The 114,565-nt window shown below is 36.9% G+C and overlaps 10 protein-coding genes across 18 annotated transcripts; 7 read left to right on the top strand and 3 right to left on the bottom strand.

Moving 5' to 3' along the window:
• Positions 1 to 5,081: 5,081 nt before the first annotated feature.
• Positions 5,082 to 27,212, top strand: LOC126368403 (ATP-binding cassette sub-family G member 1-like). Of its 3 annotated transcripts, none has more exons than XM_050012375.1 (11): positions 5,082 to 5,356; positions 17,888 to 18,035; positions 18,677 to 18,836; positions 19,007 to 19,152; positions 20,072 to 20,310; positions 20,961 to 21,077; positions 21,507 to 21,649; positions 23,080 to 23,236; positions 24,405 to 24,505; positions 25,324 to 25,479; positions 25,937 to 27,212. In XM_050012375.1, the coding sequence occupies exons 1-11, from the start codon at positions 5,260 to 5,262 to the stop codon at positions 26,279 to 26,281; spliced, it is 1,809 nt and encodes a 602-aa protein (XP_049868332.1). In that variant the 5' UTR covers positions 5,082 to 5,259; the 3' UTR covers positions 26,282 to 27,212. The 3 variants fall into 3 exon arrangements, with proteins under 3 accessions (XP_049868332.1, XP_049868331.1, XP_049868333.1); XM_050012374.1 differs by having other exon boundaries at positions 20,961 to 21,083; XM_050012376.1 differs by lacking the exon at positions 5,082 to 5,356 and adding an exon at positions 10,159 to 10,336 and having other exon boundaries at positions 20,961 to 21,083.
• Positions 27,213 to 27,452: 240 nt separating this feature from the next.
• On the bottom strand, positions 27,453 to 32,683 carry LOC126368397 (transmembrane protein 62-like). Its single transcript, XM_050012366.1, has 5 exons — positions 32,327 to 32,683; positions 31,671 to 31,920; positions 29,985 to 30,880; positions 29,337 to 29,908; positions 27,453 to 29,250 (listed from the first exon to the last, which is right to left on the bottom strand). Exons 1-5 carry the CDS (start codon positions 32,528 to 32,530, stop codon positions 29,217 to 29,219), a joined length of 1,956 nt encoding a protein of 651 aa, XP_049868323.1. The 5' UTR covers positions 32,531 to 32,683; the 3' UTR covers positions 27,453 to 29,216.
• Positions 32,684 to 35,712: 3,029 nt separating this feature from the next.
• LOC126368366 (protein expanded) lies at positions 35,713 to 47,142 on the top strand. The gene is made up of 4 exons (XM_050012294.1): positions 35,713 to 35,959; positions 41,726 to 41,977; positions 42,918 to 42,997; positions 43,092 to 47,142. The coding sequence occupies exons 2-4, from the start codon at positions 41,755 to 41,757 to the stop codon at positions 46,599 to 46,601; spliced, it is 3,813 nt and encodes a 1,270-aa protein (XP_049868251.1). The 5' UTR covers positions 35,713 to 35,959; positions 41,726 to 41,754; the 3' UTR covers positions 46,602 to 47,142.
• LOC126368398 (uncharacterized) lies at positions 47,017 to 51,026 on the bottom strand. Of its 2 annotated transcripts, XM_050012367.1 has the most exons (4): positions 50,646 to 51,026; positions 50,275 to 50,301; positions 49,535 to 49,671; positions 47,017 to 49,148 (listed from the first exon to the last, which is right to left on the bottom strand). In XM_050012367.1, exons 1-4 carry the CDS (start codon positions 50,860 to 50,862, stop codon positions 47,634 to 47,636), a joined length of 1,896 nt encoding a protein of 631 aa, XP_049868324.1. In that variant the 5' UTR covers positions 50,863 to 51,026; the 3' UTR covers positions 47,017 to 47,633. The 2 variants fall into 2 exon arrangements, with proteins under 2 accessions (XP_049868324.1, XP_049868325.1); XM_050012368.1 differs by lacking the exon at positions 50,275 to 50,301 and having other exon boundaries at positions 50,646 to 51,025.
• Positions 51,027 to 51,918: 892 nt separating this feature from the next.
• Positions 51,919 to 57,249, top strand: LOC126368396 (carnitine O-palmitoyltransferase 2, mitochondrial). Its single transcript, XM_050012365.1, has 8 exons — positions 51,919 to 52,650; positions 52,908 to 53,086; positions 53,422 to 53,692; positions 54,076 to 54,266; positions 54,945 to 55,114; positions 55,236 to 55,349; positions 55,644 to 55,945; positions 56,316 to 57,249. The coding sequence occupies exons 1-8, from the start codon at positions 52,040 to 52,042 to the stop codon at positions 56,440 to 56,442; spliced, it is 1,965 nt and encodes a 654-aa protein (XP_049868322.1). The 5' UTR covers positions 51,919 to 52,039; the 3' UTR covers positions 56,443 to 57,249.
• A 775-nt stretch (positions 57,250 to 58,024) lies between these two features.
• LOC126368369 (protein retinal degeneration B) lies at positions 58,025 to 66,532 on the top strand. The gene is made up of 2 exons (XM_050012303.1): positions 58,025 to 58,411; positions 59,602 to 66,532. The coding sequence occupies exon 2, from the start codon at positions 59,653 to 59,655 to the stop codon at positions 63,166 to 63,168; it is 3,516 nt and encodes a 1,171-aa protein (XP_049868260.1). The 5' UTR covers positions 58,025 to 58,411; positions 59,602 to 59,652; the 3' UTR covers positions 63,169 to 66,532.
• A 2,885-nt stretch (positions 66,533 to 69,417) lies between these two features.
• On the bottom strand, positions 69,418 to 82,707 carry LOC126368419 (integral membrane protein GPR180-like). 2 transcript variants are annotated; one of them, XM_050012413.1, is made up of 7 exons: positions 81,939 to 82,707; positions 80,732 to 81,007; positions 79,681 to 79,840; positions 75,729 to 75,866; positions 74,419 to 74,674; positions 73,212 to 73,316; positions 69,418 to 72,762 (listed from the first exon to the last, which is right to left on the bottom strand). In XM_050012413.1, the coding sequence occupies exons 1-7, from the start codon at positions 82,403 to 82,405 to the stop codon at positions 72,617 to 72,619; spliced, it is 1,548 nt and encodes a 515-aa protein (XP_049868370.1). In that variant the 5' UTR covers positions 82,406 to 82,707; the 3' UTR covers positions 69,418 to 72,616. The 2 variants fall into 2 exon arrangements, with proteins under 2 accessions (XP_049868370.1, XP_049868369.1); XM_050012412.1 differs by having other exon boundaries at positions 69,418 to 72,765; positions 81,939 to 82,703.
• A 462-nt stretch (positions 82,708 to 83,169) lies between these two features.
• Positions 83,170 to 91,242, top strand: LOC126368434 (phosphatidylinositol 3-kinase regulatory subunit gamma). Of its 2 annotated transcripts, none has more exons than XM_050012434.1 (4): positions 83,170 to 83,710; positions 85,661 to 86,359; positions 86,450 to 86,746; positions 86,843 to 91,242. In XM_050012434.1, exons 1-4 carry the CDS (start codon positions 83,631 to 83,633, stop codon positions 87,063 to 87,065), a joined length of 1,299 nt encoding a protein of 432 aa, XP_049868391.1. In that variant the 5' UTR covers positions 83,170 to 83,630; the 3' UTR covers positions 87,066 to 91,242. The 2 variants fall into 2 exon arrangements, with proteins under 2 accessions (XP_049868391.1, XP_049868390.1); XM_050012433.1 differs by having other exon boundaries at positions 86,822 to 91,242.
• A 1,793-nt stretch (positions 91,243 to 93,035) lies between these two features.
• On the top strand, positions 93,036 to 95,218 carry LOC126368500 (serine/arginine-rich splicing factor 7-like). Its single transcript, XM_050012523.1, has 4 exons — positions 93,036 to 93,264; positions 93,370 to 93,551; positions 93,633 to 93,823; positions 94,826 to 95,218. Exons 2-4 carry the CDS (start codon positions 93,375 to 93,377, stop codon positions 94,977 to 94,979), a joined length of 522 nt encoding a protein of 173 aa, XP_049868480.1. The 5' UTR covers positions 93,036 to 93,264; positions 93,370 to 93,374; the 3' UTR covers positions 94,980 to 95,218.
• A 718-nt stretch (positions 95,219 to 95,936) lies between these two features.
• On the top strand, positions 95,937 to 112,507 carry LOC126368390 (striatin-3). 4 transcript variants are annotated; one of them, XM_050012358.1, is made up of 9 exons: positions 95,937 to 96,376; positions 97,360 to 97,608; positions 101,376 to 101,544; positions 103,954 to 104,124; positions 104,966 to 105,067; positions 108,771 to 108,952; positions 109,237 to 109,527; positions 110,300 to 110,557; positions 111,170 to 112,507. In XM_050012358.1, exons 1-9 carry the CDS (start codon positions 96,158 to 96,160, stop codon positions 111,542 to 111,544), a joined length of 2,016 nt encoding a protein of 671 aa, XP_049868315.1. In that variant the 5' UTR covers positions 95,937 to 96,157; the 3' UTR covers positions 111,545 to 112,507. The 4 variants fall into 4 exon arrangements, with proteins under 4 accessions (XP_049868315.1, XP_049868313.1, XP_049868314.1 ...); XM_050012356.1 differs by having other exon boundaries at positions 108,759 to 108,952; XM_050012357.1 differs by having other exon boundaries at positions 103,954 to 104,133.
• The last annotated feature ends 2,058 nt before the right edge of the window (positions 112,508 to 114,565 follow it).

Genomic DNA, 114,565 nt, shown 5'->3' with positions numbered 1-114,565 from the left:
AATAATAGTTTTCGTGAAGATTTTATTAGGTTCTATTCTTCTTCTTATCGTGTGGGTTGTGAGGTGGATTACTAGCCTCAACAACCCTGGTGTCAGGGTTATTATTGAGCCGCCAAAGGCCCTTGACATGACTCATGGAACGACTACATACATCAGTAGCTTACTGAATACATTCAATACAGAAAAAACCGTGAAGAATTTAATGTAGGTACGTACCTACCTAATCATACTCTACTGAAAACTCAGGATTAGCCTACACTTATCTTTCACCCACAAACTATTTAATTACCTATCAGGTTAGGTACTTATACATCGTTCTAACATTATTACACTTGCCAATCCAACTGGCCTGATGTGTCAAGGTCTCAGGCTCAGGTATCGGGTGTAAGTATCAATTTGGCTGCTCAATAGTAACCCTGACACCAGTTGTGTTGATGAGGTTGGTAATCCACCTTAACCCACACGATAGAGGAAGAATTTAGATTTGTTTGTCCATACATTTAGAGTATTGTCTTTAGATGGTGTCTGCAGGAATCAGCAGCATTGATGAGGTAAATAAGGGCATGCAGTTAATAACTAAAGTAAACAAGCAATAAAAAAACTCATCATCATTTAACCTCTGTTGTTATTAAAATAATGACTGAGACTTTAAATGACCTTCAATAACTGGTATAGCCAACAAATAAACTCATTTTTGTACTTCAGTCCTTTACTCAGTTTTACCTATTGGCAGAGTACTTAGTTTCAATAATAATTTATAGGCGCATACTTGGTACTTAAGTTTATAATAACTAATACTTACAAGTAAGTATTTCTTAGAATTAACGTAAACCGTTTGCAATAAAAACTAATTACCTTGGCCAAATGCTTAAAAACGTTAATCGTTTCCTGGGGTCTTAGCCAAGACCCCAGGATGTAGGTAGTACGTACCTACAGTTTGAGGTGGATAAGAAATACCTGTAGAAAAACTAATTACTTAGTCACTCAAATTTTACCATTAGTACAGGTTAACAAAAAAACGCTATGAGCCACACTCGCTAGTAGACCTGCAGTAGATCAGCAGCACCTGGCGCTCACAACCTGCAGAGGCGTGACGCAGGGCGGAAGGCTTGGCGGGACACGCATCTAAGTTTTATCCAACAGGAATTGTCTGGACCTAGTTCTAGCCGGAAATATCGGTTAGACCTAGTTTTATCCAACAGGGATTGTCTGGACCTAGTTGTAGCCGGCATGATGAAGGCTAGTCCTAGGTTTACCCGAAAACAATCGGCTACAATTAGGTTTAACCAAGAGTAAGTGGCTACACCTAGTTCTAACCGGCTAAAACTAGGTGTAGCCGCACTTCGGGTATTAGCGGTAACATATATATACAGTAAAATTTAAAAATTTCGGGAAGACGGTTGTGTTAAAAACTTCTTCAGAATTTATTAACATTTCACGACATTACAGCGCAGAAGCGCCAGTGCGCCGTGAAACTTTCATAATAATAATAATCTAAGTACAAAAACACCTACACCTCCACCAACCCGCACTGGAGCAGCGTGGTGGAGTATGCTCCAAACCCCCTCCGGTTGACTGAGGGGAGGCCTGTACCCAGCAGTGGGACGTGTATTGGCTGTTTATGTTATGTTATGTTAAGTACAAATCAGTAAACAATATCAAAACAATTTCACACATCATTACAATACAATACAAATACACTTTATTGCACCAAAATAAAAAGAAAATAATTACAAAATGACTCTTTACTAAGTCCTTGGCAAATGGCGGCCTTGTCGCTTAAAGCGATTTCTTCCAGACAACCATAAAGTGAGGAAAAACGAAAAAAATATTGAAAGATTGCGGGGTCATTCATCAATCGAACCACGAATTTTATCACGAATGTTATGAATCGCGTCACTTAATTACGCAACTTAATTGCGCAAGTTTATTCGTCTACTATGGCCAAGCTTGCATCATCCCACTGCTGGGTATAGGCCTCCTCCATTTTACACCACTCTTTCCAATCCCGCGCTAACCTCATCCACAACTTTCCCGCCGTTGCAACGATGTCATCCGACCACAGGGCCGCTGGTCTACCCACTGACCTTTTCCCATTCGTGGCCACCATTCTGTGACGACCTTATACAAGTTATATTTTGATATAAGTATTTATATATGCACTTTATGAGTTCAGTGCAATTTTCCAAGGCCTACGAGTTACTTATACGAGTAGCTCCACTTGAATATAAATGTACTTCTTATAATAACGTTTACAAATGCTAAAATATTTATATATAAATTACAGTGTCATAGAATAATACTAGTTATAGAACGCCAGCGGGTGAGCTAGGTCATACGTATAATCATAGATTACAAATAACGAATACCCATAGAGCAACACGGGCCTCCGCAAATACCCCATTTGCCTGCCCTTTTGTATTGTAGTTAGGTATATATTGTATAAATTGTATATTTCTTTTGTGTGCAATAAAGAATATACATAATTTGACATGATTCTTGAATAAATAAGTACGTTACAGTGTAATACATTGGTGTAATAGGTACATTGAGTGAAACATTGTTTAACCTAACAAGTTGCATAAGAATTGCATTCCGGTCGATTCAGACCTTCGCTAATTTCGTCGTTACATACATTATACTCACGCCTGTGTCGCTATTGAGGTAAGCAGGGCTCTGCGTAGCTTGTAATTTGTAGCTACAAGTCGTCGGAAGACAATATGTCACTTTAGTATTACTTATGTTCGTACATATGTTAGTATTTATGTTCTTTGGATCCCAAAGAACATAAGCTCACGAATATATCCCAATTAGTATAGTCTACTAGAGGTCCAACAGAAGATGAACCGAGTACCCACACCTCTGCGAGGTTTCTGTTAGACCATCGTGATAGGTACTGTTGACGACAGGTCGACATGGCAATCGGGGCATGAGGTGAACCGCGGAGGCGGGGTCGCCCCGCACACCCGCACAGTCCCCGCGGCGGCGTCTTAGTCTTAGTGTCGCACGAGTCCGTATCGACCGCGTTTATCGATTATAATCTCACTCACATAATTTATTACTATTGTGTTTTAAAAATGGCTACGGTTGCATCTTCGTCGCGTTTTGACTTCGATTTGTGTTTGACAAAGCTTAAAGAGATAACAACGAATGCAATTTTGTCAGTCACGGCAGAAAACTGGAGCAATTTCGAAAAACATGTCCAGAACCTTGCAAATGAATATTGGGAAAAAGACATGGGAATGGAAAATGAAATGGAAGATTTTATTATAAAAGTCGGAGATACCAGTGACGAAGATTCTTTAAGTTTTTGTAGCGATACGTTAGATGATTCAGATGAATAAATATTAACTTAAAAGAAAACGTGGTATTATTTTATTCACATTTTGTTACATACATAATAAAAATATATCGATATTGAAAACGTCACGTCGCTAGAGAATTGCCATGTCGACCTGTCGTCTACATTACGTGGTGAGGTGTATCGCCGTCCATAATGGTCGAGCCAACTGTGTTAGTGAAAACTGCACGCAAGATAAATTATCCCAAGGAATAATGAAAAACGTAAAGAGGCTGACTGACGGACTAAATATACCTCTAAATGATGTCCTCGTAAACACTTATATCTGACTCCTAAGATAATGCTCATGATGAAGCAACATTGTCAAGTTTTTCGTTTGTCTCTGGAAGTATTAAGAAGTAAGAATTGGAGATGTGCGAAATATGGACTACGAGAAAGATGTACTAATGAAGAATGACATCAGCTATTTTAATATTGTATTTACGGACAACGCTACCGCAACGAAGCCGATAACGCTAGGGAGATGACGATTTTCGAGTATTATTATAATTTGTCATAACAAATTACTTTCCAGGCTACGTTCATTCGTTTAACCTTCTAATTTCATAGATAACATAACAAAAAGTCAAAGTATTTATTGCACATACATAAACTGCCTATATACGTCCCACTGCTGGGCACAAGCCTCCCCTCAATCAACCGGAGGGGGTATGGAGCATACTCCACCACGCTCCACTGCGGGTTGGTGGAGGTGTTTTTACGGCTAATAGCCGGGACCAACGGCTTAACGTGCCTTCCGAAGCACGGAATCATCTTACTTTTTCGGACAATCACGTGATTCAAGCCTGAAAAACCCTTACCAAACAAAGGACAATCTCACAAAGTGATTTCGACAATGTCCCCATCGGGAATCGAACCCGGACCTCCAGATCTTGAGCCTAACGCTCTAACCACTAGACCACGGAGGCTGTTTTTTTTTTTGCACACTACATGGTAAACAGTTGTTATAAATATTATAGGACCACATATGGACCCGGGAGGGTATAGCAAAAACAAGATAAAAAACAAGAAACTAAATTAAAAATAAATAAATAAAATAATACGAATTAATATTATAAATAATATTATATTATAAATTATTAATATTATAAATAATATTCATTATTATTTTTGTTTTTATATTACTCCCAGGCAGAATTACATCTTTCATCCATTATTATTCTGATCAAAATAAAGAGAAGCAATATCGGTGGCGGTAATTCTATAAATAATGTGATCCAAATATCAATCAACAATTATTTTTATGTATGCTTCTGCCATTACATTGTATTTAGGAATAATTATGTACCCGAGTAATGAGGAAATAGCTATTTATCACGTTAAAACTGTACAACGCTATCTATATTGTTTATGGTGAACGTAGCCTAGAAAATCCCTCTCTGACAAACAATGTCTATTAGAGATTTTTGACTGAAGTTTGTAACATACAGCATTTTTCACTGAGTTCTTATTAATACTAATATTGTATTCAATGCTGACTAGTCGACCGTTATTCCTACTAGTCGCCGACTACAGTCACCGACTATGATATTGTAGTCGGCTTTACCGAATAGTCAGAGGGTCGGCGACTAGTCGGACAGGGTACATCCTTATTAGGTATAAAGTACATGGTAATCTTTTAAAATCCATTTATCGATTGTAAAAAGAATATTGATTAGCAAACTGACATGATAAAACGGGGATTACATATTATGAGTTTGACAAGACGAAGTGAAAGCTTGCGTGTTGTGGCCAGTCTTACGGCGCGGCGCAGACGCAGCGCACCGGTACGGTCTACAGTGCACACCGTCGGCGCGTACGCAGTCTCATGTCAATTTTCCAATTCCGCGCATAAAATAATAAGGACGTAGTGAACTGGGCCTTCCGGTGTTCTGTAGAAAACAAAAGTGATATCAAAAATGGACGTGGAAGCAGTGAAAGATGACCTAAGTGTTGAAGATGGCAAGTTGGTTGTGTTTACCGAGATTGAATACACGGTCACCGACAAACTTACTAGTAAGTTCAACCTAAAGCCTTATTTGAATGCAACTCCTTTAGCCGTCACCTACAATTTGAATGGCGTTGCCTTTTTAGTAATACCTAAAATACATACTTGATTTTGAAAACAGAGTGTTAATCCTCAACGCTTATCTAACATGTGAGTAGGTAGGTACGTATCTACTTATATTATTTACATTAATGTTATCCCTTATGAGCTGGTAAATACCGAATGTTATTTTCTATCTACATACTACACAGGGGGTAATCAAAAAACAAAATAGGTAAATCTTATCATGTAACCGGTTATAAACATCCACAAAACCGAAGATGCAGACGGACAGCTTGCAGGTAACCTACTGCCCACTGAAAGAAAGAAAGAAACGTTTATAATAAAGGGACACCACAGAACAGATAAAAAATCAAAACACCGAATAACACATAACTTACAATCAAAACACGTAATAAAACCCACTTACACAAGAGAGTACAAATAAATAGACAGTAAACATTTAGGCGAATTGCCTCCTCTCATCACCCACAGCATTCTCCTCCACAGGTTGGTGTATATGCATACAAATGTTTAACACAAAAATGTCGATTTTGATGCTAATAAAAAATATCAATAATAACAAAACACATTAAAATAAATCGGAAACACATTTATAAAATATTAATATTAAACAAAGCAACGTCAACAAAGCAGTAATAAGTCGACAATGTCCTCATCGGGAATTGAGTTATGACCTTAATCGTGAGCCAGTTGGTGCGTGAAGAAATACATACATACATATCCCAACTGGGGTAGGATACATCCATTGCAAGTTGAACTAACCCACACCTCACCGAGCTTTTTGTTCGACAAACGAGATAGGTGGTGAGCCGTATCGCCATCTATTATAGGTAATAATCGTATCCATTCAAGTTGTATTTGTGGGAGACACGGCTTCCGTGCCTCACTTAGCAGGGTCCACAGAATACCAGCGTCGTGGCTCGCGCCGCGGCTTATGCTGAGTGAGGCCCTTTTATAAAGGACACCACCACCATCGTTGACCAGTCCATACACTCAATTATTTGTATTTCTCGTGTATGTTGTTTTTATTATGTGTTTTGTTTGATTGTAAGTTGTGTGTTACTCCGTGTTTTAAATTATATATTTGTTTTATATTTGTAACTGTGGTGTCCCTTTATAATAAACGTTTCTTTCTTTCTTTCTTTCTAATTATCACGTTAAATCTAAACAGCGCCTGGAAAGCCCCTCATTACAGATAAATGCAGTACCTATCAGTCGTTTTCAGTCATCTTAAAACATGAGTAAGTAGGTAAGTTTACATTAAACTTTTTACACTGTCAAGACCATCTATATGAAAGCAACTTTACAAATTAATTACGACTCACAAGACTTTATAATTTAAATTATTAAAATAAGTGAGCATTTCATTTGCAAAATCATAGAATAAGGAATATTATTAGTACGTACAGAACGGCATCTCTCCACTCCCCACCAGCTTCTGATCTAGGTTTACTTCACCCTCTCTAGAACACAGTTTAAACGTGATTCGCGCGGACTGTTTTTTTTTTTATCAGTTTACTTATATGTTCGAATTTTGAAATTGGACGCCGACGTTTTTTCGTTTGATTCGAATATTTGATATCATAGTAATTGCCCGCTCTCGTAGATATTTATTTTTCATGGTGAGTGTTCATCAAAACAGTACTTATTGTAGAAATAATGTGAATGCCATTAATCAGTTCGGTGATTTTTTTAAGTCAAGTGTAACCTATTTATATATTTGGTGAACCTTCATTATTTAAAATTTGTGTGCTAAATAAATAAATATTAATTGATTATTATAAAAGCTTGTTTTTGAAGTAGTACAAAACCTAAGTTATGACGGTTAAATTACGTATTGTAATTGGCATCCCTCAGTCGTCACACACACACACACACAGTTGCGCTTGTTGATAACGTCAATGTGTAGTGTCTGTGTAAAACGAGCTTGTTTGTATGAAGTGTCCGGGGTGTGGCGAAATACCGATAAAATTAACACATAATGATTCTTTAGACCGATGTGTGATGGACGTCAATATATCCACTCATTTATTATCGTATTTGCGATATCCTTTGACCTTCTACGAGCACGGATGTGCATGTATGCCTACAATACTGATGTCGGCACATTTTGTATGATGATTATATTATAATTAATATCCCATGCATATTGGGGGGTTTAATGGCCTCTGTGGTTCAGTTAAGTTTATGTTTATGGCCTAATCAAAGTTAAGTGAATACCTTAATCATTTATTCGAAGTAATACCTAAACTACTTAACGGCAAACTTCTCAAAGGTAATAATGTAACAGAACCCTATTTGTCTGGCCAAGTAGTGAATTGAATACCTACTTAATATTACAATACAATAGAAAAAGCTTTATTGCACATGTTATCATACTGTTCATTATAACTACCTCTACATTAGACGTTCCAGACTCCCAAAACTGCGCGAATGTATACTTTAGCCTCGATTCACTACTTCAGTCTCTTCCACTATTTGGTCGAAAAAATTGGGAGTGCCGAGAAAAATAAAAAGACAATAATATGCTTGAGAACAAACCTCAGAATACGATAAGATAAAGATACGGAGAGGTCTATACAAGAGAGAGAGGCATCCCGATGCTGTCTAGAGGGTTGGCCGGGAAATGTTGTGATTGCTTTTCCGAGCTAATAGGCTAGACGTGTCTATGGCTAAAGAGTAGGTATTCGGGTAACCACGATTTAATTTTTGTCTAAGAATCACAAATAGTGTTGTGATATCATGAGCAGGTACAATAAAAGCGATGTATTTATATAAAGTTACTTATCTATTTGTGTTCTACAAACGCAGACTAACTTCAAATGAAGAATTATATGTCTATTAATTGAATAACAATTAAGATACACAATTTAATATTGATTTTGCAAAGACAAAAGAGTAAATCAATTGTAAACTTATTATAATTAAAACACATAATACCGGATTCTTACCGCGTTTAAATCAGGGAAATATGAGACTCCCGATATTTCGACACTGTTACAAGTGCCATTGTCACGGGATGACTGGTAAAAACTCGTTATCTCCCAGAATGTTTATATATACTTACTCATTTAATTTTTATTTTCTAAAAAACAAGATGATAATAACCGCGTAAACTTAAAACAATGTTACGTTGTTGAACGTATTAGAAAGGTGTAAAAATAAAACTTGTTATGAGATGTAGTAATATAAGTCTCGGTATACAATAAGTAGTCGGCGTTCAATAGTTTGAGTTACGGTACTACTACTACTGGTACGTAGGTACTAGGTCAATATAAGATTACTTTACTGAGGCCAATGTAATACATATAGAATACTGCGAGAATTATTTTCATGGTTTTGCTATGAAGCTAGTTATTATACTTACCTAATATTAAATAAAAGAAAAAGGAAAGACAGGAAGGGAATCACCAAGAAGAACTTACATGGAACAAATTAAAGAGGTAGGCGAAAATTAAAGCGACGATCGTGTCGACGACGTCGACGTCATCATCGTCCACCGATGACATCGTTAACCAACGACATACCAACGGTATGTAAACAGCCTTATAAGAAAGGGAAAGATTTGGCCTTTGATAGACAAGAATTTGTTGAGAATGCTACACCGACAGGAGCGTGGCTTTTAAAAGAATGATGATGGATACTCAGTTAACTTAATGTAATTTATGAAAGCCTTTAATTGGTTCTGAAGATGCTATTTGAAAATAGAACTTGTTTTTTAGAAAATAAAAATTAAATGAGTAAGTATATATAAACATTCTGGGAGATAACAAATAGTGTCTTATTTATTTATTTTTATAAAAAAATAATTGGTTCGTAGCTGTTACATCATAGTCGAAGGTAAGAATTTCTGATATATTATCTTATCATAATGTTTTCCTTTACTAAAAGTAATTTTACGCATAATTAATTATAAATATTCTGTGTTAATTTAGAAACTTGTCCTGGCAGCATTTAAATTATGCAATTATCATAATAGGTACTTACCTCTATGATCATTCAAAACCATAATATTATCAGATAACATTACGCAGTAACACATGTTATCTATTGGGTATTGTTCTAATAGCCTTTGACTCTGACATGTTAATTTCTATACTTATAACATATTCTCCCTAGCATTATCTCGTTTTTCACAGGTTCCGCTTACCTAACCTGAAGTTTTGACAGGTCCGGTTTTTTACAGAAGTGACTGCCTGTCTGATTCTCCAGCAAGCCCAATACAGGTTAGGTCACATACTTACCTCCGAAAATGCATTTCTCAGGAATGTGGGTTTCCTTACGATGTTTTCCTTCACCGCTGTGCGCGTGATAATCATTTATGATCCCAACATGAATTCGAAAACAAATTCGACAATCATTGGTTTAGGGCTGTGCTGGATTTGAACCTGCGACCTCAAAGTGATAGACAAGCGTTCTATCAACTAGCCTCGTGGCAGCTCGACTTTACTTTTAACATAAATATTGATTTCTATAATGGTAGGTTACCAACCCATCATCTGTCAGTTCGTCACGTTAGGTAGGAACCAAAACTATTGGCAGCAAGTTGATGGTTTTGATGACCTGGTTTCTGCAACTCTACATACAGCAAAAAACAAATCTAATTTATTTGGATAAAGAACGAATACTCAAAATACTATATTTCGAGTATTACCTCTTCCGTTCCTACTCAAAATGTTAGTTAATAGATAACTAAAATGCCTATTTACAAACGCGTATACACTGATAGTGGATGTAGAGCTGCGACTGGTTGGTCAGTCGTTTAAGCGTGCGCGCATAATATCAACGTGCGCACACTACTCGCCGGCAACGCAAGTCGTGACACTAAACGTAAACAATGGACATAGAAATTGGTGGAATGGAGAAGAACCCTGAGGGTGCTACTGTGTTCTTGACCCTGGGATATACAGCCAGCAAAGCATCTGGTATGATTATCTTTAATTCAAAATTCTAAAATATCTTTATTCAATAGGTAACATAGTTACACTTTGAATCGTCAATTTTACATAACGATTTGTGATATGTTTGATTTTTATTTTTTTACTTTTAAAGTGGGGATTGAAAGGTGTGGTAGGTACAAATTTATTTTTTGATCGTTAAATGCATACGTAACTTGAACTTTTTTATAATGCAAACCGAAATTGTAAGTAGTATGTGCTTAGAATATTTATTCTAACACAATTTGTTATGTGTTGACTTGAGGGTCTATGCTTAGTGCGTTGTTTACATTAAGTGTACTTACTACAAAATATTTTCTAATTTGTTTGATATTTATTCACACGAAACTTCCTTGTGTAAATATTATATTAATGAAATTAAAATACAATTCGAGTTAACCTAGTAAAAATCAAAATAACTATGCAACTTTTAGAAGAACAACTTTATAGGTATTATGTCGCACTAACGGATTTCCATTTTTGTATTATACCTATAGACATAAAGAAACATTTATAATTATATGTTTATCGCAGTAGATACAAAGAGGTCATTTCGTATCTTTTAATACCCTACTGACAACCGCATTCAAAATTTTGTCCATATTTATTGTTTCTGTTTATCACACAGTTTACGTCACAAATGTAACAATAGGATGTGTATATATTCTTCATACAATGAAATTATCTGAAGTAATGTGTTCAATTTCAATTACGATGAGATAATGAAATAGAAGGCTTAGGGCCGTCGGAAAGCGGAAAAACAATTGTTATGTACATAATTTAAAATGAGTCTAACTTTTGAACATCGTGTAATGTACTCAGTGTTTAGGGTAATTTTAGTCACTGATGAAATATAAATAAAGTATAGACAAAGCGTAGACTAAAAGTTAGACAAGATTTAAAATTCGTGTCACGAAATAAGTCCAGCGGCCGCGGCGCAATTGACGCAGATTCTGCATAGAATTATTATGACTTGTTAATCACTTTCATTAGTATCCGCCAACTTTTTCATGGCGCGGATTATTATTTTAGGTACATACCTAAACCTAGTTTATCTTTATTCTTCGTTTTGTAATAACTCTGGTAAAGTCTAGAAGCTGCAAATGTATTGTTTTTTAAATTATTTTGTTTCGCATTGTGACTGCACTTGCCAATAAATAATACCTACTGCGCTGTACGCTTGGCAGTTTATACGAACGTGGATGAAGGTATAATGGTGCTAATTCCTGTAAATACCATCTAATTTAATTTTAGGTTATATCTGTCATTTTCTTATCCGCCGAAAAGGAAAGGGACGGGTAATCGACAAGCATAAAATTTATGGAACACACGTCAATTTTAAGCACAAATCTAAAACAACCGTCTAAAAATTCGCCCGGGTTATTCATTTATTTACTCATTCTTCCTAAAATTAAGAGCTGTCAATCATCCGTCCCTTTCCTTTTCGGCGGATAAGAAAATGACAGGTATAACTTAAAGTAAAATTAAGAGATGTCTGCAGGAATCGGGGCCATTATATACATATAATGTATGTATCTACTTATTGAAACTGATTCCTGTAGACCATCTAATTTTATGTCATTTTCTTATCCGCCGAAAAGAAAAGGGACGGATAATCGACAGGCATAAAATTTATGGAACACACGTCAATTTTAAGCAGGATTTTAAAAACAATTTTAAAAACGCTCCCAAATTTATATATTGACCAATAACCCGACGGAATTAAGTTGACAGCACACGTCGATCGGATTGCATACTAGCGAAATGCCTATTTTATTTGCCCAGGTAATTAATTCATTTTAAAATTTACAGTTATCAATCATCCGTCCCTTTCCTTTTCGCCGGATAAGAAAATAACAGGTATGACTTAAAATTAGAAGGTGTCTGCAGGAATCGGGGCCAACGTGTGTTTAACTTCTTAAACGTGTATATACATAGTTGAAAAAGGTAAGAACATTTTAATGTTATGTTAATACTCGTATTACGATTTTATGGGCTTTGGCGGAGTGTAAATAAATAAGTATAACCATTTCGTGTTTCGTAAGGCGCATTAAAAGCCGTTGGTCCTAGTTACTACTTAGTGATGTAAGTACACAGTCGTTACAGAAGCCATGTCAGGGGCCTTTGAAGGTTCAATAATAACCCTGTCACCAGGGTTGATGAGGTTGATCATCCACCTTGCAACAGACACGAAAAGAAGAACAGGACAGTCCCCTAGACACTCATCAACCTACCTACCTTACTGTATACCTAAAATTTCATACAATCGATTATGAATATATTATAATTACGTATGTAGGTGATTTTAAATTGTTATCACATCATTACTTTATTTATACTCTGTAAGTAGGTAGGTATACGCTGACCCTAAGTGGAGATTGGACCGTCTCGTCAATCAGTTAAAATATTTACTTAAAGCTTAGACCTCACTTTTATATTCTGAAGGAAACGAAAATAGTATAGACAAAACCAGGTACTAACTAGGTAATTATTCGAAACAGACAGCTATATAAGAAATTGTTAAGTAATAAACAGAAGTATTGTTAACTATCTCAACAGTTTCTCGAAAAATAATTTAAAGATAAGAAATAAAATTATAATCATTTGACATTGTAAAGAAATCAATCAGCAAGTCTTGAAAAAAAATTATCATTTTAAACACTAGGTTGCAATTAATATAATTTGTGCCACTTACTCTATTCAATCGACCACCGCTAAAACCGATGGCCGCTGGGGCGGAAAGGTTCTCGAATGGCGACCACGTGTGGACGACGTTCAGTGGGTAGGCCCGACAAGGTGGACTGACGATCTGGTGAAGGTCGCGGGAAGCCGCTGGATGCGAGCAGCGCAGGACCGATCGTCGTGGAGATCCTTGGGGGAGGCCTATGCCCAGCAGTGGGTGTCGTAAGGCTGATAATGATGATGACTCTATTCAAACGTAACCTTATGAAATAAATAGGTAAGTAGATATAAAGTTCGCTGACTTTTCACTTTTAACATCATATATACAATTTAGGACGAATATCCGGGGTGACGATATTTTAACATTGACGACTTATGGCTTTGTCGATCAATAAGGATAGATACATGATAGGTACTTGTTTGTCATGGCATCATGTATGTATGTAATTAGCATATTTCAATTCGTCCTTCAGACTATAGGTTATAGAATCCAAAATAAAAGAATGAATGTCATTAAACCTAATCATTATGATAAGTTAATCAGACACAAAGGATATAAACAGACATGAGCAGCGCAAAGCGTCGTCAAACGTCCTTCTAGGTTTAGTACATTGACATCAACATATCTGATAATTATAGTAAAAAATAATAATAAATAATAATAATAGTAATTGTAGTAGGTTAGTCGTCAGTTTTTAAAGACGATTTCAGCTCGCCCCATCGAGGCAACTTCCGACCCTAGAGCTGGCAGTTATTTTGCCCAGTTTGGCGGTGCAGAGGGGCAACGTGGCCAGTATTCTGGGGACTTTGCCTCGATGTGGTGAGCTGGAGGACATTTTTCATTTATATTTTTTTATTCTTATTTTAAAATTTGTTTTTATTAATATGTGTGTTGTTACAATTGTAATTGAATGGAATTTACTTGTTTATGTATTTTTAATTTTTACAAGATTAAAGTAGGTACTCAGAATTATAGTAAATCACACAAGTGAACATTGCAGGCCGGGAAGCGGAAACCACGTCGGCTGATTTCTATGTGAACACGTACATAACATAAGCTCGGGACGTTTTCCTAATTGCGGTAGATTTAGCACACGCACCTTACCGAGCTTTCTGTTAGACCAACGTGATAGGCAGTGAACTGTATCATACCAACCAAAGTGATAATGGTCGAGCCGACTGTTTGGGAAAACTGTCGACCGAAAGACCTTAGGTACGTTAATATTATAACATGATCTGTGTCGTAGGTAAGATATATTAATAGCCCAATAGTGCAAGTCCTGCACCGTAGAACGAACCTTGGATAAGCAAGTCGATCACAGAGGATTACAGTGACATACAAACTTGGATATTATAAAAAAAAATCGGCTCAGAACTTTCCCGGTATCACCTCTTCCTTGTGTGAATTACTTACTTATTGCACCTATTGGCGATCTACCAATAATAAAACGGTTCTCGTGCAAGCAGCAATATATTTTTACAAGAAGACAAAAGTCCATGAAAATAAATAAATAAATAAAAGTCATTATCAAAAACAAAGAAAATAAAGGAATAAAAACTGTATAAAAGAGGTAAAATTCTACAAAGATTTGCTATCTTGCACAGCACCTATTGTCATTGTATACGTTTACAATGTCCAGCTCAGAACCGCATTAAGTAGGTACCTCTATTATTTTTATAAAAGTGATTTGAGGGCTATCAGTAAACACTCATTTAATACGAATAATGTAACATTTCAGTCGCATTTTATTTTTTATCCCTGTTGTTTGTCGTCATTGACTATACTTCACAGTTTATTTATACGTTGAGTGTAAAGATTACGAATTTAAGTGATAGCACTTTGTACTTACCTATTTGTATCTGAACTACATACATTATCTACACAATGACAAAGCATATTGTGTTATAATGTAAATATGAGTACTTATATGAAAGGACAAAACCAATTCAATGAGATATCAGTGAAACATTATAAAATTAAAATTGCTTCAATGCTGGTGTACCAGACCGAATGAACAGAACACGCCCAGGTGCTTAGCGTCCAGGGCATGTTGAAAAACTGACAGAGAGGGTCTTACTAAGTAATACGTTGGACGATGGACTGGTCATAATTATGTCACCCATCGAATCAATATACCTACATTTGTAGAACTATATGACTTGCTTCCTATGACTTGACTTGCGAATATTTATATTCTTAATTATAAATGTAGGTACTTATAAGTAGATAGATATCGGAATACAATGTGATATGTGCACGTAGTTGTCTTATTTATAAAAATAAATAAATAAATATTTATATTACAAGTTCACTTTTAAACATATCTTGTATGTAACGTCTAAGAAACTTTGTTCTGAACTAGACCTGTTCTATACTTTCATTAATGAAGTGGGCAGAGTTAGTTAAGTATATATCTGGAGAGATCTAAACGAAACGAAGTCCCTATCCAAATACTTATAAGTAGAGAAATGCAGCAATCAGTAATCATCATTTTACAATATAAACTAAGTAAGTATAGAAAAAAGTATATGCGGATACTTAATAAGTATTTCTCAACTTCCGATATAACTGCATAATGAATTAATGATAGCGGTTCCATTGTTTACAATAATTACGTAAGTTAACAAAGCAATTATGACAAGATGCTGTTATAACTAGTTATATAGATGTTACGGGACATTATTCTTACTAGGCTCAATATGATTTCGAAAAATTAGCATCGAAGAATATTTTAAAGAAAACCATTAACATTTTTTTAAGGTGGGGGCTTTTGTAGGCGTCATTCAATGCACTTTATCACTGCGACATATAATATAAATTGTGAACACCATCTTACCCATTAACAACTTATGATGATGTTAATTTTTATTACCAAAATTATATAAGTAAGTAACTAAAAAGTAAAATGTATTTATTGGGATAGTCCACTTAACAACTACTACGTCTGACAGGAAGTTCGGTGGCGTATAGATACTTAAGAACTTCATTCATCTTGCAATGGATGTACTTACATCTTGTCCTGTGGATGAATCCAAATGGGATGTAAGCTGTAAGCTGCATCATTAGCGACTCAAAAGAAAAGAAAAAATATGGGCTTGATAAATTCCATAGAGATAAAACAATAGACCAATACATTCTCTCATTGCTTACGATGCGATTGTTATATGCAGCTGGTAACTTTGCTATCACACTTCATATCGTATAATCTACCTAGGCTAAACAATTGAAACCATTAATATACCAATTACCAACCGAAGCGCTAATGTAGTTGGCAGAGCCATCAAGCAATAGTAACGAAGTCCTAGGATGGATTATGATGGACTATAATAGCTGTCATTATAAGAAAGAGAGTAGCATCCTTTATGTACAGGGTGCGCCGCAGTGGAAACAGCCTTCTGAAAATTGTAGCAGCCCGTGCCCAGAGTTAATTTTTAAGCACTGGACAAAGGCTTATATATCATGGTCATATATTGCCGAAACCCTCTTATTTATAAATTACTAGCTTTTTCCCGCGACTTCGTCCGCGTGGCGTGTTATAAAAGAGAGTTCTTTGTGTGTGTGGGAGCACCTAAGCATCTAACTTATGCAGTTTAGATATTTTCATACAACATTTTTTCTTTTTATATATTTAGATTAAGCTAACACTAGCTATTAAGTTTTCTGCCATGCTAACCCTATGGATGTGTTAATGTCTGATATAAACATATTTGAATTTGAATATAATGGTATAGATGAAATATCAGGTCATCACTGATCGTCATATTATGACGCCAAGGCCATAATAATGGTCATGATAGTTAGTTAGGAAGGTACCGGTTTCCATTCACTGATGTAAGTACGTAGTCGTTACATGAGCTGTCAGGGGCCTGTGGCGGCTCAGTAGTGACCCTGATACCAGGGTTGCTGCGGTTGGTTATCCACCTCACAGTCATTATTATTTATTTATTTGTTTAGGTAGGTACACATACAGCAATACATATGAAACTTTTACAGACTGCATTATAAATAGAAAGACTTGACAGACAACACGATAACAAAGACACGAAACACGAAAGACAGTCTACACGATAGGAGACGAATAATAGTCATCTTAAAAAGGTAGCAGTTGGATTTTATAATATGTCCGGGTATATAAGCAGCCGAAAGCATTCCGTGTGTTTAAATTGAATAGAAGGTACTTACATAAGTATACAGGGTGTTAGTGACATCGTAACGAAAAGTTTGAGGGATGATTCAGACCATGATTCTGAGTTGATATCAAGTGGAATTTTCCATCGCAAAAGTACGGAACTGAACAACACAGAATCATGATCTGAATCATCCCTCAAAGTTTTAGTTACGATGTCACTAACACCCATACCTACTTGTGCTACCTGTACGTAATTCCACGGGGTGTAAGTGACATCGTAACGAATGCTGAGTTTAAATATTAACACATGCGCAGATAAAATATTTTACACTTAAGTATTTTAACTTGGATCAAATAACTACTATAAAAACTTAGAACAACCAAACCAATTGTTTGGTAAGCAAGAGATTAAAAAAATAATCTGAGTAGGTACTTAGTAACTAAGTAATTTAAGAGTTATCGGAGTCCTAACACATTTACACGCAATTTAAATAGGTACTTAGATATAGTATGGTAAATTATAACGTATGGAAGCACTTTTATTTTTCAGGTAGGTTGGCTTTGGTAATTTGAGGGCACGAACTTATTTATACGTATTTACAACATGAATCAGACGCTTCTCTAGAAAAACTCCTTGGCGGATGTGAGTCTATTCGTTTATAAGATGTCAATGACTTGTAAGAATGAAATAAGTTTTTATTAACCTTCCTCTGTCTGTGTTTGCCAGGGTTATGTTGGGGCAAGAAGGATCTTAGCGGCGGGCAGGTGATCCTCACGGGAGCGTCGGGAGCGCTCAGACCTGGCCGCCTCACCTTCATCCTCGGACCCTCGGGCGCCGGCAAGACCACACTCCTCAAGATATTGGCTGGGAGAAAGTAAGATCCACTTTCTATCGTCATTATCCTCCAGCATTTATCCTCTTGCCACTCTAGGTTGGAAATAAATGTTTTTTCTTTCTTTCTAATAATATCGTGTAAGTACTTATTCTTCCATCGTTCATCGCCGTCAGTTGACATCTCAGTATACATATCCTTACTTCACGCAATCAATTCACTTTCTTGGAGTGAGTCTTGCCCCTATATCTATATTCAAAGACATCACTATCCTTAATAACAGGTATTACTTACCTATGCCTTTCATCCCTTTTCATCACATGCTCATACCACACGCTAACTTATTGCTCCTCAATTTCTCTGTATCTATAATCAGCCGGTATATACAGTTGCATTTTAGTTTTAGATGAATCAAATTCAAAAATATCTTTATTCAGTAGGTAATATGGTTACACTTTGAATCGTAATTTATTACATAACGAACGTTTCATCTACCTAAAACCACTGCAGCTTCTCTCAACATGTATCTATAGCCGAGAAAAAGAAGCTGCAAGAAAAACCTCGGCACAGGGCCCTAGACGTTCTTTTTAAAAATAAACAAAATATTGTTATACAATTTTGACAAATCTCCCAGATTCCAAACGAGGACCTTGGACTAACAATTGTCGTACAAATGCTTACAGAAAGACTGGCGTAACAGGATGCCTGCTGGGGTGCGGTCGTAACGCGGTGCTGGTGGCACAACACGCGACGTTGATCGACGCGCTGACTGCGCAAGAGACTCTGCAGTTTGCCGCTGCACTCAAGCTGCCCAACGTGACCAGGCGAGAGCGGATTCATGCCGTAAGTACATGATACTTTTATTAAATACTTACAAATGAAAAATACATTAACAAATTAATTCCATTCAACCTGAGGACCGAGGTTTTAATTGCCAATGTGCCTAGGGTCGAAACAGGCACATGTGCAACTCGTCTGTTGTTACAGCTTCAATGACAATTTATTGTCTTCAGATCGATTCAGTATCCCAACAGCTGGGCATACATGAAGTGCTGCACACGAGGGCGGGCAGACTGTCAGGCGGGGAGCGGAAGAGGCTGACCATCGCCTGCGAGTTGCTTACTGACCCTACCATCATGCTGCTTGATGAACCCACCAGGTAAGACTGACAGAGCTGTCATGCTCTCCTTATTTTTATGTTGTTCCCATATTTTATACCAATGACCTACAGAGGTGGCATTGGAAGAGTTTCGAGCCGGATTTTTTTCGAATTTTTATGCACGCGTTTACACAGAATGGAGCGGTTTCATATAAAATATCATATATCATAGAGACGCAACTCTCGCGGTACCGTCTCTGTATGTATTGGGCTTTTGTTTATTTATTTATTACTTGGAAAATCATTAACAAACCAAAACTGAATAAAGCATAACGGAATCTTTAACAAAATCAAAACGCCCGGTCCTCTCCGGATAGATACACCTTAATTATTCATCTTACCTGTGGCTCTGCCCACCCCGTTAGAGATCCCGGGATGAGTTTTTGTATCTATGTATTTCAAAGACAGTACATCTACTGGCGGAATCCCAATTCTAAGTGACGAATAAAAGGCGAATCTTCTTCTATCGTGTGGAGTGTGAGATGGATTACCAACCCCACCAACCCTGATGTCAGGGTTATTACGGAGCCGCTACAGGCCCCTGACATGACTCATGTAACGACTACGTACTTACATCAGTAAGTAATTATCGGGACCAACGGCTTAACGTGCTTTCCGAAGCACGGATCATCTTACTTCTGGACAATCAGGTGATCAGCCTGTAATGAGGGGACTAGGGATCACAAAGTGATTTTTATGATTTGTCCCCACCGGGATTCAAACCCGGGACATTCGGATCGTGAGCTCAACGCTCAACCACTGGACCACGGAGGCCGAATGGTCAGTGGTTACTGAAAATGTTAACGCTTTCACGGGCAGAGACCATTGGGTCATTGATGGTTCATAATAGTATGACATCTTGGAATCGGAACGTCATTAAACGTTCTGTCCTTGAAAGTGTTAATTATATCCTCCCCAGTGGTCTAGACTCCGTGTCATCTATGTCGGTGGCGCGTGCGCTCCGCACCGTAGCAGCTAGCGGGAGGACTATTGCCTGCGTCATCCACCAGCCATCCTCCAAGCTGTTCGCGTCAGCTGATGACGTCATCCTGCTAGCCAATGGCAGGACGCTCTACGCCGGCGCCGTCGCTAGCATTCCCGACTCTCTGGCTAAAGCTGGTTTCGCTTGCCCACAGTATTACAACATGGCTGACTATTGTAAGTATCGTATCTATACAACATGCTGCCGGTCGACATACGTTAGGAGTGCAATAGAAATAAATTCTGTAAAATCTTTATTCAAACATCTTATGCAAAAGATCTGTTAGTTATAAGTTAACCGTATTTTAAAACATAATTAATGATAGTTAATGATTTTAAGCGAACTCCACTCCCACAGACAAACCGAGGAATTGGTTTTGTGGGATTTTTAGTCCATCTATGTTTAAAAAAAAACTTACTTTAAGTAGTATTTAAAACACTACAAGATTTTTATTGAAGTAGATAAACTTTGGTGAATAAAAATTCCTGTCCTAGTTCGCTCGGGATAAGAAAGGACGGAAGGAAAGAGGAAAAATAGGAAACAGGACTTTATCCAGTAATAAAATACTTTACGCTAGAAAAAGTGACAATCATTTTACCGATATTATGATTACTCACCGCCATTCAATCTGTAAGAGCGCGTAGGTAGCTTACCTATCCCTATTTTAACATTCTCGAAGTACTTAAATCTCATACGTGCAATTGTGATGGTAAACTCTGCGCAATTTATCAATCGATTCTTTTAGATTCATGCATTCAGAACTGGGAAAGCAACTTGAATTAAAGTTTTGTTTATTGGCATCATGACTGGTCTGCATTTGTTACAGTGTTAGAAATCGCGACTTGCGAACACGCGGGGAACCTATCGATGTTAGAAAGTGAAGCCGCGAGCTACGCTTACGAAATGAAGAGAATCGCCAAGACTGACGTCCAGGATAAAACTGGTAAAGGTAACTGTTTTCACTTGATAATATTGTTAATTGACTCTCAGTGGGTACCTGAGAGTGAGTATCGGAAACGAGGTAGACCCGAAAAAAATGGCGCGAAGATCTTGATGTACGGACAGATTGGTGACAGTTTGTTGAAAACCTTGAAGGGTGGAAGGATGAAGGAAAGGCCTTTGCCCAGCAGCGGGACAATATATATATATATAGGCTAAGAAAACAAGAAAGTTTAAAGAACTTTTACTTAATTTTATTCTGAACTGAAGTGGATCAGTAGGTATTCTAACGGGAGCAAAGATTGGATCGACTGACCGATTATTGTCGAAAGCTAATCAATAGTATAAGGTGATCCACCGCCCTTGTAGACATATGGAAGATTTCTCACGGACTGTTTTCGCCAGAGTTTAATAAAAAAACCTTTTTTTCTAGAATGGTCCAACGAAGCAGAAGCTCTTCTCAGTTCCCGCCGTTCTACTTATCAAATTGGGTACACAGCCAACGTTTGCCAGCAACTCCGCGCTTTGCTTTGGAGAGCATGCTTAGGAGCCCTCAGAGATGTGCATTTAACTCAGGTAGGTACTTAAGTACCTGCTAAATCATCAGAAAGCCATAGCCTAGTTTTAAGTACTTAAATAGTCGTGGCTGCCTTGTAAGCGGCGATTAAAGGTAGCCTAGGAAATCTAGACAAAACAGTCGGCACCCGAGAACAATACCTATTTTATCTTATCTAATCTTATATGGTACCTAATACTTAATAATGAAAACGCTCTTAGTTTTCATACGGATACCTAACAGGTACATTACTATAACCCTATTTATTTTGTCCCATTTGATACCTAAAGACAAAAAATAAACTACCCACATATTCCTAATCAACCTCAGCTGGTAGTTATTTATTGCACCAATTAATCAGTCGCCAGTAGAAGATAAACTTATTGACATTGTTGCTACTTGCGTGTGTTAATCACGATTAATCATTATCGTTCGGTAAGTATTATAACTAAGTTACATTCAATATCACATATTGTATCCCTTTGATTACTGACACGGATACTGAAATATCTATATATAGTACCAGGGGCCTGATTCATAAAACTTACAATTGTAAATTACAACGACAATTTGGTGTTCATTACGTAGCTAATATGAAACTGCACAATATTCGTGATCACACACTGCGCAATGTACATCAAATTGTCATTGTAATTTTTATTAAACAGGCCCCTGATCTATCATTTTGCAGGGTCTATTACGTACACCTACATAATAAGTCACATCCGAAATCACTGAAGGAATGGTTGCAAATTGCACTTAATATATATTTTTTTATGATTTACATTATTTAAATACTTTAAATAGGTTTTATTATTCTTTTGTCCCTTTCTCCACTAACATGAACTAACAATAAATTTATTTTTGTTGATCATATAAAAGTTAATGTTAAGTACTTTTACGTTTAATGTTATTTCAGTGCCTGTGTGAAATGTGTAGGTATATTGCCGCAAAGGGAAAATTAATTAATTATATAATATAGTGAGTGACACCTCTTTGGACCGTCCCCTCAGGGCGACCAGAGGCACCCTGCCCTGTCGTTTTCGCCAGTAGGTAGTTATTTCCGCCGCGCATATCCTTTATTTTATAATTATGTCATGTCAGTGTGTGTAAACTCTTAGATAACATTTGCTCTACTTTATGGTTTGTTTCACCAGAACCTTAACATCTTTTGTCTATGCGCTGTGCGCGGCCATATATTTTGTCTGTGCTCTATCTCTCTCTCTGTGGTATTGTTTTTTATATATCGGATGCGTGTGCGCGAATTTTATTAATTAATAAATAGTGTCTCACAGATTGGACTTTAACTACTGAACCCAAATAGACTAAAATAATTAAATTTGCAAATATAACTGCAACATTTATTTGTAACTGTACCTTTTATACACAGGGCCACAGTGACGTCCTACGTAATCGTACTTATTTATAAACATTTGGCCATGTACCACAGATACGTCTAGCAGCGCACTTGTTGGTGGCGCTGTTGCTGGGCGCGCTGTACAACGGTGCGGGCACGCAAGCCGACCGCATCATGTCCAACACCGGCTGCATCTTCTTCTTCTTGCTCTTCCTTTTCTTCTCAAACGCAATGCCTACTATTCATACTTGTAAGTAGTTTTTTTTTCTTTTAAAGCTCAATATAAAGGTCATACTTTGGAATTTCAGCAATCTACTTACCTAGGTATTTCCCTAAGGAGTCTTCTTCTATCGTGTGGGTTGTCAGGTGGATTACCAACCTCATCAACCCTGGTGTCAGGGTTGCTACTGTGCCGCCAAAGGCCCCTGATATAACTCATCTAACGACTAAGTACGTATTTACACCATAACTAGTAACCGGGACCAAGGGCTTAACGTGCCTTCCGAGGCACGGATCGTCTTACTTGTCCTAACCAAACTAGGGATCACAAAGTGATTTTTGTGATTTGTCCCCACCGGGATTCGAAACCGGGTGCTCCGGATCGTGAGTGCAACGCTCAACCACTGGACCACAGAGGTCGTAAGAAGTCAGGGAGGCAGATTCATTTACTTCAAACAAATATACGTCCTAAGTAAGTATTAAGTCCTTTTGATAGTGGAATCATCCTGCCTGACATGACATCCGGAAAGATTGATATTACCAAAAATGAGAACTGAGCTTATGAGTAGAAACAGCCATGTCATGTCCGTTAGAATTTTTAATAATCTGCCAGAGTCTTTAAAATCACTCCAATTTAACAATTTAACAACGCGCACTGTCCACGTGGCTAACGGAAAAGTGTTTCTACTCAGTGCAAGAATATCTAAGTACTTATGAAAAATAATTGAGAGATTTCTACCCGCATCGTGTTTGCACTTTGTTTTATTATGTTTTATTATTTGAACTTTGACTTAACGTTTTTGAATGAAAAATAATTTTGTTATACTTCTATTTTTATTTTATTAGTTTTCTATAACTTTTATTGACTTTTATTAATTTGAATTTGGTGAATGTGAATTAATTTAATGACATTTATTTAAATCTGTACAACAGCTAATTTCATAATAGGACCTTTGTATTTACACTTTTATATTTTAAATTTTATAAATTTTGCATGATTTATGTAATCTAAATGCACGGTAAACTATATTTTTTTGTAACATCTGTCACACTGCATTTATGGCAAATAAAGAATCTTATCTTATCTTATCTGATAGGTATCTAGGTAGTACCTAGGTAGGTACTAGACGACAAAACCTAGCGTGTATTGCCGCTCTACAACTTAAGCTAAATGCTAAAATGTTCCTCTATTGTTTCAGTCCCAGTAGAAGCCACGGTAGTTCTTCAAGAACACCTCAACAGATGGTACTGGTTGACAACCTATTGCATATCCAAAATACTGGTTGATCTACCTATACAGGTGAGTGCGCCTTCGAGCCGGATCAGTTACTGTACGAAACCCTGCTTGTAGAAAATAGTATAAAAGTCGGGAGTCTCATATTCGTGATTTAAACGCGGTAAGAACCCGTTATTATGTGTTTTAATTAGTATAAAAGTACCTACACTTACAAGTAGCTACAGTTTTCAATAACTAGAATATAAATGTAAAAAAATGCCTACTCAAGGTCTGAACGAATAGATTTAGGTATGTCATTAACGACTAGTAGGTCTTGACCTAGACCTATAGGTCTTGCTGTTGTCTGATTTTATTGTTATAACTAATAGAAACTATAGCTAAGCTAAGCTAAATTTCATCATCATCAGCCCATTAACGTCCCCACTGCTGGGGCACGGGCCTTCCCTATGAATGGATAGGGAGATCGGGCCTTAAACCATCACGCGGACCCAGTGCGGATGGTTATTAACGACTGCTAATGCAGCCGGGACCAACGGCTTAACGTGCCTTCCGAAGCACGGAGGAGCTCGAGATGAAAACTTTTTTTTGTGGTCACCCGTTCTATGACCGGCCTTTGCGAAAGTTGCTTAACTTCAACAATCGCAGACCGAGCGCGTTTACCGCTGCGCCACCGAGCTCCAAGCTATATTTGAATACTTTTGATTGCGCTATTTCTATTACAGGCCGATAAGTGCATATTATAATATTGTCCTTTACGCTAACAATGTAAAGTGTCACGCTAATATCACCTATAATAATACTAAACTAAAGAAATAAAACTCCGCGCTAGTTTTGGCTTTATGGGTTGCTGCGTCAGACTTCTTATTTTTTGTAATTTTCAGTTACTCTGCGCGACAGTATTTATATTCCCGGCGTGGTATCTGACGTCACAGCCACTCGACTTGCATCGGATGGGGTTGGCCTGGGTCATCTGTATTCTGATCACCATCCTCGCCCAGACGTTTGGATTGGTCGTGGGCGCCGCATGTGGTGTCAAGGTTAGTGTTACCAGTGTAAAAATAAATAGATTACCCGTTTCGTTCCGATCGCTTTTCCGACTATTACTTTGTTTTTATCTATTAGTAAATGACTCGTGCTAAGCAGAAACTAACGAGTCTTCATTATGAAAACACAGGATTTTTAGATGTTATCAGCTTTAGGTGCACAAGATGAACGTGACAACTTGTTAGTCATCAAACGGTTTATTATATTCATCGAAAAACTTCGTGTCAAGAATGGCTGCAAGTTGTCTTCTGATTACTTGTGGCTCTGGGAGTCTTGGGGTCAAACCACATCTGTCAGCACGCTGAGCGAGCTTGTCGATTTTATTCGATTAAAAGGATAAAAGTGCGCTGAGGTGCTGACAAACGTGGGAATGAGCTGATGAATATAAACACGTTGGTGTCATGCCTACACTAAGAAAAATCGCATTTATCTGCTTTATTTTACTTTCAGCTCGGGTTATTCGTAATTCCAGCAGCAAACATACCAATGTTGATGTTCTCCGAGTTCTTCATCCCGTACCATGAAATGCCAATCTACCTCCGTCCGTTCGCCACCATTTCCTACTTCCGATATGGCTTCGATGCACTTCTACAAACTGTATACGGCTTTGGCCGCGACAAGTTAACTTGCAATGCAGCATATTGCATGTTCAAAATTCCAGGTAGATACCTCGATTACTTAGGACTCCCGCAAAATTATCTCCAAGATATCTGGGCACTGTTAATTTGGATAGGGTTGTTACAGATTGCTCTAATCTTCATTTTAGCCATCAGAGTTTACAAAGCTTGTAGATAGTAGCTTCCTAACATAGATCTATACCAATCCTAAAGTTATAAGAATCTCCAGTATTGATCTGGGCTGAGTATATTAAACAGGTTAAAGCTGAGAATATTTTTTTAGAACGGAATATATAAAGGATTGTATTTATGAGCCAAGTGACAATTAAAATAAAGAAGTATTTTTATATCACATTTTTATGAATGACATTTTAACGAATCATGACAAATTGTTTTAATTAGTTATTAAGTAGGTACGTATATTAATTAATCGATAAATATTTTTATAACTATGTGTAGAGTTGTAAAATGGTGTAGAGTTGATATGAGATTGAGGAAAATTGAAAACGAACATTCCATAATCTGTGATATCGATAATTTTATTTTTTCAATTTAGATAATTCAACATATCTTAGGTACATATCGTAAGATACTTTTATGACTTTTATTACAATTAACACTGAAGAAAGATTTTAATAATGAATTTACAATTAAATACGGACAAATATCTAATGGAACATTAAATTATACTTGTGATAACGCTTATTGCAAAAATATGTACTAGATACCTAAATTACTTAAATGTTATGTGTGGGCTGTGGTACCTACTATATAACATAATGATATGATAATAATAATATATGTAAATGACTGTGCTGTTTATATTATGAACTTTATAGTTAAGTATACATGGCTTGATGTGTTTAAATAGCAATTGAGGAAATAATACAATGCGAACATTATTAATTGACTTACATACAGGCAAAATGATCAACTTAAAGCGATAGCCAGGTTCAGTCCGTTGTTTAATATTAAGAACATCACAACTACATCACAGAATATCTAGCTAGCTAGACAGCCAAAATGACTACTTACAATTGAAACTATAAACTAAAAAGCATCTAGGTATACAAAATAATACATGACATCGACAAAGTCTGCATTGGAGCTTGCTGTGACGAAAAATTGTGCCTCACTGTGTAAAAATATCTTATAAATATTTTTATTAACTGAAAATTTTTCGGTCAAAGCACGTACTTTGTCCGATAATTTTTCAGTTCTGGTCCTAGCACTATAAACTTGCATATCAGTATCATATCGAATTCGAGTAAAACATGGAATCCCATGTTGTAAATGTTGTTGTAAATGGAACTAATACGATTGTATTAGTTCCATTTACGACCGCAGGGGCGCTGTTCTAATCCAAGTCATTCATAACTAGAACTATTAAGCGATAGATATAATACGTAAACATTTCTAACTGAATCCACTGCACTCGTAGTCTACCGTTAGGTACAGACTTACTCATGAGTACCTTCTTTGAATAGGTACTTTCTTTTGCAGCCTCATTCCATGATTGCTTGCTCCGTGCAGGATTGCTTGCTCTATACTAATAAATAATAGTAAATTTAAAACATATCACAACAGTTATAAACATTGACCACAAAGCATAATCTATAAAATCGTGACATGCTTTGAAATAGGAGTTCCTTTTTGAGTTACGGAACCCTCAAAAATAATTTTCATATTGTTTACTGTCAGGCTGACAGTGTCAGCCATTGTGATTGGCGGATAGCTGTAACGGGGAGGCTAAGGCAAAGCTTTAGAATGGCGTTCTAATCAATGAAACCTACATCCAACCACTTTATTTGAACAGGGAACAAAACCAAGCGTTACTTTGCGCTACTTGTACGCAGCAATCCCCTGTAAAGTATGTTACAGATTCGAGCAATACCTACATGTAACGTTACAAACTGTAATTTTTTTTTACAAATTAGTAAAATCGAATCTGTAATTACACAGACTAAGGCTCGTTATATGTATTACTTATGGTGTAATTAAATAATCGAAATCGAATTTGTAATCTTATATTTCCCGGGGAACGCTCGCTGGTAAAGCAACAGCCATAAATACCAGCGACTAGACGCCAAGCCAACTGACTAGACGCGAAAATCCGAGAAATCAACCCTATTAAAAAAATGTTGCCATATGTAAAAAAATATTTTATATACGAAAGGTAATGATTGAAATTAACGAACTTTCGCCCTAAATGTAAAAACTTTGTTATAAACTGAATATATAAAACAAGCATACCTATCTATAGTTAGTACTAAGAGTCAACGCTGGTCGAGATAGGTAGGCATATTCCTATTGTTGTATTTAGTCTCAATATACATTCTTCTACCATAAGTACAAAATGTAAATATCTGAATTAAATAAACACAGCCTTCAATTTCAAAAGATTTGTAACAAAAATAAGCTTTTTGTAGATATGAATGATAATTGCTTCTTTTTATATGGAATAAATATATTATCTTATAATATGAATTGTGTTTTATTGTCAGCTTACTAAAAAGCCTTATACTTATAAGCACCAATTCCGTACTCATAAATAAAGCTTATTTTAAGCTCATTAAAATAATTAGTAATTTTATATATAATAATACATTTTTATTGAAATCAATATTCTATATCTTGGTCTTGCATGTAGATACATCGTAAAATCAAATGTATTCTTTACAACAGTATAGCCTAACGTGCTACTCGAATTAAACGAAATTAATAATTAAATTGTCTTAATTTGGAAAGTCACTAAAAATCTTTGGTGGAAATAAATACATCACAGGCGACATACACAAATTACGACACCTATGAATGACTAATTTAAAAATAGTACGTATCATGACGGTCAAAACCAGCTAATAAGCTCATGACAGCACTAGACGCAGACAACGATTTGGACAATACAAAGGTATAGTATACACGCTCACAGAAGAATAAATCGTAGAATACTCCAGTCACAAAATAATTTCACATAATTTTCCATCAACGAATGCATAAGTATGTGACTTACGTTATTAAAATTTACACCCCTATAAATATTGATCGTATTCATATAATTATGTAGTGACTTCTTCTAAATGCATATCACATATCCAGTCTCTATAGTAATACTATGACGGTATCGCACTCAAGTTTGACAATTTCCTGAAAATAAAATGACGTTTATAGTTCACACATAAAATCATTTAAGTTGAATTATAATTAAAAAAGAATATGAAAATTCAAATTACCTGCAATAGTCAGGTGGCAGGGTCATTACTTTGTACCATAATATAATGCTTAATCCAATACTCCACGTTCTTAATGGGCCAAACATAAATGACATTGTGCCATACTCCAACCAGAAAAAGTAGGCCAATAACATCTGAATTGACAGCAAAAATACAAATGGTAGGTTCTTTATAACTTTCCTTATGCCTCTCAAATGATGGCCAAATAATCTTATTTCCAAAGAATGAGCCAACACAAATACAAGTGGTATTTGTACAAACACTAACTGTACACTTCCATACATGTAAGTGAAAGGCTCTGGTAAAAATGCACCCTTTATAATTATGCCCCAGGCAAAAATAGCCCCAGTGTAGCCATCTATCAGCTGCCCAACTGCCCACGGCCCAAATGGAATATAAATAGCATATAACACAATTGGATAGAACACTCGATCGACTTTGCTCAATAACCACACGCTTCTGAGAACATGTCGCGCAAATCTTCGACTGTACTTTGGAGGTTTCTTCATAACTCTCATTACGAATAATGGCAACACTGCTATGAGCAACAGTGTAGCAAACATCATCTGGAACTAAAATAATCATAATGAGATAAAGTATCATTCTAACTATTCAATAAAGACAATGTAAAAAAGAAGGGAAACTTACTGCTGCTCCTGCGTGTAACATAAGTAATATTCTGGCTGCTATATCAAAACCAACAACAGTTCCATCTAGAGAAAATTGGTGCTCAACATAAGCTTCCTTTCCTAACTCATCAATAACTACCACATTTAAATAGTGGATACCACTACTGAACAGGTTTGGTAACCAATTACAAACATACAATGGACCTTGGGTATGCCTACATTTCATCCAGCTTATTTTGTCAAAAGAAATCTTCACACTTTCAATATCTACATCACTGAAAGCCAATATTCTTATATATGTTGAATGAGTAATCAAATCCAAGGGTTCTCGACCAGGCATGGCATATCTAGCATGTTTTGGATTAGTTACTAATACAACTGGCCATGTATTGTGTTTCTGGTCCACAAATGAAAATATTCCATGGTCAATGGCAGCCACTCTGAACATTCTATTATCCTTCCAATCTCCCAATTCAAGTTCCAGATAACCTTTTTTCTGCTTGGTATACATCTTGGGAACCAGGCCACCCATGGAATGTAGATGACCACACACATACACTTGTGAGGCCTGAGTGCTGCCAATAAGTTCGCGCAAGTTTAATCTTTGGGAGTCATGTTCTAGGGTCAAAATGCATGATGTTGGATAGTGTGCAAACCAAACTATATGGTCAGCTTTAGCTTCTGCTTCAGCTTTTAGTTTCTGTATATATTGTTGTTCATGTTTATCAAGTATGCCAATAAAATTAAAAGGTCTTTTTAGTCCAGGATCTGGACACGCGTCAATTCCTAAAAATGCTACATTAACACCATTCTTGTCTTCATAATGCACATAAGATCTCATGTGATTAGATCCTTGTACAGAATAATTCCTGAAATAATTTTCTTGGGAAAATATGTTCTTGATGTTAAAATTATCTGTGGAACAAAGAGACTGTGTTAGTCTAGAAACGTAGGAATCATGTGACATCTGTATCTAGGAGTAGATATCATAAGTTTATAATAGGTACCCAAGTTCTAAGTTATTTAAACTGTTTTTGTGTAAGGGATGTTTGATCCGATCTGATACTCAATTAGATGAATACAATGGCATGTAACTCAACTGATTCTATTGATACACAAGTGGGTCAATACAAAAAACAAATCGCAAGCATCATATGAAGTATCTGTGTGTCGGTATGTACTTAATTGATATATTGGATACCTGGGCTCAGAAATCAGGATATACCAATTTGATCCACTAATCTGATCAGCCAATGGATCGAACAAGTAAGTAGTTGTTTTAAAATTTATTTGTAATACTATAACTCTCTCTATATAAGAGCTGCGCTCTTGTCGGTAATACTATATAATAATACCATTGTGCTAAATTAAAAAAATCATGTTTTGTTTCATAATATTATTACAAATACATAAAATTTGATAAAAAAAATACAACTTTTATTTCTTGATGAAATATAAATTGACACTTGTTCCAGTTAGAATAGTTAGATTGTATCAAAGCATTCGGATCATACATCTCTACTGTGTGTGTATTTGAGCAGAAATATTCAATATACCTATTTTGGTATTTAAAATAAAATGTAAATACAATCAAACTCTATGTCTAAAGGATGATTTAATTTATAATGAAGTTTTATTATTATCTGATATATTTCAGCTGAGCTATGGGCTTGAAGCATGTGTAACAATGACCGTTGATCCTTACCATGATTTCCTCTTATATCTAACCAAACTGTGTCTTCAGTCACACCAGATTCTTTTATAATGTTGTGGTAATAAACCCACTCAGTTCGCACCTGAGTGCTGCCAAGATTGTCTTTGGTCTTAGCATCTGTGAGGTCCCCAGTGGCCAACACCAGTAAAGGTTTGATCCTCCTCACGGTGTTGTCACAGAATTGTTGGAACTGTGATATTCTACCTGGGTCTCTAAATATACTGATGTGTATATCAGAAATCTAAAAACAATAATCAATAAATTACATCAGGTTATCAATATCTATTTCTGTAACCCATAACACTACCTTACCTTACCTTAAATAGGTGATTACCTATTCATCATAAAAAAAAACAGAAAAAGTATTGATTTCATTTTTTTATGTATACCTATTATGTTATAATACAATTCATTTATGGCATAAATAGTTCTTCTCTTTTGTTCTGTAAATTTGTAAGACATGCCTTCTTAAGCTAATATTGGTCAATTAACAAATATGAATAAGAAATTATCCATAATAATAATAATTAACTCCCCTAATTAAACAATGACACGATCTTATCATTGCACTATAAATACATGTCTTTGTGTTGTAACTGAACAATGATTTGATAAAATTTACCATCAATAAAAAAGCGATTACTCACCTGCAGAAACCATATAAGGTTTTGCGTCGTATCCGTAATTTTTTCATACTTTTTAGTTAAATATTTTGTGTAATTTTCCCCTTCATTTCTGTTTTCGACATAAAAGTTATGATCCGTTGCTATAATATTCATTAAATTAGCCATAAAAATCGACAACAATAACAGGATGCATAGCAAAGAAACGGTCGCTTTTGAAAGAATCATCGTAAAAATGTATATCTCATTTAATTCATAGTTTACTGATAAATTTTGTACCACTAGAACAATAAAATACAGAAAATATGAAAAACTTAATTTGTCAACAGCCACACAACCACAAACTGCGTTTTTGTCATCTGTCAACTGTCACTGAGTATACTTTTTTTTTTAAAGATTATGGCCTGGAATCAAGTCTTTTGGAGTATATTTTGCTGTCACTGTCAGTGTTGCCAACTTTTATTTCCCACGCTCACCAAAAGCAGCACTTTAACCCCAAATACTGCGGAGTAACGATAAGTAGAGTACGCACCACGTAACAAGTTCCAAACGGAACAAGTAAACTAGAGTTTTAGCCCAATTTTTAATATATATTTGTTGCCAGTACTCGAAAACTAAATAACCTCAATTCTATCTATCCTTTCTCTAAGGTGTATCCGAATTCTATCACATCCTATTCTAAGCGCCGCGCTTTTTAAATATTTTCAAGAATGAAACATGGCAGATTATCGTTGAAGTGTTTAGAAGCATTTATCGACGAATTCCGTTAAACTTCCGAGTTTACGAAACATTAGTCGTTGTGAAAGGAAATAACTACCTAGGACATGTTTATTTGTCTACATGATATCTGAATTACTGATCTCGAGTCAAATAGTTAAATCGGTTAAACAGGGGTCCATTATATGTATTAAGTACCTACCTATTGCCTACCTTTTACCTATAAACTCTTTTTATTTTATTTTTATTTTTTTATTGCAACTGTGTTGTCTTCCCTGCTCCAACGGTTTCTAAACGTCGAATATTGTACTATGTTCTAACAACAGTCGGCTCGGGGTAGGTAGGTATGCATGAAGTTATCATACTTCACGTACAGTCATGCATGAGTAATATCATGTCAATTTAACATTTAATGAGACTTACGGTTTAATTTATTAAAAAAGTTAATGTGACATGGTATCAGTGTGTATACGTATTAGTACTCGTGACCGTACCTAATGTGTTCTGGCGGAGAATGTCATTAGGTACTTATTATGCCACTAAAGGTCTTCGTCACTGATCACTCTTGCCTTAGAACGTTCGAATTTTGGCGCTGACGTAGAGTCTAGTCTCCCGATAGTATTTCTAAAACCTATGTTTTAGCAACACGCCCCTCCACCTCAAAAAGATTTTAGACACATAAGTTTCTTTTGGCCCCTTATTTCCGTATGTTAGAGACATGGTGAAACGTTTAGTGTTACGAATACAGTAACAAAATCAGGAGTTGACGAAATTTTGAAAGTGCTATCATAGAATAAGGAATAATACTACGTGTGCTACGTGTGTACTTTACTTTCGTATCTCTCTCTCTCTATTTAAGAGCTGCGCTCTTGTCGGTAGAGTAATCGCCATTCCTCTCTTCTTCCCGCCAAAACCTTCACCTCCCGATACGACACGACCTGCACCTTCTCTTTTATTTGTTTCATAAATGTTATCCTAGGTCTATCCCTTCCTCTCTTCCCTTCAATTTTTCCTTCTATAATGTTTGTTATAAATGAATCGTGTCGTATCAGGTGGCCAATCACATTTCCTCTCCGGTTCTCTATAGTCTTCAATATGGTTCTCTTTTCTTCATCTCTTTCCAGCACTTTTTCATTTGACACCATTTCAGTCCAGCTTATATCCTCCATCCTTCCCCAACACCACATCTCAAACGCTTCCAACCTCTCTCTGTCTCTCTGTGTCATAGTCCACGTTGCACTTCCATAGAGTGCAATGCTTTCGTATAGGTAACGATAATGTGTTTAAGATGAAAACCCGCGAATAAGTACCTACCTATCTTTACTTAGGTACCTAGTATAGGTATTCTTAAAAACCTAAATGCTTTACAGTCAACATGTCTTGATCATGGTGATTTATTCGATACCTATATGCCGCATGCCACGTAGGTACATACGTTTACAAATTCAAAGCACAGTAGGTAGGTACCTACGTAATATTTTTGGCCAACTACGTCAAAGAAAAAAGAAGTGTTATGTGTTTGACTGCTAAGTATCCACCATTTGTATGTTTTTTCCCAAGGCTATCGTGTTAAATGAAAGGGCACAAGTTAATTTCAAATACTTATGTAGGAACATTATCATATCTAAATAGAGCACGATTTTTCCGGAAGAGGTAGTTTTTAGTGATTTTTTCTAGAAATTCCATTTAATCGCTTGCCTTGGCAACTTGGTGATCAAGAATCTCCTCTGCGTCTTGTGGTTTTGTGGAATTTCTGTTTAATCGTAAGTAACTAATTATAAGTTTATGTACCCCATCATCTCCCTAGCATTATCCCGTTTTTTCACGGGGTTCGCTTACCTAACGTGAAGGCTTGACAGGTCCGGTTTTTTTCAGAAGCGACTGTCTGATAAGTTTACGTAGGTACCTACCTATCTAAAAAGAGCGTGCGTGAAGGTCGTAAAACCTGAGGGTCTGCTCACCCCTTAGGGCTTACGGGGCCTTATATATGATTTTATGCATATATTTATCTACTTATTTAGTAAAGCACCAAAATCATCATGCCAACTTTTCTCAAATCTGCCGCAAGTTATAATAATACAAACGATATTCCTGTATGTTAACTTTTTGATTAATTTCCCTATTATAAATAAGTAGTAAGTAGATATTTGAAAGACTCCTGTTTCCCATGTCATAATTATACAAATATGGTACCGGTTTTTATAACAGCCCAGCAGAGTTATACCCACACCCAGAAGCTGAAGGCATGCGGTTAAAATTATATAACTACACCCTGCTTTTTGGCCCTGCCTCTCTGTGACTAAAAATATTCAACGTTTCAGCAGTCTTAACTGGTAGGAAAGTACCTACGTAAGTAAAATACAATCATGAAATCAATATGTTTCCAGTCAGTAGGTATATCTATTACCTATAGTCAAGATGCATGAAACTAATACTTTTTTCATGCAAATCGCTTCATAATCGGGTGAATGATGATTGTTTTGAACTACATAGATATCAAGTTAACTGTACGGCAAACAAAAGATTAGAGGTGCTCATAGCCGGGTCACCGGGGCCTCGGAGCGTTTGGAAATTGTATTTATTTTAATGGGCAGAGGTTGACCGCGCGCATTCCGTCCGCGCGACGCCGTCGAGTCGCGTACCTACGGAGGCTCCAGCCTACAGCGGGCCTCGGCTGGTACCCGCGCGCCACTATCTTGCCGCATTCCACAGAGCCGAAGTCGCGGCGCGCCCCGCGCGTGCCTTCGCCGGCCGACCCACGCGCCCGCTTCGCCTCAGTCGTTCCAGTGCGCGCATGGAGCTTGTGCGCCTCGGCGTCGTCCGCCGTACCGTTTTACTCACGAGATCGCGGACCACAGTGAAGTGAAGTGCCAATGGATGCGGTTTACTTCGGATATTAGTGTGTTTTGCGTACAGCAACATTGGATTTGTCTATTCATGGTGAGTGTAGTGGATGTCGACGACGCCGTGGACGGCCACAGTGGATGCGCGCGCTTTCACGATGCGGCCACTTTCATTTCATACGCATAGCTCGAATTCCGCGCGCCTGCGCCGACCGCGCTGCGGCCGCTGACCCTGCGCCTGCGCGCCCTTCCTCTAGAGCACCACCTCACTCCACAGCCGAGCTCTCCAACCAGCCAGCGATGCTGGCGTGTATCGCTCGTAGAATGCATGATATTCTGGTATTGAATCACATTTCTATATGCTTACATGGCATATACGAGAGACTACAAGCAGTATTCTCAATCAAATAACTTTCAACTTAAAGCAAGGTATCTTTGAAAGATGCGTAGGTATATTGCTGCATACTCAAAATATATAATTAGACTTATGTATCACGTTGAGTATGTAAACAAGCGGATATATTTTGGTTTATCTACTCTTGTAGAGGATACAAATGCAGTGCTAATATTTTGATAACTAAGAAGGAAACTTTAGGAATTCACCGTTTTTAAGAATACTGAGACAGGCCCAAATTCCAATTAAATAAATATATTAAGCATGTGAAAAAACATACGTCTTAGGTACATACATTGTACGCATTATAAAATAGGTATACAACTTTATGCGCGTTCTATATTAAGTAGACTATGCACTTATTTCCTGACACGTGGTTTACGTCTTTTTATACCATTTAGTGCAGTTATAAGGATTTTACTATCTACGTCGGATATGTATTAACAACACATCAGCCTTTCGAACCAAAGTTACCAATTTTAAAATATCGCAGCATCGGAAATCTTTATTTAGAAACCATGAATCTATAATCAAAGGAAACAAGTAGGTACCTAAGCTGGTATGACCATTAGGTAATAAAAAGCTAAATTGTCATCAAATGTAATCAATAAATATGCTGACATTGACTGAATTGTATTGAACGACGACGAACCACTGTCTGCTAAATGTACCTTACATACAGGGTGTTAGTGACATCGTAACGAATACTCAGGGGGATGATTCAGACCATGATTCTGAGTTAATATCAGGTGGAATTTTTCGTCGCAAAATTCATGATTTTTTTTCAGTTTTTTAAAATTATTTTCAATTCTATACTTTTGCGATAGAAAATTCCACTTGATATTAACTCAAAATAATCAGCTGAATCATCCCCCTCAGTATTCGTTACGATGTCACTTACACCCCGCACAAGTACATACAGTAGCCATACAAGTAGGTATAGGTGTTAGTGACACCGTAACGAATACTGAGGGGGATGGTTCAGACCATGATTCTGAGTCGATATCAAGTGGAATTTCCTGTCGGAGAAGTCATGAAAATTTTAGAGCTTATTTAAATTATTTTCCGTTCCATACTTTTGCAACGGAAAATTCCACTTGATATCAACTCAGAATCATGGCCTGAATCATCCCTCAAAGTTTTCGTTACGATGTCACTAACACCCTGTATAAAATACCTAACTGAAGTAATGTCAAAATGTCGAATAGTCGCACATGTTTATTATTTCAGTGTGTTCGACAATAAACTATTTCATTATATTGTCGTTTGATATACAAAATCAGGCATCAATATAACGTGATCCTCCAATCAATGTTATGCACCTACCTATGAGATAATGTGTCACGTCTCATTCTAAGCCTCTCCTATTTAATCAGAGGGACTATCTGTCTGTATCTGACAGAATGGTCTTATACAATCCAGTAGGTATAAAGAAAAAGGTATCTGTTGCAATCTCAATAAAGAGAATTATTTTAAATCTTTTTACTACAGAGGGTTTTATCAGAGCCTGATAATGCCACCCCCGATGTGAAACTTAGTACAAATGAATATTTATACATAAAAAAATCTGGAACTTAAGCTATCTTCCTCTTAAAGCAGAGTTAACTATTTTTTACAGAGCTTTTGCTTTTTCAGAAGTAGGATAAGCCAAAACGCTGTTAGGCTATCCCACCTCCTCAATTCCTGTACAATGTTTGTTGATATAATTGTATCTCTCGGACTCGTTCCGCACACACTCCTTCATCACGTGCTCAACATCTTCTATGATGCTACATTCTGAGTCTGAGCACCGTGGTACCCATTAAACGTCCAAACGTATTCCAAGGAATGTGTCCCGAGCGAAGCCTGAGAGATGTTACAATGCCCACTACTCATATTGGTCTACCCAAACCACGGATATTTGGAGATGTTGGGTCGTATTGTTTTAAACCAGTAAGTATGAAAGGTCAACTTAGGACTTAAAATTTAAAGTTTTTGAATTTGGCTTCTATAGGTACGTTTTGGATGAACCCTTCATCAGCTTCATTGACTCTAAATTTCAATCACCGATTGAATGTGTCAGGGATTTCAAATAAGCGTTTACGTGGCGAATCTCACATGAACATGATCGATAAAAGCACGTGGAGTGCTGTCATATCACTGATATTTCATTCAACTGTTTCCAAAACAATATCATTAATTTTAGTTTGGGAAAACCGTATCCATAAAATTTACATTATACTAATTGGCATGAATGCGTTAATTGCTAACATGTCAGGTAGATATAGGTAATTGCTGCATCCTGTTTATGACGTGCCAACACAGCGTTACAATGTATTAACTGTGAAGCGAACCATTTCGTGTCTCACTAGACAGTCATTTCCGTCGTAATTTCCGATTACCATGTAATCATTTCATGTATGAGACAGGAATCCACATTCCAGTGATTCAAAAGTTCATTATATTTCCTCCTTTGTACCTTTTAAGGTTGACACGTTGCGGGGTAAACTGTAGACTGATTTTACAAATTAGGCTATGTACGTGTGCGCATCAGTGATTGATAAAGTAAATGATTCATTAGCTCGTAATAAGCAGCTACAACCGCGACCGCATTCCTTTGATAGCACACCGAGCGAGTAGGTAAATAAAGTGTATACCTACAGCGTATGTCATACCTACTTCGCGTTTGTAAATAACAAAATTACGGAGGCTAAATTCGTGAACATGCTTATTCAAGGCACTTACTATCGAAACGCTCATGTTATATCAAGTTTATTTTTAATATAAGCGTAAGTATATTTAATACAAATAATTCAGATATTTCGAAATTTACGCAGTCGTTAAAAGGCCTAATATTACCTACATTCATTTCTCAACTATAGGAATTGTTTTGATATAGCTAATCCTTTCACCTCATAGAGAAGGCATTTCACGGTCAATGAAGGACTGTCCAGGCTACGTTCCCCAAAAATAATATAGATGGTACTGTTTAACATTATACCTATTTTCTCATTACTCAAAATAATTATTCAAAAATACAATGTAATATTTGGATCGCATTATGCATAGAATTACGTTTATAGCTATATTTCTGCTCTTTATTTTGATCAGGATAATAATGAGTGGAAGATGTAATTCTGCCTGAGTGTAATAAAAAGGGTCATCACTTATACAAGATAGATAAAAGATGCATATGTCTGTTATACATGAAATTAGAAGGTTAAACCAAGGAAAATCTTTGCAGCGCCATCTATTGTTTTTGAGAATCGTGGCCTGGAAAATCCCTCATCACAACTTGAAATCGTGCGACTGAGGAAAATAACTGAAATAACTTTAATCATTATTAAGAACCATCTAGGTATGACGTCAATATCTACCACGGACTTAATAAGTAGGTAGACCGCATTTGTACAGGTATGCTGCAGAATGATGAAACTAAAAATAAATTTGGGTAGATACTTTACCTACCTAAGTACCTATAACTGCCTATAAATATAATTGTCCAAAAAGAAATAAGAGTAGATACAACAAATGAACCATAAACAACCTAGGTAGAATAAAATAAGGGAGAGGTCCCTTAAACCGCTTATCGTAGAAAACGTGAAAATGTGGATTTGGAAATCAATCGCCACTACCTATTTCTGTATGTATACACTGACATATGAAAAGGGTAGCATGAATAAATTGTGGCAGAAGACAGTCCCAAATAAAACAGAATAAAAATATGGCCATGGAAGAGTTAAAATTACCGAACACTACACATGACGTCAGGAATGTAAATACCGTCAAAGTAAACAAAAATAATCGGTACCTATTTAACTAAGATATTGTAAGCTTAGTAAAAGGAACTAAACTCAATGAAACAGAATTTAAACCACTGCAATGTGTCGTAGTGAGAATAATGTTTTAATCTCAAGTATAGGTAGGCATTGTAAATGACTGCCGGCTGGTCTGAGACCAGAAAAAAAATTACTTCGAATTTTGGTTTGGACCATGCCTCATGGCTTAAGAATGTAACTCTAATTAGTCAACGTTCTCGCGATCCACCACGTAATTAAAAATCAGTCTCGGGCGCATGACAAATTCTAGCAGACCTATAACGTTGATAGATGGTTCTACTTAAAATGCCGCCCATTATCGTCCTGTCAATTCGTGAGTGTCAAAAGTGGTCGGCGGGATCTCAAAAAGTGGAGGCAAAGACGTCCATAGGTATGCGAGGACGCAAGATGCGGCTGGCGTAGGGGGAGGGGCGCTCGGCATCTGAAGGTCGTCCGCATTCCTCGCGTCGCCGTCCGCTGCTACCGCGCTTACGTAGCGCCCCCCGCGCCCCGCGCCGCCGCGCGACCGGTCCACCCCGCCCTCTGCGCCTGACCGCGCCGTCACAAACTATCGCGCATTTACTAAAACAAAAAACATGTTCTTATGGCTATCGAGCGCCGAGGAGCCGCAGAGGTACCGGCCGGGATGAAATTTATTCGCGTCTAGTTTTTTTGAACCTGATCTTGTGGTTCTACATTCCGATAAACGTAGCTGATAGGAATTAAACCTATTTATGGTTATGCTAGTATCGTATGGGTCTAACTTGAACCATCCGCTCGATGAAATTATCAAAATAAATTAATTTCTACTATTTCATAAACACCATTTTAATTGAAACATCTGCCACGTTATACAAACTCCTGAAAAACAAAACTAAATAGGCATACCTACCCATAAGAAAAATATAAAGCAATATAAATGGTAGCTCAACAATGTAGGACTCAAAGCCAGCAGGTAGCAAAAAGGAGACTGTCGAAAAAAAGGTTGTGGAATGCACAGATGGTGCAGATCCGGACATTCTTGAGCCGTGCATTCGATGCTATAGGAAGGCATACTTATAGCGGATGTGGTTTCAAGTACGAATAGTATTTTTTAACCAAAACGATTTGAGTATCACCATATAAAGCTATGACAAGTTTTAAATTATAGACAGTCAAAATGCGATGCAAGTATACAGTCATATTTAAAAAAACGTTTTATAGTGTCTTGCAGATTATTCAAAGACATTTTCAGGCTGGAACAACACAGGCAGGTAATATGTATATGATTTTAGGTTGCCGATAGAGCTCATTAGCAAATATGGTTATGTACATACTCATTACATACATTACATACTCATTTTGTTGAAAGTATTTAGGTTGTAAGAATACAAAAGTACTGTTACCCACCACATATTGAATCAAGTAGAGACACCCTTGTTTCCTAAACCACGTGTGTTTAATAGAAAAAGAGTTAGGATAACGGGGGAAAGAGATGTGTTAAAAAACTTAAAAACTGATTACAACGATGAAATGGATTGCTTCAATCATGTTGCAGTTATCAGTAAAACTGACGTAAAGAAAACTACTGGAGTTTCATTGTATTTTAGTCATATTTTCCAAATAAAGGAGAAATAGAATATTGATATTGTAACAAACGAACCTAAATAGAAACGTTTTGATGTTGTTGCAGGGCGAGTAACAGTGATCTCGAGATGCGACATGCGTGCTCTGTGTTCGGTTCGCGGGCCGCTGGGCGGAGAGTCGCGCGCGCTCGGCGCGGGCGCTCGCCTCTTATCCCTGCGGATGCCGGGCCTGGCTCAGCCGCTCCACTTCGTCGTCGAAGCCAAGGCGAAGGTCAAAGAACTGAAGGCCTTGGCCAACGCTCATACTCAACTACAGGGCATGACCGATACGGACCTCTTCGGATTAGCTGTTATGCAAAGTAAGTGCTCTTATTGCAGATTCATTTTGTTTTGAGGACTTACAGAAAGAAAAATGAGTATGAATTGAATGATTGCCTCTGGCATTTTAACCCGTAGAGAAAACTTAGTGACTCAAAATATAAGTTTACTCTCGATGGCATCCGTCACTGTTTGAGCACGTGATACTAATTTCTGTACATGAATTAGTAAATAAATTCCAATTCACTTGAATAGAGCCTTCAGAGTTGAAGTTTTAATCCGTCACGTTGCTGAAAATAATTTAATAATTGAGTAGATATTGTTATGTTGAATACCTAAGCAGGTATTTTGTTTTATACACGTACATGGCTTTAACGACATGTTAAGTTTGCGGCCACGCGGTTACTCTCGCTGTCAAGATGAGTGCATTCCAATCTATAATCCTTTAACACTAACGTTTAAGTATCCCATCCAAGTACATAGCCATGAGATAGACTGTCTGCCAGTGTGTTTTGGAATAAAATTGGCGTACAGATAGAGGCGGATATAAGATATTTTCCAGAGCCGACGGACTTAAGAGTGCTTACTTACTGCGATAACCGAAATAAACGCTGACGAAGTCGCGAAAAGCTAATATAAAATAAAATAGGTATTTACTTGTGCCCACCTTCCAGATCGTAAGCATTCTGCCAACCTACGCAAACAAAAGGTGTTGAGTAATCAATGTTCTATATTTGTAACTATCTAAATCACAATGTACGTACATTCAGCGTGTCGTATGAACAATAAACCGTATGTTTGGTGAGTTTACTATTAGGTATGCAGGTATTATCTCTTCAAACACGGCAATAGGCTCGTTCAACGATTGTGAATGTTTAAAAATATAACTAGGATTAGAATACTCGTAACACCGCGCACTTAACGATTTTAATATTAACGTATTTGAAAGTGTCGTAACTCACGTATCGTTTTTATTTTCAGATGGCGAATACTTATTTGTTGATTTGGACAGCAAGCTATCTAAATATGCGCCAAAGAGCTGGAGATCGTCTCATACCCATGTAAGATTCTGTTTATATAATATGTACGTAAAGTTTTACTTTATAAAGATCCGTAACAAAAAATCTAAATATTATTATGTTTTCTTGTTTACAGGGTCTCGATGCAAATGGAAAGCCTCTCCTCGAATTGCACTTGGTCGTGCAGTTTCACGTTGAGAGCCCCCTACTTTTGCACGACGACGTCGGACGCCATTTGTACTTCCTGCAGTTGCGACACAATGTGCGTACCAGGGACATTTTACCCGCAGAAGTGCTATTACTCCTGACTGGACTAGCTCTACAGGCAGATTATGGAGACGCAGAGACTTACGAAGACCGAGACTACTTCAAAGTAGATGATTATGCGTCCGCGTCGCTCACCGGTGACTGGGTCGCTGCGGCCATGCGGGCCTGCCATCGCGAGCACCGCGGCCTCTCCAAAGTAGATGCGGAAACGAGATTCATTCGCGAAGTATGCCTCCTGCCCGACACGATCAACTCACACAGATACCGATTGAAACAAACTAAAACAGAACCAGACCCTGGCACGATTTGGCTTCTTGTCACCGCCAAAGGTATCAAAATTTTACCAGATAACGGTCCAATTTCTACTTTTATATGGAGTTCAATTGGAAAATTAAGTTTTGATAGAAAGAAATTTGAAATAAGGACTGAAGAAGGAAAGATAACTTTGTACTCGTCGAGTGAAGAAAAATGTAAATATTTGTTTGCACTTTGTAAGGAAACGCATCAATTCTCGATGAAAATTGCACCAAAATTTAATGAAATTTTGAGAAAAGAAGAAGAAGAACGTAAAATTTGTTACGGTTACTCGAAGTCGTGCAACTTACAATATAATCCAAACAAAAGCGAACAAAGAATATCAGTTATTTCCTCTACAAGTTCAAACACAACGTCAGGCATTGTAAGCGACAAAGTTCAATCAGAAGATGAATTGGAAATTATGATAGACTCCCCACCGGCTCCTTCTACAGAAAGTCTGGCATTTGCTCATTTATTAGATTGCTCAAATTCGTATTTCATTCGACACGTCCCGCAAGAAAATCAGCGACTTAGTAAAACTTCTTCCTTACAGTTGCAAAAATCTAAAACACGAACTAGAAAGAGCAAGGAAGACATCGATAATATTCCTAAAAGTGACCCGTCTATTGATTTTGGTCAAAATTCAAGAAGTCAATTAGAAGAAACTACTTCTTTACCTGATCAAAGTATTACTGAAACATCAACAGAGAGTCCAGGATCAAACAAATTAAAATGTACGGGATCACAATGTTCGTCGTCCTGTAGTACAGTAATTATGGCACGAACTGGGTTGAGTACGTTAAGTCGGGCATCAGATGCCAGCAGCTTAGAATTAGGCTACAGTCATACAGCTCAAAACTCTATGCTAAGTGATAATAGTAATATGGGGATAGATGTTGGCTACTCTCAAGACACAGCGTCAGCATTATATGATGGTTTAGGCCAACCAGTAACAGTCGCTGCATCTAGTGAGACAAGTGGAGTTTATACTATGGGCAGTTCTGAATTAACTACGCGATCAAAGATTGATACATTATCTGACGGCAGTAGAACAGACTACGGCAGTTCACATTACGACAGTTATAAACCATCCAAAGAAAATGATCTTGCTGATTTTGACAGCGTCTCATCCATATTAAAAAATAAGTCGGAGAGAACTAGTCATACTGGTAGCGCGATGCGAATACAGAAACCATTGCCAGACACTGACTGTGTAGATGGATCTACCAAGTTTCTTAATAAAGAGCTCGACGACAAAGAAAATTTATTTCGAGAACGTGCTAACTCTAATGTCAGTGCTGTCTCATTTCATGGTGATGGAAGTGACCCAACTGATAACAAGCATAATTTACTTAGCGCTAGTGAATTAAGTGACTTGATAGTAGGAAGAGGAGTATATCCAAAAAGTCAATCGGTTAGTGATACTTTGGATTCTGTCTCAGATTATGTCAGGCTGCCATTACCCTTTTCGGGTGATAGTTATATTCAGGGCCACGAGGACACCGCTCCTTCCGATGACAACTACCCAGACAATTCATTCTTCGATCGACCACCGACGCCTCCGACTCGAACAGACAGCCGAAAAGTGTTAAATTTATCCCTACCCAATATACTAAACATAGACGAAAATGTGCCAATTATGCCGAAATTTCCAGATAAACCTCCGCCACCATATGAGTACAATCATAATACAGTGTCGTCCTATGTCTCCACACCGACAAAAGCTCCACCGGCATACCCCGGATCTCAAACGACATCTACAAATATAGCATCAAAACAATTGGGTGAAAAAGAAGAGGTTGCTGCAAGGGTAGTAACGTCTAAACCAATGATCACTATCCTCAAGGCTGAAGCAGGAGAGGTCAGCGCTTCAAGTGAAAGAACCTTCGCGAGTCCCATGGTTTTGGAACATCGGTTTCAGAAGTCAAAACGTCATCAAGCATCTAGTCGGCGAGCAGAAAGATCGAAATTAGCACAGGGTATAAGCAATAATCTTTCCCCGTCGCGAGATCTACCGCCACATTCAGTGGACACCAACGTGCTGGTAGCCATGATGAAGTTACCCCCGCCTCCACCACCGCCGCGCCGCACGCGCCTGCCACCTCCGCCACCAGTCACTCGTCTACCTCCGCCACCGCCACCTCACAATCCCATGTTTCACCAGCAACTCTACAGCGATGTAGACTACGTGTACTACCCACTACAGGATCCCGCAATATCACAACAGAACTACCTCGATCACAAGCTCACCGAAACGCGAATGACCAATATGCATAAAAGCAGTCTCCAATATCGAAGCACGCCATTCCTATCTACATCTATGTCGGTATCATCAGTTTACGGTTCGATACAGAATCTGTCGGATTCCTATGTTCAATTACCAGGAGCGCGTACTAGCTGGTATTCCCTAACAAGTAGGACGTCTCTGAGCAATCATTCCATAAACCTCGAACGACCGCAAATTCCCACGCGTATTCCAGAAATCTCAAATTTCTCAAGAACGAAATCGCACGAGAACATATTAAATTTAAAAGATCCACCCCCTGTTAAAATGAGGCGTATGCCACCCCCTCCGCCGCCCCCTTACGAGCATAAGAAGAAGCTGCCGAACCATCTTAGGGAGCTGAGGATCCCGAACCCTAGCTCTACCGTGAACGCCAGTGTTGTGCATAAAGTGAAAGATTCAAATTGTGATTTAGATATAAAAACTCTTAGAGAAAAAAGCAAGAATCTGGACTTGCCCCTTATAGCAGCTCTTTGTAATGATCGATCGCTGCTTAAACAAACTAAAGCATTCGGTGCTCCAAAGTTGAGTAAACAAACAGGTAGTGACTGTGAAAGTGATAGAAAGTGTGCAAAGTCTGTTCAAAACACCACCGATAATTTAGACTTTAAGATTAAACAAGATTATAATATTAAGAGAGAGGTGACAGGGTCCCAAAAAAAGATTTTAATTCGAAACCCTACAGATAAACTTCCAGCATTGCCAGATTCCGAAACCCACACACCTAGAGCAATGTCTAACACTTATGTAATGCATCCAAGTGTAGTTAAAACTAAGAAAATACAACCTAGCTCCTGACAAAAATTCAGATATGTTTACGACCATAATTTATTGTGAATCCTTCCAGTGCTATGAGCTTTCATCCGCCGACTTTAAAAGCCATAAATAAAGACTGAGATTGTCCTGAATGTTTTAGATGATTAGACTGGCTTTGTAATTGTTACTACAACATTCCATAGTCATACGTATACTGCTATCATAAATTAAAATTTCCATTCAGTCTTCGGGAAAATGTTTTATGTAACTAAGCGCAATGAATAACGAAATTATGCTATTACTTTGTATCACAATAAATTTTATTTAGCAAAAACTTTAAACGAAACTGATATTTTAATACTCGATGTTTTAACATAATATTACCTGGTGTATATAAATATTGTACAGAGATATCACGAAGTCATTGCAAAGTTATCGTAATTGAATAGAAATGTAATAATTTCAGCAAATATTTATTTTTGTTTACAATCATAATTTGTACATAATAATGTTAGACATACTAAGTACATAATATTTGTTCAAATGTGTACAAATGTATATTAAACTTTACTTAATTGTATAACATGTTTTTTACTACTATAAATATCATCTTTGGCTTAAACAAGGAACATAGATACTTAATTAAAGAAGAAAGTAAAAGAAGACTAGATAAGAATGAGAAAGCACTAGGAACAAATGAATAAAAATATAACAATAACTAGTAAGAACTACAGAATACTAAAAAAAATATACGATAATATAATTTGTAATCATAATAAAATGAAATATCCAACTTTGTAAGTACATTAATAAAAAAACAATAATAATAATAGATTAAATACGATACTTACTACGTTTTCAGATCAATAATAATATCTGACAGAGATTCTAATTCATATTTATTGAAGTAAATATATCTACAGCTATTACTTGCTTGATACGATTATAGACCCAAAGTCTTAAAGTTGTTTAAGTACAAAGAGCGTAACAAATTCAAAATCACATTTGATTTGTTGAGCATAAAGTCATTTACTTCAAATAAAAATAGTAAGTAGGTATATGTTGAGATTCTAATTACTTCTCCAACTTCAATATTATAGCAGAATTAGGAGGAAATGTTACCTTATCGAAGTACACCACTTGTCCGATTAAAGAGGTGTTCGTGCCAGCGACCACGGTCCCGCCGTAGAACATCGTCGACAAGTCAGTCGTGATGGCCTTGCTTCCAAGATTCCCCACAAACACGCAAGTGTTCCTCCGGGGATACCAGCGCTCTATCACAACTAAGTTCTCCTCAGTTTTACGTATTTCCATATTCTTCAACAGGTTGCCTTCCTTGTAAATAGCTCGTAAGTAAATCGTCGGTGTATTCAGTCTCAGTTCAGTGAAACCTCTTATAACAGCCAAGAATTGATATCTCGGTTCCAAAACTGATTTCGAATTCCAAGGAAGAATCAGGACATTGTTTTCGTTCTTATCTCCTGTAGCAAAAGTCATTGGTACCAAATTATGTATGTGCTCGTGTTCATGAAAATCTGCTTCTACTTCTTGTGGAGGTAGTCCACCTAATCCTATTTCATCGCCGTAAAATATGCTGATTGTACCAGGAAGTATAAATTCAAGAGCTGTCAGTGCCAAGGTATTGTTTACGTGTTTTGTTGATATTCTCTCGCTGTCGATATTCCCTATGTTCCAGTGTACCCATGGGTAATAAGGCTTAGACCAGAGGTCGCTGGTAATAACTTTATCAATACGATCCTTTAAACCACTTATACCCTCGTGCAAGTCCAAATGGACGTCAATAAGGTCAATTCTGGAAAGCAAAACGTTACGGGCGTCGCCTTTGGCTTTCTCATAAGTTTTCTCACTGGCGATAAATATCTTTCCATTCCCGATAACTTGCTTCCAGAGCTGTAGTGTTCGCCCGAAATTTGGGTCATCAACGTAATCTTCTAACTTCTTTAAATAAAAGCCGTCTACATTCTGAGCTCTTGCCCAAAAGGCTATAGCTGCAGATGTCTGATCAAAGTAACTTACTAATGTGTCGTTAGCAAGTAATATCGCATGAGTAGAATTTGAGCCGACAACAGGAGATGCCATAGACATTACTGGTATATCGAGAATCACCGACATGTTTCGATCATGAACAGCCGCCACAAGATTCTGAAAATCTTTGAGAACTCCAATACTCCTATCAATTTTCAATAAAGAGGTTACATTGTAATATTGTTCAGGGTAACTATGGGCTTCAAATATCGAATTCAGTCGCACAGCGGATGCACCGAGGCCGTGAATATAGTCAAGTTTTCTAATGAGACCTTTCAAGTCTCCTGTCCCGTCGTTATCAGAATCTTTGAAGCTAGCAGGGAATATCTCATAAAACACCTTTCCTTGGTACCATGGTAGATCAGGGTTGCACACTTTTGGTATAGTCACAACCATGCCGATGATAGCGGCAAGACAAGCTACTAAGCCAGATAATACCACCCAAAGTAAAACCTTTCTGATGATAGCCCAATTCCAGTTGACAAAGTTTGGCAGCTTTTTATTACTGAGATTTAGATTTCCATTTAGTTTACAATCTTGCACCTGTAAATATACAGAATTTTGTCGTGAATACTAAAAGCCAGTGTTGTTAACCAGGCTTAAGTGCCTGTTAATAAACATTTATTAGTACCACAAACAATTGGGTAAAAACTTGTGTGTCGTCGCATTCGTCACGTGTTTTATGAAAATGTCAATTGATGTTAATTGTTTAAAAACTACGCTATTTGCAGCGCGGGACTGATGTACACATAAAATAATGGACATTAAAATAATTTAGACTATTTCAGCTACAGTAGAATCTACCAGTATTATTGTGTTTTACCAGGGTTGGTGATTTGGTATATGCTTACACATAAGATATTTCAAGAAAACATATTGGGCAACTTATAGAAAGATATAGCACTATATATAAATGATATAGCCCTTACCTCCCCTATAATAAGGTCTCCATTCTTGCTAAGAGTCTGATAGTCCAGCATGCTGATGTTGTTGATCAGCTGAGCACTGACTGGGTCCTGTACCACAGAGTTGGAGTCACCTGATGAACTGGTGTCTCCTGACCTATCTGCAATAATTATTTCATCCTTATGATATTAAAGATAGCAATACCTAATCAGCAGTGGGACAATAATAATAAATTAAAGTAGAAATATTCATTATCCAAAAATAGAATGAAAGGAATGTCCTATAGATCATGCAAGGTAATGTGGATTAAGACTGGTCGGACTACAAAGAAATCTTTAATATTACTTTACCTATTAGTAATTTAAAATACAACATAGTGTGGCTACTACTAAGGAAAGATGTTTTATTGAAGTTAAGAGCTTCAACACACAAATTCACATTCACACAAATGATACAAAATAAAACAGCAACTGAACAATGGTTCAGTGGCTGTTTTATTACCTTCTTGTAATGACAAAAGTCTATCATGGAATGTTTCTGTTTTTGACTCATTTCTAGCTTTATTTTTTTTTATGAATAATTGAAGACAAATAAAATACTTGTTCATAGTAGTTGGCGAAATAGAAAAAAAAATCTGTATGTAATCAATAAAATTAAAAGTTAAATTAAATACTAATTATAAAATAACACAAAGTGAAGTTATACAGACTAATTGACTATACAACACATAGCAATAGGAAACTGTGCAAATTAAAACACATACAGTTTCTGAAGCCTCCACTAAAATTGTCTGAAAAAAATATTTTACATAAATGGGTTAGGAAATGAAAATTTACATAGTTACTTAATATAAAAATAATACCTATAATCCTGATCAAACATTACAGCCTTATTACAGCATTATTTATATTTCTTATTTACTGCAATTTACTCAATTACATTTAGTGTGTAAATAAAATTACAAGTACATAGGTACCTACAGACATTAACTCATGCATACAATCCCTAATGGGGTAGTCAGACAGAATCAGAAGTTGTCAAAACATCAGAAAACACTCAAAACTCACAATCACATATTGTATTTCGTCTTAAAATAATGAAAACTTATACCTATGAATATTATTTAGTATTTACCTGCGTTTTGCAAGTCGCCGATTATGGGTTCATCGTTCAAAGTCAAAAACGGCGCTTCTACGGCGTCTTCAGACAGAGGATGCTTAAAATCCAGTGGCGTAGGACTCGGAGTGGTCGGCAGCAAGAGGCACGTTGACGATTTCACACCGCGGAGGTAATCCAAGGTCTCCAGCTCAGAAGGACCATTATCAGTACTATTTTCAGGCAGATCATTCATTTTCACAAAGGTATTTTAATGGAAGAGATACCAAATATTAGTTCGCGTTATATTCATATCAAATATCATATAGATGCAAATGTGAATAGCCAATGAAACCAAATCTGTCTGAACTTGCTGGACTGAAAATTTAACTTCAACTTTATGGTTGTATGGCAACCGGTCGTCATAGACTGAAAATTTATTTGAAAGAAAAATATTATTTTCATGACATTGACATATTTTTTTTTTTTTTTTTTGTTTTGGTTTTCCCCGAAGGGTAAGGCAAAGGGAACTATGCCCATACAGCCATGTCTGACGTATTTTTTTTCTTGATGATTAATGAAATGATGAAAGGTGATGATGATGAAACCTAAGCCCCCACCCTCGGAGTAGACTCCTACTCCGATCCCCAAACGAATTAACTCAAAAGTCCGCATAAACTTTTGAGTTATGAAGCAGCTTCCCGGCACGAAGCGAAAATAGGCAGATACACTTTGTTCATTGAATACTCCAATATAATAACACTCGCGAATGTCTTCCGACTAACTTAATGCGATCATTAACCACAAAACACCACTTCGTATTAATTATTTAGATTACTCAATGAAGAAAGCAACTGTCCCGTTCCCGTTTCCCGCCGAAAAGCCACATTGACATATAATTTCTGAACGATTTTCTATTTTGCTTATCAATACTAAAACGCAAAAGCTTCAGATCATTCCGCCACGTCTGATGCATTTTTTATTGATTTTTTAACATTCATTTTGTTGCTTGCATGAATGTTCTTTTCCAAAAACTTACTTATAAGAAAACTTACTGTTAGCAACAAAAAGAAAATGAAGACAACCCATACTCATAATAATACATGGAAACCTGCCGCCCGCCGATGGCGCCGATTCGTTCAAAATATTTTAACTTTTTTGCTGATATTTTGGTGTTCTTGTAAACCGCATTTTATCGTGACGTTTAATTTGCTTTTTCTGTCTCTCTATGAACAAAACAAATCATCTCATCCTTTTCTTCAGCAATGACAGCTGACATAAAATCTACTGGAACACAGTTTAAAGTTCGCGAGTCGTCATAGTCATCGGCTTTGTACCAATTATATTATAATTATTATTTTTGTTTCTTTTTAGTTATATAGGTATTTTTGGTTTTAATTAGTTAATAAGTGAATCTAAATAATAGCTGAGACATGATTTCAGTAAACAAATTAGTGTCCAACAGTGCCTTGTTGAAGAATTTCTCTCAGAAAAGAAACTTTGCCAGCAAGTCGAAAAACATTAAAGATGTTAATTACCAATACCTGCAGAGGAGCAAAGTACCCACAATGCATTTCCAGAAGTCTTTACCACGGCTGCCTATACCGGAACTGCTCAAATCCGGGGAGCGATATTTAAATGCACTGCGACCTCTTTTAACTGCTAGCCAATATGAGGAAGCTCAGCGTAGAACTAACGACTTCATAGCTAAAGAGGGTAAAGTCCTACAAGAAAAATTAGTTGCTAAGGATAAGGCTAACAAGCATACTAGCTACATATCTGATTACTGGTTTGATTTATATTTGCGTGATCGTGTACCTTTGCCTATCAACTATAACCCATTGGTAGTTTTTCAAAATGACGTGAGGCCAGAGTATAACGACCAGCTGATCCGAGCCACGAATTTGTTGATCAGTGCGTCAAGGTTTATGCTGTCATTAAGAGAACAGATCTTGGAACCTGAAGTATACCATTTGAACCCAAAAAAAAGTAATACTCCACTGTTTAGAACGGTTACTGGTCTACTCCCTGAAGCTATATCCTGGTATGTACATGTTTTTGTTCTGTAGGTAAAGTTCATATCTTTATAATAAATGGTCTCTTGATAATACTGTTATCAGTTAAGCAATATAAACATTATAAAACAGATAAATAAGACTTAATTCAGATTTGACTGTTATATCCAACCTTATTACTAAGATTAATAAATACTGATAATTCAAATTAGTTTAATTTACCAATTATTACTTTTTTCATCATTGAAATATACATTTACCATATTGTTACTATTATTAATTTCAGGTATGGAGCATACTTATTCAAAGCATTCCCCCTAGACATGAGCCAGTTTGTTGGTCTATTCGGAGCCACCCGCATCCCTCTACTTACTAAAGACAAGATCTACAGAGATTCAAACAGCAAACACATCCTTGTGCAAAAAAATGGCAACTTTTATATTTTTGATGTCCTAGATGCTGATGGTAAGTTCATAATTTTAAAGTAAATTAAATTTAAATTTAAATAATATTAAAGTTGCTGATAAGAGGATACATAAAAATATAATTTTGTATAAAATATCATTAAATTTTGAAAATACTCCCCTCAGAAAATAATGTACCTACACTACTAAATTAAAATGTGACCTTTATAATAAATATTCTGTCTGTACATTGAATGCAAATCTGATCAAGTAAGCCTTTTAGTTAAATTGTTCAAAATGGAAATATAAATTAAATCTTTGATTTTATGAATTATACATATAAGGGTGCCCTCTGATGTAATAAAATAAATATATTGGCAAAATGCTTTCTTTCAGGCAACCTTCTGTCTCCAACAGAAATACTAGGGAACTTGAATAAGATTATGAATGACTCTGCACCAAAAGCTGAGTATCCATTAGGAATATTGACTTCACAGAATAGAGATGAATGGGCACAACAGCGAGCCCATTTGGAGGAGACGGGCAATAGGCAGGCTCTGCAGAAGATAGACTCGGCTATATTCAACCTGGTACTTGATGAGGAAGCTATTCATGAAGACAAACACAAGATTCTCAAACACTATCTTCATGGCGATGGCTTGAACAGGTAGAAAAGTTTACGAAGACAAAACAATTTTGGTAAACTTTGGTTACTTTAACTGATTTTTCTTGTTGCTTCACCTTCTTTTATATTGTAAATTAAATAACTTGATGAATAGATTCAACAGAAGTCTCAATAAATAAGTGCAATAGTGCACATGTGTATGCATTTTTATTATGCATGTTTCATGTTTGTGAAACTATGTGTGTTGTTTTCAAACTTATATATAACCAGAGAGAGGGCTACTTCCCTTTTCCCCAAAAGAATGCCATGCACAGTTAGAAAAATATTAATCAAATATGTTGCATACTTATGTTAATATGAACCTTTAAAGAAAATCCAGCTTTTCTGTGGTCTAAACTGATTAACAACACATAATATAATTCCAGATGGTTTGACAAATCATTCAGTTTGATTGTAACACGCGACGGCGTCTCCGGGATAAACTTCGAGCACTCCTGGGGCGACGGCGTGGCTGTGCTCCGATTCTTCCAGGACATATATGCTGAAACCACTAAAAAACCCTTCATTCATCCTGATAGCAAACCGGCTGATAGTAATATCAGTGTCGACAGATTGGGTAATTTTTACTACATACTTACTGTCTATTTACTGTACCCGCAATGGAGCAGTGTGGTGGGGTATGTATGCTCCATACCCCCTCCGGTTGATTGAGGGGAGGCCTGAGCCCAGCAGTGGTACATATATAGGCTGTTTATGTATGTATGTACACAATTCCAGTCTGCCAATTAACACCCGCTAAGACAAATTGTCCTGTTTTGCCTTCATCAAATGATTGATATTTCATTGAAAATTTTATAGAAAAGTACAATTCATAAATATGAATCTTTGAAATTTTGGAGTTTGTAGGTATCAAAATCATAGTCAGAAGAATGATTTTGATGCTTAAACCTGCTTTTCTTCTGGTACAATACAGACAGACAGACTACTTCTCGATAATATTAATATTTTTTGAAAATCGAATGTTATGGAACACTGAATGTACATTAGTTTTATCTAGTTAGATTAGCGAAGTAGTAGTAGACTGTAGAATAGCAATGAAATTACGATTTTCATTCATATTGTTTTCTTTTGTATTGGTCAGTAGAGAAGAGTGAATTCTCAAAATTTGCTGTACCTCCCAAAGGAACATGGAGATAATATAGTAAATAAAAAGTAAGCGCTTGTAATAATTAATTTGCTTTATTTTTGACTCACAAGTTTTTAGTATTAACATATGGAAATTCACTATTTTCAGAGTTTAAACTGGATGATAAATCGAAACAATTTGTTGATAAAGCGAAGAAAGAGTATAAGGATTGGTATGAATCTCTGAGCATTGACTATATTCTGTATGAAGGACTTACTAAAGAGGCGTGCAAGAAGTTTAAAGTTAGCCCAGACTGCATCATGCAGCTTGGTTTCCAGGTATGCAGACTACATGTGACATTTTCTTGAACATTCTTTGTTGAGTTGGTGTTGGTTGGTTTAATATGTATATCCAAATTGATAATCAAGGCATCTTTAATACAATTATTTATAATTTCAGGCTGCATACCATTTGCTCCATGGAAATTATGTTGGGACCTACGAATCCTGCAGCACCTCGGCATTTAAACATGGCCGTACGGAAACTATGAGACCTTGTACCGATAGAACAAAGGTTAGCAAACTTTATAATGGTGTAAATTTCCTATTTTTTGTAACACAAAGTAGTAGTACTAAGTGTTGTCTGTACAAAAACTTTTAAAATACCGTATAATAAAATAAAAAGTAATATACTTTTTAATATTTTTATTTGACTTTTAAAGAAATTGTTATTTACAAAATAAAAGAGATATAGAATAAGTAAAATATTGCTGTACATTTTTTAAACTGGATAAAATGTTCACAATACGGACCTCCAGTGGATCATTCAAAGTAAAAATCGAAAAGATAATTTCTATATTATTTTCAGGCTTTCTGTGACGGACTTCACAACCACAAAGCATCAAAAGATGAACTTCGAGCCATCATGCAGGAGTGTTCTACATACCACTCCGAACTTGTGAAGGAAGCCGCGATGGGTCAAGGGTTCGACCGCCACTTATTCGCCCTGATGAAAATGGCCGAAGACAATAACCTGCCTAGGCCTGAAATTTTCGACTCACATGAATATAAGTTTTTAAATAAATCTATTTTGAGTACGAGTACGCTGTCTTCGCCAAGCGTGCTGGCTGGTGGCTTCGGACCCGTCGTTAAAGAAGGGTTTGGAATTGGGTAAGGTCACGATTTGTGCACAAACAATTTTATTCTTCTACACGTAAATCTTTTGCAGAGTATTTTTCTTAAGTTATAAAATTTAAAATACCATAATATCAAATGTCTTACAATTATATCATTGTCTATAAGCATCATAACGTGTCTTATGCTTATCACTAAAAAGTAGCACAACACATGTCTGCAGGCAGGCACAGGAACTGTCGCTACATAGAATTTAGGTTTATGTATAGATGCGACGCAAAATCATAATATATTGGTTTCTGAATTTATATCACAAAACTTACAAAACACCTTTATATTTTTTGCAGCATTTTGTAGTAAATACTTACACGTGATTGTTTTATAAAACAACCCTTTTTTATTTCAGATATTCGGCATTTGCTGATAAGTTGGGTGCTGCGGTGTCTGCCTACAAGTCGCACAATGACAGTTCGCAATTTATAGAAGCTCTTCACAAATCATTCATCGACATCACTAAAGTATTGTCTGGGTGATCATTAATTACATAAACTAGGTAAATTCTTAAAAAAAATGTCACGTGTTTTGTGCGATACTTAAAAAGCTTAATAGTATGTATATTCAAGTAAGTTACGTATATTACACACAACTTATACTGGAGTGGGTAACCGAAAATTGTGAGAACATTGTAAAAGAATTTATCTTTAGTAATTAGTTCTGGTTTTTAATTCGGTTGTAATTTCATTAGTAGATAATAAGTGCATCTTACAAATGTACCATATTTTAGTCTTACAGTAGCTTCAACGTCCAACATCTATGTCGAACTTTCTAGAGCATGCTCCTATTTAACAACAAAGGCGATATGGTTTTATTGATACAAAACGAGCATAATACAGTCGAGCTCCATTTCCCAACAAAAGGGAACTATCTCGCGGAGAATATAATAGATCGTTGCTATACCTACACTTTATGCGCTGTGAATATATCCACATGTCGTTTGTAGGTTTAAAGTTTAAACACTTAACAGATCATAAGAAATGCTTAATGACTAATTTTGGAAAATCTAGTGCCTTAAAACATTATTTATGATATGATAAACTAGAAACTAAAGTTTCTGCATTTATACACTTACGGCCTTACAAATAAAAGAGATAGGAGGTAGGTATATATTTTTCATAAAAATATTTATTGTTTACTTTTTTAAGAGAAACCAATATTATGTTTGAAAGTTTTCTAGTTTTATAAACATTTAAGTGCAGTAATTGTATACAAATTTAAACCTATTTGAAGCAAAGCTATATATACTTATCTAAAATGTTTAATAAAATATTACTGTTATCAGACGTGGACTATAATTTGTGTATCCCTTTTACTAGGTAAGTACTCAAAACCTACATTTATTTAATACAGACATGTCGATAACTAACATGCAACTTCTCCATTTCTTTTTATGAAGCCTATCCGTAGATATAGTTATGTTAGTATCGTAGTGTAAGTACCTAATTTCTGTGTCTGTCTGAATAATACTTTTTCAATGGTTTGGGCCAGTGCCAATGTGTGCTGTGCAAGCGATCTCTTTTTGATTTTCCCGCCAAGAATAGCAAGTACATCAAGTGAATCGTTCGCTTCGATTTCTCCACATTAAAAATCTTACAAAACATTAAGAAATGTTTTAATTAAAATAGCAATTCTATATAGGTATCCAATTTAAGACAACCTTTAAATACCACGGTGGCGCTATACATCAATGAGGACAGTTATCGATTTTCCCGAGTCCATTTTGTAAAAGGAGCCATATTCATAGTCCAGTTTCGTTTAGGTTTTCACCGAAGCATTGTCTTGAGAAGGTGGTACGTAGGTAGTTTGTAATTTTGTTTGTCGAATCACATCCGAATGTGCTTTTTTAAAAAGTAGCTTACGTGGAGGCGACCATGGGTGGAACTCTTTATTCAACAACATTATTAAAATACGGGCTATGTATTTAAGTAACTAAATAAACACTATTATTATTGAAAAAAATATATCCTTCGCTAAATTAAGTATATTTGATAGAAATGGAGAAGATCGACTAGATTAGATCGTTACTAAAGAAAAGAAACGACTATGAATATGATTTCCGTCGTACCTACGCAGAATCAACAGCGTTCCAATCTACGATCGCGCGCATACACACAAACCCAGTTGTATGTTGTATATTTATTTACTTTATTCGTAGACGGTAGAGCATCCGACTGCTGTATTAGTGCGCGAAATAAAGAAAAAATATGAAATATTATGTAACAAAATAGTAAAACGTGTAACGTGTTTTTAGTTAATTTATTTGTTTTAAGTGCAGTGACTGTGATAAATTCTAGTGCTTAACGTGAAAAGGAATGGCGCTTAAGCCATTTTGATATTGGAATGTCGTAAATGTCAAAGTTCATCGGTGGTTTTGTTTTGTGAAGGATAATATAAAGAGAAAATGTAATTATTGAGATAAATTAATGTGAAGATACGCTTTATAAGGTAAAAAAGTCTACCGTTATTTGTTTAATAGTTTTGTGTCTTTCAGAAATTAAACAAGTAGTCAATATCGCGTGGCAATAATATTTCAGATACATACAGAAATCAAGACTGTCTAATATATTAAAATTGGTACCTACCTAGGTACTTACTCATAAACTTATACGAATATATAAAGTAATTTTGTATAAATTTATTGCCTATACTTTTCGGTATGAGTGCGATAGATCGTCATGTAGGTACAACATAGGTCTTTTTGATCATGATGATTAGTTCCTACCTTTGCCCATCCTAGTAACAACAACATTAACAATGTCAAAGTGCGAAATTCTAGGTTATAATGTAATAAATAGTATAAAAAATTACTTAAAATAAAAGTGATAATCTCAAAAACTAAAAATATGCTCACAAAATTAAAATCCGACATTTAACCGTGTAAGATTCAACGTAGATCTGTATATTTTGTTTTCGGAAAATCTGGACGCAGGATTGTAAACCCCAGCCAATATTCACATGTTCACTATGTATAAACCACTTATGGGGCATAATAAATTTGAAACTCATATGTGCGTGTCCCATATATGAAAATGAGAAAATCGGACAGGAGGCTTTTCAGATTGTTTTTTTCTTGCCATGGTATATGGTATGTAAATTCCAATGTGTTAATAAAAAAAAACTTTGCATAGATATAAGGCGTCAATATCTAATTTAAAGTTACATTGTGAACATGTTACTATCTCCTGAGATCCAGGAAATTTTGGTAGGTACCAGGAACCTACATATTTATACCTAGAAATGAAAATTTTCCTGGACCTACTTGTAGGAGACTTCTACATTTTGCAATACAAAATCATAATTAATAGATAATGGTTAAGTACTTATACTTATTTTCTCTTGATATATGAAACAAATGCTCATTTAAATATAAGTTGGAACATTAAAAAGATAAATTAGAAATTTCAATTTTGAAGATCTTACACTTAATTGCTACTTTATTATAAACTAGAGACGACCGGAGCACCAGAGCTCTGCACATTTGGACTATAAAATACATAAAAATCTTTCTACAACTGTTTAATAATTTTTCAAATTGGATAAGCAGTTTCAAAGATTACCCCAACAAACTTGTAAACTATTTAACTAAAATGATCACCTTGCAAATATAATTTTCATAATATTTTTCTTTGTTACAGGATATATATATATATAACTCTGCTGTATCCAAGAAATGATATAAAATCAAAATGCTGATCAAGGAGTACAGGATACCTCTTCCACTGACAGTGGAGGAGTACCGCATCGCTCAGCTCTATATGATAGCAAAGAAAAGTAGAGAAGAAAGTTCAGGAGAAGGCAGTGGTGTTGAAATCTTAGTCAATGAACCCTACGAAGATGGCCCTGGCGGCAAAGGTCAGTACACTCAAAAAATTTACCATGTGGGGAGCCATCTGCCCGGATGGTTCAAAAGCCTTCTTCCAAAATCTGCCTTAACCGTCTCTGAAGAGGCTTGGAATGCCTACCCATATACCAAAACAAGGTACACCTGCCCTTTTGTTGAGAAATTTTCCTTAGAAATAGAAACTTACTATTATGCTGACAATGGTCACCAAGAAAATGTCTTCAAACTATCTGGCAGTGATTTAAAAAATAGAATAGTTGATGTTATTGATGTAGTCAAGGATCAACTGTATGGGGCTGATTATGTGAAAGAAGAAGATCCAAAACTGTTTATTTCACAAAAATGCAATAGAGGGCCTCTAACTGATTCTTGGTTAGAAGACTATTGGAGGGAAGTGCAGGGTAAGCCCCAGCCACTACCCAATGGCAAATCGCTTATGTGTGCCTACAAGCTCTGCAGAGTTGAATTCAGATATTGGGGAATGCAAACAAAACTGGAGAAGTTCATCCACGATGTTGCCTTAAGGAAAACTATGTTGAGAGCTCATCGTCAAGCTTGGGCTTGGCAAGATGAGTGGCATGGTCTTACAATGGAGGATATAAGAGAAATAGAACGACAAACTCAGCTCGCGCTACAAAAGAAAATGGCTGGAGACACCAGTGATGACCAAGATATATCTGAAGAAAATTCTAAGTCACTTGCAGCGACAATGAGCAGCTTAGAGAAGAATGAAGAAATGACAACGCCACCAGCCACCAAGAAAACAAGTGTAGAAAAAAGAATTCAAAAGCATTTAACTCCGGAAGGTACTCCGCCTTCAGAGCCAAAAAGTTCCAAATCAAATCTTAGATCGTCTTCCTCAGGTTCTATAAAAAGTTTGCAAGCTCAAGTTGCAAACTGGCGCATGGAGACGCTTGTTAGAGAGTCTGAAACAGAAACTGGTTCTGAAGATGAATTCTACGATTGTGAAACATCTTTTAACAAATGGTCGTCTATGTGTTCACTTGATGAAGCAGACATCGATATATCACCTACTCAAGCTGATCAAAATCAAGAGGATAGCATATTTAATCCAACATTCTTAAAAAGAGTTACTTCTGAAAGAGGCTCTCGCAGGATGGTCGCTCTACAGAGCCATCATAGCATTGACGGTGGTCCTGAAACGCCAGTGCACAGTTCATGTCCAATTACTGTCTTGATACTTGTATTTCATGGTGGAAGTGTTTTAGATGCGAATATCGATATGACAGCAAAGAAATCTGACGTTACTACATTTAAAGGCGCCTTTGAATCAGTAATGCGCCAACATTATCCTACTCTAGTGGGTCATATTGCCATAAAACTAGTCCCATGCCCATCTATTTGCAATGAAGCTCTCGGAGTGCTTTCAACATTGAGTCCTTATAGTTTTGATTGTTCGCCATCAACAGTAGAGACTCCATCTCTTACTAATGATCTAATTCCGATTGGTGCTATTCCTTTGATAGCTACAACATCTCCGGAATATGCTGACTCCGTAACAAAAACAATACTTTCGGCTAATACAGTTTTCAATGAATTTATTAAATCGGAAGATGGAAAAGGATTTAATGGTCAGGTATGTATTGTTGGCGATAGTATCGGATCAGTTCTAGCTTTCGACGCACTTTGTAGAACCACACAATATCAATCACGCCACGACAGTGAAAATAGTATTTTAGATACGGAAATTACTATTCCTAATGATCCAACTGAACATTATTTGAACAAATCTCATTTGCAAGCTCCACAACCTCGCAGGCGATCTTCGTCTACCAGCGAAAATCATGTGAAACTGGAATTTGAAGTGAGTGACTTCTTTACATTTGGCAGTCCTTTGTCGCTAATTTTGGCTTCAAGAAAAATCTCCGATGACAAATCCCGTGATATAAGCAAGCCACCTGTTCAACAAGTGTATAATTTATTTCATCCCACCGATCCGGTTGGCTCTAGATTAGAACCGTTACTTTCAGCAAGATTTACGAATTTGCCACCCATAAACGTTGCAAGATATGCAAAATATCCTCTAGGAAATGGGCAACCCTATCATTTAATGGAATTAATTCAAAGTCACCCTCAATTTTTTGGAGACCAACTGCAAATGCCCCCGACACCTGTTTTACGAAGGCTTTCTGAAGCATCTGTTCAAAGCACTGTCAGTGGGTTAGTTGACAACATTCCTTTAATGACTATGAACGCTTTACAACAAAAATGGTGGGGATCCAAAAGGTTAGATTATGCCCTTTATTGCCCAGAGGGTTTAACCAATTTTCCCATGAACGCTTTACCACATTTATTCCACGCTAGTTATTGGGAAAGTTCAGACGTTATTGCATTTATCTTGCGACAAGTGGGTCATTTTGATTTGGCTTTATATGGTCATTCGGAAGACAAAGAATGTCCAATACTTAAACCTGGTCAAGAACGGGAGAAATGGATGAGAAAGAGAACTTCGGTTAAATTGAAAAACGTTGCTGCTAACCACAGAGCAAATGACGTGATCGTTATGGAGGGTTGTCCCCAGACATTTTCAGCTCGATTCATGTATGGGCCCCTTGATATGATAACCTTGACAGGAGAAAAAGTAGATATTTATATGATGAAAGACCCCCCCGCAGGCGAATGGACTTTATTATCTACTGTAGTAACAGATAAAACTGGTAGAATAACTTATACCTTGCCTGAAAAACAAAGCGTTGGCTGCGGTATCTATCCAGTAAGGGCTGTAGTTCGAGGTGATCACACGAATTGCAGCTTCCACTTCGCCGTTGTACCTCCACAAACTGAATGCATTGTTTTTAGTATTGATGGATCTTTTACCGCCAGTGTGTCAGTAACTGGTAGAGATCCGAAAGTAAGGGCTGGTGCTGTTGATGTCGTAAGATTTTGGCAAGATTTAGGATATCTTATCCTTTATATCACTGGAAGACCAGATATGCAACAAAGGAAGGTAGTTTCCTGGTTAGCAGAGCACAACTTTCCACATGGATTGGTGTTCTTTTCTGATGGATTTTCAACTGATCCACTAGGCCATAAGGCTGCACATTTGAATAATCTAATCACCGAGCACGGGGTAATTCTTCACGCCGCTTACGGTTCTGGAAAAGATATAAGCGTTTATCATAATTGTGGTTTGTCTCCGAAGCAGATATATGCTATCGGACGTATAAGCAAAAAGTATAGTAACATGGCAACTACGTTAACTGACGGATATGCTTCCCACTTGGCTGATTTGAGGCAGCCTGGGGCTGTTAGACCTGCTAGGGGCAATGCCCGACTTCTAGTGCCGCGACGTTTGTTAGCTACAGTGAACAACGCTAGTGTTAGTCGAAATCGACGCTAAAGCAATGCTATTTAGCAAGTAATGTTGACTTCAACACATTTCATTTCGTTTTCTTATGAAGTTATGGCGGTAGTAAAGAGTAGTGTAAAGTATCGTACATAAAATTGTAACTCATTTTTGTGATGATTAATTATTATGGGTGTTGGAACGTTGTCTGTAAGTACATTTCAAATTGTAACACTGTTGTTATCGTAATAGTGTTAACTTTACGAACAGATTATTATGCGCAGTTTCTCTCTATTAATTGAAACAATGCCATGCTATTCAGAGAAGTATTTACGACGAGATGTTCAACAGATTCAACGATCAATTATGAAGAGAAAATGCGCATCCATTGTCACTATGTACCTTAACTGATTTATAAGTATTTAAATCTATGTACGACTGTTTAATATTATTAAAAGCTTAAGAAATCTTGTTACTTCTTTCGTAATTAGTAGGTAAACTGTGCAACTCTTTGCATTAATGTCTATTAGGAGGTTGTAATCTCTGAACACGACAAGAGAAGTGTTCATCTCTGTGTATTATGTAGGAGCACTCGACTTCTTATGTTCCGCGTAGCGTAAAATTTTCTTTATCTAATATGTTTCACTTTATTTATATATTGTATAGGCATTCATAGCCGTAGGTTTCGTCGATTTGCGACGCTTAAACGTTAATGCTATAAAATTGTTTCATCATTTCTGTTAGTAGAGTATTAGCTACTCATGAAGTCAAAACAAAATTGTAAAATTAAGTCACAATATTACCTACGTGATATTATTCTATCTTGTTATTTATTTGTGTGATATATAATGGACAATTACGGTTAGCTTCTAAACGGTTAACGCGATTGTGGTAATATATAAAGAAGAACAAACGACTTGAGATGACCACAATCTGCATGATATATTTGTAATTAAAAGTCGATTGATTGTACCTAAATCATATATTAATTAAGTATAATTACAGACTCGAATAACAAAAACAACTACTGTAGGCTGAAAATTATATTCGGAAAACAAATGTAACTTAATAAACAAATTAACTAGTCTAATTTAATAATGATAGTATTCCCATTTTATGAAATTATTATATACAAAACGCCCGCCCTCCACTTAAAGTAGGTACATTTGTGATGCAAATAAAATGTTATGAGCCCATTATTAATTTATTACGGTCTCGGACTATAATAAAAATATTAATGATTCCAAAATCCTTATAAATAATACTTATTTGTAATGCTTTTAAATGCAATTGCAATGACTTTAAAAGTCTAAAATGGTTTTGTAATGTAAAATAAATAACAATAAGAAAGGATGTGGGCAATATCATCGTTCAATTTGTATTTGAGAGTTATATTGTTGATATTATAAACCTGATAGGTATAAAATTATTTTTGTAGTTCACCATTTGAGTTCTTGATGAACGTAAAATAAGTAAATTATATTAATTAATATACATAATTGTATGATTGTATATTTTCCTCAGAGATACATTCCTGTTTCAGAGATATTTCTATTGTTATAAGAAATTTTAAAATATTACCGTTATTGAATAATTATGGTATATTACTATTAACTATTATTATAAGAAGTATCTATTTACTTGTGGGCATTTTGCTTAAATTGGTTGAGCTATTCGCTGGGACATGTTACCTACATGTTGTCGATTAAAGGGCGTGATTTTGCAAGTAGAAACGTATTATATTATAATATTCAGTAAGCGTGTATCTGTAAGAATATATTTTACGCTTCTTTTATACCTCTATACGTCAGCTTTCAACTGGTTTCAGTATTAATAATAAATTATATTTACTATAATCATATTATCAAAAACAACACTTAACCAATACCTTTAATTTGCGTAGATGCACTGTTAGATTTTTATCATTTAAATAATACATATATAGATATGAATTATTTCTAAATATTGTCACAAATGCTAAATAACTTGTTCCTATCCTACACTCAAAATGCTTAGGTACTTGTATGTGCATTTTCGGAAATAGATAATACACTTAATATGCATATTGCGGAGTGGTGATTGAACTAGTTTTTGGGGTAGGCATTTGCAATGTCTGTATTCTGTCTGTCTGTTTATGTAGTATTCTAGCGGATTACGTACACCGAGGTGCACTCAGTAAGCACATTGTACGGCTTCGGCCGAGGCCGCAGTCCTCGCGGCTAATTTTAGTGAGATCGAAGACAGAATGTGCCGAGGATGATGAATTTACAACACTTTATTCCTAAAATTAAAACGTTATAAAACGGAACGCAAATAGACTGAGGCGCCTGAAACATAGTACCTACGCCATTGCGCTGACCTTTTCGCTCAGATAAACCGGCAGATGGTGCTATGTTACTAAAATAAATTGCGATTATAAAGTACAAAGCGACGCGGATGAGTTCCTCGCTCTACTATAGACTACAACAACAATGTAACACATAACATAGCATCACGCCTCTATCCCCGAAGGGGTAGGCAGAGGCGTACAGTACACGTACCCACTCCTCGCTAGCTATGTTTAACAATGTAAATGCCTACCAACATCATATCGCATCATTTCACTTGACTTGGAAATTAAAATGTAGAAAATGTGAATGTTATTTTTGTAGCACTTTTTCTTCGTTTACCAATGGCAATGATCTCATTTTCTAAAATGCACGAATTTTAATGTATTATATTCTATGGCGATTTTTTCATGTGTAGGTATTAACTTTATTAACAAGGTAATTGGATGTGTACTATGGTTTTACGTTATTCGTAATATATTTTTTCTATGTAGTAATTTATAGATATATTGTCGCAATACGTAGATTTCTTTGAAAATGTTACGGGTTTTATTAAGGAAAAAAAAATGATCTGGGTAGGGGATTTAATAATGGTAAATTAGGAATTGGGTGTTATGTAAAAACGGCCAATCCAACCTTGTAAATGTGTATTTGCTAATTAGGGATTCGGGGCGAACAACCACCCAGAGGTCCCAGGTTTGATTCCCCGTCTGTACAATTTGGGAAACGAATCTTTTGTGAACAGTTGCGAGTTTGTGTGCTTCCGTGTTACTTCCTGATTGCGTGCCAATAAAATACCAAAAGGAAGGATTAATATGTCGAAAAAAATATGCATTTCTTTGGATGGCCGTTTTTTTTCTTGGTTCATTGTATGTATGGTTGTCTAACATTCGTGATGTTGTAGTAAGTGCCAGAGTCAGTAAACTGACACGAATAGTGAAAATTTATATGTATTTAGAAATTTTTAATCAAATACATGTCATTTAATAAAACGTTATTTTTATCTCGAAAGTGCTGTGCTAGCTTCGATTTCATTTTGTAATACGTATGTATTTGTGTGTGGATAAATAAATTGTTGTTGGCACCTACAACGTCTTTCATTTCACACTTCATGCAAGATGATTGTTTCATTTGCCCATCGTACCTACATCGAATTATCACAGAATATCGTATCGTCTCGTATAGTTGTTCCTTAGAACCTTGAAAAAGCGTCCGGTAAATACGTACTATAATGTTATAGGTACCTAAAGTCCTAAACTACGTAGGTATCATGTTATGATATTACAAACAATGGTTATTTATATTTTCCGTACAGATGCACCTCTTTGTAGATTGTTTCTCATACAACCACTAGATATATAAGTGGTAATGGTCAACCTTCAGGAAATAAGATCCGTTCGTCGATTCTAGTTGATCGAAATATCAGTGCGAGTCATTCAAAAGATCCCACCCAAAAAGGAATAAAACTAACACACATTCCGAGGACAAAGTAATTATCTATACGTTTCCACAAAATATTTGCTCGACCTAATATGGGCTGGTCTATTATTACGAGTAAGTACATCGCGCCCTGTATTCCGAAGGTTAGGTGGACTCATTTCCATCTTAGGACTTCGTATCAAAAATGTCTGCGTTCTAAAAACTTGTGGCAGTTAATACGGCCATGAGTTTATGTATGTAGGTACAATACCACCTAATGTGTTACATCATGGAGTAACTATTTTATGTGGTCTAGTGGTTAGAGCGTTATGGTCACGATCTGCAGGTCCGGGTTCGATTCCCGATGGGGACATTGTCGAAAACACTTTGTGAGACTGTCCTTTGTTTGGCAGACTTTACAGGCTTGAATCACCTAATTGTCCGGAAAAATAAGACGATTCCGTGCTTCGCAGGGCACGTTAAGCTGTTGGACCCGACTATTAACCGTAAAATCACCCCCAGCAACCCGCAGTGGAGCAGCGTGGTGGAGTATGCTCCATATCCCCTGCGGTTGATTGAGGGGAGGCCTGTGCCCAGCAGTGAGACGTATATAGGCTGTTAAATAGATACATATAGCAGACTGTTCAGGTAGGTAGGTAATGTAATATCGAAGTTTGTTTTGTCGCACATTACTTTAATACCTACTCGGTTCCATTTAATCCGCTTACCACACCCCTCCAATTACCTAAGTGGTATACTAATCTAGGGTACATGATCAACAAAGTTTATATAAATAGCGAATCGTTGTGCAACTATCTTTTTAAAAGAAAATAAACAAGTACCCTGCCCTGAAACATCACCCCGGTGACAACTGGGCGGACAATTCCCAGCTGTCTCCCCGGGGGACAGGGCTAGAGGGGACTACTGGGAACAATTGATTCACACAGTTCCAGTTGGCTTGACCTTTAGATGATAGGTACGGCACGATAGTCACAACCTACCTATCATGTTGGTCTAACAGAAAGCCCGGTGAGATGTGACTTGGCACTTAATTCATCATGTGATGAATTTGCTTTTGACTGACCTCAGTTGAGAATATAGTCATCGGCTTGTTATGTTACATGATACACGTCATTCCTATTGGGGTGGCCAGAGGTTACGTTGATAGGATGTGTGATACCTAATGAAGGTTAACATACATACATAAACTCACGCCTATTTCCCACCGGGGTAAGCAGAGAGACATGACCAGTTTTGGTATAAACCACGTGGCATGAGAGAAGCTCGCCGATGATCGAGATATGTGGAGAAAGCGTGTGCTCAATGGGCGTCAAGCTCACGACAACACCTGGTTCCAGTCTCCGACGAGTAGGAGAATGAAAGGACACCAAGCCTACAACACTCCAATTGTCCAAGGTTTCTCCTGCAGAGTGTGTGGTAGAATTGCCGCTCCAGAATTGGCTTGCACTGCCGTGAAAAAAAAGTGCGCAACCCTGCGACAATAATGAGTCAAGAATATAGATGTAAGGCTGGTTTAAAACCATTTAAACCAATCCGTTTAAAACGAAAAAAAAAATCCGTTTAAAAGTGAAATCAACCATTTATTTCAGTTTAAAATGGCTGCTGTTGACTATGTTTTTCTTAATTATAACTACATTTTATTGATTTTACTGAGGTAGAGATATAACAAAAAAATCGTTCCACAGTTTATAGGTACTCCACCTATAAACTGAGGAACGAATTTTTCAATTTGTAATAAGTATACTGTTATTGATAATAATATACTTCGCGTGTATAGGTCTACGAAACATGACGTCAAGTGACCAATAATTGCCCATAATGATGTTTAAAACACAGTTCTTTTATTGTAGGCGAGTTTTCAACGGTTTAAAACGATTTATTTGGGGTTTATAACGGCAACATTTGGCAATCGGTTGTTTTACATCGAATCGTCTGAAACAGACGCATGAGACCTATGATGATAATGAAGAGACTATGGAATTCTACTTTCTTCGATCCTGACACACTTCTCTTGCTTCCTCCACATTCATCAATCGTTTTATACACGCACACCGGTTCAGAGTGGATCGTACTGAACCGAAGGTTAAGTAGTAGGTTAATACTCAATTAGGCTATTTTCGCCGTATATGGCGGTGCCGACTGATAGATAAGTCACTTAGAACGAATAGTAATGCTCTATTACTACCAGTGGTAAAAAAAAAAAAACAAAATGCTTGGTAGCACTACGTAAAGAAAATTCTACCCGTGGTACTATTTTGACTTTGTGTCTAATCTAAACAGCAGCTTCGTGCATGGATTCTTGTATTTTAAGTAAGTATGTAGTGTACCTAGTTGTTACATGAACCATACATGTCAGAGACCTTCGGCGGCACAATACTTTGTAACACTGATACCAGTCTCGATCGGTCATTGACCTTATAATATAACCCAACAAAAACTGCAATAATACAGAATAATACTACGTATAGAACGACAACTCCATAAAGAAACATGTGTTTACATGAACATAACAGAAAATGTACAATAATAATCCAGATTTGATACGAAAACTTTATTTACAATAAAATTCACAGCTACAATAGGACTTAGACTAAACAAATACCAATAATTTGATACATAGAATTTTCCACAAACAATAAATAGGAATGAGTAGATTTTCAATTAATTTTAGATTAAATTAATATTATATAATTCAAATAGGTAACTCTTATATGTAGGTAATTCTATTCGACTGGATTCTCATTAAAATCAATTAATAACTCTATTTTTTCATTCGAGAACACCTAGGTGAGTTCGTTTTTGAAAGCAGGTATAAAGCAAAACTATAAAATTGGCTACAATGAAAGAAACAGTATTTCTTTACAAAGCTTGTATTTTAGAGAGTCTAAATTATTTTGACTTTGGTACAATTAATTACGACTTTTCTCGTCTCCTTCGAATAGCCATAAATGACTGCTAAATTCTCAAGACATGCCACAAACCGATAAAGAGGCTGTACAAAAACGTAGCTCGAAAAAAGTATGAATTAAAAAATGTGTATTTTATTTACAACGGCATTTAATTTTACCTACTACAATACAAAATAATCGTAATAGGGACATCTAATCGAAACTACACAAATGCTAGGTATACTTACACTAAGAAGCTACATAGCTTAATGTTGGCATGTGTTGCAATATAAAAATAACAAAATAGCTTTTTGTGTCAGCAAAAATAACTTACAATTATATTCATTTATAAAAAAAAACTACAGAAAAATACGTATGGAGAACTCAAAAAATATTTCTAAATTTGAAAACAACATTATCCAACTCATAAACCATCATGAGATCGAATTGTACCATATATACTTATTTTAATAACGATAATATTTTTTTAAAAATCTCTGTACAGTACGAAAAATTTTCTGGTTCGTGGCTGCGTATAAAATGTAATATGTAGTATTACTTTCATAAGAATATGTTATTGGTTCACCTTTACGTTCATCAATTTTTCATTTCCATTTGAGCACACCAAATGAAAATAAATTAACGCTATTATATTAAAAATGGCGTAGGTACGGCTGCCATGTTGTGTTTCATCAATCTATGCAAGCGCATGCGGTGTATAGCTCGTTGCCTTTCAGACTGACCATTGTGTATAACAATCCAATCACTGCATGCCTGCATAAAGGCTTACTAAACTCTTAGTAAATTCATCAAAACTTGTAAATTACAGCCATTTTTCTTAATATTCTTATAATTTATGAAAGTGTTCCCCCCCTAAATTCCTTAAAGTTAAAGTAGGTACCATTAGTTGGCACAGCATCTCCGCCGAATTATCTATAATATGACTACTATATTTAATCTAACATACATTAAACAATGTAATAGACGTTTAAATCTCACTGAATTCGAAGTTTCAAAGGAATGCGTGTATTTTTATTCACAAAATTAAACAGCCAACTAATAATTTCGTACATCGTTCAGTGCATGTGATATCATCCTATGTGCGCATATTCTTTAAAACGTTAAACTGTACACTTCCAAAATATAAAAAAAAAACGAATACTATTTACTTGAATGGCTAGTTAGACTAGCGGTATATAGCCACATCATTGTATATTGTTCACAGCAAACATACCAAACAGCAGACTTGTCTAATGAGAGATCTCTTTCAGATAATCTTTCTTAGTGAGTGACATTTAGTACCTATTCTTCAGAAAGTGTAGAATCGACTTTTGCGTATAATTTTCTTTCCAGTTTTAAAACAATTCTGTCTAGTAACTAGATGCAACCATGCTTTTGTGTCAAGGAATTTAAGAATTTTCGTTTAAAGTGCAGATTTCGCATCACAATTATTACTAGTCCACGCGCAAGTTTCAATACGTGTGTTGGTTTTAATACGTGTGTTAATCTGCCAATTAGTCAATCGCGCCGTCTTCCGTCTCACTGCTCATATACCTCAGGCGGTGACAAGAATTTGCGAACCCAAATTGCAACACAGGCGATAGAATAGAACATACATTTTTCATGTTTACATGCATATAGCACACAACGATATAACTTTTGTGCACCGTGCTACGAATATTATCATTTTTGGCATCACTCAAGTCTACCTATCTGCAATGGGCAATGATCGAATCAAGAATAAAAAATCAAAACTCAATAATTTGCTCATTGCACTAGCATAGTACAATCAGACAAGTAGGTAAGTTCGTCCGTATAAAGGATTTAAACAGACACACTGTTATTAGACGAACAGGGTTGCTACACTAAACTAATAATACAATAATACCCAATAAGATATATATAGGTACAGAAGATTCATTCCATATAGACATTCAAAGAAATGTCATACTCTCGCATCGCTGTGATTAGATGCAATCTACCTCGCACCCGCATAATGCGCTTCTGTCTTTCAATTAAATTATTTGACCGTATTTGTTTTCTAAAATAAATTCGTACGTATTTAAAGTGAGGAGAGAAGAGAGAGTAAAGAAACACATATTGTCAGCACAGTGTCGGTTTATTGAAAGGAAGAACAGAACAGGCTACATACACCAATCTTGTGACAGAAGTGTTTGTAGATAAGGATTTAACCGCGTACCTTCTCCGTCTGTATACTTTGCAAATATACATAAAGTACGATCACTTCAATTCTTTAATCATACTTGTATGATTGTACTAAGTCGAAGAAAATCTACTACGATATCTCATTAATTTCCACGTTTGATATTTCAACATAACCAAATTGACATACCACTCACAGATTTCCATAACAAATTTGGGTTTGGCAACCCTTATAAATAACAATTTGTTTAATTTAGGTACAATTTGGCAGCTTGCCCTTGTCGCGGCATTCTTCGTGTTGGCAACACAGTAGGGCGATCGTAAAAAGGTACGTATAATATTTCCGCATTGTTTCTATTTAAAAGCATAATGGTACCTATCGAATTTGGAACAACTTAATTTTAGTTTAGTTTGAGAGTTCAAAACTAAAATTAACTTTTGTTTGCTGGTCTCGATACCATTATACTGTTAAAATGAGACAGATGTGATTCGTGAGTAAAGGGTAATTTGTTCCCAATACATTTTGTACAAGTCCCGTTAGATTCACCTTTGTTGGCCACACACTTATTAGGTCATTTTTCCGACCATTTGAAAACTAAAAGTGGTTACTCAGCGACATTTCAAGACAAAAGTCACATACCTATGTCCCGTCCTTATAAGTGACTAGTGTTCAAATCCTTGTTGCTATGAGAAGGCGGATCCATTCTTGATTGGCGCGCGTGTAAATATGACCTCTTCTTCGTCCGCGTTCACACTGTCGGCGGTAAGCGCGACAGTGTCGCTGTGAACCACGTGTGGGGATTCGTTGAATTCGTCCAGCTCCTCTATGCCTGCTGGAAGGTAAAAATTTTTTTTATTATTTTATTTAAAAAAGTCTGGGAATAGACAAGAGTGGGAGAAAACAGGGCAACGCGCGTGGACTATCTGTCTCACTCGCACTTACGCGGTAAAGCGGCACACGGTAAGAATGAGATTTTTGCATTATGAAAGAATTATGTTAAACTATTAAACAACCATTGTGAACATCTTCAGTGGCATAATTATTAATTACGCATCTATAGTTGAGACTATACATTTTATTTTAAATAATATAGGTTCGCGTGTGACCACAATCTCACCTGATGGTAAGTGACGATGTTGTCCAGGATGGATCGCGCTTACCTAGCAAATGCCTATTCACTCTAGCCTTAAAAACTCCCATACAGGAACTACACATACAGTAACTATGGCAACAATAATTTACACAAACTTTTTTAAGATATGATGTAGAATATATTACCTGTATAATCAGCAGGCGCTAGCAATAGGTATTGTTCTGACCGCGTCGGCCATAGCAGATGTGCCATTACACAAAACGCTAGGCAGTCTGCTGAATACGTTATACCTGCAATATAATAGAAAACTAAAACCCCAAATACTCACAAAAACACAAAAGAAAAGTACCTATAGAATAGAGAGTGATACTAAGTATAGAATGGACAATCTCCTCCCCGCACCAATTCGTATCGGTGCCGAGCCAGATGTACTCCCCCGCTGACGTCTAAATGGCTGTAAGCCGTTTAGGAGTTTTGAGTTATAGAGTCGACATAGTATAGGACGCTGTGTCAAAAGTAAAACTTATTCGTTATTTTCTCTTGATCTTCTATAAAATGTAGGTACCTATTTATTAATAAAAATGATTTAAAAGCGTTAGTCTAACAAAAACTTATTTTTCTTGTATAATTAAAATTAAAAAACCTTCGCCACTAGAATAGCACGATTTTGACAGACCCAACCTAAATGCTTTTAGCGATAAAGCCCCGTTGGCTTACTTGTTTTCCTTTTCCTGTAAATGTTTGTGCAGTGAAGTTTCATTCATTCATTCGTTTTGTTTTGTATGGGTATGATAGCTCTAAAACTAGCGCTATCTCTTTCTCTCTTTATTACGAGCACACAAGCTTACGTTATACTACTTATTTTTGGAACTGTGAAACTTTTTTTTGCTTAAAGGTTGGTTTGCGTTTGACATCAATCTCAACGTTAACGTTGTGGTTACAGTGCTACACGCTTACCAAGTGAATACAACTAAAACTAAATTAAGTTACGTCCACCGAAATCCACACTACTACTATTATCTTGCGCTGAAGCACGGTGCGTACGACAGAAGGACAGAAAGATACAAGTACAGCCTAGTGCGGAAGAGACAGACCAAGAAAATGTGCTATACTGACAGCTCCATGCTATTACGCAAAAGGTATAATTTGTAACTTTTGTGTAGAAAATCACTTTGTGAGACTGTCGTTTGTTTGGTTAGGGCATTTCACCTGGCTGAATCACCTGGTTGTCCGAAAAAGTAAAATTATTTTGTGCTTCGGAAGGCACGTTAAGCCGCTGATCCCGAACTACTAGCCCAAATGCCTCCACAAACCCCCACTGGTGTTGATTGAAGAAAGGCATGTGTCCAGCAATAGGGCATATACTTACTGTTTATAGTATGTAGGACTTACCCAATATGAACTTGAATCGCCACAGTGGGCTGATCTGCAGCGCGATGAGGGCGATTATCGGCAAGTAGACGAACCACACCAGACTCGACGCGCCGAAGTGCAGAAGGAAGTTCAGCTTGGGCATGTTGTGCTCATACATCATGGTGTTGCGCAGTTCTAACACGAACCACGTCATGATTGCCACGCGCAGGGTTAGTATCAACCAACCCGGCCATGTTTGGTACTCGTCTATCTCTTCTATTATGTCCACTTCCGTCTAGAAAGGAGATTGGTTGCATGAAAATCTATATAACATATAAATCTTTATATTATAAAAAAGCGAAATATCACTATAATAACAATAATCTTTATTTTTATCAGTATCAACCATCCAGTCTACTACGGGTGGTATTAATAAACTAATCTCAGCTGCCACTGCCCTCAAGATCATGATCAAGTCCCTGTTTTTATATAAGAATTGCCACATTGACATGATCTTCAAGGCAGTCTCGAAGCAGAGATTACTTTATTAATACCACCCTACAACTTACTAATCCCGCCAAGTAGCCGCCATTTATTACCGTATAAGGCAACATACCTACAACAAGTCTCGTCAACGATTCTTCAAAACCAAGAAGTGTGAGAATTTGACCCAGCAGACATTTACCTTCCCAATCTTGACGTAACATTTAGCAATACACGTCAAAAACTGGTCACATTTCCAGCATTTACTATGAGATGTAAGGTTTTCCTTATGAGTAGCGTTGGGATCGCGCCATGTATTGCGTCAACGCAATTGTTCTATATTATCATTTGTGTAATATTTAACGTCACGGATTGGACACACCTCTGCGTCAATTAGTTGTGGTTAGGGTGCCTAAAGTCTTGCATATCAATACTTAGGCATTTACCTATAGGTATTATTGACGTCCATATCGTTCTATCTTAAAAATTATCTTATATTAGACAGATGTAGATATCTAAGCTCTTATTCAGGAAGATAAAGAGCATTAGCAGGTCTAAACTAGACCGTATTTATATTTACTCTTTGTCAGAATTATATCGAAGATTCAACACTGAAGATAGAATTCTTCTGTCGCAGACAACGCAATAATAGATGAAATAGATTTGTTTGAAGCATTTGTTTTATCCCATGCCGATACACTTGATAACTAGTATATCCGCCGAATAAGTGTCTGATAGCAGTACAACTATCTTAGGTTTGGATACAATATCAGAACATTTTCTCTTTTCATCAAGTGCTGAATTGCTTAAGCGAAAAGAAAACGGTTGCATTTTAAGCAGTATGCCTTTTATAGATAGGTACTTACAGTGTTCCAAACGTAAAGCAGAATGTGTACTATTCCGTAGCAGAGCCAGACGCCAAATACTAGAGGTTTGTATGTCAGCTCCAGTCTGGTGACCGCCCAGCCTTTCGCCAACAGGAGTAGTAACAACATGAATAATGTCTGAAAAAGAACAAAAATCATGTTAATGTGCGTAAACAAACTTACGGTCGTCTGTATGTATGTTTAAAGATCACGTTTAAATGTAATTTTGTTCTCTCGTCTCCGGAAAACTACATTGGTAGACTGAATGGTTGATGGATTGCAGACGTAAACTTAATTAGATATGAGGAGCTCGGTGGCGCAGCGGTAAACGCGCTCGGTCTGCGATTGTTGAAGTTAAGCAACATTCGCAAAGGCCGGTCATAGGATGGGTGACCACAAAAAAAAAGGTTTTCCTCCGTGCTTCGGAAGGCACGTTAAGCCGTTGGTCCCTCCATCCATAGGGAAGGCCCGTGCCCCTGCAGTGGGGACGTTAATGGGCTGGTGATGATGAGTTTTTTAAAGGTAACCACACCTATTGATCGTAGTTAAATATAGTTCATCTTGGAGTGTGCACAACACAATCCCTTAGTCGATTTTTTGAGCAGAAAAGATGTGTTACGCCAGCATCTAAGTATATGCGTCGTCCCGTATAGAATACTCTGTTGTTCTGTCGTAGCCGAAATCGGCTGGAGGATCTCTCTCTCACACACATACACACACACACCACAAACGCACGCGCGCACACTCGCACACGCGGACGCACGCACGCACACAGTTGATCAATAAATAATGACCTAAAATTATATAAGGAAAATGCAAAATGATAATGACGCGGTTGTATATGTGTAGTTTATGACGGTTTCTGCTTTGACCATAGCTTAGCAACTACTATATTTAATATTATTTGTACTCAGGCGTGCGCTTCATATCTACTATGGATGTGTAATTAAAACTCTTAAGCGTACCTGAAAAACTTATTGTAAGATTAATGATTACTAAAATGATATTTTTTATGCCTAGTATTAAATATGTTCCTCAAATTAAAACACTCGTATCGTACTCGTATATTATATACATTGATTTAAAAGATAGCAATATTGTTTTTAGCTGTTGCAGTTTCTTGCCATTTGTTCTTCTCAGCCATAGCACCTTGTAAAATGATATAGATTCAAAAATGAAAAATTAACCTTCAACAAGTTTATCCATGATGATTACTTAGAATAAATGATTCAGATTAATTGTATGGGCATGGGGTGTTACAGCATCGATAACATTGGCTTGTTTACGCATAAGGTCACGTATCTCACGTCCGTATACAATGTGTGATGAACTAGGACTTTTTGTAAAAAACTTAAAACGACCTAATGTGGTGACAAAACGCGAGGACACAGTGAGTGCGGTTTGTCGTAGAGTTTGGTGCGAGTTCAAATGGTTTCGAACATTCCGACATCAAATGTAGAAACAAGCGGCAAAGAAAGAGGGTAGACAGATATACACTTCTCATCAAAAAAATCGAAACACTTCCGTTTTCATTGTTTCTGTCCGAATTTAACACAAAAAAGAATTCATACGATGAGAAAAAATACATAAATGTATAGCTGGCAGTTTGGCCATTACAGTAATAAGCGAAAATTCTAAATTCAAAATTAGAATTTCATTTGTTTATCTTATAAACGAAATGAATCACTGTTTTGAGACAAATGTGTGTTTAGGGTTGGAGTACATTTAGCGTTTAAAAACTAAAAATTGGCGCCTATCCGTAAACTTTTTGTTTTTTATTTCAATACTGTGACTTTGGGACGTCTGAAAAAAGGTTATTTTTCTAAAACGTATGGATACTTCGCCCACAGAAGCCGCCCAAGTTGTGGCATTGCTGGATTCTGGCCTTAGTCAGCGTGTTGTGGCTGCAAGACTGCATCTAAGCCTGTCATCTGTTCATAGAGTCTATAAACGTTATCGGGAGACTGGTTTGTTCACGCGCCGTTCAGGATCTGGCAGGAATCGGGTCACTTCTGAGCGAGATGATCGATTTATTGTAACAACTTCTTTAAGAAATCGACGCCTTAACGCTTTTCAACTGCAGCAGCGGCTTCGTGTTGTACGAAGGGTGGCTGTAAGTGACTCTACAATTAGAAGAAGGTTGAAGGATCGTGGACTGGTACCGCATAAGCTAGCAAATGGGCCGAAATTAACTGCAGACCATCGAAGAGCGCGCCTTAACTTTACACGTGAGCACCTAAATTGGTCATACCTACAGTGGAGCAAAGTTCTCTTTTCTGATGAGTGTAAAATTATGCTGTATGGTAACGACGGAAGGAACAAGGTCTACAGAAGAGACGGAGAACGCTATGCACAATGCTGCATTGAAGAAAAGGTCAGCTATGGTGGCGGTTCGTGGACGGTTTGGGGAGGAATCAGCGCCGACGGTAAGACAGAGCTTGCTTTCGTGTCTGGGCCACGTCTGCCTGCACTAAACTGTCATCGGTACGTCGAAGAGTGTCTCGAGCCTCATGTGATGCCCTATGCACATTTTATTGGCAACGGCTTCATATTCATGCACGACAATGCTAGGGCTCACACCGCGGGCGTCGTACGAGATTATCTTAACGAAGTCGATACCTCTATTATGGAATGGCCAGCAAGAAGCCCGGACATGAATCCCATTGAACATCTGTGGGATGAATTAAAGAGACGAATTCGAGCAAGAGATCCTGCCCCAGAAACACTTAGCCAGCTGCAAGATGCAATCCAAGAGGAATGGGACAATATACCACAGCATGTGATCGTGACTCTCATCCGATCGATGAAGAACCGTATGGAAGCAGTAATTAGAGCTCGGGGAGGGAATACAAGTTATTAAATAAACGTTTTTTAGCTTTTTTTTTCATTTACGTGTGTTGTTTTATCCATTTCCTTTATACTCCATACGGAATAAAAATGACTCATTTAACAAAATACGAAACCTATGAAAAATTCATTTAAATTTAGAACATTAACATTAAGATTTGATAAGCTCATATTACTCACTATTAAACGACATTTAACATTTATTCCTAAATGTACACATTTTTCTGATAATCCTGACAAAACGTAAACTTGCAAGGTGTTTCGATTTTTTTGATGAGAAGTGTATTTGCCCTTAGAAAATTATGGATACCTACTCCACTCCAATTTCATCAGCCGACCCGTTATTATGGTACTTGCAACAGTGTGAAAATATCGAGAGTCCTATATCCCTGATTAACGCGGTAAGAACCCGGTATTATATGTGTGATGAAGGTGAAGTATGGCCTTAGCAAAATATGACCTGCAATGACGTTTACGTCACATTCATATAACACTACCCAAATTAATTTAATCGCTGCACGAGTATTCGTATCAAATAGTAACATCCATCAGAGTGCGTCTTATTATATGGTCAGCTCCCAAACTATCGAACAAAATGTTAAGAACCGTGGAATTAAACTCTGTTCTCTTTTTGTATCGAATTAGTAATTTCACAACCGATTGGCTCTACGACTGAATGAGATTGCTTTTATTCATAGCCTATCTTGTGTCAAACTATTCAATCGACCAGGGAGGTTAAGAACACCACATCTAAGCAATTCATCTAAATCTTTCTTGTGTGAGTTTTCAAATAGTTCTTGTATGTGTGTGCCATATAAAATATTTAATTTCATTTCAACATTTTCAACACAACTTAAGCTCACTACAATGGAGCAGTCAGAGGCACATCCATCGCAAGATGAATTAAGTACCTACACTTTACCGAGCTTTCTGTTAGACCAACGTGATAGGTTGTGAGTCGTATCGCCGTCTATAATGGACGAGCCAACTGTGTTAGTGAAACCGGCGCACCCCGACTGAGAAGCAGGTGACCACAGGACCACAGTGAGCTTGTATATGTGTGCGATAAAAATATTTTATTTCATTTGTTAGCAATCATACTCACTCTGCTCATTATATCGAGTATATCTCCGGCGGCAGCGAGCTCGGTGAACCCCACGCCGTCTGCCGCAAACTTGACGCTGTGTAGCACATTGAAGCAGAGAGCTATGAATTCCAACACAAGGCTGAACGTGAACAGTTTCGTCACAGGGTGCTTTTGTGTCCTGCAATGTAATAATATTTTTTTTGTCTTAAATGTGAAAGGGACAGTAAAGAGAATAGAGGAAGGGGAAGACCAATATGTTTAACACTGAACAAATTCAAGGGAATGTGCCTCTTAGATGGAATTGCTAGACTGATAAGAAGCAACCCTAAGGTTGCCTGGCAGAAATTGTTGTTTAGCAATAAGGCCGCCTATTGTGCTTATGTTTTTATTCGTATGTTTATGTCCTTTATATATGTTGTTGTGCAATAAAGTATTATTGATTGATTGATTGAAGAACACAAATTTGCTATCTGATAAACAGGTTAGCAGTAAACTATCAACATACTGTTATAATTATGATTCTTCTCACCAAAATAGCGATTTTCGTAATCGATCTATTGTTATTATTTACTTTAGGTTAGGTTTATAAATAAATTATTGAATAACATTATCTTAACATCATCACGCCTGTATCCCCAAAAGGGTTGGCAGAGGTGTATAGTAGTATATAGGTACACCTCCTCACCAGCTATGTTCAAGTCCCTTATAATAACCCACCCACATCTCTTGTGTATGTATGTGTCTATATGATTATTGAATAAAACTTAATATAAACCTAATAATGTGAAGGGCATGATAATGTATAGGATAGTAGGTTATTATAACAGTATAACTGTGTGTTGTGGTCACCATTATTTAACTAAATTGATAAGCTGTTATTGTTCTAGTCATCATGCTACTTATTTGAATCCAGTGATATTGATGTGAACAAAAATTGTAAATAACAACTATGTAACAATATGTATATATACCTACATATCATGACTTTCTAAATCTACGATTGTTAGGACATTGTAAATCTTAAATTCGGACACAATAAAAGTTTTATTTACATGATAAAGATATTTACCTGACTGCATATATTTGAACTGGCAAAAGTATAACATAGCACAACCAGAATACTAAATATAGTTCCAGTGTGTTTTGTCTGTCAAATGAAAACTGATACAGCAGGGTATTGTAGAACGACAAGTTTGGACTTCCGTTCACAAGCCAGAAGTCATATTGGATGGTCTGTGGCATATCTGTTAGGGTCTTGGTGTCCTTTGATGGTGCTCCGGTGTAGTGGTGCCATTGGCATGTGTCTTCATCCAAATAGCATGCTACCATAGACACATACCAAAACCTGTAGACAAGAAATGAGTTAATTAGACAGATGTTTTCAATCATAACACTGATCTTCTTTTCTTATTCAAAAACATATGTTATGTGTCACAAAGTAAAGGATAATTTATATGTTAAATATTACTAGGTGTTAACAAGAATTATTCAAGACACAAACAGCAATAGCATCATGCCTGAAGAGGTAGACAGAGTGTATAGTATACACAACCACTCTTCTCCAGCTATGTTCAAGTCCTATGTAATAGGGTGCGAGCCTAATGTTACAGAATTATTTCGTATAGACTTATTCATGCTCTAGGGGCAAGTTCAAGATTAGGTATTTATGTTTAACATGTAAGTAATGGCAGTGTGACCAAAATCATAAATTACTCCATCATAGGCACTTCTACACTTCTGCTTGGTAGACTAGCATAAAATAGTCTAAAAAATAGTCTAGATGTTATAGTAGAATTTTGTGTAAAAGGATCAACATTGTTCAAATCTTCTATTTTTCATAACATTTGCTAATGGTAATAATGTACACACTGTGACAATGTTTTTATGGTTCCAGATAAAAACATGTGTGTACTATAAAATACAAAATACATAGTACATAAGAGATAATGAAACCTACATTTTCATGTTTTTTTATTACATACATAATAATAAGAGTTAATTCTTATTACTATCAATAATATCTCAGCTACAGTTATGAAACTAAACATAGAAAATAAGGTCTACCTTGTGCAACAGTAGTAACAAGAGCAATCATTACGAAACTTGTTTTACATAAGTATTACAGAGAAAGTAGGCACAAGATTTAAAATGTTTCCTGTATGGTCCAGTATCTTAAAATTCACTGAAATTATTGTTCATAGTCAGTTCTTAATTTCTAGATATTCCATACAATAATGAAAAAATATTAATTACACTGAAGTGTAAACATATGTTACCTTGGTTGGCCTGTGTTTTGAATGACATAAGTAAATTGATTCTTCTTTATAACATTCCATGGTGTATCTTCGTCAACACAAAGTTCTCCTTTTGGACATGGGATCCTTCGAAATAGGTCTTGACCATATGCATTGCATTTTGGATGATACGCCGATTCATTAAGATTTTGAAACATAACTTGGCATGCCACTTTCTTATCTTCTATATTGCGACTCTTATAATAATGTATGAAGTGCCGTCTATCTAACACGGCGAAGGTTATAGGATACTTAAAATTTACATTTGAAGTAATATTCCCAAAGATATACCCATATGTTTCTCTTTGATAATGAATGTCTGTTTTTTGAAAACCAAACTTCACTAGGAATTTGAAGAATTCATCAGTGGAAAACTCTCCTTTTATATGAGTACAAGACACAAAGGAGAACAAAAGAAAAAACGCTAAAATTAATATTTTCCTGTACATTTTGGTGGTAAGATACACCTACACAAAACAACATTTCAGGTATACATTACACTTTTTTCACAAAATTTCTAAAATAAGTATCATTTCACTGGAATCACACATTATGTAACTTGATATTATCATTTAAATTAACTATAATAAAAGTCTTTAAATGGGAAATAAATTTATATTTTTCCAAAAAAATAAGACAAGCCACTAACTACACACCACCTTCACAGTACTGTCAAAATTCGTTTTTTATTTCCAAATTTAAGCAACCAGCTTTTGCTTACACAGCCAAGTCTGACTTACTATAAAACATATTAGTGTTTAATTTTCACGACTTGTCTTGGTTTGTGGTTTTGTTTCCGTTATTGACTTCTTATTACATGACTTTTAGTTTTGGTTTCTAAAATTTAAGATTAAGAATTTTAAGGCAGAGGAGAGAGAAAACTGTCCATTTATTATGAATTTTCGTTAAAATTATTTATCTTTTTTAACAAATTTAAGTTTGACCGCTTAAAAAAAAGATGTGTTGTTGTCGCTCTCGTGTGCATATCATGGCAACGAGGTGATTAATTTGCGTAAAAGAAATCACCTCGCGACGCCTCGCGATTATGTTGCTCGGGGGGTGCGCGCATACCCTAAATACCTATTTATTTGCTTTGCTATTTATAGACTAGACCAAAAATTTATCATTCATTCAGGAACATTCCTTTGTCTATGGTTCTGAAACTGAAGTGAAATGAACGGTATTGAATGAATGAAATGCACAAGCAAAAAAAATTAATGGCGGACGAACAGCAGTGATAGGGAGCTATGTTTTAGCGATTTTTTAGGAATCTGTTTTCTTATTCATTAAAAATGTTATTATTTCAAGTTTAAATCAACCTCTACTCGGATTTAAGTGGTGTATATTTTGAAACTATGAATACTTCGTGCCAGTGCCATAGTAACAACCATCAAACTTGCCCGTTTATTTCCTTTGTGATCTAGATACCTCTTTTCCTAAATGTTGGTGAATAATTTCTGTATCTTAACTCGTGATGTGTGGCATAGTTTAATTACAAAGAACTGGCTATAGTTCTGTCTTATTGTCGGCATTATTTTACTAACGTCCTAAGTGTAACCTCAATAAAGCGGAAGTGGCCGTGCCGAAGACTCCGGTTTTATTCCATATCTGCCCAATATCCTTCGCTGAGTCTGATCATATCTTGTATCGCATGTGCTAGTGTATAATGAAATAATGGTTGAGATAGGAGTTCCTCAGCAAGCAGCTGATGAAAGTTTGGAAAACGCTGAATGGTACTGGGGCGATATCACTCGGTAAGTCACCTCACCTACTATTCCTTCCGCACCGCATTGCTCGAACTCAATACTTGTAGATTTTTTTATTATATCAGTTTTCTTGTATTTTGTTTAACTTTATTCATGAATTGCTTGTAAATCCTTATTGCACTATGTAACATATCACAGTAATGACTTTATTACATACAAGATAATTACTACTTCTGATTAATTTATGTACCTATTGTACTTTTAGAGCAATATCTACAATATCTAGTATCAAAATACCTTTAATAATTGGTGTTTATTTTATTCTTGTTGCCTACAACTTGTTAAGAAAGAAAGGTATAAAGAAAGGTATTTTATGGTTAAAATACCTTTCTTTAAATTCTAAAATCATGCAATCCCATTTGCTTTATTACTTGAATTATAGGTACCTACTAATAAGATTTGTTGGGAGCCTTTGGGCCAAGTCATTGTCAGGGAGAGGAATTAGTTGTACTAATTTCTTTGTTTAGTAAATTACCTGTGTCCCATTTTCTAAACAACTAATAATTACAGTAATGTATATATATATATATTACCATATCGCTTTTGAGGTAGACAGAGACAAGTCATCATGAGATAACCTGCACCCACTTCTGATACCCTACCTAACTTATGTTGACTTACATAAGTGCAGGTATAATTATGTATAGTACATTAAATCTATTATCCCATAATAAGCTTTTGTAAAAAAAGGAATCTGCTGACCGGCTGCACTAACAGTACCTAGGACATTTGTCATATCATCATTGTTGCTTTGTGGCCATCAGTCATCAAACCAAAGTCATTATAAACTCAATTATGATTTTTATTACACAAAAGGCAGCCTTATTGCTTAAGTAGAAATCTCTTCCAGGCAACCTTATTAGGTATAATTTTAACAAAAGTATAATGTTTAAAGTATTCTTCATTTTATGAATATTTACATTCTGTGTAGGTAATCAGGAAGGAAAAATAATCCTTTTTATTGTTGCATTCTATGTGTACACTCATATTTTTCATGGTGAATTGTGGACTTCAACTTTGGCTTATGATATTGTGACCTCTGACATGTTATCAATGTCACTAAAATCCTGATTGTTTAAGGATTTTTACTTTAATAGCTACCTATATTGTTGGATTGGAGGGGAGGCCTGTGCCCAGCAGTGGGACGTATATAGGCAGTTTATGTATGTATGTTATGTTAAGTAGTTAATTTTTTTACAATCTGATTGCATCATGATTCATGTGACTGCATGCTAATAAATGAGTAATTTTATTACATTCTAATGTTGCAATACATTTATTCATAATTTTATTTTTATTCCTAAATATAACAAATGTGTTTTAGTTTATACTTAACATACCCATACCTATCACCTCATTCCAATTCATTTAATATAAACATATTTTGTTAATACCTACTACCATAAACACAGAAGTTTTAATTTTAAATCATGTAAATATTACTTTCTTCCAATTATTAGTTAGGCAAAATTTTGTAATCTATTCTACATACATTTCAATAAGTAGGTATTTCTTTAATTAATGAGGGACTTTGCAGGCTATGTTGCCCAAAACAGACTTACAGATGGTGCTGTCCAGATTTAACATGATAATTACGTATTTTCTCATTACTCGGGTACATACTTATTCAAAAATATAATGCAATGGCAGAAGCATATATTTAGTTTCCTACCAATAGTGGCTTGGCCTACATGATTATGTGATATTCGCTTCAGCTTGCCAACTATGAATGCACACAACACTGACTATAACAATACATTTACCTCCCTTTCCTTCTAAACAAAAAATATACTCTAATGTCTAATGCCTGTATCATACATAAGTTAAAATTAAAATCAATACTTCATCATTATAATAAAATCTTTCACAATATGAGCAAATTTTTTAAATGATGTTCAAATCGAAATTCGTTATCACCTTATTATTCTTCTTTTACAGAGATGAGGCTAATGAGAAACTACGGGACACATGCGATGGCACATTTCTAGTCCGCAATGCATCAAACAAAGATAGTGGTTACACCCTTACAGTGAGGAAAGGAGGTACAAACAAGCTGATTAAAATATACAATCAAGATAACCGATATGGATTCTGTGAGCCCTTTGAGTTCAAGTCTGTTGTGGAACTTGTCCGGTTCTACACAGAGTACTCCCTGGCACATTGTAATAGCAGTTTGGACATCAAACTTATGTATCCCTTATCGAGACTCCAAGAAAATGATGGTGGTGAAAACATAAATGATGAGAACCTTGAAACCCGATACAAAGAGATACATAAGGAATTTGTTCTTAAAACTAGGGATTATGATGAGCGTTCAGATAAATACATGAGGCTAAGAGAAGAAGTGAAGTTTAAAAGACAGGCACTTGATGCTTTCAAAGAAACAGTGAAGGTTTGTGAGGATCATCTCAAATTACAGGAGAAGATGCAATCTGAAGCTCAACCACATGAGAAAACTGATATTGTGGAAAATAATAGACAGTTAATATCAAAAGTGAATAGCTTGAAACAGGCCAGGGCACAACTACATAATATTTTGAGGGAGACAGTGGAGTCGAATCTATCTTTAGAAAGAGAAATTACCAAGCTCAAATCTGAAATTATCAATCTATACAAGATAAAAGATAGATACAAAGTGTAAGTTATTTATTGAATAGTTTGTTTCCATATAATAATCATAACCCACTGTTATTTGAATGGATGTTAACATACAATTTTATTTTCCAGATGGTTACAGAGGCGAGGAAAGACTGATGAGTATCTGCAGGCCTTAGAGGATGATAACATTCACAAACTAGAAGAACAATACGCTCATCGGGAATCTATCAGTTGGTGGGTTGAAAACTGCACGCGCGACATGGCGGAAAGACTTCTAGATGGGAAACCAACAGGCACTTTCTTGATACGACCTAATTCTACAGGTCATTTAGCACTATCCATATGTTGTAACAACATGGTGTATCACTGCATAATATTCAAGACTGAAAGGGGATATGGATTTGCTGAACCCTACAATGTTTACAAGTATGTACCTCTTTCCACATACATGCATGCTTATAAATGTGTCCACCTTGTGTGTCTTGTTATTTATTTTCTTAGGTATTTCTACTTTAATTTCAGAACTTTGAACGAGCTTGTATTGCATTATGCCGTAAACTCTTTAGAAGAACATAATGAGCAACTGAGAACTCATCTGAAGTACCCAATCAATGCACATTTGGTGAAGAAACCGGAGAAGAAACAGGACTTACACCCGCATGAGACTCCAGCTCTGACGCCGCAAACTTTAGAAACACCACAACAGGCCCTGTATCAGAGAAAGCCTCGTAAGCAGCGGCAGTAACTCCATGAGAGCAGGTGACAAGTGCAGAATGTTTTCTAGTCTTCTATTTATCCAATAGATTGACTAGTTCACTGATGACTTTTTGTATGGTTCAAATCACAGTAAACCTATTGTGCTGCTGACAATGTACATTGCAAATAGAGTTCAAAACTGTACAATTTCGTCAAATGAGCTTGTAGCATGTTTGATCTTATGATTGTAACTGACCTCGACACTGTCTACTTTTAGACTGTCCAATTTTTCTCAAAAATCTAGGTATGAACTAAATGCTTTATGTGTGAAAAAGATGATGTGTGTATGGCATGAAGTTGGATGTGTAACAATAAATACTTGCTATGTAAGTGTTTACTGTCATCATTAATGTGATACTGTAATATATTATTTCTGATGTTAAAATCTGAAGTCGTTTTCCTGGAGTAGAGATGATGTCCAATGTGACAACGAAAGTAGAATTTAAAATGCGTCCATTTTTTATTGGCGAGGGCAGATACCGTGGTTGGTCGTACTTCGGGAACAGGTTTGAAAATGTGTGTTAGTGTCTCGAGAACGAGAAGTAATTCGTAGTTTTGGTACCTATATGCATGCTAAAGTGTTGGTTTAGTAAGTTTCAGGTATATTTAACCTGGCCTGAATTTGAACAAGATGTCTTTAAATCGAGGTTTGAAATTCGTCGACTTCAATTCGTTACGGTATACCTAAGTTTTATGGATATGCTACGTAGATTTCTTGTGTAAAATATTCCAGAATCGTGAGTATTTGAAACTTATATAACGTACGATTTTGTAAGAATTCGTACAACACTGAGTTCTACATAAATTACCTATTGAATTGAGGATGGAACAAATAATTCAGTATTTTTCATTATTGCTATAGATTTTGATTGTGTTACCAACCGTAAAAACAGTACTTAGAACAGAGCAATATAATTTAAAATATTATTTGTCAAGTTTACTATGTTTCAAATACTACAATAGTTTTGTAATTTCTCGTATCATGACAGGCTTCATAACACTGTACAATAATGTACATGAAATGTACCTATCAACAAAGAAAACTTACTTATTTTTTCTATTTTCCTTGGCATGGAATATTTTCCATGGGCTTTCGCGGTTGTATGATTAACTATGAAGAATCGCGGTGTTTAAAACAAATATACCACAACACTACTACTCGAGCACCATGCAATAAAACTCAGAAAATACACGTAAAGATTTTGTTCTTACTAATTTCTTGAAAATAAAATCCCAATAATTTACCTAATATGTCCAAAAAACATAATATGTGTGTACTAAAGCCCTTTTTGACTAATGTCGCAGTATGGAGCGGAGTATTGGTGTTGATTTGAAAATTGATTCAAGTTCAGACTCTTAACGGACTTCCATTCCATAACGACATCGTAATGAGTCCGCATTCATTGTTATCACCAGATTCGTTATTGCAACCAATCATATCCCGTGAAACTTCTTTACCTTCCTGTTTTATTGGTTGATAAACATACTACCAAATAATAAATTAATTAAATATTTATTCTTACCAATTACTACATGGAAATAGATAACTGCAAGTACCTAATAGGCTACTTGACAACCTAGTCAAATGAAATACTTTTTACGAAATGTGAAAACGAGAGTTTTCTTTGGAATTTATATGGAAATACTGTCCTATGACTCATAATTCAATTATTTGCAATAAAAATGGTACAGTTTGCAGTTGGTCAGCATTTAAAATTTGGACTACTTTTGGAGATTCTTTAAATTTAAATATGACAAATCAATAAAAGCGGTCAAACGTCGTACTCATTGTTACTTAATTAATAAATAAAATTCGAAAATAAGTCGAAAAGTAAAATGAGATTGATTTTTGATCGTCTTAGACTGGCTTCTATTTCTAAATTAGTGTTTTATAATTTACCTTTGACCCAGTCAAATACCCTATTAGTGAACTGCAACTATATTGGACAATTACAAGGAAAGTTAGGTTCTACCTAAAGGTGGCGAGTGGATGATATCGGAACAAAAATGAATGCAGACTTAATACATTATTAAGTTGGTTTAAGGATATAAATTAAACTATGTGATAGTAATTATTAAAATTCGTGTTTGAGTTAACATTGTAATTATTTCTTTGTTATAACTTTGTCTATCGTGTTCTTGTTTTAAAATTTTGTTGTTTACTTAGAAACATTCAGGAGAAAGTATTATGGCGACACCTGAATCTATTTTGCTATACACACCACACTAAAACATAGTTTCGGTGCACATTTTGAATGTTAAGAAAGTATTAACATTATTTTTTTATCCATGCTTGTGTTTGTGGTGTTTACAGCAAAAAGTTAAGGAGTTTTGGTATATTTAAAACAAAAGGCACCTTATAATAACACGTGCTAAAACAAAGTATGTCATAAAGTGCTACCTAATAAAAAAAAAAAGAAAAGCAATGGATGTTTAGTGTTCACTAGAGGTAACTGCTTTGTACTAGTTATGACGATTCGTACTTCCAATATTTGAATTACGCTTCGAAGTATAATTTTTGGACTTTTACAATTCTACTTTTAGAAGGTGGTAAAAGTCTTGTGTTGCCATTTGTAATTTTTTTCGATTTGAAAAGTAATCTTGCCAATATTGTTTTACATTATTTTCCACATCCATTACAGCATCTAAAATGTAAACATATATCAAGAATCTTAGAGTATATTATGTGATCAATAAACTAAAAAATCTTTGAAAAACATGCACATTTTTTTTCTTAAGGTCTTGTCAATTAATTATATATTTTAGTTGCTATCTGGATGTATGTCTTGTGAAGAAATGGTTATGATAACGTAAAGATAGGCTAGGTAGGACTAACAAATTACCTGTGAATGAATTGAAATAATATATATGACAACATTTTTCAGTGCCTCGTGCAAGTGTGATGGTGACCAACAATTGGTTACTGGTAGGCTAAGATAACATCATATGATATATTATGAGAAGGTAAACGCACTGGTGAATTTTAATTTTAATATCTATAATATCAGCCTTATATAGACTCGAAAGAAACATTTCTCCAGTGCTTTTGTGTGATATAAATATACCGAGGTATGGCCTTTCATAACTTCCTTTGGCCTATTGCTATCATAAAGGTTCTAATTTAAGATTTTATTGTCTTATATTACCTTTTACAAAAACGAATATGATTATTTTGTTCTCTTTAAAATGCATATATTTCATAATGTCTATGAAAAAAAAAAAATGTTTTTCTATATTTGAAGATTACTGAAAAAAAGCTCTGACGTCATAATGAGTTGCGCATCTGGCGTAGTTTCTTATTTCATCACCCTGTAATGTAGTAGAGTGCAGTCCTACAAGGACACAAGATGCAATAACAATTTAGTGCACTATACCATATTATATTATTTTACAACTTCAGAGTTCGACTGTTGCTTTAAACGTTAAAAATAAATAATATATACCTACTTACCTAAATTGGATTTTTTAAATGTAAGAATATTGCTTTAAAGATTTAATATTTCATATTTGTATATTATTTATAAGTTTAAAGATTATAGATGTGTATAAGTGAGATTATTGGAGTTATTTTTGTATGTAATAATTGGTATTACTAGAATGCAAATGTTTTCTCAGGATGGTTGCGATTAAGTTGTATGAGGAGCAAATATTTATTGATCTCATGGGTTTAAACTGTAAGATTCCACAGATACAAAGTCTGTTTATATGTAAAAATATCATTAATTAGGTGGTTTCATAATATACACAAGTTCATGTTTGATATATACTTTCGTATAAATTCCGGTAATTTATATTGTTCCTGTAGTGTATTGATATTGCTATCCTTGTCTCGGGCGCATACGTCATCTGAATACAGAGCAAGACAAACAGTCAGTCAATGCAGGACGGTCTGCCTGTACAGAGTGATGGTGTATTGGCGAGCCAAATCATGGCAGTATACAAAAGGTGTACTCTACAGTTCCCAAATACCTAAACATTGTATGAATTTATCCAATTTGATGGACATTGAATGACAATCAACAAGACATGAACTTGTGTTATGATAAAGGCCAAAATTGAGTGCATAAACAAATATAGTTTTACAAACTTCTTACAGTCGCCATTTTATAAAACATTGTAATAGTAGTATGTTTTAATAAGTGTTATTAAACAAACTATCAAATAAACCATTGTGAATTTATTTTAAAATATTTCTTACAACAGTAACATCACTATTCTGATTATTAGTAATAGCAAGCCTCAAGGTAAGCTTTAAGGTACCTAGTAAATCTATAATCCAGGTCTTGTCATTTTGTTCTTAAAAAACGGGTCCAAGGAACAAAACCGTGTGAGAAAATACAAAAAATGTACATAAATCCTATTTAACGTAGCATGATTAGAGTGACACATATCTCTTTCTCACTAGGCGACGGAGTATATCTCTGTCTTGCTGTCATTAGAATCATACTGCGTTAAATAAATATTAAAGAATATCCTCTCTCCAAGTTAATAGAGACTGTCGTGGGGATTTTAACGAGTCATTGATCTTTCAGTAATAGCTCGAATTTCTTGCACCTGAAGGACATTACTCAGAGAGATACGGGTCACCGGCAGACGACGCTGTCAAACTAAGTTTGGGTCTGTTCTGTAATGTTCCCAAAGTGAGAATATACCTATTGTAAATTCTCTAAAAGGACTCTGGCTACTCTTCTTTCTTAAGTTGTTCTTTGTTGTACTCTGATACACATACATTTAATATAAAATGTCTGTATCTGATACTGATGCTAATTCCAGAACACACACTCTAATATAGTTAGTTATACCTGACAATTTCTTATCCGCCGAAAATTTATGGAAAACAAATTTAAACAACCCTCTAAAAAATTTTACATTGGCCAATAACCCGATAGAATTAAGTTCACAGTACACGTGAAACGGGTTGTATATCAACGAGATGCCTATGTGATTTGCCCGGGTTATTCATTCATTCACTCACTCATTTTAAAATTAACAGTTGCCAATTATCCGTCCCTTTTTTTCCGGCGGGTAAAAAAATTACAGGTAAAAGCAAAGTCCCTTGGGTAAAACTTAAAATAAAATTAGGACGTGTCTTTAGGAACCAAGGCCACTATCTGCCTAAAGGCTAGATAATAAAACTCTTTTTACATAACTTTTGCGACTTCCGCCAGTCCTCGCTAAAATCTGCTTCAAATCGCGAGAAGTTTCAAAGCTTTGTAGGTATTACTCCTATTATTACATTCATTGAGGATTATACTTCTATTATTATTGGATGTCTGTTATGGTAAAATATAATAAAACAATATCGGTGCTCGAGTCATTTGGCCTTACGGACATGTGTACTTTACTGTGACTGGAAACAGCAGAACTTGATTTTTCTCGTGTTCGAGCTCCAGTTTCCATTCAGATGACTAGGAATATAGAATTTCCAGGTGTGTGGCGGGAGTAGCACAGTCACTGACATATTGTATACGTATGCTATCCTAGTATTAAATGTCTGTGCCTGTACCCTCATTTGCTCAGAACAGAAAATAAAGCCTATATCTCTTTTAACGTATTATGATTATAATGACAGTAGGACAGAGATATAGTACATCGTATAGCACGAAAGAAACAAACTAAATGATCCTTTCGCACTAACGATGTAGAGCTTAGTATGACGAGACGAGAGATATATCAGTCTTTACGTTAAAAGCCAGATAAATAAAAGGGGTATAATAATAATGTTTATTGAAAAACTCAGTTACAGTTATCGTTGAAACCCTATATAATCCCAAGTTTTTTTTATTTTGATCCACGGATCTCACTCTCACACTACAAATAAAATGTATGAAAGTGCCTTCAATTCAAACAAATTCAAATCATATAAAAATGAGAGAGCAAATAAAAATATGGAAAGTTAGTATATGAAAATGGCAACACTTATCCGATCCGAACCGGCATGCGCGCGGCGCGGTCGATCTGCAGTTCGGCGGCCGGTTGCCCGATTTTTATTCTTGTCAACGTCAACCCCACTACCCCACTTCTATCGTTCTTGTCGTTGTTTCGGCGTGCCTGTCTGACCGCCATTTTGTTTATATGGTTGTGTGGAAAGTGAGATATTCTCTGAATTGAGCAGTATTCAGCCGTTTTTCGTGGTGATATGATATAACCAACTGCAGTTTGTCATCGCAGTGATTTTCAACTGCAAGGTAAGCGTCAATGCTTTGAATTTACAGTTATTTGATGCTTATCAGCATTGGGGTCTATGCGGCGAATTCTATGACGCAGTTAATCCATCGTGCTATTTTTTTTAGGAACTATGTCTCGTTACGGTGATTGCAAAGTATATGTCGGTGATTTGGGGAATAACGCCAGTAAACCCGAACTTGAAGATGCATTCTCTTATTATGGGCCTCTAAGAAATGTTTGGGTAGCAAGAAATCCTCCCGGCTTTGCCTTCGTAGAGTTTGAAGATCCTCGTGATGCGGAAGACGCGGTAAGTGTCCAAAACAATATTTCTTTTTTTACTTATTTAATTTTAAGTAGGTACCCAGGTCTAAAATAATGTATTTTCCAGATTCGCGGTTTGGACGGTCGGACCATTTGCGGACGCCGAGCCCGTGTAGAAATGTCCAACGGTGGACGAGGTTATGGCCGAGGGCCACCTCCACGCTCTCGTTTGCCGCCTCGCCCTTATGATGACCGCTGCTATGATTGTGGAGACAGAGGACATTATGCTCGGGACTGCACTCGTCGGCGCCGTCGAAGGTAATTAGAAACTTAACCTAATAATAAAATTAATCACCAGTGGAGTTTGTCATGGATGTACATTTATGGCATGGAATCTTTATTAGAAGATAAAATGTATGTATTGTATAACAACCCAAGAATGAAGAAGTAAGTACTAAAGATTCAATAATGACTTGATTTCATCAATTGTGATTAAGAAGTTTTTGTATGGTAATATTATCAACATTAACTAAACAACAGTAAAGATTCCATTCCTTTATTTTGGACCCACGTAAACCAATGATAACTATGTTATAGGTTATCATTGGCCTGTGCGCCGAGAACGAACTCTTCAGTGTCTGCACTTCTTATTGTCTGCGCTACGTAGCTTTCACTTCGCGGCGTGTACTGCGCTAATGTTGGCCGCATCTAACTTCGCTCTGCGAACTACGTAGCTACGTGCACACTTCACTAGTCGAGAACTACATTGAGAGTATAGTTCGTTCTGCGCGTCGCGACGCACGTCTAATGTAATCACTGCGTGCACTCAGTGAGTTACACATTATTATCCCATATTTGTGTTCAGAGCAGACCAGCTTTGTATTACTAAACTTCGTTTTTCAGTTTTTAAAAGGTAGTATTCTTAGGTTAAATAAAAATATCATGGGCATGTTTACAATCAGAACAGAAGTATTGGGAGAACATGAAGACTATACAGAAGGACCATTATCAGCAACTATTCTATTTTATTATGTATAATGGTAAATCAATTGTAGATCAGGAGTATTCAAGAGTCAATGGTAATACTAGTTATTGTTAACTCCTGAATACTTTATTTATCTTATGTTACTTCTAACAATAAAGTTACTGGATTTTTTGTTTATTTAAAAATGTATAGTTCATTAGTAGCATATGTTAAAAATTGATCCTTTGATCTAGACTGAACTCGGCTTCATAAAAAACAGAAGCTGCTCCGGTTGAGATCTTTGGTTTTACATCTATTGAGGCGTGATATTAATTGAACAACTTAAAATGTTTTAGCCGTTCGAGGTCGCGTCGCCGCACACGCTCCCGCTCACCGCGCTCCGGCTCCCGGTCCCGAAGCCGCAGCCGCTCCCGCTCCCGTTCCAAGGGTCGCTCGATGTCCCGATCCAGGTCACGGTCTCCATCCAAAGAGTCTAAAAAGTCCAACTAGACACAACTATACAAGACACGGAAATAAAATTTATTCCATTAATTTAGATTCTTATTGTATGCATAGAGCTTTCATTTGATTCATGTTGAGTGTCTGCTTTACATTCTGTTCTATTGCATACTGCATACATTTTTAAGAACAACAATTTCATCATTCCTTTGTAATAATTGCTTGTGTAAAGGTACATTTTATATTACTTTCACATAATCAATACAATAAAGTGACTTGGTTTATTATAATGGTGTTTTATTGTGTGGGTTAGAAGTGCGGGCACGTGCGGGTGTATGTTGAAAATGAGTTTTGTGGTTTTTCCAAATCAATATAGGTAGGTACCACTCAAAAATGTAATTAAATCAAAATGCGACGATTTGTAAGGGCGCTTTCACTCTGTGATTACTAATCATTACCGCAGGTACCGTGTCGTTTATGAAAAGTTGCAAAGAAAACCGATAAAATTCCGACTTACCTACTGCCTATCATCCATTTTATCGTCGATCGATTGATGTGGTAGCACCCTAAGATTGTGGACAAAATTAATGAGATTTTTTCCCGTTTTGATACAGAACCCTATAGATAGTACACCGAAGAGCTGGTTATAGCAAAAAAAAAATTACATGATTAAGAAACTCGTTGAATGTATGCAAAAATCTAAATAACCATAGAGCAACACGGGCCTCCGGCGAATAATAACCCGTCTACTAAACGTAATAATGAGTAGATAGTGATTACATTACATTAATCTTTGCTGTTCTACGATAATAATAGAATTCCATTCTAAGGCATGGCCGCAAAAATTAAAAAAAATCAATAAATATTGTATCATAGCACGCGACACGACTCGCAAGTCGCGACAAAATGTCATAATGAAAATATTGCAGTTAGTGTTCGGATACTCGCTCTACTGTGTTATTGAACAAAAGATTTGAGAAAAACATGGCAACACTTCATAAAAAAAAATAAAAGCAATGTAGCGGACGGACGTCGTTTCGACTTTTCTATTCCGTCATGCAATAATTTTGTCATTCATGAATTCGTCGATAAAAAATATTTTAGGTGGTGTCACATATGTGAACGTTAGTTGAAATCTAGTAAAATAATGTGTTAGTATTTAATTTCGCGTAGTTCATCTTCGTAGTTCTTGATAGGTCTGTGACAAGTTCGGTAATGGTGGCCATGTCATGAAAATCCCCACAGCCATGGATGATAGCTCCGTGTCTCATCACAACGGAGGGCAAGTGGGATCTCAAATAGGAGTCAGTGTAAATAACAAACAAAATGAAGAACCTAGTCAAAGTGTCCAGTATTCAATACCGGGTATTTTGCATTTCATCCAACACGAATGGGCGAGATTCGAGCTCGAGAGATCACAATGGGAGGTGGACAGAGCGGAGTTTGAGGTGATAATTTATGATGTTTTGCAAGTGTATTTATTGTTATGATAACACAGACATTTAATTTAACTTAGCGAATTTTGTATGGCATTGATTTTGATTCTATAAATTAGTCTTTAATTTATAATGTTACTCCTTGTATTTTACTGTACATTATTCAATATTATTGCTTTGTTGGAGGATCTTGTAGAGCTTTATTAGTGTAGTCCTAGTCTCAGTAACAAAATGCTCGATATTAGTGTAATTAAGTACAACAGAAGTTGCTTTTTTCTACACAGTTGCTGTAGTTAATGGCTTTGAATTTACAATTGTAATTGTGTTGTACATATTGTGTGTTATGTACTATTCTTCTTTATGTTTTGTAACATGTGTTACCCAAACATTGTAAATAGAAAGTGTTTCTATTTTCCAATTAATGTAATTAGTATTTTCATGTAGCTCACAATATATATTGAGGTCCTTAAACCTATATGTTGGCAAAGCTTACTTTACCATCAGCATTGCAAGAGTAGTCTGTAAGTACACATTAGAAGCTATTGATTATGCATTAGTTCTTGCTTAATTCAGGAATCTTTGGTAATACAATGTTAAAATAAGTTTAGTAGTTTAATGCTCTAAATATTTAAACCTTGATGTAAGATTCTTTTTTATATACCTAGTGCCATTTTTTTAACTTCAACTCTCACTCATGGCTAGTTAACTTTGAACAATAACATATTAATGTAATAAATGTAATGATAGAATATTCACAGTACAGTTTGGGTATATCTTTATAAGTTGATTCTCTTCATTGTTATTCTGATTGCATTTGACATTAACATTAAAGTAGGAAATTAAGGAATTGTTATTGACACAATTTTTTTTAATAATAAGTTCAATAACTGAAGAAATATATCTATTAGTTTCATATTTTAAATAGTATTTACTTTGTTTATTTTACCCATAAATAGGGAAACAAAAATAACAGTTTGTTTTTGTATGTGCTGCAGGCACGGATCGCCTTCCTCCAAGGTGAGAGGAAGGGTCAAGAGAATCTAAAGAATGACCTCGTCCGAAGGATCAAGATGCTCGAGTATGCCCTAAAGCAGGAGCGGGCCAAGTTCCACAAGCTCAAATATGGGGTGGAGTTACAGCAGGGTGACGTCCGCCCACCCCCAGAGGAGCCCACAACGGAGCCAGAGCCCACGGAGCGCGCCCAGTGGAAGCAGGGCCGTCAGCTCATCAAACAGTACCTGCAGGTTTGTTGATTACTATTTCCTCATTATAATTTAGCCTAATAATTCTCCTACTACTGGGAAAAGATCTGTTTTTCATTGTCAATCTTGGTTTTTAAACATAACAAAACAAATTATTACATTTTATATTTAGGCAATTCAAATCAAATCAAATATACTTTAACACACACAAACAAAACATACAAACATTCACTTTCTAGTGTAGTGATATCCTACTTTAATCTTGGTTTTTAAACATAACAAAACAAATTATTACATTTTATATTTAGGCAATTCAAATCAAATCAAATATACTTTAACGCACACAAACAAAACATACAAACATTCACTTTCTAGTGTAGTGATATCCTACTTTCTTTGAAACCAACATTTAGTTTTAGGTATCCTCAGTTTTGCAGAATACCTATTTGTTTTTAGATTATGAAACCTTATTTTCTAATGTTAAGTAATTTGTGTTCAAGGATACTTAGTCTGTAGAACTCTTGTTCAAATAAAATCCTTTGTTGTTGAATTAAATGATGTTGAATAAAATCTATTAAAAGTATTAAACAGTATGATTAGATTAATTGATTTTGACTTGTATTTAGCCATTTCCTTAAGGTTTTCTGCTTGTCTCATGTGAAGCAGAGGTATTTAGGGACTACTGTTCAGGTAAACCTACAATATTACTATTATACAATTTATAGCAGACATATAGGAGAGATTGTACTGTACTTTGTTTACTTGTTCAAAAACATATAAAGAAATAAATGGAGATGTTAGAAGAATTTATTGTGGAGGTAAATAAGGTAAAGCCAACTGAAATAACAATTAATAAAATATAGCTTTTACGACATAGTTTAATGAAAGAACAGTAGTAGGTAGAAAACTAATAGACTGAACACAGCTGTTGAGAATGCCTAAACTCTAAATACATAATGTAATAATAATAATAGTCTGTTTTACTTTGTTTAATTTGGTAAATAATGAACTTAGTTTTAATTGTCAACAAAATATTTGCCAATAAAATATAATAATATGATACTTAATATGGAAATGGGAGTCCATACTCAGTCTATTAAGCAGCATTATTATTATCATAGCATCCCTTAAACAAACAATACAACTTATACAACCCCTATTGATAAATATCTGTACAATGTATAGCATCCCTTTCTTCGACAATGTGTAGGTAAAGTTGGTTTGTTCTGCTCAGTCAATCAGGCATGTGTAAAGACGCGGTGGTGCGTGTAACGGCGGCAGTGATTTGTGCAACTCCCGCCCTACTGGCGGAGCCACAAACGGGCCACACTCAACGTGTTAATAGCCACAACTCAATTATGTTAAGATAATAGCCCTCTTAACACCAGTACTAGATATACGCAAAAGTATTTATTACTCGTAAAATTATTTTACAAGTTTTACCGCGTCTTCAGCGGTATTTGTCTGACCAAGTAGTGAATGTAAGAATGAATAAAATACGAAGGCTGCAAATGTCATAGTTCAGCTAGTAGGTTTAGTCTTAACAATCGTGAATTAAAAAAAAATTATAGTCAATTTGTAGGTAGACTGCGTAGGTCTAAGTGTGACTTCACGACTACGGGAAGGTGCCCAAAGGTACAAAATAAAAAGTTCTATGTTGTTTTGTCTTTAACTAATACCTACCTACGTAATTATTTGAAGATTGAGATTTTCTGAATAATTGAGATATACTCAAGTCAAATAAATTAGCAGAATAAGTGAGACAGTCACAATGAACTAGATAATTTTGGAACTTAAGTAAGAAATACCTATAGAAAAACTAGTTTCCGCTCGCGACTTCGATATCGAGGGGTTTGACGCAGCGAAAGTTATCTACGTGGTTAACCGTCGTACGGAATCCATGCCGCAGGCGCTAATTTTTGAACTATCTACTTACCTGGCAATCTTGTAATCTCTACAACCGTAAATACATTCTGAACTTAGGTAGTTACATGGGGATTTCTTTTGGTTCTCGCCCAACCTTTAGGCCACCTTATACAAACATTTCCGGACCCTTGTGGTAGAATAATCGAATGTGTGAACCTTTTGATGTGATATTATATTCGTAGTATGAGTAGGTATATTATAGTTAAAAGGTCAGTAACAAGCCCCTTCCAAATAATATTAATTTTACATAATTAATAGTTCTATTTCGTCGTAAGTATCGTTTTGGTTATCATAAAAATCTACGAATATAATAAAAATGGTGATCAAATCGCTTAATTATAACAAAGAGAAACTTGACCCAGTTTAGTGACGTACTGAGCTGAATAAGTTAATTCAGTAGGGTTTCATTTTCATATATTATCTAGAGGGGTTATTGTTCGAATCTCGGGTCGAGCTCTTAAACCACTGAATCGAATTTATTTTCGAATTCGTATTTGGATCATACATAATCGATATCATTCACTTAGCGATGAAGCAAAACGTTGACATAAACCAACCTCGCTTGCGGGCGGAGAGTGTCCTTTATACATCATTATTTCCTAGCGTTATCCCGTTTTCACAGGGCCCGCTTACAGGTCCGGTTTTTTACTCAAGCGACTGCCTGTCTGATTTTCCAACCCGCGAAGGGAAAACCAACCCAATACGGGTTAGGTCACATACTTCCGAAACACATTTCTCGAGTATGTGGGTTTCCTCACAATCAGGAGTCTCCTTTCTATTATTGTTTATTCTTTGCCTAACCTGCGACTGGGCTGGTTCTTTAAAAGAAGGATTCTTCTTCTATCGTGTGGGGTGTGAGGTGGATTACTAACCCCATCAACCCTGGTGTCAGTGTTACAAATGCGCCGCGAAAGGCCCCAGACATGGCTCATATAACGACTACTAACTACTAACTTACATCAATAAGTAGTAACCGGGACCAACGGCTTAACGTGCCTTCCTTAGCACGGATCATCTTTGTTTCGGAAAATCAGGTGATCAGCCTGTAATGTCCTATAAACAAACTAGGGATCACAAAGTGATTTTCGTGATGTGTCTCCACCGGGATTTGAACACGGGACCTCCGGATCGTGAGCCCAACGCTCTAACCACTAGACCACGGAGGCCGTTAAAGAACGATTGATTTATTATAAAAGGTCGCCACATACAATAACAATACAAAAACATCAAGACTCCAAACTTACACATATTGATATTTAAAAAAGAAAAAGAGTATTATTCCTTTGTATTCATTCAAGTTATGTTAGGTCAGATTGGTAGTCACTTCTGCAAATGACTTCCAATAACTTCAGCCTAGGCATGGTACATTACATGGTTACTAGGTAGACGCGAAACCCCCGGCCTTCGACCGGTAGACACTGTCTAGGCAAGTAGCTCTCGAATAAATGAGATAACCAAAAAATATGATGATTAAGTTATCTGCCTAGACAGTATCATGCATTATTGGGTAGGTAAGTGGGCCCCTGAACAAATGGGATAAACAGAACAAAGATGATTGTTCTGTTTTTATTATGTCTTTATTTCTTAAGAATCCCCCCTAGCCAACACAGCCTCCGTGGTCTATTGGTTAGAGCGTTAGGCTCACGATCTGGATGTCCGGGTTCGATTCCCGATGGGGACATTGTCGAAATCACTTTGTGAGACTGTCCTTTGTTTGGTAAGGACTTTTCAGGCTTGAATCATCTGATTGTCCGAAAAAGTAAGATGATTCCGTGTTTCGGAGGGCACGTTAAGCCGTTGGTCTCGGTTATAAGGCGTAGAAAAAAAACAACTCGACCAACCCGCATTGGAGAAACAATCTAATGAGCAATGTGCGTTCACAGGAAATAGGCTACACGGACACGATCTTGGACGTGCGTTCGAACCGCGTGCGGGCGCTATTGGGGCTGAGCAGCGAGGAGCAGCCCGAGGACCCCAACTACAGGGGTTACGACAAGCAGCGCGACCGCTGCGACCACTCCATCAACCACCTCATTCGCAAGTATGATTATGGTAAGTAACTAATTCAGATTTATAATTCAGTATCACAAGTAGTAACGGGGAGCGCCGCCGGTTCGATCCGGACTTGACAATGAGTTATTAATTTATCTCAAGTGTAATTTTTCCCTAACACAGTCGGCTCGACTATTATAGACGGCGTTACGGCCACCACCTATCACGTTGGTCTAACAGAAAGCTCGGATAGTCCGAGGCTTATTAGTCAGTTAGTTTTTTTAGTCGTGAGTTTTGTATTACCACAGGTAATCAGGAGACAAAGTCGACACAAAAAGGTTGCCCGTGACGACAAGCATTTGTACGCGTTCTATGTCTTTAATGCGCTCCCAGTCCAGCATAGAATTATAATTACATGTAATCCTGGAGTGTATAGGAGTACAAACAAATCTTCATTTCAAGCAATTGGGTCCCTTTAGTGTCCCTAGAGACTTCTAAGCGTTTGCGAAGAAGCTAGGTTTGCGTAACGCCAATGGCTATATTTACGCTTAATGAACCGTTTTAGGAGTCGAAATTCGGGGAACTGAACCCACTATACAAACTTCAGAGTACTATTCTTCGTGTTGATTTGATGGCTTGTTTTAAACTTTGATGTTTGACTTGCAGACATGGTAAACGCATTGTACGTCCTGTACTATATTGCAGACGATAGACAATGATATATATCTATTGATAAAAAAACACTTCCTTCAAAGATCGATTTGCTTTTAAAAAAAGATTTCCAATGAGGGACTTTCCAGGCTATTTTCCTCAATAACAATATATTTTGGAATAATTATGTATCCGAGTAATGAGAAAATAGGTAATTACCACGTTACAATTCGCCTTCTCTTACTTATTAAAGGCGTATTAGGCTTTATCCGTAGGCTTTATCTACATTTACCAGCCCTCAATCACTAGAACAGAGTGTTGAAATAAGTGGAACAAATTCTAATAAAATATGCTTAATATAATAATAAAAGGAATTAATAATAATTAGGCGCGTAAATAGTTCACGTGTGACTGAGGTTGTAATTATAAATAGCGCGTAGTATATCTTATTCGTTCACCACGTGCTCGACCATTTATTGATTAGATTAGATCCACTTCAACGGATTTTGATTCGTCTTCGACTAACATGATTGATGCCTCACCGGATTAAACGGATTCACTCTTGGATATAATATAATTCGGAAGTAATGATTCTATATACATTCACGCCCGTAATATCTAATGGGGTGGACAGAGCCATAAGTAATAAAAGACAGCAACTGTTGATACGAAGTCTTTAAGATGGTTATGATGAACTTTATGGTAACAAGGGGTCAACATATCGCTTTTAACAATTGTCCATCAGGTTACAAAGAAAACAATCCCTTCGTCGGATTTTACGACATTTTATTTAGTGCTTAATAATAATCGACCATATTTCTGAAATAAATAAGACATGGAAATTCTTACAAAAAAATATAAAATAAATAAATTGAAGTTGGGGAAGCAAGAGAGGTGTGTCAGGATCGAAGCAAATGGGATTCTTCATAGTCTCTAAGCAGAGACTATGACGAATTTCCCACCGCCTATTTATACCGGGATAAGCATCCCGGTGGGAAATAGGCGTGGGTTTATGTATGTATGTAAGAAATTCTATAGATATCATACCCATGGCTATTAATGACAAAACGTGACGCATTCCACCTTTTACGGCTGCCACGAGCTTGGGTCATCGTCTCCATCTCATTTTACACCTACAACAAAAGAAATTTAGCTTGAAGATCAGAATAAACTGACATTCCTTAGGTTCTTATATACAACTAAATACATAAACCGACATTTGTAATCCCTAATGAGGTGGGCAGAGCCAAATCAGTTACTTTTTACTAAACGTCAGAACACGAAATTACTATGGAATTTGTATGAAAAAGCAACATGTGACGTCATAGAAAACGGCCTCCGTGGTCCAGTGGTTGAGCGTTGGGCTCACGATCCTGGGTTCGATTCCCAGTGGGGACATATCACAAAAATTACTTTGTGGTCCCTAGTTTGGTTAGGACATTACAGGCTGATCACCTGATTGTCCGAAAGTAAGACGATCCGTGCTTCGGAAGGCACGTTAAGCCGTTGGTCCCGGTTACACTTACTGATGTAAGTACGTATTCGTCATATGAGTCATGTCAGGGGCTATTGGCGGCTCAATAGTAACCCTGACACCAGGGTTGATGAGCTTGGTAATTCATTTGACAACCCACACGATAGAAGAAGAATAGAAAACGTGATAAAATGTCGCATTGTCGTAATTATTACATATTACTTTGTTAAAATTCATAAATACATTTTATGTCACCTTTAGATCTGTATTTATTTAGTAATAAGAGTTTCATAATTTATCTTTGCACTAGGAAACTACTCAATTGTGTCGATTGTTATCCTCAGGCAAAGAGCCGCGCAAGGGCGGCGTATCGACAGGCGGCGGCTACAACGAGGAGGGTCTCTCGGTGCAGGAGACGGCCGCAGTATTCGCCAACTTCGAGTTCCTGGCCAACCAGGAGATGGATATGGACGAGATCGACGACCTCGACGCCAAGCAGCCGCACCACACTTCGGGTAAACAAGGTATTGTTAGGATTACCTGGGTCAGCACTTACTAGTAACTCTATCCATGTGGCCTACCAATGCGGTAAATGTCACTAAGCAAGAATAACTTATGCGAAGTTTGTATTGGTTATCTCTTTTGAGCAGACGAAGGACACGATTACTCAAGCCATTGAGGCGGCCAATCAACTCGCGGCGACTACAACAAACACTGCAGGACCCCGATAAAGACCCGCCACCGTGGTTGGCTCACTAGGGTTGATAGATTCTTTAAAAAATATAATACTCTCAGATGACGCCTTGAGATAAGGTTCGCGCTCAACTGTGCTCCGTCAGGCCTGTTGCTTAAATTATCTACCGGGTGAGAACCCTCAGCGCACCCCATTTGTCCGGCCTAGTAGTTAATGCCACCTGAGGCAAAAAGCCATGTCAAAAATATAATCTTTTGAGCAGAGCGTTGTAGGCTGAGTACTGGAGGCTACGCTATCAGAAAGTGTTATAACAGCGCCTGTTTCTATTTAGGTGGTCTTCGTCGTTTCATAATGATATTCGATTAGTGGTGTACCCGCTTCTTATAATAAAATGTATCTAATTTCAGTTTAGGTAAGCAGAGCTTGGAAATGGGAATAAAATGTATGATTGTAGCATTTATCTCTTGCGAATCAACTAAGTCGCTGACTTGCAACAATCTATCTTGCCCGCACTCATTAGGCTTATATATACAGCGCAATAGTGATGTTCCTACAGCACCACACGATTCATAAAAGCCGTACCATAGAATGTACCCCTTTGAGCCGAAGTGTCTATTAAATTCGCACGGATTACTAATCTATTATTAATATGTATGATACAGGCGAGGAAGTAGACCACGAGGCCGAGGAGGTTCTGAACGAGCTGAACCTCCTCACCGAGAGTGAGGCCGACGCGGGTGGGCAAGGGGACGAATACCCCGTCGGTGAGTGATGATTCCTTGATATTTGTATGATAATAATCCACTTTCATGTTTCAAAGATCGCCCAAAGTTTGCTCAAGTTGCAAATACTTAAAGTAATAAGGATGGTCCTTCAGCGGTTAGTCCTACCTCGGGTTGTTTTTATTCGACATGATCCTCTCAGACAACGGCGTGAATCTAGGTTCGAGCCTTTTCAACGATCAGGGATGACTTAATTAAACCATATCTGTCAGCATGGAACCGCATTTGTTCCACCTGTGCAGCGGCCTACCGCGTCGCGTTTTTTCGGCATTTGGATTCCTCTCATATAGTGTCGGACGCAGCGCCCTCCATGTTGCCGAGCGCCTCGTCGATTCCGCCGCGTGCTGTCGTACTCCCGCTTTTTGTCTCGCTCTAGCTAATGACGGTCCTGAGTGACAGAAAAGGATAGAAGTACAGGAACGTCCTATGTGGTGCGACCAGATGTAGTTCAATCCTTAGACACCCTTAGACGGGTTGCCGACCTAGGTGTTCCCAACTTCATACAACATGGACCCCTTAAGCACTTAGTAGGCCAGTATGGTAGTCGCAACTGATTCGAAATTGACTCATTTCGTTGCTTATCAGTTGGTAGTGCAATTAAGGCTTATCTATGCTTACCATCAGGCATAGTAGAGCGAGACAACATCCTCAGGCATGTTGTCTTAAAGTTTTAACGGTGAGAACCCTATTTGTCCGGCCAAGTATTGAATGTTATCTGAGAGATATATAATGTAAGTCATATCAGAGAAAGAAAGCTTTGCCTCGTACTTGCGACTCTAGCAAACTTTGGTATATGAATTCATGTAAATTTTAAGTTCATCGCATAATGATAATATTCTGAATTATAAGACGATCCTAACTGGAGTGAAGGTTGGTGTATTGTGCTGGATATAAGTCATTGAACAATAAGAAAGAGAAGTTAACCATCGTTTTGTTCCGCGTCCCTTTAGTGATGCCATGCGCCATGTGCATACATACGCCAACTTTTCTGTCTTATTGCTCCGTGGTCTAAGTAGTAGAGATCAAATAGTATAAATAAATTACTAATTATTAAGCGACTATTTTGTTTTTTTACGGTCAGAGCGTAAACCTATAGAACACTGCTAAAGCATGTAGTATCGTAGTTGCTTTTACTATCCTATACATTATTATACGTACATAGTAATACATAGTACATATAGTTTAATTAGAATTGTCATGAGATTGATACGAGCCCTGGTATTCCCTATCTTCCTGTACGGAGTAGAAACGTGGACAATCCTGGCCCGAGAAAGACAAAGGATTGATGCACTAGAGATGTGGTGTTGGAGGCGAATGCTAAGAATACCTTGGACTGCGAAGCGTGCATCGATCATGACCCAGCTCCAAATAAAAACTCGTCTGTCCACTATATGCCAGCAACGCATCCTTTCTTATTTCGGCCACACGATGCGCAGAGGTGATGACAGTTTGGAGAAACTGATTGTGGTTGGGAACACTGAAGGCAAAAGATCGCGTGGTCGTTCACCGACTAGATGGACTGATCAAGTGAAAGACGCGTCGTCATCCAAGTTCTACACAGTAGTAAGGGGTGCGCTGGACAGGAACCGGTGGAGGCAGATCATACGCTCCAGGTGCAACCCTGATGCTGACCACGATCCTCAGATATGAGGGACCGACCAAGAGAGAGAGAGAATTTCATAAAATAGGTCGTATTTATTTAGAAATATAAAAAAATATACAGAAAAAGAAACTCGTCGGTGTAGGCGGTGGTAGTGTGTTTTAGGCGTGATTTTTTGTTTGTATTTTTTATATATAAAGTTATGATCGTTCTTAAAAATTATTATTAGGAACACAAAGTTATTAGGCTTACACTCTGACCTTGTGCATGATCGATAAATTTGTCTATTTTGCATGTATTTTAAGTCAAAATGTATTTTAAGAAGCCTGATTAATGAAACTAATTGTTGATAGCGCATTTTTAAATATAAAATGTATTTATATTATAATTTTTGTTTTGTGGCCTATAAAATCGAAGACAGCTAAACGCCATATAGTTGTAAAAATAACTAATGCGCCATTTAACGTTTAGCTAGTCAGAGACATCCCATCACCGATTTAGGGTAGTCTCCTGGAAGGGTGATGTTGACTATGTAAATAAGTTTATAAATAAATACTGGGGGTTTTAAAAGGCCACATTGTTGCAAATCATCTAAAAAAAACAATATTGCTATTTGACGTTTGATTGCATTGTGCACTTTTATTGGCGCAAATGTCAATTTGCAATATTGGTTTTTTAGATGAATTTCTTCGATGTGGCCTTTTTAACCACCGAGTACAAAAACAAAAACTAACTGCCTTTAAAATAAAATTCAAAAATCGATGTTGGCATGAAATACAGCTACAATACCGTATCAACCAATTCATCGTTGCTTTGACAAAATATATATTTTTTTATTACTGAAAACTTGTTAGACTTCGATTTATCTGGCTTTGATTTAATAGGCCGCATTGGGTGGTTTCCTAGGTCAAAGATAAATTATGAAATTCTGATTACTAAATAAAGACAGATCTAAAGGTGGCGTTTAGTAAAAAGTAACTGATTATTTGACTTGACTAGTTGGAAACTATCCTATTATTATAGTGCATCTGTATTTTATAATTAAAGTGGCTTTATGTTCTTGTAAAATAATACTTCTGGTTATTTTCGGTGTTTTAAAGTGTTTGTGTGTTATTTACTAATAGTCATAGATGGGCATTGGCTTTTAATCAGGTTTTTATGTTTAATCTACATAGTATCATATCTTTAAATACCAATATCATATGAGTGAAATCATAGCCGATCGTCATGCGTTCATCTAGCGATATTGTCGTTCCGTGGACACAGTTTTGTTTCGTTCTTCGCAAGTTGCGAGCAATCGTCAATAGACAATGCGCGCGCATCACGTGGGATTTAGTTGTCTTTTGACGTTTTTGGGTGATGTTTAGGCCAATATGGGCTATGGCCGTGGAGTTCCCCTACGGTTTACTTTTTTATTATTCAAGGACATCTGAAGTAACTCCCTCTAACTTTTTCAGAACCGTTTTACTTGCGTTTCAGCTTCGTTACAAGTACTTGAAATGAAGCACAATCTGTCCGTGGCAAAAAGTGATACCGCGATTCAGAATCGTCCATTGTTTGATTAACGTTCTTGCCTTACATGCGTTTCCGACGACATTTGTTACCGCAATCGAAGCCTGTTACCTTAATTTTAAGCTATCCTAATTATACCTTAAGCTCTCATTTATATTTATGAGTTAAAATAGAATTATTCGTCTACCTATTATACTACAGGATGTTTACGTACAAATGTTGTTATAGTTTTTAAAATCTTACCATGACGGGTCACATGCAATAACCTAATAAAAGGGTGCATTTGACTGTTTGTCCTGACTACGGTATAGAAGTATTTTGATATCAAAGATGTCAATTACAAAATTAATTTTATAATCTATATTTTTATCATAACAAATTAATATGACGTATAGTGAAGTATCTTGTTCCTGTAGTTGACCTCATCAACCCAGATTTCAATGTTATTATTGACCCGCCATAGGCCTTTGCTTGTTCGTCTTTACCTAACTTAGTGCACGTAACTCCTGCATGCGTACTAACCCCGGCATGTTAGCATGAATGGTACTGTATGTGTTCCAGTGAAATTCCCAGGCGGCGGCGGCGGCGGCGGCGGCGCGGGCGGCGAGGCAGACGAAGAGCCGCTAGCGCTCGGCGAGCTCGCTCAGCTCACCGTCAGCAACGAGCCCGAAGCCTACGACGTCAACAGCGCCAACAAGGAGTCTTTCCGCAAGACCTGGAACGCTAAATACACGCTGCGCTCGCACTTTGACGGGGTCAGTATCCAGTTTATTTTTTATTTGTGTTTTGTTCAAGTGTTTATTTGTTGGTTTCGTGCTGTTCTGATACTTGGAGTGCGACGCTGATGTCATGTGAGCATAATCGGTGTTAAGGTCCGCGTCCTCGTAAATGGAAACCAAGCGAAAGGGGCGTCAGGTTTGCTTGCTTTGTCCGGATTGAATCCGGACCTTAGACAGTGGTGCCCTATTTTAGCAATTGTCTATCACAAAATCTACAAATCAATCTGCATAACAAAACAATTCTGCCTACAACATTCCAGGTGCGAGCGCTCGCATTCCACCCCACCGAGGCGGCGTTAGTCACAGCCTCCGAAGACCACACGCTCAAGCTCTGGAATCTCCAACGCACGGTCCCGGCGAAGAAGTCAGCTGGTTTAGACGTGGAGCCGCTATACACGTTCCGGGCGCACACCGCCCCCGTGCTGTGCCTCGCGATGGGCGCGCCCCGCTCCGAGGAGTGCTTCTCAGGAGGACTGGACGGCACTATCCGCGTGTGGAACCTGCCGCCACCGACTGCTGATCCCTACGATCCTTACGACCCTGCTGTGCAGGTACGATGCGTTCTTGTTTCTGTCCGTACTTAGCACTGACATACTATAAAGAAATAGACTAAGGTTTTGTTTAAAAAAAAAGCGTCCGAACCGTATTGTAAGTACGTATACATTAATATGCAGGTAGTATACGTTCGTCCCCACAAATTCAGATGTTATGGTTGTTAAACAACAATATTGGTTGTACAGTGTCGTCATTACACCCATTGCGACTAAATTCGATCTTGACACGCTGTCGCTTAGTGACAAGATGCGCCGCGAACACTTTTTTACAGAGATTAGTAGTCTTAACTACCATTGACCTTGAATATATGTTTATATTAGAGTGCCAATTAGTGGAGAGGAGTGTTAAGCTGGTGGGGTCAAATTGTCAATGTCTGCTGTTCATCTGGATGTTTCAGCCGATCCTATCTGCATTGTTTAACTACTGTGTTTGGAAAACTATTCGTACTTTTAATGTGAAAGTAAATCTGTCTGTCTGTTATGCTTAATTTCATACTAAAACAGCAGGTTTGATTCTAGTAAAAATTGGCATATAATTAGATCGAAACCCCAGAAGTGGCCTAAGACGAACTTAGAAGCACTTTCCAGGTGCTAACGGGGTCTTAATGCACTCATTACTAAGAAGTCCACGCAGATGAAGTGTGGGTGTAGAAGTCAGGATTTGTCAAAACACAAAGCAAATGTTTGTTTACAAGGAGATTTCAGTTCCTAGGATACCGATTTCTTTTCTTTAATTTAAATATTGAAATAGAGTGTGTGTATGGTGCAGGGCCCCGTGCTGCGCGAGCACACGGACGCGGTGTGGTCGCTGGCGAGCGCGGGCGGGCGGCTGCTGTCGGCGTCGGGCGACGGCACGGCGCGCCTGTGGGCGCCGCGCGCCGCGCGCCCGCTGCTGGCCACGCTGCGGGCCTCCGACGCGCCGCTGGCGCCCGCGCCCGCCGCCGCAGACTTCGCCGACGCCGCCGCGCGCGCCGCCGTCGTCTACACCGACGGCACGCTGCTGCTCTACGACCTCGAGACCGCGCAGGTCCGTGCCTCACGCCTATAGCTCCATCAGCCCGCTGATGGATGGCAGCAACGTATTTGTCGATTTCCCCGCAGACATTTAGCCACATCGAGATATAGCTGGCCGCATCGTAATATAGTTTCGTTTCACGACACTGGTGGCTCTGATTGCACTGTGTACGTGCGCCAAAATTGGCATCGCCACAAGTCTGTAAGGTGACCAGAGTATAGGCAAATAAAAATATATACTTTTTAATTTAAATAATTATAATTAAATTAGAACAATATTCGTCTGTGTACGTCCGTACAAATTAGTACGAAAACGCACCCAAAGTGCGACCGGCCTTAAAGTATCAGAATTCTTTGGTTTTTAATCACTGTCTTGAAATATTGCTTAGTATCTTATATTGTAACCCATATACCCAAAAAATGGGTTTGATGTATGTTTACATCGAACCTAACCTGTATTGGGCTGATTTTCTATTTGGGGGTTGAAAGGTCACATAGGTTTCTGTAAAAAAACCGGACCTGTCAAATCTTCAGGTTAGGTGAGCGGACCCTGTGAAAACGGGATAACGCCAGGGAGATGATGATCTTGTATCGTATTGTGACATATGTTCCGTGGTGCCGGCAGGCGGTGCTGCGCGTGTCGTGCGACAGCCCGATGACGCGCGTGCGCTCGCACCCGACGCTGCCGCTGCTGGTGACGGCGCACGAGGACCGCCACATCCGCTTCTGGGACGCCGTGTCGGGCCGCTGCGCGCACGCCATGGTGGCGCACCTGGACGCCGTCACGGGGCTGGCGCTCGACCCCAACGGGCTGTTCCTGCTGTCCGGCTCGCACGACTGCTCCGTGCGCCTGTGGAACCTCGACACCAAGACCTGCGTGCAGGAGATCACCGCGCACCGCAAGAAGTTCGACGAGAGCATCCTCGACGTCGCCTTCCACCCGCTGCGGCCCTACATCGCCAGCGCCGGCGCCGACGGCCTCGCCAAAGTGTTCGTCTGAGCGCCCCACCCTATATACACAGTATATATATTACATGTAATTTTACTTTCGAAATCTTAAGCGCAGTAGCGAGTCGCGACATCGCTCGTAGGGCGAGCCAGTCTAGTCGTGCGGCGACCCGCGCGCCCACTGCCGCGAGCGGTTTTATCGTATTTAATAATGTAATGGACGCGCGCTCGACGCTCGTTATAAGCGCGTAGTGAACACTCATCTATGTATAGACATTTGAAATCTATTATAATATATTTTTAGACTTTCAGTATGTGGATTTTAGGTTTGTATCGCGAATTTTTCACCGATTTAACGTTATGCAGTGAGGATATTGTTCGTTTCTATGCATCTGTAAGCGAGACCTTGTAATAAATATCATGTGGATACCGACGAAGTTTCCTTGATATGTTCATACGTTATGTGTCTGTACAGTTAGATGTTACGCAATATTTGGTAATCTTTGCAAGAACAAATGGTGTTTCTTTAGCTATTACGGTTTATTTAAATCGATTGGATTTCAATAGAGAATATTTTTTTGTTTTATGACATGTTAATGATGATAAAACGTGCTCTCATGATATCTTATGCAATGAGGAGCGAGCGAACAAAAATATGATTGAGTAGAAGTACTATATCGAAAATAACATAAGTAATGTTTGTTCATAACGAGTACTGCGATGTAGAATATATATGATAATAAAACATTACATATTCCTTTATTTTCCTCGAATTCATACTTGTACACATACATCAAAATTGATAGTAAAAAGCAACATAACCGAACCGCATGTTGTTTTTTTATATTGTTTTTAGTTCTATCCCTTACACCCAACTTATAAATATTGTAGCAAGTGTCGTAGTCCAATAACCTGTCTACTTGTATAAACCAAACTGATTCTACCACGATACTGAACCAGTCAATATCTTATGATCGATCAGACAGATTATTGTGATTAAATGTTTTCTCTAATACTGGCTCTTTTTATTTTGTAATTGTTGGTTTATCAAAATGACCGAGCGTTAACGTGTGGGTATGAGGACAACACAGTGAAACAAAATGGCAGAATTACAATTACATTAACACAGAGGAACAGCAATGACCTAGAATAAGGGATAATACTACATATAGACGGCAGCTCGGTGGCGCAGCGGTAAACGCGCTCGGTCTGCGATTGTTGAAGTTAAGCAACTTGCGCAAAGGCCGGTCATAGGATGGGTGACCACAAAAAAAGTTTTCATCTCAAGCTCCTCCGTGCTTCGGAAGGCACGTTAAAGCCGTTGGTCCCGGCTGCATTAGCAGTCGTTAATAACCACCAATCCGCTCTGGGCCCGCGTGGTGGTTTAAGGCCCGATCTTCCTATCCATCCATAGGGAAGGCCCGTGCCCCAGCAGTGAGGACGTTAATGGGCTGGTGACGACGACGATAGAACGGCAACTGTGCGCTCCCCACCAGCGGCTGAGCTAGGTTTACCTCCTTCGTTCTCTTAATATTATATTCTCAAAATATTACATTCGCAAAACATTACATTCGCAAAATATTATATTCTCAATATATGTATTATCTTTTGTATAATGAAGTACAAAAGTATTATTCATAAAAAAGTAGATAAACATTATTACTTTACATATTGCACGACAATTACAAAAATTAAATTGCTTTATTTCAGATTACTATGATCCACAATTTACATAATAACATTAAATCAATTATAACATAAAACCGTGATCACAAAATAGGTACATACATTTTTTTAAAATTATTATATTTATATTAATACCTTCTCACCGGCAGTAACTATGTGCCCCAGATACTTAAACTGGCTTTTCCATGTTAAACCGTGGCCACCTGCATACTTCTCACAAACCCGCATCAGTCTTCTCAAGCCGCAGATCGCTATAGAAAGTTAATTGATTTTTTTTTCGTTACTAGAGAATGATTATTTTTTACATATTTTCTGTTTCATTGTACAGGTAATATTTTGAGAATATAATATTTTGCGAACGTAATGTTTTGCGAATGTAATATTTTGAGAATATAATATTATGAGAACGAAGGCCTCACCCCTCACCCCTCTCGGTCGTACTTTAGTCTTCAATCGTATGAGCGCAGAGGTCACACACACACACACACACACACAGATGCGCGTGTACGATAACGTCAATGTGTAGTGTCTGTGTAAAAAGAGGTGTTTTTGATGAAGTGTCGTAGAAAAGATGTTGCTTGTTTTAAAGTATGTCTGAAAGTATTTTACAGATTAATTTACTTTATAGTATGTAGGAAATGATAGGAACATATTATACATTAATGTTCATATATGGAGCCTGTAATTTGAGCTACCTACTCTAGTAATTTTGAGCGACTTTATGAATGATATAGAGAACGTAATGAGTCCATGGATCTTATTACATAACATAAACTGCCTATATACATCCCACTGCTGGGCACAGGCCTCCCCTCAATCAACCGGAGGGGGTATGGAGCATACTCCACCACGCTGCTCCAATGCGGGTTGGTGGAGGTTTAGGGTTAGGCTTAGGCTTATTTACATATAAAGCATTTATATCTTCCGCAATCACGAACATGGAAAATCAATCGCGCAATAGAACGCGGCAATCGCGGAAATTAGTTCATCAGCTAATTTCCAAAATTTTGTCCAGTAGTGGGTCCGGCTCTGCTACGCACGCTATTGTGTTAGATTAGTGGAGAAAGTATACTGTATGATAATAATTTCCACTTTTAATCTATTCTCGACTCACAAATGTCGCTATCGTAATGTTATATAATAATAATAAACATTGGTCGAGCAGGCGCCATAGTCCCCCATAGCTCCAGTATCCCGGTCCACTAACCCCCAACCCAATAGCCCAATTCTCTCTTTGTTCCCATAATCTGCAATAGTCCTACACGAACCGGGGATTGTCTTTGGGTGCACTCCCATAGTGCATACAGGGATAATCGCCGGTTGGTGTCACACCACATTTAGATTAAACTGTCTTAAGGGGCCTCTACGTGTTGGCTTCGGCCCCACG

The sequence above is a fragment of the Pectinophora gossypiella genome, chromosome 7 (assembly GCF_024362695.1).
Source record: "Pectinophora gossypiella chromosome 7, ilPecGoss1.1, whole genome shotgun sequence".
Classification (NCBI taxonomy): Eukaryota; Metazoa; Arthropoda; class Insecta; order Lepidoptera; family Gelechiidae; genus Pectinophora; species Pectinophora gossypiella.
Note: the sequence above shows the minus strand (reverse complement) of the source record. Positions and strands in the feature narration are given on the sequence as shown.

Bases quoted from the DNA above. Each gene is read 5' to 3' on its own strand.
- LOC126368403 (XM_050012374.1), top strand. From the start codon at position 5,260: ATGGACGTGGAAGCAGTGAAAGATGACCTAAGTGTTGAAGATGGCAAG. The intron at 21,650-23,079 runs GTAGGTACTTAA...CATGTACCACAG, and splicing joins GAGATGTGCATTTAACTCAG to ATACGTCTAGCAGCGCACTT. The intron at 25,480-25,936 runs GTTAGTGTTACC...TTTTACTTTCAG, and splicing joins GCGCCGCATGTGGTGTCAAG to CTCGGGTTATTCGTAATTCC.
- LOC126368397 (XM_050012366.1), bottom strand. From the start codon at position 32,530: ATGATTCTTTCAAAAGCGACCGTTTCTTTGCTATGCATCCTGTTATTG. The intron at 30,881-31,670 runs GTAAGGATCAAC...TTTGTTCCACAG, and splicing joins AGATATAAGAGGAAATCATG to ATAATTTTAACATCAAGAAC. The intron at 29,251-29,336 runs GTAATTTGAATT...TTTTATTTTCAG, and splicing joins CTGCCACCTGACTATTGCAG to GAAATTGTCAAACTTGAGTG.
- LOC126368366 (XM_050012294.1), top strand. From the start codon at position 41,755: ATGCGTGCTCTGTGTTCGGTTCGCGGGCCGCTGGGCGGAGAGTCGCGC. The intron at 41,978-42,917 runs GTAAGTGCTCTT...TTTTATTTTCAG, and splicing joins CGGATTAGCTGTTATGCAAA to ATGGCGAATACTTATTTGTT. The intron at 42,998-43,091 runs GTAAGATTCTGT...TCTTGTTTACAG, and splicing joins GGAGATCGTCTCATACCCAT to GGTCTCGATGCAAATGGAAA.
- LOC126368398 (XM_050012367.1), bottom strand. From the start codon at position 50,862: ATGAATGATCTGCCTGAAAATAGTACTGATAATGGTCCTTCTGAGCTG. The intron at 50,302-50,645 runs GTAAATACTAAA...TATTTTTTTCAG, and splicing joins CGGCGACTTGCAAAACGCAG to ACAATTTTAGTGGAGGCTTC. The intron at 49,672-50,274 runs GTATGTGTTTTA...TAATTATTGCAG, and splicing joins TAGTGGAGGCTTCAGAAACT to ATAGGTCAGGAGACACCAGT.
- LOC126368396 (XM_050012365.1), top strand. From the start codon at position 52,040: ATGATTTCAGTAAACAAATTAGTGTCCAACAGTGCCTTGTTGAAGAAT. The intron at 52,651-52,907 runs GTATGTACATGT...TATTAATTTCAG, and splicing joins CTCCCTGAAGCTATATCCTG to GTATGGAGCATACTTATTCA. The intron at 53,087-53,421 runs GTAAGTTCATAA...GCTTTCTTTCAG, and splicing joins TGATGTCCTAGATGCTGATG to GCAACCTTCTGTCTCCAACA.
- LOC126368369 (XM_050012303.1), top strand. From the start codon at position 59,653: ATGCTGATCAAGGAGTACAGGATACCTCTTCCACTGACAGTGGAGGAG.
- LOC126368419 (XM_050012412.1), bottom strand. From the start codon at position 82,405: ATGTACAGGAAAATATTAATTTTAGCGTTTTTTCTTTTGTTCTCCTTT. The intron at 73,317-74,418 runs GTAAGTCCTACA...ATTATATTGCAG, and splicing joins GCGATTCAAGTTCATATTGG to GTATAACGTATTCAGCAGAC. The intron at 72,766-73,211 runs GTAATATATTCT...TTTACCTTCCAG, and splicing joins AGCGCCTGCTGATTATACAG to CAGGCATAGAGGAGCTGGAC.
- LOC126368434 (XM_050012433.1), top strand. From the start codon at position 83,631: ATGGTTGAGATAGGAGTTCCTCAGCAAGCAGCTGATGAAAGTTTGGAA. The intron at 83,711-85,660 runs GTAAGTCACCTC...CTTCTTTTACAG, and splicing joins TACTGGGGCGATATCACTCG to AGATGAGGCTAATGAGAAAC. The intron at 86,747-86,821 runs GTATGTACCTCT...TTATTTTCTTAG, and splicing joins GAACCCTACAATGTTTACAA to GTATTTCTACTTTAATTTCA.
- LOC126368500 (XM_050012523.1), top strand. From the start codon at position 93,375: ATGTCTCGTTACGGTGATTGCAAAGTATATGTCGGTGATTTGGGGAAT. The intron at 93,552-93,632 runs GTAAGTGTCCAA...TGTATTTTCCAG, and splicing joins CTCGTGATGCGGAAGACGCG to ATTCGCGGTTTGGACGGTCG. The intron at 93,824-94,825 runs GTAATTAGAAAC...AAAATGTTTTAG, and splicing joins ACTCGTCGGCGCCGTCGAAG to CCGTTCGAGGTCGCGTCGCC.
- LOC126368390 (XM_050012355.1), top strand. From the start codon at position 96,158: ATGAAAATCCCCACAGCCATGGATGATAGCTCCGTGTCTCATCACAAC. The intron at 101,545-103,953 runs GTAAGTAACTAA...TGTTATCCTCAG, and splicing joins CATTCGCAAGTATGATTATG to GCAAAGAGCCGCGCAAGGGC. The intron at 104,134-104,965 runs GTATTGTTAGGA...TGTATGATACAG, and splicing joins CCACACTTCGGGTAAACAAG to GCGAGGAAGTAGACCACGAG.